This window comes from Saccopteryx leptura, chromosome 8 (genome assembly GCF_036850995.1).
Source record: "Saccopteryx leptura isolate mSacLep1 chromosome 8, mSacLep1_pri_phased_curated, whole genome shotgun sequence".
NCBI lineage: Eukaryota > Metazoa > Chordata > Mammalia > Chiroptera > Emballonuridae > Saccopteryx > Saccopteryx leptura.
In genome coordinates, this window is record NC_089510.1 from 37,776,946 (window position 1) to 37,882,341 (window position 105,396).

Genomic DNA, 105,396 nt, shown 5'->3' on the forward strand with positions numbered 1-105,396 from the left:
GAGGGAGAAGAGAGAGAAAATGGAATGGAGAACATACTCAAACAAATAATAGATGAGAACTTCCCAAGCCTGTGGAAAGAACTAAAGCCTCAAATTCAAGAAGCAAACAGAACTCCGAGTTTTCTTAACCCCAACAAACCTACTCCAAGGCACATCATAATGAAATTGGCACAAACCAATGGCAAAGAAAAAATTCTCAAGGCAGCCAGGGAAAAGAAGAATACAACATATAAAGGAAGGCCCATTAGATTATCATCAGATTTCTCAACAGAAACTCTACAAGCTAGAAGAGAGTGGACCCCAATATTTAAAATCCTGAAAGAGAGGAACTTTCAGCCACAAATACTATACCCATCAAAGCTATCCTTCAAATATGAAGGAGAAATAAAAACATTCACAGATACAGAAAAGATGAGGGAATTTATCATCAGAAAACCCCCACTCCAGGAATTACTAAAGGGGGTTCTCCAATCAGATACAAAGAACAAAAAAAAAACAAAGCCACAAGTAAAAGCTCCAAGAAGAACACAATAAAACCAAATTTAAACTGTGACAACAACAAGAATTCTGGTTCAGTAAGGTTAGAGTAAGTGTGATAAAAAGATCTGAGTATCTTTTGCCAAATATCTGCATTGTTCTATTGTTTTTAACTTGTTTTTTATTCCATCTGAATAATTATTATGTTTTCTGGAAGATCTTGTAATGTAAACACAATGAAAATATGAATCATCAATATACTCTAATCCGATGCAATTGCAACTCCATAATTAATTTTAAATAATTCCACATTTTAAAACAGCATAATTGGAAGCACGGGGGCCTCTCCCTTACTATTTAAAGTTGTTTCTTTTCTATTAGCTTCAGTCTTACTAAAGAATGATTCACCAGAATAAAGAAAAATCACACAGAGAAATAAATTCTGTTTTGTTTCTATAACAGAAAATTATTCTAAAGAGTCTTTAAAATAAGGAAGCATCCTTTATCACAACTATAAAATTTGTTCATGTTGTTGTAAATAATTTTAACACTAGAGAAATGTATAAAATGTAAAGTCAAAGTCCCAGGTAACCCCTTGCTAATAACTACTCTTTGTAGTTTGAAACCCTTTGCATTTTTTAAAAAGAAAAATATATATGAGTGTGTGTATAATATAATCTCTGACTGTGTGTGTATGTATAATACCCACTCAGATAATAAATAAATATGCTATAGCGATAAAGATTAATTACAAAAATAATAGATAGTCATAGAACAAGATTGGAAAACTGGGCCTCTTTTTATACTCTTGACCCAGTTTTTTTGAGTGTGGAAACTCTCACTTGACAGCTGCCATTCTGATATGTTTTTCATTTTTCATTTTTTGGGTGGAGACAACAAACCTTCAATTTTGTTGGCCTTAAAATTCTCATTTCTTGACAGGTGCCCATCAAAACCACCTACCTTTTCCCAAAATTTCCTACAACGTTTCTAACTGCTTCAGGCTTGTTAGCTTCGTGGGACAGTCTGCTTAGTCTAGTTATCTTATCAACTTCTTTTTGATAACCCATCTCGTTAAAAAGTACTACAAAAGCCTTATGTTTATTTATTATTTGAACATGGCTCATGAAGCTATTATTCACATCTGTGAATGTACTCACTAATATATTTCATAACACACATATATATCCATGGGATTTTTTATATTCTGATAATGTCTTCATGTGTTCAGCCATCTATATTTAATGAAAAGCTTTCCATTTTTTTCCTCCCTCTGGCAAATTTCAAACATCTGTGGAGCTATTTAATGCATAAACACAAACTTTCTGTGTGACCTTGAACAATCTTGCTCAATCTTCTGATTACATCAAGCTATGGAACGGAGGATTTATACTATAGATCAATTTTCAAAAATAGAATAATCGGAAATTGTGAAATGGTTGGGATTTAGCCGCCTAAGTTATACTATTTTGGAGTTACCAGTCATGTGTCTGTTCGTGAACTCTTTTAAGCCATCAGCGTGTACCACCGACTGCCTTCTTGACTTGAAGAGGGGGAGTGTACCCTTTCTCAGTCTCTGCCCATCTCTTCTGCTTTTGCCCCAGATCTCACACACTCGAAGCAGGAAAGCCCTTCGTCAGCTTTAGTCACTATTCCAACCAGTGAGTTTAGTTCGAGACCCTCTCCCTGTTGGACTGTCATGAGAGGTAACACCTACTTTCTGAGCTTACCACAAAATTCCTGCATTTTGACCTGAATCATTTTTACCGAGTCTGACCTTCTTTGCAGCCAAAAACAACTACTTAATACCCTTATTGTTTCTGGATTTGTGCTTTATGAAATAACTAGGATGAAGGTATCTTTGTTCCTTCGGTTTTCATCTCCTGCACTGCTCTTGTCTAACAAAGGGGGTGCCTGCACCTAAATTTCCAGTCTTGAGACCCCTTCTCTCTCCCATGCATGTCTTCTCTATGTCCCAGTTGGTATAAATGGGCACCTACTTTACCCATATCCCAACATCCTGTTTAGGGAAGCTCTACAGTTCCCTTTTGAGCTTGGGGCTCTTATTCTCGTTGCCTGCTACCCTATTTCTGGATCAAAACTCAATCCCCCAAGGCTGCCCCCAGCTGGGCCCTCTCCTCTTAAACTGATGTCTCAGGTATACAAAACTACCTTAAGTCTGGGTTCAGCTTTCCAGTGGTCTCTATTGTTGTATTCTATCTAATCTTGTATAGATACTTCTGTTTCTTTGTTGCCCTTTGGTTCTTACGTGAACCTGAGATTTCCATTCCCTTGAGCTCTTGGTCTACGGAATCCAGGCCTGCTTCACACCACTTGTCACCCTGCACATGAACCCGAGACTTCTATTCCCTTGAGCTCTTGGTCTGTGGCATCCAGGCCTGCTTCATACAACTTGTCACCCTGCTAACAGATGGCATCTAAAAAAAAGTTCTCTAGCTCTGTTCAAAAGGTTATCCAGGTTTTCCTTTTTATAGAACCCACCAAGCCTTTCATATACTTGTATTCACAAAGGTGAAAATAATAGTTTTTCTAAATATATTTGTTGAAGGACCATTTATTTTCCAAAAGGTTTTTGCAAGGCTAGTGCTATATAGAACATATTTTGAAAAATAAATTTTTTAAATAAGATTAGATGAAGGAATCTCCATGGTCTCTTTCAGTTTTACAGGTTCTGATTCGATGAGTCACAAGACATATTTTTGAAGAAAGCGATTGAAGTAGAAAAATCTGTTAGTGTTTAGTCAACTCTGTCCCAAGAAGCCCTGTGTTTCAGTTACTAAGGAGCTGTTTTCTGTCATGAAGCAAGGACAAGGCAGAAGACTAACATTCATTTTTTTTTTTATTCAATCATTGTGAGAATATTTATTGAGAACTACAATGAGCCAGACATTATTCTGGAGGCTGGAATTTTAATAATGCATAAGATCAATACTCTCCCTGACCTCAAAAATCTTAGGGAAATTAGCTAGAGTAAAATATCCTACAAGCCATCTAATAACTTTGCTCTGAGCCTATCGATCAAGTCTCATTTTTAATTTCCCTTAAAGTTTAAGTTCTTAAGATGTTTAAGTGCCTCTCCTTTTGTAAAAAACAGGATTCAGGTTTGTTATTCCTCTGTAATTAAAGAAAATTGATGGACTACATAAGCAAACACACACAGGCAACATGCTGCAGATCTAAGATCTACACACACAGAAACACATATGAACCTTATACGTAGACACCACTGAGACGGTCTTTATCTGACTAATGTTAAAAATGAAATGCTACCATTGATATATGCAGGAGTTGCTCAGAACATTGTTCAGAACACCAGGGGTTGCTTATTATTAAAATAACCAGGAGAGTTGCTTGTGAAATACAGGTTCCTGGGCTCTGCTTTAAATATTCTCATTTAGAGGGTCTCAGGAATATGCCTGTTAAATTAGCACCACATAACATACTTATGCTCACTGACATTTACAAACTCTGATCATTGAAGCTCTGGAGTGGGAACTGAGAGCTGGAACGTGTTACCAAGTGGGCCCAGAGTAACCCGAGGCACTCACATAGGCTGAGGTGAGGACTGGCAGGGAAGAAGGCAGGCAATCCTTCTCCTAGTGGGATAATGTGAAGAAAGTACTTGATACACAGTAGTATTCAAAAAGTGTTCTTCTCTGTCTTCTGTCAAGCCTCAAACAAAACAAAACAAAATACAACCAACAGCTTAGTACACCTGGGAGCTTCTCACAGCTCCCTCCCAGCTTTGTATAGTTTATGTTAGTGCCGTGTAAACACACGAGTGAGAAGATCTCTGGGTTCTTTCCAGAAGACTTGGAGATCCCTCTTAATCTAATTGACAACTTGATTTCATTGCTCATTTTAAAATTAGGTTTAGCTATTGATAAAAATTCAAATAGCAGAGTACAGAGCATCGTGGGATTTTTCTCACGTTACACAAAAACTTAAGAGCCTACTAGTTTCAGATCAGAAGTCTAGAAGCCTCCATCACCACATTTCCTGTTTGTAACTGAACAAAGTACACACAAAAGATTTTAAGAAACAGAAGAGAGAGAGAAAAAAAAATACTGAGGTAGAGATAAAGACAACGTTTCTGCCACACCTCTTCTAACGTTACTTGGAAACAAAAGTTCGTGGGAGCATTTTTAATCCATACATTTGCCTTATGGCTACATAAGGATTTCTCTGAGAAAAGAAGCATGTCAGGTAAGTAGCATTTTAAATTCCTTTGTTTCATTCTCATGCGTAAAATTTCACTTAATGATGTTCAAGTCTCCAACAAAGACACTTAAGATTTGGAAAGTAAATTAGTTTACACATAATTTTTAAAATGTGAGATAACCTTTAGTATAATTAGAACATACTTTGAAATCTATTAAGTATAAATAACTATTTTCTTTTCAAAGAAAAAAGTTGAATGTGTTTTATAATATAAAGCTAGTTGTAGCTGTTCGGTAAGTGTTTATTTTTATAATTATGACACTTAAAGAATTTGTTATTTTTAAAGAGACTTGCATTGACCATAAACATTCTTCTTCAGTTTAGTTGTTATAAAGCAGGTTAAGAGTAACAGCATAATAATTCTTCAGAGGTTAAGCACTATATTAACTGCTCAGAAATCAGTCCAAATAGTTAGCATTCAGAGAGATGACAATTTTGCAAAGATCAGTGGGAATTCCATCACTTGTAGAATGGTCTTTGAGAGTACAATCCACATTGATTAACTCTGTCTCTTCCATGTTGATGGTCCATTCTTCTCCTATTCTTTTATGTACTTATTTCTTTAATAAACATTTTTTGGGGTAAGAGAAAATATGCATATTTATTAAGGGTGAGAACTGTGAAAAATATATATGAAAAAGAAAAAATTTACTTAGTTTCCATCTCCTTAAAAAAACTCAAGATAGTACATTGTCTTTCCTTCTAATTTTTATTTATATACATACAATATGGTTTGTTTTTCATAACTGAAATACTGATGCACATAAAATATAATCCAGAGTTCTAACAAACACTGCAACATAACTATTTTCCTTTTGTAATAACTTTTGCCTAATTGTATCTCATGAATGCACAAAATAACATCTATTGGATTAATTGTAGTTTACATGGTTATTGTTTATTATTGGGCATATGTTGTATCTAGTTTTTTTTTATATTGTGAATGACAGAAAGATGAGCATCTCTATAGCTTTTTCTATATCAAGAATTATTTTAAGAAATATTTCTAGAATGGGAATTACTAAGTGGCTATGACCATTTTAAGTCTCATTATTACCAAATTGTTTTTCCAAGAATGATGCCAGTTCACTCTCCTCTTAGCAGTGTTTCTCCTTAACAGGCTGATATAATTTTAAAAAATCTTTACTAATAAAAAACACAACATGTTAATATATTGTTTAATATGCATTACTTTGATTACAATGAAGTTGAACATTTTTGCATGGGTTTTTTAACTTTTTATAATTCTATCATTTGTAAATTGTCTGATTATATCTTTTGCCTAATTGTTGTGTTTATAGTACTTTTAATGTTAATTTATATGTGATATTGATAAATACATCTTATTATTTCAGTGCATTTGTTTTTTGTTTTTTTTCTTTTTTTTGTATTTTTCTGAAGCTGGAAACCAGTCAGACAGACTCCCACATGCACCCGACCGGGATTCATCCCGCACGCCCACCAGGGGGCGATGCTCTGCCCATCTGGGGCGTCGCTCTGTTGCAACCAGAGCCATTCTAGCACCTGAGGCAGAGGCCATGGAGCCATCCCCAGCACCCAGGCCAACTTTGCTCCAATGGAGCCTTGGCTGCGGGAGGGGAAGAGAGAGACAGAGAGGAAGGAGAGGGGGAGGGGTGGAGAAGCAGATGGGCGCTTCTCCTGTGTGCCCTGGCCGGGAATCGAACCCGGGATTTCTGCACGCCAGGCTGACGCTCTACCACTGAGCCAACCAGCCAGGGCCCAGTGCATTTGTTTCCAGTGTTGTTTGCTGGATTTTAAAATCAATTGATAGGATTAACCACACAAGGAAGTATAAGCTGACAAATATGGTTTTCATGCTTTTCCTTTTCCAGGGTTCATAGATTAGCAAAGAACAAAAACAATTGTTCCAGGTTTGCTAGTATCCTGCAAAAAATGAACACAGCAATACTATGAACAACTGCCATGAGCTGATGTAATGGGGAGTTCAGGAAGGCCAAAGTCAGTCAATATGACATTCAATTGTTTTCAGTATTAATTCTAATTTTATAAGTGATATGGTAAAATTTCCTCCATAGCATTTTGTAATTTAGATTTTCCCTTTAGGTGTAATACAGGAGCTCCTCCATTGTCAGTTAAGACCTTCTACAATTCCATAGAAGGGACAAAAATATAAAGTATTTGTCATGAAAGCCTCATGGCTATTAAAACAAAAACTTTAATGTGAAATAAGACCAACATCAGGTGATAATAATTTTTATGCTGAAATTGGTAAAGTAAAAAAGAAATTGTTTGAACACAACAAAAAAGTGAAATTCTTAGTTAATTAAAACAATGTATGAGAAGAAAAATTCAAACCTTTCTTTTTCTTCTAGCTATATGTCTGAATCAGTAAATGTGCTGGTATCATAATTCCTACTACATTTCTGCATTCACACAAAATCAAAATTAACTGAGTCAAATGGCAAAAACAACTCTTTGGGCCACCATTAATTAGTTCAAACAATGATTCACAATGGATTTACGTTGTTGTTTTTCTAAAATAACTATTTTTATTGTCTTTATTCAGTTTTCTTTTCCTTTGAACCTCAATTACCTTTTTGATGGCAATAAAAGCCCTTCTTATAGAAACTAGGTAAGAAGAACTGACTTATGAATTATCTCTTAAACTCAGATGGTTTTTAAATTAGAGGTAGGTTACAGATCATGTTTCATCATTTAATTTAGATAGTTTGGCAGTGATTTTAAGGAACACCAATCCAGGAAAAAATTGTCACTTAAAGGTCGCAACTGGGAAATAAATGTCCACAAATTGCTAGTTAATAATAAATGGTATTGATCACTTTTATGGGCATTTTAAATTTTATTTAATTTTCTTAGCGTTGCTGAATTAAAAATAAGACAGGAAAAAATTAACATATCTTCCTAAAACATTTTTAAAAATAGAGATGTTAAAGCATTTTATTGGATGAAAGTTTCCATGTGCCCTTGCCATCTTCAGAGGGTCTTACCAAGATGTGTCTTCAACAGGAAACAGTAATTGCATATATAAAATGGATAGTTAAATATAGATGATAAGAGATTCATCTAAAGCAGGGATTTGGGCATTACTTCAATCCCAGTCGGATGTCTGAAGTTTTTCAATAACAATTAAAGTTTATAAAAGCAGCTGCAAGAATTATAGCATTTTGTCTTTAAATCTACCTTCCACCTCATTCCCATATGTATGCTTTCCTCAATTAAATTTAGTAAGTATTGCTTAAGAGCATTCGTATATATTAAAAAGAGGGACCCTTGATGTTGCAGAGATGTGGAACTGAACTCCTATTTTACAAGTGGCTTAAGGAGTGAGGTTCAGTGATTTGCAGAAAGTCACACAGCTAGTCTGTGACTGCACTCCTTCACCAGTTCCACAGTCTTCCAGACAGGCATCCCAGTGTGCTTCATTACTATCGTCCCTCTTTCCTTTTGTGGCCTCTCTCGGACATACGCCTTCCACTTCTCAAATAGCCCTTTTCTTAGAACAGGCATTTAAGGTTAATAAGTTTTAAATTTTGCATTAAAAATTATCTTATTTACTTAAAAAGCCTGGGACTGGATTTAAGAACCCCTGCCAGTAGTCCTAATTATCACTCTAATGACCCCAGTGATGGGGTCATAGGATGGGTAGTGGTGGTAGTGGTGGTGGGGGCTATGTGACAACGAGCCACATTCAAAGAGTCAAGAATGTGCCTAGTTCAGCACCAAACCATCAGCACAGTGAGAAAAATTCATGAGTACAATCTATGGATTGTTATATTAGCACTTTTTCTTTGAACTTTCTGAAGTGCCTAAGATAAATATACACATTCATGGAATGCAAGGAAGAGATAGTCATTGCTCTGACATAGTTTACAAGCCAAAGAGAGAAACCATCAGGAGAAGACATATCCTATATACGATAAACTCGTATACTTGTGTCAGTTATAGAGCCCCTGAAGGAGAACCAATTAAAGCATTGTATTTATTGCTTTTCTATTGTTACTTTTTAAAGTAAAAGTGCCTGTGAGAATCAAACCTGCAAGCAGAAAGACATTACATTTGCTTACCTGAGTTTCCTTCCAAAGCACATGTATTTGTGAATTTTAAATACAGTGCCTGCCAAGTGCTATTGACTTTAAGAGAGTCAGAGTTCTCATAACTAAACCGATCTCTATCAGCTTCCAGCGGAGGAAAGCCAGACAGAAATATAATTATGGTTTTCCCTAGTTGTTGTCATTGTCTCACTAACAACTTCTTGAAGCCTTTGGTTTTTAACAGTGTAAATAACAATGCAAATTATATGGAAGTTCTTTTAAAATTGATACAAAGCTATGCAAATGAGGGTAATTGCAATGAATGAATAATGCTATTAAAGATTGCATTTGTTGAGCAAACATTTTTGAGCATTTTGTGCATTGAACATGATAAGAGTCCCTGTCTCTACTGGATAGATACCCACCTAGATCTGGGAATATTCATACTGCATATGGAAAATAATGGGTAGGAGATGGATTAAGTGTCTGGTATATGTGTGTTTGCGGGTGTGTAAACATTTATACACAGACCCTGGCCGGTTGGCTCAGTGGTAGAGCGTCGGCCTGGCGTGCAAGGGGTCCCGGGTTCGATTCCCGGCCAGGACACACAGGAGAAGCGTCCATCTGCTTCTCCACCCCTCCCCCTCTCCTTCCTCTCTGTCTCTCTCTTCCCCTCCCACAGTGAGGCTCCATTGGAGAAAAGATGGCCCGGGCGCTGGGGATGGCTCCTTGGCCTCTGCCCCAGGCGCTAGAGTGGCTCTGGTCGCAACAGAGCGACACCCCGGAGGGGCAGAGCATCGCCCCCTGGTGGGCAGAGCGTCGCCCCCTGGTGGGCGTGCTGGGTGGATCCCGGTCGGGCGCATGCGGGAGTCTGTCTGACTGTCTCTCCCCGTTTCCAGCTTCGGAAAAATACAAAAAAAAAAAAAAAAAAAAAAGTGAAACATTTATACAGATCTTCCATTCAAGTTGAAAATCTTCACCATTTAGCTACTCAGTATCTTCCCATCTGTGCATGTTTTATTTTATTTTTCAATATGGGGGTATTTATTGTTGGCAATCAAAGATTATGAAAGTTTTCAAGAATGTCATGCAGTACAAAGCTTCCAAGTGAATATCTTATGTAAAACTCATATCACATTACAAAAAAAAAAATCTTGGAAAACAAAAGGGTTTGATAGGAATATAGACTCCTGACATCAGAGGAAAATTGGAAACTTTGCTAAACCAACGTTATACATTAGAATTTAGCCTGTGTTTTGAAAGGCCTCAAATTGGTCCTGTGAACAAATTTAGTTACAGTAAGTAAATGATAAAACCTAGCTCTAGGCAGGGGTCTCAAACTTGCGGCCCACGGGCCGCATGCGGCCTGCCGAACAATTTTGTACTGATTTTTTTTTGTTTTCAACTGCAGTGAGAAAAGTGTTGCATAACAGTTGCCTTTTGTAGACTTAGTGCGGCCCGCCAAACGGCTGTGATCTTGCTCTGCGGCCCACATGCTGAGTTGAGTTTGAGACCCCTGCTAGAGGAATGAATGTATAGTGTGGTCCAAGTTCTTGCCTTAATGTTGCTGATATTTCATGAAATGTATTAAGACTTTCCTTAAAGCTTTTATATAAAATGTAGGCTTGTGATACTGATTCAGCTATTTGTTTGTAGCTGAGAGGGAAATCATTTTTTTGGACCCACTAAAAGTCTAATAAAACTTCCTTTAAATAAAGATGAAAAAGAACTTCAACTGAAATATAATTTTGTGCAAATAATAGGATCATTTATAGCTAAAAAATCAGTGTATTTTTAAAATAGGATTAGGGCTTTCTGATTACTGCCTTAGAGTATGTTTATTTAATACTGTGATGTAATGTATTTACCCAAACCCCCACTCTTTATTGAGTATACACTAAACACTAGATGTGAGAAATGGAGGGGAAAAAACGCTAAGTAGAAAGAAGTATGATTTTATTAGTTCTTTCAACTAATAAGTTTTAGAGATTTGTTATTATTTTCTATGTATTTATTTAATCTCTTACTCCTCCCCCAGAAAGAGAGGTGTTAGAAATACAGAGAACAGTATAGAAGATAACCAAATACTATTATTAATAAATGTCACCCCACTAAATTTAATTTCTAAATGAAAAAGGAAACAATAACCAAAACAAATAAATCATGACAAAGGGAAACTAAGGAGCAAGGGATACAATTCATTCACAAAAAAGTGTATCATGTGGCCCTGGCCAGTTGGCTTAGCGGTAGAGCGTCGGCCTGGCGTGCAGGAGTCCTGAGTTCGATTCCCGGCCAGGGCACACAGGAGAAGCACCTATCTGCTTCTCCACCCCTCCCCCTCTCCTTCCTTTCTGTCTCTCTCTTCCCCTCCCATAGCCAAGGCTACATTGGAGCAAAGAAGGCCTCGGGCGCTGAGGATGGCTCTGTGGCCTCTGCCTCAGGCGCTAGAATGGCTCTGGATGCAACAGAGCGACACTCCAGATGGGCAGAGCATCGCCCCCTGGTGGGCGTGCAGTGTGGATCCCGGTCAGGCGCATGCGGGAGTCTGTCTGACTGCCTCCCTGTTTCCAACTTCGGAAAAATGGGGGAAAAAAAAAGTGTATCATGTAATCCTAGAGACTTACAGTAGATTGTGTCAAATGATACACAAATACAGACACCTGACCAGTGACAATATTCACATGAACTAGAAGAGTAAAAATGCTTCATATTTTGAGGAGATCCCCAGGTTCTTATATCTGAGATATCCCATGATGTATTAAATAATTTTTTCTAGTTAATAGCACCCATATAATTAATGAAGTAATGACAGATTTTATATAGTTCATTTCTTTCTTAAAATGGGATTTATTTTCCCCTGATAACAAAGTTAGTGTAGAAAATGAAAGAGAACAAGAAGAGCAACAGAGTTTTGATTTTTATTTTCTGACCACAACCTGAAGTTCCATTCTCTACGGCCATTTTAGGGCCTATGGTCAGCTGAGATGGAAGCAGGTTTGATATTCTCTTAAGAAATCCTGGGAACATAACTGAGATCTGTTCTAGTACAGAAAGTCACGGAAGCCCACTCTCACTCCATTCAGCAGTAGATCCAAAGAGAAGCTATAGGCAGGGTCAAAATTTCATCCCAAAATTAGATTTTCATCCATTTAGCATATGAATGAGGAAATAATCAAAGTCCCAAATAATATGTCATGGAAATCTGTTACCATAGTACTAGACTGGACTATTTCTAAAACAAGTTTACAAGTCACCCAGTTTTGCCAAAGGTAAACTATTAATATAATTATACATCATTAAATGCTTATTTTTAAGCAATGCAACTTTCTGGTTAACTCTGTAGTAATAAGTTATCTGTGAAATGTTTTTAGGTAATTTACACTAAACTATGATATAATATATAATTACTAAACTGAAAGAAAATGGACAATTATCAAAAACAATCATTTGAACTTTAATTATTCTTCAGCCATTCTTTCTTTAATAATAGCAAGACTGAACAACTATTTCTTTTCTTTTTTCTTTTCAAGTGAGAGGAGGAAAGATAGAGAGACAGACTCCCACATGCACCCTGGCCAGGATTTACCCAGCAATCCTCGTCTGGGGCCAGAGCTCAAATCAACCAAGCTATCCTCAGCACCTGAGGCCTACTGTTGGACTACCCAAGCTATCCTCAGTGCCCAGGGCCAATGCTCAAACCAAGAATTTATTTCCTAAATTTCTTCCCCAGAGATTATACTGACTCTAATCAAACTCTCCAATGATTTATAAATAAGAAAATAAAATCTTTTATTTATAATGGCGACTACTCCCATAAATCTCAGTTGTTAGCACCAACTTTCTTGTATTATGCTTCCTGGGAAACAAAAAACTAATTCTCTGTAGGGTTTTTTTTGGTAAATACAGATTCAGGTCAGAAAGAATTAAGATTTATTGATGAGAATTACCCCAAAGCCACAGTGCTGGAGACAAATGTAATAGAATCTTCAACTTGTCTTTCTTGGATTGTGACTGTTTCTAGAACTCATGCATGGTTTTAACCTTTCTGTTGGCTCTGGTCATTATATTATCTTTCTTTAGTCCACTTTTCATTTATTTAGTCAGTTGACACATATTTAATGAGCGCCTACTTTGTGCTGAATAGGTTTCATAAATGATAGTTGGAGTCTTACTAGTAGTAAGGTAATACAAAAAGAACAATAGCTAATATTTACTGAGCACTAAATATTAGTGAGAAACATTAATCCTTTGGGGAGAGATGTTTATATATAAATGATTACATCAATACTTATTGAAATGTAGAAGGACATGTAGGATGTCATTTGGCAAGGTACAGAAATCATTGAGCGAACACTTCAAAGAGAAGGTAATCTTGAAAGATGAATAGGCCTGACCTGTGGTGGTGCAGTGGGTAAAGCATCAACCTAGAATGCTGAGGTCACCAGTTCAAAACCATGGGCTTGCCTGGTCAAGGCACATATGGGAGTTGATGCTTCCTGCTCCTTCTCTCTCTCTCTCTTTCTCTCTCTCTCTCTCTCTCACTCTCTAAATGAATAAAAAAATTTTAAAAAAGAAAGATGAATAGGAATTTATCAGATGGGTATGGGGAAAGGTATTTCAGGCAATGGGGCATATATACAGAGACATAAAGACACAAAATGATAAGTATAATATCTTTTGAAAATTACATGTAGAACATGCTGTATTATAAGGTGGGCATAAAGATACATTCTAAAATATACAAGAAACCTAAAATAACATTCTGAAGAAATAGTTTGTGGTATACGAAGAAAAGTTTGATGTCCTCTATATTTAGGGCAAAAATAAAAACAGGTACCTTCTTTTGTAGGACCTATGTGATAGACTCCAGAAAGAAGACAAAGAGATATCTTTCTCCAGAAATCATGGAGGAGGGAATATATGAGGACAGTGTGTGGAACTGTAGAGCTAGATCATGAGTGGTAGTTGAGGTACTATGGATTAACCAAAAGAGCTATAAACATAATGTCAGAGCCAGTTGAACTAATAGGAAAAAGGGCAGACAGACCAACCTGAGTGTGGTTTGCATAGTATTGTGTTTTAAAACCTTGGACATCAAATATCAAAATCCTTTAGGATGTGTATATTCTTTCATCCAGGAGTTTATCTTTATAAATTTTTACTTAAAAAGAAAGTAAGGTGAGTACATAGTTTAAGCTAAAGATATTCACCACACTATTGCCTCTATAAATAAAAATTAGAAGCAACTTAAATATCTTACAGTAAGAGATTGTTTATATAATTTATGGAAAGTGCATACAATGGAAGAAGATGTCAGAGTAATGGCAGCATGAGAGATAATCTTGATCTCTTCCTTTGAAATTTCAACTAATTGAACAAGTATAACGCAGCACAGGAACTCCACCTAGGCTCACAGGCATGCCTGAAAGATCCACACACTGCATGCATTAAAGGTGAGATGAGCTGAAAAGGGGAGCAGAAGATAAACACATTCACGGTTGGCTCTGGAGAGGAGACAAACCCAGAGTGACTGGGGTTTTTTCTTTTTCTCTGCTGGACCATGGAGAGGAGAAAAGCTCAGGTTGTCTGGGTCTTGTCTGAGGTATGTGGAGAGGGGAACCTGGAGTGAGTGAATCTCCTTCTGCCAGGAGGAGCAGTGAGATAGAGGGGCAGAAGGGCAGATACTAAGCCAAAAACAGTGGTGTCATGGTCAGTGTTCTCACGGTCAGTGTTCTCACAGTCTGCTCGCAGCCTGCACTTGGCAGACAGAAAGAAAAGTAAGTGAACCCACCCTGCCTCCCAGACACCACATCCCTCACCTCACAGGAGTGGAGAGTTGCAGAAACAAACCCCACAGATAGATCCCCAGAGCCATTCTATACCCTGAACAACAGAGGTACTCCACGTCTGGTCCCTTGGTCTGTTGAGACATGGGAAGGAGCACCCAGAGGTCTGAGATAACCATTGCTAAGCTATAAAGTTGGAAAGCTGAAGCCATAAAGCCCTCACAACACGCCTTACCCGCAAATGTGACTGCATCTCTGTCTACATCATTGCAAAAGCAACATCTGGGCAGAGGACAAACCAGAAATTTCACAGAGCTACAACTTGTAAAGCAGAAACACCTACAGGAAAAAAACAGTATCCTCTCAAAATTGAAATTTATTTCTTCTGATTTTCTTTTTTTCTTCTTGTTCTTTCTTTCTCTTTTGAATTTTATTTTCTTTAATATTTATATTTTTATTCTTATTTTTTGTGGATTTTTTTGTTTTAGATTTTATTTTTGGTTCTCAATCTTTGTTTTTTGTGGTTTTTCTTTTTTACTTCTCATTATTTTAAAACTTTTTGTATTTTTTTAATTTTAATTTTTCATTTTTTTAGTTGTTTTTGTTAGAGGTCATAACAACACCACTCTCAAGTGCAATCAAGGAAGAAGAAATAAAATTCCATAACTACACAAGACAGAGACATAGTTCAGAAAGAAAATAAAAAATATCCAGAAAAAAATCTCAATCACAGAGAAAACTTGGAGGTAAATGATAGAGAATTCAAAACTGAAGTTTTAAAAATATTCAACAAGATGCAAGAAAACACCAATAGGCAATTTAATGAGCTCACCAAGGAGACAGAAACTTTAAAAACAGAGATGAAGAACTCAATACATGAATAGAGAACTGAGGTAGCAAGTTTAGCTAATAGAAAAATCCAGATAGAGGAAAAAAAAACAGTGACATCAAAGTTAGGCAACTAGAGATGTTACAGAGAGAAGAGGAGAGAGACTCACAAATTTAAAAAAGAAATGAAAGCTCTACACAAGAATTGTCTGACTTCATCAGAAAGAGCAATATAAGAATAATGGGTATATGAGAAAAAGAAGAGAGAGAGAAGGAAATGGAGAGCCTATTCAAACAAATAATTGATGAGAACTTGCCAAGCCTATCAAAAGAGTCTCGAATCCAAGAAGCAAATAGAACATCAAGTTACCTCAACCCAAACAGACCTACTCCAAGACACATAGTAATAAAATTATCAAAAAAACAATGACAAAGAAAGAATCCTCAAGGCAGATAGAGAAAAGAAGAACATGCCATATAAAGGAAAGCCCATTAGGTTATCATCAGACTTCTCAGCAGAAACTCTACAATCCAAACATTCAAAGTAATGAAAGAGAAAAATTGCCAGCCAAGAATATTATATCCATTAAAGTTACTCTTCAAATATAAAGAAAAAATTAAAACTTTTGCAGACATACAGAAGCTGAGGGAATTTAACACCAGAAAACCCCACACTGCAGGAAGTTATTGGACCAGACACAAAGAACAAAACAAATCAAAACTACAAGTGAAAGTTCCAACAAAGTAATAATAAAAACAAAGATAATCTGTGACAAAGATAACATAAAAGGGGAGAGGATAAAGGTTTGCAGGAGCAAAGGAGAATGGAGTACAGATGAACATTTTTCTTTTAGTAACCTAATGGTAACCACCCACGAAAAAGCCACTACTGAAATACACAGTTAAAAAAAAAAGAAATAGGAGAAAAAGTATGGAATACAACTGAACAAAAACAACTGACAGAAACACAAAAGAGAAGAACCAAACAAGACACAGAGCCACCAGAAAACAACATAAAATGGCTATAGAAAATCCTCAAGTGTCAATAATTACCCTAGATGTAAATGGACTGAACTCACCAATAAAGAGACATGGAGTAGCAGACTGGATCAAAAAGCAAAACCCAACCATATGCTGCCTTCAAGAGACATATCTAAGCTGCAAGTACAAAAGTAGACTCAAAGTGAAAGGTTGAAAAATGATTTTCCAAGCAAATAATATCCAAAGAAAAGCAGGTATAGCCATACTCATATTTGACAATGCTGACTTTAAGACCTTAACCAGAGACAAAAATGGACATTTCATAATTATGAAGAGATACTGTATTAAGAAGACATAGCATTTCTTAATATATATGCACTGAACTAAGGAGCACCAAAACATATAAGACATCTACTAATTGATCTAAAAATAGAAGTGGACTAAACAGAATCATACTTGGAGATCTCAACACAGCACTGATGCCTTTAGATAAATCATCCAAGCAAAAAAATCACTAAAGAAGTGTCAGCCTTAATGACATACTAGACCAAATGGACATAATAGACATTTAAAGGACATTTCATACCAAAACATCAGATTATACATTCTTCTCCAGTGTGCAAGGAAAATTCTCAAGGATAGAACATATGTTGGGCCACAAAAAAAAAAAAAAAAAAAAAAAAAAAAAAAAAAAAAATCAACAAATTCAGGAAGATTGAAAATATACCAAGCATATTTTCTGGCCACAAGGCCTTGAAATTAGAATTCAGCTCCACAAAGGAAGTAAAGAAACCCACAAAAATGTGGAAATTAAACAACATACATCTAAAAAATGACTGACTGAATCAAAGAAATAAAAGCTGAGAACAAAGATATTTACAGACAAATGAAAAGGACAGCACGACATACCAAAATTTCTGGGATGCAGTGACAGCAGTAATAAGAGGCAAGTTTATATCATTATAGGTTTATATCAAGAAATAAGATCCCCTGGCCATTTGGATCAGTGGAAGAGCATCAAACCTGTATGTAGGTGTCCCAGATTTGATTTCTGGTCAGGACACACAGGAGAAGTGACTATCTATTTCTCCACCCCTTTCTCTCTCTCTCTCTCTCTCTCTCTCTCTCTCTCTCTCTTTTCTCCTCCCATGGATATGCCTCAATTGATTTGAGCACATTGGCCCCAGGATCCATGGAATCTCTGTCTTAAGCTCGAAAAATAGCTCAGTTGTGAGTATGGCCTTCGTTAGTCAGAGCATTGTCCCCACACGGGGGTTGCCAGGTGGATCCCAGTTGGGAAGCATGTGGGAGTCTTTCTATCTCTCCTCTTCAACAAAAAAAGAAGAAAAAGAAAAACAAATCAAGAGAGATCCCAAATAAACAACCTAACATCACACATAAGGAACTAGGAAAAGAAGAACAAAGGCAACCCAAAGTCAGCAGAAGAAAGGAAATAGTAAAAATTAGAGCAGAACTAAATAAAATCGAGAATAGAAAAACTGTACAAAAAAGTTAATACAACAAAGAGCTGGTTCTTCAAAAAGATCAATAAAATTGACAAACCCCTGGCTACACTCACTAAGGAAAAAAGAGAAAAGACTCATAAACAAAACCCAAAATGAAAGAGGAGAAATTACAGACATCATAGATATACAAAGGATCACAGTAGAATACTATGAATGATTATATGCAACCAAATTCAACAACCTAGAGGAAATGGATAAATTCCTAGAACTATACAATCTTCCTAGACTGAGTCACGAAGAAGTGAAAAACCTAAATAGACTCATAAGCAGGGAGGAAATAGAAACACCTATCAAATAGCCTTCAAAAAATAAAAGTCCAGGACCAGATGTCTATACTAGTGAATTCTACCAAACATTCAAAGAAGATTTGGTACCTACCCTTCTCAAAGTCTTTCAAAAACCAGAAGAACCAATATTCCCTAACACATTTTATGAGGCCAACATAACCCTGATACCAAAACCAGGCAAGGACAATACAAAAAAAGAAAACTACAGACCAATATTGCTAATGAATACAGATGCAAGAATCCTAAACCAAATACTAGCAAATTGAATACAATAATGCATTAAAAAAATAATATATCATGATCAAGTGGGATTCATTCTAGGAGCACAGTATGGTTCAACATATGAAAATCAAACAACATAATACACCACATCAACAAAGCAAAGAACAAAAATCATATAATCTTATCAATAAATGCAGAAAAAGCATTCAATAAGATACAACATCCCTCTATGTTTAAAATACTCAAAAGAATAAGAATAGAAGGAAAGTACCTCAACACCATAAAGGCCATATATGACAAACCATCAACTAATATCATACTAAATGGTGAAAAAATAAAGACCTTTCCTCTAAAATCAGGAAAAAGACAAGGCTGCCCATTCTTCCCAGTCTCATTCAACATAGTTCTGAAAGTTCTAGCCAGATCAATAAGACAAGAAGAAGAAATAAAAGGCATCCATATTAGGAAAGAAGAAGTAAAGGTATCACTTTTTGCAGATGACATGATCCTGTATATAAAAAACCCCAATGACTCCATCAGAAATCTATTAGAGGCCCTGGCCGGTTGGCTCAGCGTTAGAGCGTCGGCCTGGCATGCGGGGGACCCAGGTTCGATTCCCGGCCAGGGCACACAGGAGAAGCGCCCATTTGCTTCTCCACCCCCCCTTCCTCTCTGTCTCTCTCTTCCCCTCCCACAGCCAAGGCTCCATTGGAGCAAAGATGCCCAGGCGCTGGGGATGGCTCCTTGGCCTCTGCCCCAGGCACTAGAGTGGCTCTGGTCGCGGCAGAGCGATGCCCCGGAGGGGCAGAGCATCGCCCCCTGGTGGGCAGAGCGTCGCCCCTGGTGGGCGTGCCGAGTGGATCCCAGTTGGGCACATGCGGGAGTCTGTCTGACTGTCTCTCCCCATTTCCAGCTTCAGAAAAATACAAAAAAAAAAAAAAGAAATCTATAATGAACTTAAAAAATCAGTTCCTTTTACAATTGCAACAAAAAAATAAAATATCTAGAATAAAGTTAATAAAGAATGTGAAGGACCTATATACTAAAAACTACAAAGCATTATTGAAAGAAATTGAAAAAGACATAATGAAATAAAAAAATATTACATGTTCATGAACTGGAAGAATTAATATAGTTAAAATGGCCATATTACCTAAAGCAATATAGAAATTTAATGCAATCCTCATTTTAATCCCATGTCATTTTTTTAAAAGATATAGAACAAAAAATCACCAGGTTTGTATAGAACCATGAAAAGTCTCGAATAGCCAAAATAATACTGAGGAAAAAGAATAAAACTGGAGGTATCACATTACATGACTTCAAATTATACTCTATAGAGTGACAATAATCAAAACAGCATGGTTTGGCAGAAAAACAGACATACAGACAAATGGAACTGAATCGAGAGCCCAGAAATAAAATCACATAAAGATGGACAAATAATCTGTGACAAAGGATACAAAAACACACAATAATGAAAATAAAGCCTCTTCAATAAATGGTGCCAGGAAACTGGAAAGCCCCATGCAAAAGAATGAAACTTGACTAGAGATTGTCCCCTTGCACAAAAAATTAATTCAAAATGGATTAAAGACCTAAATATAAGATCTGAATAATAAATTACTTAGAAGAAAATATAGGTACTAAGTTAATGGGCCTTGGCCATAGAGAACAATTTTTGAACATGATCCCCCAAGGCAAGGGAAATAAAGGCAAAAATAAATAAATAGGACTATATCAAATTAAAAAGCTTCTGCACAGCAAAAGAAACTGACAACAAAACAAATAGCCAACTAAATGGGAGATGATATTTGCAAACAACAGTTCCGATAAGGGGTTAACATCCAAAATATATATGGAACTCTCAAAGCTCAGCAACAAACAAGCAAACGATCCAATTAAAATATGGGGAGAAGCAAAAAAAAAAAATGGGGAGAGGCCTGAACAGACATTTCTCCCAAGAGGACATACAAATGGATAACAGATATATGAAAATATGCTAATTTTCACTAGCTATTTGAGAAATACAACTCAAAACTACAATGAGATACCACCTCATACCTGTTAGATTAGCTATTATCAACAAGACAGGTAACAAATGTTGGAGAGGCTGTGGAGAAAAAAGAACCCTCATTCACTGCTGGTGGGAATATAAATTAGAACAAACATTATAGAAGAAAGTATTGTGGTTCCTCAAAAAATTAAGACTAGAATTACCATATGACCCAGCAATCCCTCTACTGAATATCTACCCTCAAAATTCAAAAACATTGGTACGTAAAGACACATGCTCCCCCATGTTCATTGCAGCATTATTCACAGTGGCCAAGACATGGAAACAGCCAAAGTGTCCTTCAATAGAAGATTGGGTTAAAATATGTTGTACATATACACAATGGGATACTACTCAGCCATAAGAAATAATGACACATTGCCATTTACAACATGGATCGACTTTGAGAACAGTATACTGAGTAAAATAAGTAAATCACAACAATCTAAGAACTGTATGATTTCACACATTGGTAGGATATAAAACTGAGACTCATGGACATAGATAAAAGTGAAGTGAGCGCCAGAAGGAGAGGGATATGGAAGGGGGGAGGAGAAGGGAGTAAAGAGGGACAAATATATGGTGACAGAAAATGATTTGACTTTGGGTGATGGGTATACAACGTAATCAACAGTTCAAATGCTATAAAAATGTTTACCTGAAACCTATATAATCTTATTGATCAATGCCACACTGTTAAATTTAATTTTCTAAATAAAAATTTTAAAAAAGAAAGTGTACATAATGGAATATAGGGTAGCTAAAAGAAATGAAAGCATATTTTGTTTATAGAAAAAGAATACACTATGGAATTATTGGGGAGAAAATTAAATAACAGTATAGTCACTGTAACTGAATCTTTTGTCTCCATCTGTTGCAATTTTGACACAGAGAATAAGTTTGGAAGTATATTAAGGAAAGTGTTCACAGTGATAGCTCTTGATAATAAGATTGTGATTAATTCTTATGTTTTTGTTTCTGCTTATCTGAGTTTACTAATTGTTTTTTAACATTGAATATGGATAATATATATAATAAGTCTGGCTTTTTAGTAACAATTAAAGTTCATTTATTCAAATGTCACCAATACACTGTCTATAGAGGGACAGTAATTACAGTCTACTTTTCCTGCCTGAATAACATAAAATAATTGTGATATAGCTCAATAGAAAATATGTGTGCCCTTATATTGCTTTAAAATGTGAAATGAACTTAGAACTGTATCTTGACTGTGTGTCCTTAAGTGACATACACAAGACAAAAATTCTTTAATAATAAAAATTATTAATTTAATAATGAAAATCAGAAATTAGTATTTCTGTAAAATTGCTGTATTGTGACAGCAAAGAAGGCAACTGAAACCCATCAGAAGTGGGGGTCAATCTCTCCCTCAAAGGGTACTTTAAAAATTCCCTTTGACACAGCAATTCTAGTCTCAGGAATCTCTTCTACAAATTGCCCACATATGCACAAAATGTCAGTCCAATAAAGTTTCTTCCATTTTGTTTATGGGAGAAAAACATTTTTAAACATCAGAATGTCCATCTTAGAGAAATGGGTAGGTGAATTATATTACAGCAAATAGTGTGAAATTCTATATAACCACTAAAATTAATACGGTAGCATGGTAAAAATCCTCCAAGCATACTGGCAAGTTTTTTAAAAAATGCCAATTAGTGTCCCATTTGTGTGATAATACAAGAATTTACATGCTATTTTATATTTTAGTATTTCTAGAATTTTTTAAATTTATACTCAACAGGCACTTGTGGCTTTTAAAATATATAACTAAACATAAATAACAAATAAATAATTCGAGGAATATATGCAGTACAATAAAATACTTAGATTATTAGTATATTTAAAGTAGTTAATAAATATTATGTTGCAGAATTCTCATAAATAGTTTTGGGATTATATTCTTGAGGAATATATTAGCTCCTTCCAAATCTTAGTGTTTTTAACCAAACTAATTGGTAGGTCAGTTGCAGAAGATAAAAGACAATTCAAGCCTGCACAGTAGATAAAACTTTGACCCTGGACGTTGAGGTTACTGGTTCAAACACATGATCTCAAGGTTGTTGGCTTGAGTCCAAGGTCACTGTTTTGAGCAAGGAGTCACTGGCTCAGCTTGAGCCCACCAGTCATAACACGTATGAGAAATAATCAATGAACGACTAAAGTGCCGTGACAAGGTGATGCCTCTCATCTCTCTCCTCCCCTTCTCTCTCGTTACTTTCCTTTCTCTCTCTCAAATCAATTAAAAAATAAAAGATTATTCAATTCTTCTCAATTTTCTTATACTTTATGAAATAAAAAAATTTCCTTAATGAAAACAACACATTTTTCTACCATTATCAGTTTAACTTTTCCCATTTATCAATTAATTCTTGAAAAACTTTTATAAATCCTATACTCTGTGTCTGGCATTGCAGATGGAAGGTAGAGACCATCCTGTTCTTTGTGGAATTTACAATATTTTGAACATCTTACTAACATGGTACAAAATTAAAAAGGAGGCTGACCAGGTGGTGGCACACAGTGGATAGAGCATTGACCTGGGATGCTGAGGACCCAGGTTCAAAACCCCAAGGTTGCCAGCTTGAGTATGTGCTCATCAGCTTGAGCGTGGGTTGGCCGGCTTGAGTGTGGGATCATAGACATGACCCCATGGTTGCTGGCTTGAGTCTAAAGGTTGCTGGCTTGAGCCCAAGGCCATTGGCTTGAGCAAGGGGTCACTGGCTCAGCTGGAGTCCCCCGGTTAAGGCACATATGAAAAGCAATCAATGAACAACTAAAGTGCCGTGACAAGCTGACGCTTCTCATCTCTCTCCCTTCCTGTCTGTCCTTTTTTGTTCTCTTGCTCCCTCTCTCTCTTAATAAAAAAAAAAAATTAAAGAGGATGTAGCAAACATTAGCAGACAGATTTGCTGTTATTAAAAGAGCCACAGACTAGTTCAAACAAAAGCAGTTTTACATTAATAACTGATATGCAAATTAATGCATATATTTATGATCATCTATATCATAAATACATCTGTATACATTATATCTATTTAATCATCTATATATTTATCTTTAGTTAAAAATAAATGATGGCAATAAACAAAGCCAACTAAATACACAGGACCACTGAAGGCAATTATACAACCCCACAATGTCAACAAGTATTTAAATAAAACAATTAGCAATTCAAATCTCAAACTTAAGATAAAGATAATAAGTAAAATAGAGCAGCAAAAAGAATATTTGGGCTTAAGTACTCTTTATTGAATGATTTAAAGGCAGGTTAGGGAAGCTAATAAGATGAAACTAATTTTCATCCTATTAAGGGTTTTCTTGTTCTGTTTGTTTTGACATCAGTATTTGGATTTCTTTGAAAAGGCCAAAAGTGATTTTTTTATTCTGGGTAGTCACAGAGAGCTGGGACTGGAAGGAACATAATCTCTGTTGTAGCTATTTACACACTACATTTTTTGAATTGCTAATTAAGTATTTACACTTTCATGCCCTGCCCTCAATTTAACAGAAAGTTTCTTGAGGGCAAGATGCTGTTTCTTTACCTTTGATTCCCTAATATAGGGTATAGCTCCTGGAACAGAAAAAAATGTGTAATTAATTTTGGTTGAATACATAATATACAGTATTGTAAAATCACAAGTTATTTTTCTGGGGTAAGCATTAACATGGGTATTTGACTACTAAAATAATTTGCCTAATTATATACTTTTGTATGTTATAATAAAAAGGCTGATTATAATAATTAGGCTTATATATATTAGGTTAATATATCCTATATATATTTGAATACTCTATGTTGATAAAAATAATTTTATACATAAGTTGTATAATTTATGTATATTATACATATAAAATCAAGCTATTGATCTTAGTAGTCACTCGTATGTGTGTAAAGATTGCCATAACTAATCAAGGGCAGGCCAACTGATCATCAGCAATATCCCACAGAACCACTATGGCTCAGGAATAAAAAAAGACTTCACAGAAGAGAAAGAGAACCATAATCAACTCTTTATTATTTATTCATAGGCATCTAAATAAAAAAAAAAGTTTCTATGGCCAGTATTGACAAAATTAGGTACTGTGATTTCAAAATTATTGTTTTATCCCAATATATAGTATTTTATACTACTAAGAATTTGAGTATGATTATCGTCTGAGGATAAAAGGGCAAAAGTACTGTATAGCAGATTATAATTCTGGGTACTTTTGATATTCTTGATTTTGAACCAAAGACTATAATCAATCACCAATTAACAAATTTTAGTAACAAGACTAAAAATGTCCTCCATGTCAATAATACTAAGAAGTCTTTCTTTTTCCCATGCTGAATTCAGCCATATCCTTCACCAATATCCATTTTGAAATCTGAAAGAAGCCTTTGGCTTTCAATGCTACTTTCTTGTCAGAGGATTTGTCCTTTGTCATGAATAAATACAAACATTTTAATTGTGAAACTACCCGGTTCTAAACAAATATATCCTTGGCCAGTTGCTCAGTGGATCAAATGTTGGGCCGGTGTGCCGATCGATGTACTGGGTTCGTTCCCCAGTCAGGGCAGACATGAGAAGCAACCATCTGCTTCTCTCCCTCTTCCCCTTTCACAGCCAGTGGCTTGATCTGTTTGAGCGTTGGCCCCGGGCACTAAGGATAACTCAGTTAATTTAAACATGGGCCGCAGACAGGGGTTGCCTGGTGAATCCCGGTTGGGGTACCACCTGCAGGAGTCTGTCTCTATCTCCTTTCTTTTCACTTAAAAAAAAATAGGTAAGCAGCTACTGTATCTGTTTTTTTGATTTGACAGAACAACTTATTTTTTCATTTTCTATTTTTCAGTTACATTCAATTTTATTGAATGTTGACATTCAGTATTATTTTCTATTAGTTTAAGAGGTAGCAGAGGTACAGTACTTGTATTAAGAGTATGTTTGCTTTGTTTTGCAGGAAACTCTGAATGCCAGTTTTATGTCTGGGCGATTCTAGCCGCCTTAGTTTTAGCTCTGATTATATCGGTGATCTTCAATGTTTTCCACTATGTGGAAAAGCAGCGACAAGGTAAGACGTTTTGAGAAATGGCCACATGGGGTCTGCGTGAATTGACACTGATTCAGTGGAAAATAACTTTATAACATTTTGTCCAACAGAATATTTTTATCTGTAGAAAATCTATTTGATATGTTTTCGCCCTAAGGGTTTTCTTAATTTAAGAGTGAAATCATGTTAGGAATGTAAAAGACTCCTAGTCTTAACTTTATCTGTGCCTGAAGATATAAAGTAAGAAGAGATGTTGTTGGGCAGATAAAATGTATTATGCTCACTTTGTTTAAAATGGTGCTGCCCACGTGAGGCCGTTGCCCAGGTGATATTAATGTGTGTTGAGAATCCTTGTAGCCTGGGGCTTGGTTTTGGGATTAAGCCTTTCCCACCCTTTTTGATGTGGGGTGGTACAATCCAATCATGCCTCAGAGAAGTGACTTTGTATTAGAGACTTCCCTATTTTGTATATTGGATTAGAGGTTGTGAAGCTACAATATAAAATGGGGGCAGAACGAGAGTTTGGGCTCTTGGTTCCTGGGATGAGAGAGCAGAAGGAGCAGAGCAGAGAGCAGAAAGAGGCCACGTGGCCAGGAGAAGCAGCCAAGATGGTGGAGTGTTGAGTGAGTTGCCAGTTTGTGCAGTTTGATGCTGGAGAAGGAAGGAGATGGGGAACTGAGGAGAATAAGGCTGGTGAGCTAGAAACCTTTGATTCTAGGAAACTCGGATAAGTCAGTGGCTTTGTGAGCACTGAATGTGAGTGGGTTTTGGAGCCCAGTGTGTGTTTTTACTTGCCCGCCAGGTGCAAGCTAGAATTAAAGAAAATGGCCTATCAGTTTTTGGCTCCGTTGTTTCTTTACCGACTGTCCGAATCCAATGTGAACCTCGTGGGACGGGCTGCTGTGATAGTGGCCATGGCTTCTGGCTTTACAGATGTCCTGATACAACATACTTTTCCTCCTCCAGAAACTTTTTTGAACAACTTATAAAATTAGTCTATTTTGGAAGAGCCATAAATTCTTTCTGATGCGTAATGAGAAAATTGAAGACTAGCTCTTTAAGTTTCCACTCAAGCCTACTGAAACTTCTCAGCATCGGTCAGGCCCTCTAAAGTGTGGACTTCTTTTGGGATCAGAAGGGAACTGAAAAAGCAAAAGACTGAACCATGGGCTTGTTTGTAAACACTCCCAGGGTCTAGGAGGGCAAGTCAAGGGGATCTGTCGCTGCCAGCTTTTCAACAAGCTGGGCAGCAGTTTTAACAATATGAATTTCACCCTCATGTTCATTATCGAAATAATGTACCGCTTAGCAATTGGTACAATTTTTGCACATTGTAGGCATTCAATATATGTACAATGAATAAATGAATGGATTGGATGGGTGAGTGGATAGATAAATGAAAATTCAACTATTTTGGGGACAGTCTTAATTTTATAGAACCAGTAAACTACTAGGGTGAGAGCATTTAAGTTGTAATGTTGTAAAGTACTCTACCTCACTTCCGTGGGTTTACATAGAGACACCAAGTCCAGATGAATTTTGAAGGGTTTTATTAAAAGGAGGAGATTTATTAATATGCTGGCTGCATATGACTGACATGGGGCATATCTGACCTAAATCGTGCAGCCCCAAATATATCTCAGAGGCTGGTTATATACCCTTTGACCACATACAGGTTGGGGGGGGAGCATGACAGCATGACACAATCATTAACAAGCTTATAGCATTTGTCTACGGAAAATACAATCAAAGACATTCACAAATCTTTTAGTATTTATCTCCCCTCCTTTGCCTAGAGGTACACGTTAATCTCAGGATTTCAGGAAGGGAAGGAGAGTCAAAATCAGTGTTGGTATGAAACACTTGTCTCTTATTGGTATGAAATTTTGGTATGAAAATTTTGTCTCTTATTGAAAGGGAAAGAAAGTTCTTTAGATAACCTTAATCCTTTCAGAGAACTAAAACTAAATGAGCCAGTTGTCCTTGTAAGTCAGGAGACTTTCATATTCTTTTCCTTCCGTTTTCCAAAGAAAGGATGGAACAGGAAGCCTGACTTTTCCTCTTTAAAATGGTGTTGCCAATACTAAGTTTTACAGTTCTCTGGCACCTTACCACAGTAATAAATAAATAGAAAAGATAAATACATTTTCTAAGTTAGGCACATGTGACCAAGAAAAACTGCATGAAGCTAATTTAGAAACAATGGTCAGATTCTGGGTGTTGGTCAAATAAGTTTGTAAATATGATGTATATGTTTGCTCGCTTATAGTTTGCATTGGGTGTGGGGGACAGGCTGTAAGCAGGCAGGGTCATTATAGCCTAAGGCAGTGTTAGTCTACCTGGTCCCTACCACCCACTAGTGGGCATTCCAGTTTTTATGGTGGGTGGTAGTGAAGCAACCAAAGTATAAATAAAAAGATAGATTTAACTATAGTAAGTTGTTTTATAAAGATTTATTCTGCCAAACTTAGCGAAAATCTGACATAAAGTACTTGGTAATTATTATTATATACTTTTACTTGCTGTAACTGTGCTTTATAAATTTTATAAAGTAAAGTTATTTCCCTACATTATAAATCACCATTACTGTGGAACCGGTGGGCGGTTAGAAAATTTTACTACTAACAGAGATACAAAAGTAGGTGGTAGGTATATAAAGGTTGACTACCCCTGATCTAAGGCTTAGATTTAAGATTAAGCCTTTCTCATCCTAAGTGACTTTGTACCAGAGACTTCTTTGTTTGTATATTGGATTAAAGGTTTTGATTTCTACACTATAAAATGAGGCAGAGGAGCCCATGTGAGAGGAGAGCAGAGAAAGGCCACATGGAGGAGAGGAGAAACAGCCAAACTGGCTGAGTGCTGAAGGAGAAGCCAGTTTGTGCAGAGAGGAGGAGATGGGGAACAGAGGTGAATAAGGCTGGTGAGCTAAAAACCCTTGATTCTAGGAAACTCGGATAAGTCAATGGCTTTGGGAGCCCTGAATGGAAAGGGAAGTGTTTTTCCACTGTGTGTATTTCTTGCCCATCAGGTACAAGCTAGGATTAAAAATGGCCCACCAGTTCTTGGCTCCGTTGTTTCATTACTGTCTGTCCTAATCAAATGCGAACCTGCATGGGCCAGGCGGCTGTGATGGTGGCCGTGACTACTGGCTTTACACTGGGACAAGGCCTTGATTCTCTTAAGGAGTGTTTTCTTTTTTTCTTTTTTTTGTATTTTTCTGAAGCTGGAAACAGGGAGACAGTCAGACAGATTCCCACATGTGCCCGACCAGGATCCACCCGGCACGCCCACCAGGGGGCGATGCTCTGCCCATCTGGGGCGTCGCTCTGCTGCAATCAGAGCCACTCTAGCGCCTGGGGCAGAGGCCAAGGAGTCATCCCCAGCGCCCGGGGCCATCTTTTTGTTCCAATTGAGCCTCGGCTGCCGGAGGGGAAGAGAGAGACAGAGAGGAAGGAGAGGGGGAGGGGTGGAGAAGCAGATGGGTGCTTCTCCTGTGTGCCCTGGCTGGGAATCGAACCCGGGACTTCCGCATGCCAGGCCGACGCTCTACCACTGAGCCAACCGGCCAGGGCCGAGTGTTTTCTTCAGTGCTGATAATGTTAATGTAAACTATGAAGAGGAAGGCCTCATTGTCACGGGGGTTTGCAAAATAATATGAGAGGCACTAGAAAATGAACTGGCATAACAGAGGTCACACAGCTATATAATAGCAAAATCAAGGATATGTGCTCAGTTTTTCTTAATTCTCTGTCCACAATGGTTTCCATTAGCACGTGCTGCATTTGCATTGTTGACCAAATGTCTCCGAAACCCATCATTCTTTTAGGGTCTCTATTGTAAGATGAAGTTCCAAGCAAGCAATAGTTTTTCATTAACAATGATTTCAGTAATTACTTTTAAATTCAAATATTTTTTCAAACAAAGTTTGTATCAGATGCACAAATGACCCATCATCAGACATCTTCTTTTTTAAAAGTTTCCTTCTTTTATAGGGGGGAAAAAAAGAGCAAAGAGTAGCATGTTACTTTTTACAATAGCTCAAAAGAAATAGATTTTAAATTTTATTAAAATATTTTATGAATGCAGATAGTATTTTCACGTGGATTTAAAAGGTGAATTGGGAATGATAGAGGTGAAATGATTCAAGGTGAAAACCAAGACAACAATAAACATCTGAACTAGTACTTTATTCTTCCATTGATTCCAGTGATAATAATCTGGCGATTTGCGTGGGGCCAGGGAACAAGTGGACTTTCCAATTCTCACTGGAAATTTATTTATCAATATCCAGACCATTTTGCCACCATGCAAACTCCTTTGTGGAATTGTTTGCTTGTAATGATAGGTTGATCACTGCTAAAAGACAGTAGCAGGCTTTAAGTTAAAAAAAAAAAAAGGCTTACGGTTTTTCTTATTAGTTGTACAAACCCTTACTGCCTCTGGTACACTATAAATCAATCTAGTGCCTAAAAGCAGTATAGAGGGAAATAAAATTTTTTAGAAACAGGGAATAAATTACATTCATTGCTGTATTTTAGAAAATCAATTTCAGTTTCACTCATTGTTTTTTATCATCATGGCTTTTGAAGTCACCTGACATTAAATTAAAACTCTGCTTTTCATATTTACCTGGGTGATCTTGTACAAGTAGTATAAGTTCTCTGAATTTTAGTTTCTTTATCTACAAAATGTTGTTAATGTCATCTAGAATATAAAATTCTCGAGAGAATTATATAGATACAGGAGTCCCTCTGATCCAGGAAGGATACGTTCTGAGATGCCCAGTGGATATCCAAAACTGTGGATAGTACTAAACCTACATATGCTATGTTTTTGTCTTATATGTATAATGTATCTATGATAAACTTCAGTTTTTATATTAAGCATAGTAAGAGATTAACAACAATAACTAATAATAAAATAGAATAATTACAGTAAAATAAGTATTACTTTAACACAAGCATTGTGATACCATGACAATTGATCTGATAACCAGGAGGGTTACTAAGTGACTGATGGGCAGGGAATGTATGCTGTGCGGAGAGGCTGAACAAAGGCATGATTCACTTCCCCGGTGGGACATAGACGGACAGCTCAAGATTTAAACATGCAACTTAGAGTAGCATGCAATTTAAAACCAATGAATTATTTATTTATGGAGTTTTCTATCTAATTTTTTTTGGGTAAGAGTAGGGGAGATAGACAGACTCCCTCATGCACCCCAACTGGAATTCACCTGGCAATCCCCCTCTGGGGCCGATGCTTGAATCAACTGAGCTATCCTTAGCACCTGAGGCCAACCCTCAAAGCAATCAAACCACTAGCTGGGAGAATGAAAGAGAGAGACAAGGGGGAGAGGGAGGGGAAGAGAAGTAGATGGTCACTTCTCCTGTGTGCCTTGACCAGGGATTGAACCGAAGATGTCCACACCCTGGGCTGATGCTCTGTCCACTGAGTCATCAGGCCAGGGCCTATTTAATATTTCTGAACCATGGTTGACCATGAGTATCTGAAACCACAGATAAGAGGGGACTACTTACCTCAGCACAGTACTAGAGACTTAGTAGGTCAGTCTTGGACAAGGTGCAGCCCATATCACCATTCTTGGTAGCTCTGGTACTTCCTTCCCTTATTTCATGAACATTTGTAAAGGATTTACTATGGCTACAGATCATCCCATTAAATTTTATTTATTGTCTGTTATTTTATCTGAACATCTAATGTTCAGTGAACATTAGTTCCTCTGGCCTCTTCTCTGATCTCATCTCACTTCCTGTCCCCATCTCTATTTTATTTAACACATCTGCGCAATAACCTGCATTTTAGCAATAACTGTAGGGCTCGTTTAAGTCACATACAGGTTCACTTTAGAGAGCTTTCTGTAACACTTTCATGGAATTGGTTCTAAACATTAGCCTTCTACAAATTATTTTATTTGATATGCAACGTGTCCTCCTTAGGTGATGCACACAACCCTGGGACTTGCACTTTATTAGCATGCAAACCTGTTGACTGTTGAATGGGTAATGGCCCACCTGTTCTTGGCTCCGTTGTTTCATTACCATCCGAATCTAAGGTGAACCTGCACTGGCCAGGTGGCTGTGATGGTGGCCGTGGCTACTGGCTTTACAATTGTGGAGCAATATTTATTTATCCTGAAAGAATGCCTTTCATTTTCATCCTCTCTTCTTTTTCTGTCTGTTGTCCCTTCCTAACCTCCCCAGATTCTCCCCACATCTTTCCCCAAGTATTAGTATTAACTGCCTTCCTTTCTATTGCATATGAGCAAATAGCATTCTTTCTCACTGTAAAGCCAGGAGCCATGGCCAGGGCCACTATCACAGCAGCCTTCTGGCCTATACAGGTTCACATTGGATTCGGACAGTCAGTAAAGAAACAACGGAGCCACAAACTGGTGGGCCATAACCTTTAATCCTACCTTGCACCCGGCGGGCAAGTAAAAATACACACTGGGCTCCAAAACCCAGTCACATTCAGTGCTCACAAAGCCACTGACTTATCCGAGTTTCCTAGAATCAAAGGTTTCTAGCTCACCAACCTTATTCTCCTCAGTTCCCCATCTCCTTCCTTATCCCAGATACAAACTCTACACAGACTGGCATCTCACTCAGTACTCCGCCATCTTGGCTGCTTCTCCTGGCCTACTCCACGTGGCCTCCTTCCGCTGCTGGCTCTACTTTCTCTGCTCTCTCATGCTAACCTCAGGAACCAAGAGCGCAAAATCCCGTTTTGCCCCCACTTTATACTGTAGCTTCACAACCTCTAATCCAATATACAAAGTAGGGAAGTCTCCAACCCAAAGTCACCTTCTGAGGCATGATTGGATTGCACCACCCCACATTGAAAAAGGGTAGGAAAGGCTTAATCCCAAAACCAAGCCCCAGGCTACAAGGATTCCGCCTGCCTTTAGCCCACCCCAACACACATTAATATCACCTGGGCGACGGCCTCCTCGTGTTATCTTTAACAAAGTGAGCATAATACATTTTATCTGCCCAACAGCCATAGTCTTTAATTCTAGCTTGCACTCGGCGGGCAAGTAAAAACACACACTGGGCTCCAAAACCCAGTCACATTCAGTGCTCACAAAGCTACTGACTTATCCGAGTTTCCTAGAATCAAAGGTTTCTAGCTCACCAGCCTTATTCACCTCTGTTCCCCATCTCCTTCCTTCTCCCTGTACAAACTCTGCACCAACTCTCTTCTCACTCAGCACTCCGTCATCTTGGTTGCTTCTCCTGGCCTACTCCACGTGGCCTCCTTCTGCTCTCTGCTCTGCTCTATCCTATAATGATAATCTCAGGAACCAAGAGGGCAAGCTCCCGTTCTGCCCCTATTTTATAGTGTAGAAATCCAAACCTTTAATCCAATATACAAAATAGGGAAGTCTCTAATACAAAGTCACTTCTCTGAGGCATGATTGGATTGTACCGCCCCACATCAAAAAGGGTGGGAAAGGCTTAATGCCAAAACCAAGCCCCAGGCTACAACGATCCTGCCTGCCCCCAACACACATTAATATCACCTGGGCAACGGCCTCCACGTGGGCAGCGTCATCTTTAACAAAGTGAGCATAATACATTTTATCTGCCCAACACTCACCCAGAGATTCCAGGTGGATTAGGGATTAGCTCTGCAAACTAATTCCTTTCCAGTCCTTTCGAAGGTTCCACCCTGCTCTGTTTCTGCTAGACGGGCAAACTTAAAGAGATTCCATCCTGTTAGCCAGCTTTCCTGCCGCTTGGTTTGGGAATACAGTATCCCTCTATCTCACCTCCTGTAACTTTTTAGTTTTGCATCTTTATGTTATTCTTTGTGGCTAAGAAACTTGCAAGATATGACTCCACCTTGGCAAACAGTGAATAAGTGCTAATGATGTATTACGTAGCTTACAAAAGACAGTCTCTATTTTAGCAACAATATAATATCTACACATTCAATCAGATAGACAAGATAAGCCTCTTTTTGATGTTTTCTGTAGCAGTGCTGGGTAGAAGCTTTGAAATGGAGTTCTTCCTTTCCCCAAAAATAAATCTTTCATTTTTATGTGATATTTTGTCCAAATCTTCTTTGGGAGGATTATGTTTATTTCTATTTTTTTTCTGATAAGATTGCATTTACTTCTTCGTCTTTTAAAGCAAAAAAAAAAATTTTTTTTTATCCAGCCTTTCTTCTGTTTTGAGGATAAACAAGCCTAAGCTTTGCTCATACATCAAAGTCTTATCAGTATCAGTACGTCTCCTACTCACTAGAAAACTATGTCACATTTTTCACATTAAAAATATACCAAAAAAGTTTTTATTATGGAGTTTCAGCCATATGCAATTGTTTCTTGTTATATATTGCACATGGAAGGGTGAGCACTATAAAGGGAAAATATAAAAGCAAATAAATGTCTGCTCACACCTTCTCAACCATAAACCCGGAACAAACAAATTGTTTGAATCTGAATCACAGGAGAGGATTATGAAAACTCACCCTGCTCTACTCAGAGTCTTGCAAATGTAACTGCCTTATAACAAAAGAAAGACTGCTTTTTGCTTTACCCAGTATCACTGAAAAGATTAGGTAGCTTTTAAATCATTCTAGTTATTTGTAAATAAACTTCTCCAACTCTCACTTCTAAGCCTTCCTGATAGACCAAGCCCTTTTTAGGAGCCGGAGCTTGCTGATCTTTCTTCTTAAGTGTGACCTCTTGACTTTCAATTACGACTCTCCTCTTTAAGGAGATCATATTTTATCACCCTTCTTAAAGTAAATGTTTTAAAACTAAAACCACACAAGTCCTGTGTAAAGCCAGCAGCCAGGGCCAGGGCCACTATCACAGCAGCCTTCTGGCCTCTGCAGGTTCGCATTGGATTCGGACAGTCGGTAAGAAAACAGCGGAGCCAAAAACTGATGGGCCATAGTCTTTCATTCTAGCTTGCACCCAGTGGGCAAGTAAAAATACACACTGGGCTCCAAAACCCAGTCACATTCAGTGCTCACAAAGCTACTGACTTATCTGAGTTTCCTAGAATCAAAGGTTTCTAGCTCACCAGACTTATTCACCTCTGTTCCCCATCTCCTTCCTTATCCCAGATACAAACTCTACACAAACTGGCATCTCACTCAGCACTCCGCCATCTTGGCTGCTTCTTCTGGCCTCCTCCACGTGGCCTTTCTCTGCTCTCCTCTGCTCTTTCTTCTAATGATAATCTCCCAGGAACCAAGAGGGCAAACTCCCGTTTTGCCCCCACTTTATACTGTAGCTTCACAACCTCTAATCCAATATACAAAGTAGGGAAGTCCCTAATACAAAGTCACTCCTCCGAGGCATGATTGGATTGTACCATCCCACATCAAAAAGGGTGGGAAAGGCTTAATCCCAAAACCAAGCCCCAGGCTACAAGGATTCTCAACACACATTAATATCACCTGGGCGACGGCCTCCATCTTTAACAAAGTGAGCATAATACATTTTATCTGCCCAACATCCTGAAAGGCCAGCTCCGGATTGCCCATAGCTTCGGAAGTAATGTGTAATGTGGTGGTGTCCTTGAACTTTTCTTCTTCAACACAGTTGCTCTTGCAATTTAATTTTTTTTTAACCTGTTACTTATTTTTTCTTCACATTGTTTTAGTTCTCTTTCCTTTTATCTGAACATCTTATTATTATATTGCATCCTTTATCTAATTGCTTCTACTTCCTTTTTTTCCACAAAGGTGTTTGATCAAAAACTCTTTTGCTTTTCTCTGGTAATAATACATCCAACTACATTTTCTTTCTATAGTGCTGTTCTTTTACACATTACATTAATGTACTTTCCAAGTACCAACATTCATACTCTGACCACCTCTGGAAAACACACAGTATCTTTTTTAAGAATCTTAGTTTGTTTGGTGAAATATTTTTACTCCATATCTACTTTTTCTTATGTATCATATTTAAGTACTATCACTCTTTATTTTTGCTTTCACATTCTTTACTTTTTAATCTTTTCTTTCCATTTAACATTTATTTGGTGACAATCTCTTTGCCAAAGGTGAGATTTGAACATTTCATTCTAAATCAAGTTTTATTTATAAATATTTTACTGTTAAAATAGCATCTCTATTACATATATCAGTAGTTTTCAGCTAATCCAGTTGTAAAGCCAGTAGCCAGGGCCACCGTCACAGCAGCCTGGCCCATGCAGGTTCGCATTGGATTCAGACAGACGGTAATGAAACAATGGAGCCAAGAACTGGTGGACCATCATCATTAATCCTAGCTTACATCCGGCGCACAAGTAAAAACACACACTGGGCTCCAAAACCCACTCATTCAGTGCTCACAAAGCCACTGACTTATCCGAGTTTCCTAGAATCAAAGGTTTGTAGCTCACCAGACTTATTTACCTCTGTTCCCCATCTCCTTCCTTCTCCCTGCACAAACTCTGCACAAACTGGCTTCTCCTTCAGCACTCCACCATCTTGGCTGCTTCTCCTGCCCTCCTCCACGTGGCCTTCCTCTGCTCTCCTCTCTAATGCTAATCTCAGGAACTGAGAAAGCAAGCTCCCGGTCTGCCCCACTTAATAGTGTAGAAATCAAAACCTTTAATCCAATATACAAACAAGAAAGTCTCTGATACAAGTCACTTATCTGAGGCATAATGGGATTCCTCATGAGAGTGTACCACCCTACATCAAAAAGGGTGGGAAAGGCTTAGTCCTAAAACCAAGCCCCAGGCTACAAGGATCCTGCCTGCCTACAGCCCGCCCCCAACACACATTAATATAACCACGCCTATCCCAAGCAGGAAGGGCAACTAATATCATCACCTGGGAGACGGGCTTCCACGTGGGCAGCGCCATCTTTAACAAAGTGAGCATAATATATTTTATCTGCCCAACACTAGTTAATGACAAAACTTCCCAATTCAAGTGTCGGGCCAGCATGTGGATGTCCCGAGTTCCATTCCCAGTCAGGGCACACAGGAGAGGCAGGTGACCATCTGCTTCTCCATCTTTCCCACTCCCCTTCCTTTCTCTCTCTCTCTTCCCTTCCTGCAGCTATGGCTCTATTGATTCAGCAAGACAGCCCCTAAAACTGAGGATGGCTCCATGGAGCCTCTGCCTCAGGTTCTAAAAAATAGCTCAGTTGTGAGCATGTCCAAGATGGGTAGAACATTGGCCCCAGACGAGGGTTGCCATGTGGATCCCGACTGGGGTGCATACAGGAGTCTGTCTCTGTATCTCCCCCACTCTCACTTAAAAAAATAAAAGAAAAAGAAAATCAACTGTCAGTTTCTATGATGTTTTTACAGAAATTATTTCATTTATCTTATAAATCTCCTTTCCTGATATAGGCATTATTATCTTTATTTATGGGTAAACTGAGAATCAGAGTTTTAAAGTGATTTGCATGTTATCACATGGCAAATGCATCAAAGAACTGCTACCTGAATCCAACGTCTTCTGATTTCCCAGCTTGAGTTTGTTCCGTGATACATCAGACTATTCTTGTATATGAACTTCAATTCCAGGCAAATCTGAATAATTACTTGTAAAGCCAGTAGCCACGGCCACCATCACAGCTGCCTGGCCCATGCAGGTTCGCATTAGATTTGAACAGACGGTAATAAAACAACGGAGCCAAGAACTGGTGGGCTATTACCTTTAATCCTAGCTTGCACAAGGTGGACAAGTAAAAACACACACTGGGCTCCAAAACCCACTCATTCAGTGCTCACAAAGCTACTGACTTATCTGAGTTTCCTAGAATCAAAGGTTTCTAGCTCACTAACCTTTTTCACCTCTAGTCCCCATCTCCTTTTCTCTACATAAACTCTGCACACACTGGCTTCTCCTTCAGCACTCTGCCATCTTGGCTGCCTCTCCTCTCTTCCACGCGGCCTTTCTCCGTTCTCCTCTAGCATGGGCTCCTCCTAGAACGTAATCACTCTTCTCCCCAAACAACGTGATCTCTCTTCCTTTTAAAACCTTTTGGCGCGAAAGTCCTCCTCCAACACATATTAACATTATCACACCCATCACAAGCAAGAAGGGCAACTAATATTATCACCTGGGTGACAGGCTTCCACATGGGCAGAGCCATCTTTAACAAAGTGAGCATAATATATTTTATCTGCCCAACATTACTGATAACCTGAGTATGAACATTTCTGGCATGTTAAATAAAAATCAACACATAGTTTATTTTTCAGTCTAAAATTTTCTGGTCTATATTAACTAATTTTTATCCTTATGTTTATTGATATTGTTTACATTTCTCAAGGTTTCTGATTTGGTTGGGCTTCCATTAACTTGTGGTTTTGTGCAACAGCAGATATCTTTGTGCTTTTCCTTATATCTATGTGCTTTCATATTCACACGACTAATCTGAAGGTAGCTGAAAACAACTACATCTTGTATATGCAGCTCATGGTGGGCCATTTCCTGTGGTCTAGAAGAAGAGTATTTTGGATATATAACTAATGGATTACATTAATCATATTTGGTCCTATAGCTGCTTGCTGTATATGCTTTGCAAAAACTTCCCACATTTGGTCCTTCACAGAATTGTTCCAAACTTATTGACATGTGACATGTCCATTTCATCATTGATGGGTGTTTTGTTTGTTTGTTTGTTTGTTTTTTGTGGCAGAGACAGAGAGAGTCAGAGAGAGGGACAGATAGGGAGAGACAGACAGGAAGGGAGAGAGATGAGAAACATCAATTCTTCGTTGCAGTTCCTTAGTTGTTCATTGATTGATTTCTCATATGTGCCTTGACCAGGGAGGCTACAGCAGACTGAGTGACCCCTTGCTCGAGTCAGTGACCTTGGGCTCAAGCTGTTGAGCCTTGCTCAAACCAGATGAGCCCGCACTCAAGCTGGCGACCTCAGGGTCTCAAACCTGGGTTCTCCCCATCTCAGTCCAGCGCTCTATCTACTGCGCCATCGCCTTGTCAGGCTCGTTGATGGTTTTAATAAGTTGTTTCAAAGTTTCTCTAATAGTTAATAACATCTCTGGAAAATAACTTTATTGCATATAAATATACCTTTAAAAATTGTTGTAGTTGTTTGGTGATTGTTTCAATTATTTGGAGATGTTTGTGTTAGTTCCTTACCAATGCACAGTGTTTTGCATATGTTAAAACTGCAAGATCACTATTCGGTTACTATTGTGTCTGAGTCATTGGCAGAGACTTAGATAATACTGGCTTCATGTCTACAGGAATAACTTCTACATGATTTTGGCTTTTTTTAAAGGCCAGGTTAAATAATATATAACAAAAATATAATAAATATATACTTCCATCTAATTCAACATATACACTTCTTCATAATATGATCTTTTCTTTTTGTGACAGAGACAAAGAGAAAGCATCAGAGAGAGGGACAGATAGAGACAGACAGACAGGAAGAAGAGAGATGAGAAGCATCAATTCTTCATTGTGGCACCTTAGTTGTTCATTGATTGCTTTCTCATATGTGCCTTGACCAGGGAGCTACAGTGGAGAGAGTGATCCCTTGCTTAAGCCAGCTACTTTTGGGCTCAAGCCAGTGACTATAGGGTCATGTCTATGATCCAAAGCCAGAGACCCTGCACTCTAGATGGATGAGCCCACTCTCAAGCCGGCAACCTCGGGGTTTTGAACTGGGTTCTCTGTGTCCCAGTCTGATGCTCTATCCACTGCACCACCTCCTGGTCAAGCCATAATATTGATCTTAATTATTAAAACATGCTCTGAATTTGCCTTACTATCTTTCAATAATTCATTATAAATTTATTACTTTTCAATGAAAAAATTTATTGAAACAATTTTTTCAATTTTGAATATATATATTTAATTTGGAATAAAAATACTTCTTTTTATTTGTTTTTGAATCACTATCCTAAAGGTTCAACAGTGGTTTACTTACTGAGAATTGTCACATAAGTTTTTCAAGGTTTTACCACCTACATCAGATTTCTGATCAGTCTTATTACTGCAGACCAGTGTACTATTTCTTTTAAAATCCATTTTTTGGGGGTTTTTTAAATTAAATTTATTGGGGTGACATTGGTTAATAAGATCACATAGGTTTCAAGTGTACATTTCTATGATACAACCTTTGTATATTGCATGTGTACCTACCTCCCAAAGTCAAATCATCTTCGATCACCATATATTTGGCCCTCTTTACCCTTTGCTAACTCCCCACCCCCTTCTCTCTGGTAATCACCATACTGTTGTGTTTTGTATGAGTTTCAGTTTTATATCTTATACAGTGGTATCTTGACACACAAACACTTTAAATCATGAGCAATTTGAGAGACGAGCCGTCACTCGTGGGATTTTTTGCTTTAAGTCAAGAGCAGATATTTGAATCACAAGCTTCCACCACCCTCCACTAGATGGCCTGCCAAACATTCTGAAAGGGAGGAAGAAACAAACTTCCATGGAAAGGTTTTTGTTGAAACGGCCTCTAAGTGAAAGCGAGAAAAGTGTGGTGAAAAAGCCAAAAGTCAGGGAAGAAAATGAGGATTAAGCAAAGTAAAAAAATAGCAACTAAGTTTAGCAATAAGTGACCTATCATACGTAGTATGTAAGTTAAATTTTGCAATTAAATGTAGTGTTAAGTGTGTGGAGAGTAAGTTATGTTAAGCGATAGCACACGAAATGAAAAACTTCCTCTGCCAGTCTCCTCCCCTTCCGCCAGCATCTTCGCCTGACCTTGAAGGTAAACACACTTCATAAACCAGTTTATTTCTTTACATTCTCTCTTATTATGTATATATATAATATTTGTTATTTATAAAGTACATTTTCTTATTTAAAAGCATATAAAACAAAAAATTGTGTGGTTTTGGGAAGCTGGAATGGATTAATTGCATTCCCATTAATTTAAATGGGGAAATTCGATTTGCCACACAAGCAAATTGAGTCACAAGCTTGGCCATGAAACAAATTAAACTTGTGTGTCAAGGTAGCACTGTATATGAATGAAAACATATGGTTCTTAGCTTTTCCTAACTTATTTGCTTAATATAATATTCTCAAGGTCCAATTCATGTTGTTACAAATGGCAGTATTTCATCATTTCTTATGGCTGAGTAGTATCCCACTGTATATATGTACCACACCTTCTTTATCCAATCTTCTATCGAAGGACACTCCATGTCTTTACCATCATGAATAATGCTGGAATGAATATAAGGGTACATATAATGTCTCTGCAAATAAATGTTTCTAAATTTTTTTGGTAGATACCCAGTAGAGGGGTTTCTGGGACATATAGCAACTCCATTCTTAATTTTTTTAAATTAAGAATATAATGTACTTTATAAATAACAAATACTATATATATATTATATATATAATATATTATATATACACACATAATAAGAGAGAATGTAAAGAAATAAACTGGTTTATGAAGTGTATTTACCTTCAAGGTCAGGCGAAGCTGCTGGCAGAGGGGGAGGAAAGTATAATACCACTATACTTTCTTCCATGGTGTGTGTACCAGCTTACATTCCCATCAGCAGTGAATGAAAGTGCCTTTTTCTTCACAATCTCTCCACTATTTATTATTACCTGTCTTGTTAATAATACTCATTCTAACAGGTGTGAGGTGGTATCTCATTGTAGTTTTCATTTACATTTCCTTAATAGCTAGTGAAGTCAAGTATCTTTTCATATATAATACATGTTGGCCATTTGTAGATCTTTCTGGGAGAGGTGTCTGTTCAGGTTTTCTGTCTATTTTTTAATTGGTCTGTGTGTTTAGTGTTGAGTTGTATGAGGTTTATATATATTTAGGATATTAACCTCTTGTCTGAGCTGTTGTTTGCAAAAGATCATCTTCTATTCAGTTCGTTGCACTTTTGTTTTGTTGGTAGTTTCTTTTGCTGTGCAGAAGCTTTTTATTTTTATTTTTTTATTTTTTTTTTCAAGAGAGAGAAGGAGATAGAAAGGGAGAGAGAAAAGAAAAGGAAAGAAATGAGAAGCATCAACTCCTAGTTGCTTCACTTTAGTTGTTAATGGATTCTCATATGTACCATGACTGGAGGGAGGTTCTAGATGAGCCAGTGACCCCTTTTTCTCAAGCCAGCAACCTTGGCATCATGTCAATGATCCCATGCTCAAGCCAGTGACCCTACATTCAAGTTCGTAAGCCCTTGCTCAAACTAAGGAACCTGTACGCTAGCCACCAACCTTGTGGCTTCAAACCAAGGCCCTCAATGCTCTGGATTGATGCTCAATGTGCTGTACCACCATTAGTCAGGCTGTGCAGAAACTTTTTAGTTTGATATAGTTTCATTGATTTATTTTTGCCTTTATTTCCTTTGCTTTTGGGGTCAGATTTATAAAATGTTCTCTAAGACCAAAAAGGTTCATAAGTTTAGTATCTATGATGTTTTCTTCAATAGAATTTATTGGTTCTGACCTTATATTTAGGTGTTAATCCATTTTGAATTAATTTTTGTACATGGGGACAAACTAATTTAGTTTCATTCTTTTGCATGTGGTTTTCCAATTTCCTGGCACCATTTATCAAAGAGGGTTTTTTTCTATATTGTGTGTTTTTGGATTCTCTGTAAAAAATTATTTGCCCATAGACATGTGGTTTTATTTATGGGCTTTCAATTTTATTACATTGGTCTGTGTGTCTGTTTTTCTACCTACTTTTTGTTGTTTATTCTTAGATATTTCATTCTTTTTGTTGCAATTGCAAAATTGTTCTTTCATTTTGTTTCTGAAGTTTTATTGTTAACATATAAGAAAGCAGTATGCCGCCCTGGCCGGTTGGCTCAGTGGTAGAGCGTCGACCTGGCGTGCAGAAGTCCCGGGTTTGATTCCCGGCCAGGGCACACAGGAGAAGCGCCCATCTGCTTCTCCACCCCTCCCCCTCTCCTTCCTCTCTGTCTCTCTCTTCTCCTCCCGCAGGGAGGCTCCATTGGAGCAAAGATGACCCGGGCGCTGGGGATGGCTCCTTGGCCTCTGCCCCAGGTGCTAGAGTGGCTCTGGTCGCGACAGAGTGACGCCCTGGAGGGGCAGGTAATTGCTCCCTGGTGGGCAGAGCATCGCCCCCTGGTGGGCGTGCCAGGTGGATCCCGGTTGGGCGCATGCGGGAGTCTGTCTGACTGTCGCTCCCCATTTCCACCTTCAGAAAAATACAAAAAAAAAAAAAAAAAAAAAAAGAAAGAAAGAAAGCAGTAGATTTTTTGCATTTGATTTTGTAGCTGTGACTTTACTGTATTTGTTTATTGTTTCTAATAGTTTTTTGGTGGCGTCTTTAGGATTTTCTATATACAGAACTGTCACTTGCAAAAAATGACACTTTCACTTCTTCATTCCCAATATAGATGCCTTTTATTTCTTTATCTTGTCTGATTCCTCTGTCTAGGATTCCCAGAACTATGTTAAATAAGAGTGGAGAGAGTGGGCATCCTTGCCTTGTTCCTAATCTTTGAGGAAAAGCATCCAGTTTTTTACCATTGAGTATGATATTGGCTGAGGGTTTGTCATATATGGACTTAATTATGTTGAGGTACTTTTCTTCTATACTCATTTTATTGAGTGTTTTATTATAATTGGATGTTGTATCTTTGCAAATGCTTTTTCAGCATCTATTGATAAGATCATATGATTTTCATCCTTTGTTTTGTTAATGTGGTATATTATATTCATTGATTTGTATATGTTGAACCATCCTTGTGCCTCTGGAATAAACCCCACTAAATGGTAATTTATTATTTTTTAAATGTATTGTATTTGATTTGATAGTATTGCGTTTAGGATTTTTTCATCTGTATTCATCAAAGGTATTGGTCTATAGTTTTCTTTTTTGTGCTACACTTTTTGGGGTTTAGTATCAGGATTGTGTTGGCCTCATAAAATGTGTTAGGAAGTATTGATTCTTATTCAACTTTTTGAAGAGGTTGAGAAGGATAAATGTCAAATCTTTGAATGTTTAGTAGAATTAACTAGTGAAGTGATCTGGTCCTAAATATTTATTTTTGGGGAGGTTTTGATAGTTGTTTCAATTTCCTTACTGTTGATTGTTTCATTTAGATTTTCCAATTCTTCATGATTCAGTCTAGGAAGACTATTATTTCTAGGCACTCACCCATTTCTTCTAGGTTATTGACTTTAGTGGCATATAGTCTTTCATAGTATTCTAGTAGGATCCTTTGTATATCTGTGATGTCTATGGTAATTTTTCTGCTTTCATTTCTGATTTCATTTATATGTCTTCTCTATTTCTCAAATGAACTAGCTCTTTGTTTTATTAATTTTTTTTTTCAAGTGAGAAGAGGGAAGATAGAGGGACTGACTCCTGCATATGTCACAACTGCAATCCACCTACAATCCCCATCTGGGGCAGATGCTTTGCCCAACTGGGGCCATACTCACAACCTTGCTATTTTTAGCACCTGAGGCAGAAGCTCCATGGAGGCAGGAACTCTTGGGCTGATGTACTTAAAACTTGAGCCATGACTGTGGGAGGAGAAGAGAGAGTGAGAGAGAGAAAGGAAGGGAGAGGGGTGGAGAAGCAAACAGTCACTCCTGTGTATCCTGACTGGAATTAAACCTGGGACAGCCACAACCTGGGCTGACACTGTACCACTGAGGCTCTTCCAGGGCCTGTATTAACTTTTTTTTTTTTTGTATTTTTCTGAAGCTAGAAACCGGGAGAGACAGTCAGACAGACTTCCACATGAGGCCGACCGGGATCCACCCGGCACGCCCACCAGGGGCGACGCTCTGCCCACCAGGGGGCGACGCTCTGCCCACCAGGGGGCGATGCTCTGCCCCTCCAAGGCTTCACTCTGCCACAACCAGAGCCACTCTAGCACCTGGGGCAGATGCCAAGGAGCCATCCCCAGCGCCCGGGCCATATTTGCTCCAATGGAGCCTCGGCTGCGGGAGGGGAAGAGAGAGACAGAGAGGAAAGAGAGGGGGAAGGGTGGAGAAGCAGATGGGCGCTTCTCCTGTGTGCCCTGGCCGGGAATTGAACCCAGGACTTCTACATGCCAGGCCAATGCTCTACCACTGAGCCAACCGGCCAGGGCTGTATTAATTTTTTATATAGTCTTTTTGTTCTCGATTTCACTCAGTTCCGCTCTAACTTTAATTATTTCCCTTTTTCTCCTGTGCTGTGTTTTCATCCCAAGTTACCAAGAGAAAATATGGACCATGGTTGACAATCTTCATCTCTGGTTCAAACAGTACTGGCCAAGTGCCTTGAATAAAAATGTTAACCAACAGTGAGGCTAAACTCCCCTCACAACCCTCTCTAGAAGGTTTAACAAAAGTATGTCAAAATTTATTTTAATTTATCTATTTTGAATATCTTTCAGGTAAAATATACAAGTACTCTGATGACTACATTCCCAGGTATGTAGAAAATGAATTGTGTATTATGATTTCCAATTAATAAGGCAAAGTAACAAATAGTATATTGCTTATAGGTTTGTCTCAAGGATATTGTATTTGAGTTAAAAATAAAATAAAAGGTGAGTTTTAATTACTTTTATTCCATCTGAAAGTTAAAAACTATAGCATTATTATCTTCCCTAGTTACTTACTCAGCCTGAATCAATGAGAGAGCTGGGTAGAGAACAGAATGGGACTTCAACCTGTTATCTATAGAATTATCATCAATTTCAAAAGGAAACAGCCTAGATTATGATTTGGATCAGATTGTAGGAATGCAGTCTAATTATACATTAAATGGTGTGGCTGTTAAGAATCCAGGGTGTGACCCTGACAGGTTGGTTCAGTGGTAGAGCCTCCACTGGATGTGTTAATGTCCTGGGTTCAATTCCTGGTCAGGGCCAGGGCACATAGGAGAAATGACCATCTGCTTCTCCAACCCTCCTTCCCTCTTTCTCTCTCTTACTTTCTCTCTCCTCCCTCTCCCAGCCATGGCTGGATTGGCTCCAGTGAGGTGGCCCTGGGTGCTGAGGATGGCTCCCAGGCCTCTGCCTCAGTTGCTAAAAATAGCTCAGTTGTTAAGTAACAGAACAACACCTCAAATAGGCAGAGCATCGCCTACCCCATAGCGGGTGGATCTCCATAGGGGCACATGCGGCAGTCTTCTCTCTGCCTACCCTACTCTCACTTAATTAAAGGGAAAAAAAAGAATCCAAGATGAGAAGAAATCTGTCAATACCTAATAAAATTTAAGATATGTTTACATACATACATTGACTAGGATGCTTTGTGGTATGCTGTTTTTAAGAGTAATGTTTATTGCTAGAGAAGTGTGACATATCTCTGAAGTGATTTGCAGTTATGGATATAACTTACTCTCTTTAATACTTATTGAGTTAGTTGCAGAGAAATTATATACTATGATACTTTTTTTTTTTTTTTTTTACAAAAGGTTTATGGTGTGAGACATAATAAAGAAGTTTCATTTTCTTAGACAGTATATTCTGACCCAAATATGTCATTAGATTGAAGCCTCTTTTTATGGGATTAAAAAATCAAAATATAGAAAATTTTCTTGAGGACTCTTCAAGACCTTTCTGAAATGGTAGGCTGAAAGTCTGAAAGGTCTTTTAAAAACACGCCGCTTTCTCACTGGGTAGGATAAAATTATAAGCTTTTTTTTTGTTGACCTCTAAAAGGTCTTTCTTACTTCTCTGTATGAAAATGTCTCTGGCAGGTTTAGAATCTAGGCTGCAAGCAAGTTTACACACACACACACACACATACACACACACACACACTCATTTTAATGAGTACTCTTAACTTTGGATTTTATAATGAGATAATTTTCAAGTGATTAGCTCAAATCAAGAGTAATTTGCTGGTTTTATGATAACAATGTAACAAAGGAAATTCTACATAGTTGTGTATAAGTTAATCTGACTTGTCATTTGAAGGGAAATTAAGATACAATATGATAGAAAGTCTTGTTATTTGATTAACTAATTTTTCTAAAGATCTGGTTGGAAGTTGGAGATGAGGTTGGTTAGAGTCAGAAGGGAAAATTGGTAAACTATTCATCTCAAAACAAGCAGGCTCTTAGCTGTAAGGCAAATACAGGAAAAAGGCCAGTTCTTTATAACATTTATTTATTTAATAATATTCAATAAATAAGACTGTGCTAGAAAATGGACATATTAAGATGGAAAAATGCAGATTCCCCCAAAGATTTAATAAGCAATTTATTGTAATGAATCTTTGTTTAGGCACAATTATATAATGCAGATTTTTACTAAAAAAATAGTTGGCATGTTAATTCACATATTTCTGTATATATTTCACAATTTTTCTATTTCTGATTATATATTTTAGAAGCCAAATTTATCCATGGCTTTAAATAACATAACATTTATACTCCCTGGCTGGCTGGCTTAGTGGATGGAGCATCAGCCTGGAATATGAACATTTTGGGTTCAATTCCTGGTCAGGGCTCATAGGAGAAGAGATCATTTGCTTCTCCTCCCTTCCCTCTTCTCCTTCTCTAACTCTTCCTCTCCTCCACAGACAGTGGCTCGATTGGTTCAAGCATTGGCCCCAGGCGTTGAGGATAGCTTGGTTGATCCAAGAATGCCAGCCTCAGGTGCTAAAAATATCTCAGTTGATTTGAGCATTGGTCTCAGACAGGAGTTGTTGAGTGGATCCTGGTCCAGGCACATATGGGAGTCTGTCTCATTATCTCCCCTTCTCTCACTTAAAATAATAATAATAATAATAATAATAATAATAATAATAATATTTATACACTCATGGAACACAAACATATATTTGCTTATTCAAAGAAACATCTATTAAGAAAATCAAGTTAACATTTACCAAAACCAACTTCTGATAGGCCCTTAAATTTGCTCTTTCCTCAATCTGACAATTCACCACCCCCTTGAAATTGCTTTATTTAGTTTTATAGAAATATCTTTCATTTTTATTTGGATATTGAAACCTTATCATAGAATTTGGGAGCTGAAAACAACAATAGGGATTAAATAGTTTAATCTTATTGATTTATAAATAAGGAAATTGTAACTCAGAGAATGTCCAAGGTTACCCAGGCAGGAATAATGATTTTTTAAGAAATGAATTTATTTAATCTACTTAGATAATAAAGTATTGAGATATTTTTCTAAAAAAAGTCTTCACAATAAAATAATAGTAAAATATAAATTACAACTTTAAAATGTAAACTAGATAAAATATATGTAAAAGTAGAAAATTTGGACCCTAGAAAAAGACAATATTATTTTGAATTTTGGATTTTCACTAAATGTGCTTGTTGGTTAGAGGACAATTTCAGACTGTTCTGAGCAATGAAGCATCAGATCGAGCCCCAAACTTAAAGGTGCACTGGCCTCTGGAATATAAGCTTATATGCGGGTTTATGTTTAATAGTAATTAATCTTCTACATAAAACACTGGCAAACATTTGTGCTTGACGTTTGTTAGTTATGTGCAATAGGCTGAAGCTATTTGTCATTGATAAGTAAAATACATAGCTATATATTTTTTGATTTGTAAGTTAAGGAACTGCTTCTTAACAATATTTTATTTGAAATGATTAATCATTTGAGATCTGTCCACAGACACAGGGCACTGCATTATAAATCACATCTTATTTTCATTCATAAGGAATGAAATGATGTTCATTTTCTGGACATGATTTATCATTTTCAGATTGTAACTGTTATCTGGGTAGGTTAGGCAAATAGATGGATTGGCTTATTAAAAATTCTTCACCTTTTGCTGTTGTGTTCTCTGTATAGCTAGAGGAAAACCAGGAGCAGGCTCTCTTCTGTATGTATCCCGATATTAAGCTGTATTGAATTACCAATGGAAGGAAAGGTTTCGAAGGAGTTCTTCTGTTATAAGATAAGCAAAATACGTGCCAGCGTCTGGATTTTTCAAACCATTTTATCCAAGTCTCATTTGATCTGTAATTTTTGTTAAGGATATCTACTAGCTATCTACCTTTACAGGTGTCTTCTTTCAGAAGCATGGCAAGTAATATAGGTGTTATGCCTTGAGATAAGAGTTCTTTTTTCTTTGGATGCAATTCCATTCAGCTCTCAGTGATGTGTAATCTCCAAGTTAAAGCAGTTGCTACTATTTTATGAAATGTCACTCTCGCAGCCTGATAGGTCTCTGTTCCCAGACTGCTACTGTGAACGCTGGTCACCAGGGGCCATCTTTACTGTCTGTTGACAATGGTGGGATATCTGCTCTAATCCTAATAGGATTCCTCAGATGAGGCTGTAAGGAAACTTGAGCAAACATCAAGAGCAAGTAGGATTCAGGGCTTTCGGACCAGACTCGCATCACAACCCTGGCCCTGCCAGCTATGTCTGTGTGTCTCGGACAGTTTTCCTCTGTAAGCTGCACATTGCTCAGATGTACAGTGGGGATAAAAACAAAATGCATCTGAAGGTTGAATGAGCGCTGGCATAAAGAGAAACTTTCCTAATTGCTAGTTATGGCTGATATTGCACATAAGGTTAGGGGAAATACGTGAATCTATCTGAGTCTCAGACTTCTCATCCATTCAGTGGAGAATGATAATAATATCTGGCAGAATTTCTCTAGGTCTTTGATATAATGTAAAAGCATAGCATCTGGATGTAACAGGCAATCAACCATTTTATCGCATCTGCCCATATTTCTTTGGCTTTTTATTTTTTAAACATCCCTGTTGATTAATATTTACCTAGGAAGCAGAGTTTTAAGGAATTGTTTGGCATGAAAGTCTGGACCAATTAGCAGGCCATAAAGATAACCTGGTTTCTAATCCCAGCTCTGCCACTTACAACTCTTATGACCTTCAGCAAATACATGACCTCTCTGTGCCTTAGATTTCTTATCTTTAAAATAGGAATGCTGGCCCTGGCTGGTTGGCTCAGTGGTAGAGCGTCGACCTGGCGTGCAGGAGTCCTGGGTTCGATTCCTGGCCAGGGCACACAGGAGAAGCGTCCATCTGCTTCTCCACCCCTCCCCCTCTCCCTCCTCTCTGTCTCTCTCTTCCCCTCCCACAGCCAAGGCTCCATTGGAGCAAAGTTGGCCCTGGGCACTGAGGATGGCTCCATGGCCTCTGCCTCAGGCACTAGAATGGCTCTGGTTGAGACAGAGCAATGCCCCAGATGGGCAGAGCATCGCCCCCTGGTGGGCATGCTGGGTGGATCCCAGTTGGGCGCATGCAGGAGTCTGTCTGACTGCCTCCCTGTTTCCAACTTCAGAAAAATACAAAAAAATAAATAAATAAAATAAAATAAAATAGGAATGCTATAGGGCCTATTTGGTCAAATTGTTTTAAGAATTAAATAAATGAATATATAAAATGTACTTCAAATAGCATCTGAAAAATAGTGCCAAGTAAGTACTTGCTATAATTATTCCCAGAAAAAAAGGTCCAAAAATAACTTTTCAAATTTACACACACACATGGATGCAGGCATGCTTGCACACATTCACTCACTCACACATAAACATATCTACCTTGGTTGGCCAAGGCTGAACAAGAAAAATAGTTTACCCAATACTGAATTTAACTGATGCCCCTGGCCAGTTAGCTCAGTGGATACAGTGTGGACCCAGTGTGCGAATATCCCAGGTTTGATCCCTAGTCAGGGCACACATGAGAAATACTATCTCCTCCCTTTCTCTCTCTCTTCTCCTCTCATGGACAGTGGCTCAACTGGTTCAAGCATTCACCCTGGGCACTAAGGATAGCTCGGTTGGTCTGTGTATTGGCCCCAGACGGGGATTGCCAAGTGGATCCCAGTCAGGACACATGAGGGAGTCTGTCTCACTATCTCCCTTGCTTTCATTAAAAAAAGAAAAGGAAAGAATTTAACTGAGAAATTAGTTAAGAATTATGTCTAAATTAGATTCTAATAAACTATTTTTCCTTATTATAGGGAAGATGAGTATTATATTGAAGACACGCCAATTTATGGTAACTTAGATAATATGGTCCCAGGTAAGTTTTATTTTTCCAGAAATTAGTTTACTTATAAATTAATATATCCCCCCTACTTAGTTCTACAAAGAATTTGAGGTGGGTTTTTTTTAGCATATTATTTAGTATGTATTTCTAAAACCACACATTATAAATTATATCACAATATTAGGTATAAATTAACATCCTATTTTTTAGATGCTCTTCATTTCACTCTGGTAGTAATAAGAAGACAGGAAGACTCTATTACCATGAATTTTGACACACAGAGAATTCTATGAAATAAAGCTATTTCTAGAACATAAAATGGCCACCCTGGGACACAGTGCTTTATGCGCCGTATACAAAAGCAAATCTACAGTGAAATATCTGGAACGATAAATAGGTTTTCTGGTTTCCCTTGTTTTAACTCATTCTGTGTGAGCAGAGAACATGGGGCTATTTTGATAGCCAATGGGGAAAGAAAAAAGCTAAATCAGCACTCAGTGGGTTATCTGTTATTTTTTTCTTGTGTAACAAATACTCATCAATTCTCAGCACCCATTATTACTTGAAACATTTCAACCATCCAAAACCGAAATACCCCAGATTCCTCAAAACAGACAGCTGTGACTGATCCCAGAGCTCTGAAGAATGAAGCGGGGAGGGTGACACTAGTTAGCGTTTAAGCCATGCTTGTCCTGCAAGCATTTCACTTGCTTCACCGCAGAAGTGGAGCTTAACTCCTGTGGATCTCCGGGCCTCAAACCTAGAGATTTCCAGAAATGGACTTAATCAGTCTGAATCTCAACATAGCAAAGCAGTGTGGAATTCTCTGAACATTAAGAATGTGAATTTTCTAGGATTTAAGAATTTATATAATTTTTGTCATTGTAAAGTGCCCTCTAATCTTTGTAATCTGAGGAATCTTTGTTTTTTTTTGTTTTTGTTTTTTTGTTTTTTTTTAGGAATGAACTGTTAAAATGAATTTACCCTCCTATTTCAGCTGGTAGAATTGTGGTGCTCACCTCTAATGCTTGAGGGCTTCAGTTTTTATGCACTCTGGTGGCTTGAAGCCCAGATCATGTCTAAGTGAGCGCAGGGATCGCTCCCACAGGTTCTGATTTAGTGGGTCCAGGATAGGACCTGGGAATCTGCTTTTTAATAAACCTCCCAGGTGATTCTAATGCATGCTTTCCATGGACTGTGTTTTAAGAAATATCACTACATGGACTCTTTCTTTTGTGTGGCTTTCAGGAAGGGTTAAACAATTATGAATTACATTGTATTACAGTAAATATTTTTTTTTCCTGTGGGGTCAAATTAGGGTAGTCCACATTTCTGCCAGGTTACTGGCCATCCTACCAAGTCATTAACTGTCTTTCCTTCCCCTTTGAAGTAGGTGTAACGAGAGTAAGCAAGACCTAAATAATTCCATATTCCCCACACGGTGAAATGAGTGCGGGTCAGCTGGCCAGTGGACACTGCACAGCAATCCCCAGTACTTAGAATCATCATTAGACCGCCCACCTTCAGGACAGCCGGGCCGAGCTGTCCTATCACTGGTTTGGTGATACCAAAAATCATCATCTAAATCTTATTTTTCAAAAATAAGATGTAGGGTTTAGAATGCCTCTGAGTAAATCTTCCTATTCATGGGAAAGACGACCAAATTGTAGTCACCAGCATGGGTGCACTGTGCCTTATGCCACCATGCATCACTTGCAATCAAACTTGAGTAGAAGGGAACACTGACAAAAATGTAACTCATGGGATCTCCATTACATCTAAATGGTAGTTTGACACTGTCATGGCAAACAATGATATTAAAAAAAGTGACTCTGATATAGTCCTCATCCCAAGCGACCTCCTTTTGTCTCATTGTTAATGCTGTGGGGCAAACCCTTCACCATCTGACCTTCAGAGAACAGTTAGTGCTTTCTGACCTCTCTGAGTCTTCACAAAAAAGACGAGCTAATGATTCTTGAAGATTTTACATTTACAGTTAAACGTTGTTTGGGTCGTGTATTTTTACTTGTGCCAGTATATTTTGTTTTTCCAATGTGATTCATAATCTTTTCAACTCCCAAGAACCAACGGATGAAAACTGCTATGAACAAATGAAAGCCCGACCGGAGATATCTGTGAATGCACCCCAGGACGCTTCCCCCCCTGCACAGGTGAGCTTTGTTTTCTGTATCAAGGGTCCAGTTCAGTCGAGACCACAGCACAGCTGCAGGTTTCCAGAGCAGAAAAGGACTGCATTCCGATGCCCAACTACAGAAGCTGTTAGAAATTTTTCAGTCCAAACGTGTCAAGTTCTAGGACCTGAGCTCTAAAGGGAAATTCAAAGGCAAATAAACACTACCGACCTACATTCAAAGAGTCAAAATTGTGTACAAGAACTGCCTGCGTACAATAAAAAGACAATAGATTTGAATGGAGAAGTGGATTCTCTTCCTAAATAATCAAGTAAGCCTTTTCTTTCTACATAAAAGAAATTCAGTTGTGTGTCACAGAGATAAATATAAAAGCTGACACATGTATAATGCTCACAAGACCTAGATGTTATGAGTTTATGGGGAGGAAAATTATATTGTGTGGGAGTTGAAAGAGAGAGAGAGAAGAGAGAGAGAGAGAGGCCTTTAGTTAAAAAGTAAATTAGCTGGATATCAAAGACCCTATTTCTGTTTTACAAGGCAAATGGAATACAAGTTTTAATACAAGTCCTATGGCTTTGGTATTATAGCAAGAGATTTACACACAGATTAAGTGGGGATAGGCAGGGCGATCACTTTAGCAAAACATATAAAACCCAAGAAGAAATAGATAGTTTCTCCTTTTCCTACAACATTCAGCTCAACATCCTCAGACATAGCACTGACTTCATCAAGAGCCACTCACAAATTAGGCTACAGGCTGCTGAAGTGTACATTTCAGGTAAAATAGTTATTTCTTCTCCTTCCAGGTCTTGTCCTTTCAATGATGTACACTCTTGCTGTTGTCTAGAAACCACCACAGTGCTAGTATTTCCTGTGCAGTTGTTATGTGTCAGGCCTGGTATTAAGGGCTTTATACATGTTATCTTCTTAGATTCCTATGAGGGAGGCAGCATTATTATTCCCAAGTGACGGTCTTGAAAGTATGAAACACTTGCCCTAGAGCACACCAGGTGGGGAGACAGAATCCAAATCTAATCCTGTCTAAAAGAGACTATTCTCCTCCCTAAGATGAGTTACATCATGGAAACTTCTCAATAAAGCAGAATTTTTCTATTGCCTTTATACAAATTCCCTACACAATCAAAATTCCTGAAATTTTGATTAAGAAACCAGAAGATGGTGAGGATTAAGTAAATGTAAAATTGCCTTCTGATGGGCAAATCTGTCATCTGATGTTCAAGCAGTTGTAAAATCTATTTTTAGATAGCTGCTATGAGAAACTTCATGTTATAATATGATCTGCTAAATTCATGACAATAAAGAAAACCTCTAAAAGAAGGTTAAAATATAACCACACCACCTGAAATGTAGAGATTCACAGCACCTTCACTGTAAAAGAACTAGGATTTGGAGCAGAAGCTGCTGTTTAACACAGGTGAATTCAACAGGCCAGCATATTATTTGAGCTACATCTGGATTTTCTAAAGCGGAAACTGTGCAATGCCTTAAAATGTCTTTAAATGTCTGCTAATTAGAATGTATATAATTAAAGATACTCTAAGAAGATTATTCTTTATTCTATTCCACGCTTGTCACAAATTTATTTTCACAAATTAGAAGTAATTTCTTTATATTTGCTCAATTCCATTTCAGTAGAATGATCATTATCATAAAACACACTGCCTGGTTTGCTACTATAATACTTACTTTGTTACAACAGTCAATTACAAAGCATAGGGAATCTACAATATTATGCATAAAGCTTGATGGATGGAATGTTTGTTGGAAAATGGAAATAAGTTCCTTTCCCTTTGAAAATTATGTATACAGTCCAGAACTTATCATTTTAGCAACACAATCTTCTATTAAGTAGGAACAGTTTATCAGGAAACCTAGTAATAATATGAGTCCAAAAGAATTCTCATATCCTAGAAGTTTTGAGGGACACAAATCCAAGCTACCTCCTCTTCTCTATCTTCCTGTTACAACGTCTCATCAATCTGTCCTTCTCTCCTGTGTCTTTCCTTTCCAAAGACAAGCCTACTATTTATGCTCTTGAACATTTCTCTTATTTCTTTCAAGATCTTCCATGTTAAATTATGTCTCCATTTTTTACCTTTTAAAAACTAATTATTATTATTATTTACTTACCAATATGTACAAACCACCCTAATATTTAAAAAAAAACAACAAAAAAAAAAACAGCAAAACTTGACTAGAACTTCTTTATCTCTCTAATTCCTAACCTGATTCTTACTTTCCTCTACTGTTTCCATTTCTTTCCATATGTACACATCTTTTTCTTTAACCACTGACTGTGTATTTCCACCTATGTGGACTGTATATTTTCAATTAACATCATATTCTGCAAGTCACAAGTGATCATCCCATGTACAATTTGTGGTTGTTTCTCAGGATCACAATTTTGAACTCTGCGGCACATGATAAAGTTGACCAATTGTTGACCAGACATGCATTATTGGGAATGCTGTCAGTCAGTGATTTTCAAATGGTGTGCTGCAAGACTTTTTAAAACATTTCATAGCTGACTATTTTTTCCAGGACATTGACTTTTTTCCCCTTAGAGTGTCAAATAAATACTTGACAACAGCTAATACAATAGCTGTCCAGTGTGAATGAATCAAAATCATACTTTTCTGTCAGATTGGCAAAAATTATATTTTTTGGTGTGCCACAGAATTTTAGTAATTAGTTTATGTGTGCCATAAAATTTAAAAGGTTGAAAAATCCTTGCTTTAAAGTATAAGCAGAAACCCAATTCAAACCACTTTAGCTTAAGAGCAAAATTACTGGCTTACATGACAAGGAGCTTTGGTGTACTTCGTTTTTTAGAGGACTGATTATAAAGGCTCTCTTCATTTCTCCTCCCTCTCTGCTTCCTTCTGTTACTGACTTCATTTTCTTCCGTTACCACAGACTCTTTCATTGAGGCTGTGCAAGGCGCTGGAAGACCCAGACTTTCTTCCTTCCAACGCCAGGAAACAACACATTTTCTGCATCTGTACATCAATCCCAAACATGCCATATAATTGGCTCTGCTGAAACCACTTGTCATCTATTCTTGGGCCAACTTCTGTTGCCTGGAGGATGGATGGTGTGATTGGTTCCAGCCTAAGGTTACATGCTGGGCGGGAGGTACAGCACTGTAATCCAGGACCAGATAATGGAGAGGAATTTTCTAAGGGAAAATGGAGGATGTATCCCCCCACCAAAAAGTAGAAAAGTATCTATCCCTTGGGAATACTGAGTGCCTTCTGGTTCTTTTTGAACATCAGTGACATCTCCTTCTCTATCTCTCTGGGCAAAGGCAAAGCAGGTAAGTGCACAAGGTGTGTGCAGGGAGCAGTGAATGGTCCAGTTTGCCTGAAATACAGAGTTTGTGTAGAAGAGTAGCAGGAATCAAAACTTAAAAGTTGGAGCAGTATCAAGCATGGAAAACTGTGAATGTCAGAACGTGAAATTCAGACCTCAGGCTATAGGCTAAAATTTTGGAAACAAGATGGTAAAAATATAAAAGCTGTGCCTTAGAAAGATAATTTCAATATGGTATACAAGCTAAGTAGCAGAGAGAAGAACTAGAAAAGGATACCCGTTTAGCAACTATTGTAATTTTCCAAAAATGATAATTTTAGGGAATAAAAAGTCAGACAAAAATATTATACAGGTTGTAAATAGAACCATCTCTTCTACCTGGTAGCAAATACAATATATCTAACTCTCATCACGGAAATGAGTGCTGCAAGGAGTTGCTTACTGATTCGTTAGGAGTTTATTTAATCCAGATGTTGTTTCCTTACCCCTGCCCTCACAAATTGATATAGTTTTGGCCTACACGTAAAGGTAAATCTTTAATACAGAAATTTTTGCTTTATTCAATGGCTGTCCTAAAGTTTTAGCCTATATGTTCCTATAATTATAATCCTACACCTTATTTTTGGACAGTGGTTATAGCTACCATATATATTATTTCTATTTACTCATAACACTGTAATTAGGTACTGTCATTTTATAAGCAAGAAAACTGAGACTCTGAATAGTTTTTTGAAACCACCGAAGGTCCATGAGTAGTCCATTACAGAGCCAGAATTCAATCCTCAGCTTTCCAACACCAAATTTAAGGTCTTCCTTTTAAGCCTGTTGCTCCCCCAAGTTTCCTTAGTCACGGGTTCTTCCTATTTTCTAGGCCAGAGAGAACTACCAGACCCTCTTAGATGCAGGTGAATATCTCCAAGGCCAGCCTAAAATGAGGGCAAAGGGGCTCTGGGGATGTACAGGCAAGAAGAAAATGGCAGAAAAAGATGGGAAATGTAATTCTTAACAATTACCAGTTATATAAATGAACGGTGTTGTTTTTATTCTTCTGCATCTCAAAAACGTAGAAAAATTGGTGACTTCTGTGGCTACTGTTACATGAGTAATTATTAAACATGCAAAGTAGATGTGACTTGTTAAATTCCTTGAGGAGAGGCAGGTACGAGTCCATCTAAAATGTACATCTATATTATATTTCGAGTATAAGAAAAAATAAAACTACACACATAACACATTTATGTAAGCTCTGTTTTCCCACTAAATAATCTTAAATTCACTGTTGTTTTTTTTATCATCATTCTGACAAATTTGGCAAAATCAGGTAGCTGGAGCCCCAAAAATCAGCTTCTCGTTTTGCATAGGTCTTGGAAATTCTCAGGAGTCATCGAAGTAAAAGAATGAGCTAACAATGAAAAATTAACAAGCCTTTCTTTGCAGGCCATTGGTGAAACACAGATGTTTTATGCCTCACTGAACCACAACTGTGAGGGGAAGCGCAGAAAACCCAGGAAACAGAACGCTTATCTGTCAGACAAGAGTGAAGAGGAGCCGGTACAGGGAATGAACGCCAGCCTTTCCACGACGACCCTGGTAGAAAGTGTCTCACCCGAGAACCAGGAGATAGAGGAAAGCATTCATGATGATCCAGTTAGACTGTTTGGATTGATTCGTGCCAAGAAAGAACCTATAAATTAGCTGGTCTGTGATTCAGCTCGTACTGAAGAAGACTGTGAAAGAAATCCAGGTTCTTCTATGACTCAGCATGATTAGGCAGGGTGATGATCTGATCATTTATGGCTTACCTCTAATCCAGAGCTTACATTCATACATGCTAAAGGTCATGAAAATTAGTTATTTCAATTAGTTATATGACTTCACTTTTAAAAAGTCTAAGAGCAACATGTAGTAAAATAATGTAAAATTTGCACATTGAGCCTGATGACAATGTCACATCTTCACCAACAATACTTAGTAGTCAATGAAATAAAACCAAAAAGTATTTTTAAGCATTAAGTGTGTTCTGGAACACATTGGAAGAATAAAAGTCAATTTAAAATAATATCTCCTTTTCTAACTGAGGTGAAACACTGTATAATTGGAAGAAATTTTTTTTTAAGTTCTTTTAATTGATATAAAATTTATGGCCCTGGCTGGTTGGCTCAGGGGTAGAGTGTCAGCCCGACATGAGGATCTCCCGGGTTTGATTCTTGGTCAGGGCACACAGAAGTGACCATCTGCTTCTCCACCCCTCCCCCTTCCCCTTCTCTCTTTCTCCCTTCTCTTCCCACAGCCATAGCTCTATTGGTTCAAGCATATTACCCTGTACACTGAGGATGGCTCCATGGAGCCTCTGCCTCAGGTGCTAAAAATAGCTTTGTTGAGAACATGGCCCCAGATGGGCAAAGCATAGGCCTCAGATGGGGTTGCCAGGTGGATCCTGGTTGGGATGCATGTGGGAGTCTCTCTATCTCCCTTCCTCTCATTTGAAAAAGAAGAAAAAAAATTATTGGGGTGACATTGGTTAATAAAATTATATAAGTTTCAGGTGTGCAGTTCTGTACTATAATACATGATTTGTATACTGTATTATATGATTACCACTCTAAGTCAGGTCACCATTTATTCCTCCTTTGCCCTCTTCTATCTCCCCCACCCACCTTTCCCTCTGGTAATCACCATATTATTCTTTTGTCTGTGTCTATGAGGCTTCTTTGTTTAATCCCTTTGCTTTTTTCTTCCTGCCCACCAACCACCATCCCCTCTGTCAGTATGCTTTCTGTGTCTATGAGTCTATTTCTATTTTGTTTCTTTGTTTGTTTTCTTCATTCGATTCTATATGTAAGTGAAATCATATGGTACTTGTCTTTCTCTGACTGGCTTATTACACATAGTATTATATTCTCGAGGTCATTCCATGCTGTCAAAAAGGGTAAGATTTCCTTCTTTTTTACAACTGAGAAGTACTCCATTGTCTAACTATAGCACAACTTTTTATCCACTCATCTACTTATGAGCACTTGGGCTGCTTCTAAATCTTGTCTATTGTAAATAGTAGTGCAGTGAACACAGGGGTGCGTATATTCTTTCAAATTAGCATTTTGGGTTATTTCAGATATATTCCCAGAAGTGGAATTGTTGGGTCATGGGATGGAAGAAATTTCTGATAAAAAGGCATAGGAGGCCCTGGCCGGTTGGCTCAGCGGTAGAGCGTCGGCTTGGCGTGCGGGGAACCCGGGTTCAATTCCCGGCCAGGGCACATAGGAGAAGCGCCCATTTGCTTCTCCACCCCCACCCCCTCCTTCCTCTCTGTCTCTTTCTTCCCCTCCCGCAGCCAAGGCTCCATTGGAGCAAAGATGGCCCGGGCGCTGGGGATGGCTCCTTGGCCTCTGCCTCAGGCGCTAGAGTGGCTCTGGTCACAGCAGAGCGACGCCCCGGAGGGGCAGAGCATCGCCCCCTGGTGGGCAGAGCGTCGCCCCTGGTGGGCGTGCTGGGTGGATCCCGGTCGGGCGCATGCGGGAGTCTGTCTGACTGTCTCCTGTCTGACTGTCTCTCCTCGTTTCCAGCTTCAGAAAAATACAAAAAAAAAAAAAAAAAGGCATAGGAGACATTCAAATATATTTCTAACAGAAGTGGGATAATCTTCTTAAGTATTTTTTCCAATAGAAATATATTTATTAGTTTTTTTAAAATTTATTATAAAATTAATGCATGCTTCTTGTAACCATAAAAAAGTATCAAAAAGAAATCAGAAATTCCACTAGCCAGAAATAATCACTGTGAGCAACTCCCTATATATTTTTCTAAATAATTTTTGTAGGTATACCAATGTACATACATCAACTGTTTTTTTTTAAAACTTAAAGGAGGAATGATTACTGTATACATGTTATTTAAACTTTTTCCCTTAATATATTGTGAATTTATTTTTACTGTGATTTTTCACTATAATTAAATATGATAATGTATTATAATTTTAATGCTTGCATAGCATCTCACTGATGACTACTTTAAATTTATTTAAATAATTCTGATGTACATTTAGCTAATTTCCATTCCAACATTTTTTTTTTTTTTTTGGCTTTTACCAATAACATTGTAATGAGAGTGTATCTCCATACACATTTGGTTATTGGTCTGGCTTCTTATGTAAAAAAGGAATTGCTGCTTTAAAAGGTGTGCATATTGTGAATTTCTATAAAGTATATTTCTAAAAAGTTAACAATTTGGTCAAAATATCAGTGCAATTTTAATTCTGATAAATTCTCCAAAGTGTTATTTAAAAAAAAAAAATTGTGTTATCTTTCTCCATTTGAAATAGGAACTTACTTGAGTCTCAAAGCATCACTGACCAAGAAAACTGTACAGGGCAGCCATCAGTACTGTCCTCTGACCATAGCCTAGTGGATTTAATTTATTCTTTTGTCAGTTTTTTATTAAGCTTTCACTGTAGTTTAGCTGTGAAGTTGGATACTGGTATATAAGGATGAAGGGAAAAGACAGACCCTGCCCCATGGAACTAAGAGGTTAGCAGAAAATATGAGAATCAGGTTAACAACAACAACAACAACAAAAGTATAGCTGGTAGTAGTGAAAAATACTATTAAGGAAACAAAAGAATGAGAAATAATAATAGAAAAACATCACCCCTGAAGAGGAAATTTTTATTCTGTGAACTGAGGAATGAGGAGTCGCCAATGTAAAGATAGAGATAGGAAGAGCGTGTTTTTGTGTAAGAATTTTACCCATAGTTGGATGTACCTACTTCTGTCACTAATTATTTCTCATTACGAACTTGTACAAAATAAATGCCAATAATTTAAAGTAAAATATTTGAAGTCCATGATGTCATAGGAAACACAAAATATATTACTATCTAAGGGCAACGAAGAGGAATCAGGTTTCCAGTTCCAGAAAAGAGCTAAAACCATACAGGAAATAAAGTTAATAATTAATAATTACATATTAGGCCCCAGACAGCTGCTCAGTAGATAGAATGTTGGCCCTACATGTGGATGTCCTGAGTTAAATTCCTGGTCAGGGCATATATGAGGAGCAACCATCTGTTCCTCTTCCCTTTCTCTCCCCCCTTCACTCTCTCTTCCCTCTCACAGTGGTTTGATTAGTTTGAGCATCGACCTGTGTGTGCACTGAGGATAGCTTGGTTGATCTGAGCATCAGCCCTAGATGGAGGTTGCTGGGTGGATTCTAGTCGGCCTGCATGCTGGAGTCTATCTCTCTTCTTCCCACTTAAAATAATAATAATAATAGTAATTACATATTGACTTTAAGTTTTATTTTCAGTTTAAAATAAAATCTTTGTGTTATAAAGTACTGCACCCCAGATTACGAAAGGCACTGTACCTCATTTCATTGAGTTCACATAGAGACACCCAGTCCAGATGAATTTGGAAAAGTTTTATTAAAGGAGGAAATTTATTAAATATGACAGCCACATATATCTCACACAAGGCAGCAGTCTCAAATTGTGTGTGTCATTAATATTCTAGGGGCTGGCTATGTACCCTTAATTATACATGGGTGAGGAAAAAGTCTGACATCACGGCATGAGCTTATAACCTTTGTTTTCACCTATACAGGTTTGGGAAAAGAATGAAGGGGAGATGGGACACAATTCATTAGCAAGTTTATAACATTTGTCTATAGGATTCATAAAAAACGTTTCTACACATTAAAACTTACAAGGTAACACAATAGTAAAAATGTCACTCTACATATTAAAAGATATTCTCATATTTTTTAGTGTACACCTGCCATTCCTTTGTTCAGAGATATATACATTAACTACACACTCTCAGGAGGGGGAGGTAGTTTCACTGGGAACAAATGCCTGTAAATGGCCCATCAATATAAGAAAAGGTTTAATTTAATCTTTCTCTTCCTGCACCTGGCTAGCTTTTCACTCACTTCCTTATAGGTGTGAGAGGAGGACTGAGAATCCAACTCTCCTTCCCCTCTGCATTTACAATACAATGCCAACGGCCATCCTGGTTTGATGCTAATCACACAAGGACAAAGATCATTTTCAAAATCTCTCTGCACACCTAGCCCAAATTAATAAAATGTTCTTTAAGTTTCCTAAAATATTAATATTAATTCTGTAACTTTTGGTACCTTACAACATTTGTTATATATGTTTATATTATGTTACATTTCTATATATACTGTATTATGGTTCAGTGAAAATAAAATTTGATTATATTTTTGTCAGTTATTTTTTTCTATAACTATTTGATATCGTTTACTTACTAGCATTATCTAATGCCCAAAGGTATCTAAATTTTTTGCTCTTAGTTTATACCATCTGAATTTCACACAATAACATATGGAATTTCATGCATCAAAATATAACTGATGACTGATAATTGGGAAGGTTTTTAACTATAAATTAGAAATTTTTAATAGATATAAGGCTATTCAAGTTATCTATTCCTTGTAAACTTTAGTAGTTAAGTGTCTTCCAAATTTATGTCCTTCTCATCTAAGTTGTCAAATTTATTGGCATAAAGTTCTTCAAAATATTTCCAAATTATCCTTTGAAAATCTGTAGAATCTGTAGTGATTTCAACTGTCTTTGATACTAGCCAGTTGCTTCTATTTTTCCTGATCTATCCAGTTTTATCAATTGTGTTGATTTCCTCAAAAAAAACAGTTATAGTTCAAATAATTATTCTATTGTTTTTATCTTTTTGTTTCTGTGGTTTGTCCTCTGATGAATATAATATGTATTTTTCTGCTTATTGTGCGTTTCATTTGTTCTTTATTTTTTAGATTTTAAACATGGAAGCTGAGGTAATTAATGTGAGACTTTTCTCCTTGTCTAAAATAGTCATTTTGTTTCATAAATTGCCCTTTTAAAAATACTGTTTTGCTTTAGCTGCATCCACAACTGATATATTGTTTGCATTTTTATTTATTTCTATACTTTCAGTTTCCCTTTTGATTTCTTCTTTGGCCTATGGGCTCTTTCAAAGTATGTTTCTTAGTTTTTAAATATTTGAGGATATTTTGGATTTTTTTCTTTATTGGTTTCTAATTTAATTCCAATGTGGTCATAAAACATGATTTAAGTCCTTTTTTTTTTTCTTTGACTATGATCTGATCAACTCTTTTTTTAAATTCCAAAACCTTTCAGTCCTTTTTAAATTTATTGAGCCTTTTTTATTTTATTTTTTTGTGACAGAGAGAGAGAGACAGACAGACAGACTGACTGACAGGAAGGGAGAGAGATGAGAAGCATCAGTTCTTCATTGCAGCATCTTAGTTGTTCATTGATTGCTTTCTCATATGTATCTTGACCAGGGGTGAGGGGTACAGCAGAGTGAGTGACCCCTTGCCCAAGCCAGCAACCTTGGGCTTAAGCCAGCAACCTTGGGCTTCAAGCCAGTGACCTTTGGGCCCAAGCCAGTGACCTTAGGGCCCAAGCCAGTGACCATGGGGTCATGTCTATGATCCCACACTCAAGCCAGTTGACTCCACACTCAATCCAGAGATCTCAGGGTTTCCAACCTGGGTCCTCTGTATACCAGTTCGATGCTTTATCCACTGTGCCACTGCCTGGACAAGCTATTGAGTCTTTCTTTATTGCCCAAATATGGTTTATCTTGGTGGATGAAGGTATGCACTTAAAAAATGCATATTTTATTGTTGTTGGGTAAAGTGTTCTATAAATTTCAATTAGCTTAATTTGGTGGATAGGGCTTTTCAAATTTTCTATAGACTCATTGATTTTGCCTATTTAATCAGTTTAGTAAGAGAGACATTATTAAGAGGGAAATGTTGAAACCCCTGACTATAATTGTCTAAATATACATTTTTCTATTTCTTTATGCCATTCTATCAGTTTTTCTTGGAAGCTCTATTATTAGTTGTGTAAATATTTAGAAACATTATGTGGGTTTTTTTATCAGTTAAAACCTTTATCATTATAAAATGATTCTTATCTTTGGTAGTATTAGTCTCTATAAAATCTACTTTGTCTAATATTAATATTATCACTCCAGCTCTTTTATTTATTTTTTTGTTTTTTTACAGAGACAGATAGAGTCAGAGAGAGGGACAGACAGACAGGAATGGAGAGATTAGAAGCATCAATCATTAGTTTTTCATTGTGTATTGCAACACCTTAGTTGTTCATTGATTGCTTTTTCATATGTGCCTTGACCGCAGGCTTTCAGCAGACCGAGTAATCTCTTGCTTGAGCCAGTGACCTCGGGTCCAAGCTGGTGAGCTTTTGCTCAAACCAGATGAGCCCGCACTCAAGCTGGCGACCTAGAGGTCTCGAACCTTGGTCCTCTGCATCCCAGTCCAATGCTCTATCCACTGCGCCACTGCCTGGTCAGGCTCCAGCTCTCTTTTGATTAATGTTTGGATAGTATATATTTTTCTTTCTAAAACTTATTTACATCTTTATAATTAAAATGTACTTTCTGATGTTGGCAGCATACAGTTGGACACCGTTTGATCTGATAGAGTCTTATTTTTTTGTTCTTTTCTTTCTTTTTTTTTAAGTGAGAGGAGGGGAGAGAGACAAACTACCACATGCATCCCAATTAGGATCCACCTGACAGCCCCATTTGGGGCCCATGCTCTGCCTATCTGCGGTGCTGGCAGCCAAGCTATTTTTAGTGCCTGAGGCCAGAGGCTCCATGAAGCCATCCTTGTGTGAACCACAGGTACTGTTTTCTATAATTTTTATGCAAATAGGACCTCTGTAAGCTTTGGTAGTTTTCTCACGTGCATGCACGGTCAGTATTTGGCTAAACACTCAAAGGAGACTTTTCATAGTTTCCCAGATTTCCTCTATATACAGCTCTTTCCTTTCCAGTACTCTGCCTTCTTGGCTTCTCTTGACCCACAGCTTCAGCTTAGTTCAGAAAACCAGTGGGCAATACCTACCCTCCCTTTACCTACTCTAGAGTCTGAAAACTTTCTCCAGGCAATAAAATAGGGCAGCAGTAAGGTTCATCTCATTTGTTTCTCATCTTTCAAGGATCAATGTCCTTAATTGCCTGAAGTTTAATGTCTTGGGTGCCATTGCTTCTTGTATTTTTGTCTGATTTTAGTTGTTTAAAGTGGAAGGTATATATAATATATCCAAGTGAGAGGGTAAATTCAAGACATTATTTCATCTTGACCAGAAGCAGAACTCTGAGACCCTCATACAACTTAGTTATGATTCTACAGTATATTTTAGTATAATTTAGTGTAATTCTGTGAGCTGACCAGTTCTCTTTGAAATGTTAGTTAAGGCCTTGGCCAGTTGGCTCAGTGGTAGAGCATCAGCCTGGCGTGTGGATGTCCTGGGTTCAATTCCCAGTCAGGGCACACAGGAGAAGCAACCATCTGCTTCTTTCCCCCTCCCCCTTCCCCTTCTTTTTTTCTCTCTCCCCCCTCCTGAAGCCATGGCTTGATTGGTTAAGTGCATCAGCCCTGGGCACTGAGAATGGCTCCATGGAGCTTCTGGCTTTAGATGCTAGAAACAGCCTGGTTGCCAGTGGCCCCAGATAGGCAGAGTGTTGGCCCCAGACTGGGGTTGCAGGGTGGATCACAGTACATGCAAGAGTCTGTCTCTGCATCTAAAAAAAGGAAGAAAGAAAAAGAAATGTTAGTTAATAAGCTATTACTTACTGATCATTATGCAATTATTAAAAAAAAAAATATATATATATATATACTTCACCTATGGTACTATTTCAGAGCTTATGTTCCATATGGGTATCATTTTCAGCTTTACATTTCAACAGAACAATAATGTAAAGATGGTAATAAAGAGCAATTTTTGACTAGAAAACAAATACATTTAAAGCCTTGAGATGTTCACTGAGAATGTCTTAAGATCCCCCAAAGTTCAATTCCAGCCTTAAGAATAGGAGCAATACCTCATTCCCCTTTGGTGTAAAGACTTTATTCCTGGCACAGTAAAGGCAGGGTGATTAGTTTGAAATATACATTAAAGGTGTCTCTAAGGTTTTGCCTTCACTTGATGAACAGAACAGACAATTTATATTTAGACATTAAAAACATAAAAGAAAAATTTAGACAAGGGAACAAGTAAGCACATATTCAAAAGATGTGCACTCCTAATGCTGTCTGTCATTCCTTTAACCTGTCCTGAGAGAAAACCCCTCCTCCACTTGCAGCCCTGATACCTAAGAAGTCATGGCTGGCTAGTTCGGAAGTGGGTACCTGACTCAAGATAGTCAATTCATCTTCTGAAGCAATCTATATACAAGGGATTGAACAGTGACCAGTGAGGACAGAGCCAAAAGGAGACCCAAGATAGAATCAAGGCCTTTGGAAGCAAGGCACACAATTACAAGGGAAGAAGCTTAAGAGTAAGCAAAAACATGGTAGGAAATGGAGTTCAAGACTGCATAATTAACCAACCCAAGCAGATGACTATCATAACAATGACAAATGGAGATCACTTAACAAATCTTCTACTTTACAAATCCACGTCAGCTTTATAGACTAAATATTTAGAACACTGGGCATGTCTCCCACACCACAGAATCTTTACTACACAAGCACTAGTGATACTGAGATTCTACGTACAGAAAGATCACTTTTTGAATTAAACAATACTCAGTTTCATGGGTCTTTCTTCAAGGACTGAGAGAGGAAAGACGTTATTAAGTTAACTGGGGTAAATCACCAGTTGTCCTCCAATTTCTATTCTCCCATTCTTCCTCAGTAAGGAATCCTGGTTTTTAACTGGTGACCACAGGGCAGAGGCAGATTTAACAGCGGGCACACCAGGAGTGAGCCCTGGGCCCGGACTTCTGAAGGGCTCTGCAAAACCCCAACTTTACACTTTTTTCTAATGTAAGGGGCCCAATATTTCCCTCTGCACCCGGGCCTCAACTAACCTTAATCCGCCTCTGTCACAGGGTCTTAATGCTACCAGCTTGGCAAACTTTAGACAGATTTCTTTTTGACTAGAGGTCTCTAACCTCCCTTTTCCTGGAATATTTACTTAAAATACATGTAATTGTTAATTAGTTCTTTAGCCATTTTTGAAATGTATATAAATTTCCTTGAAAGCCTCTTTGCAGTTTGATGACCTCAGAATGTCCTTCTCCTGGACCTGGAAACTATCTTTAAAATGTAAACATCGGCCCTGGCCGGTTGGTTCAGCGGTGGAGCGTCGGCCTGGCGTGCGGGGGACCCGGGTTTGATTCCCGGCCAGGGCACATAGGAGAAGCGCCCATTTGCTTCTCCACCCCCCCTTCCTCTCTGTCTCTCTCTTCCCCTCCCGCAGCCAAGGCTCCATTGGAGCAAGGATGGCCTGGGTGCTGGGGATGGCTCCTTGGCCTCTGCCCCAGGCGCTGGAGTGGCTCTGGTGGTGGCAGAGCGACGCCCCGGAGGGGCAGAGCATCGCCCCCTGGTGGGAAGAGCATCGCCCCTGGTGGGCAGAGCGTCGCCCCATGGTGGGCGTGCTGGGTGGATCCCGGTCGGGTGCATGCGGGAGTCTGTCTGACTGTCTCTCCCCGTTTCCAGCTTCAGAAAAATACACACACACAAAAAAAATGTAAACATCAAAGGCAGATTGTGCGACTATTTCCCTGTCTCCTTAGGAAGTTGGAAGCCTAACTTCAGTGGGTACCTTGCTCCAAGCTGTAAATCTACTTCTTGTCAGGAAGATAGGAAAAAGATGGTTTTTCCTTTGGGTAAGGCAACCTAGCAAGTACAGTGGCTTAAGATTACCTGACTTCTGTGGATTGTGATGTAGCAGAAGCCCTTCTGCTGAGGTGGACACCGATATCAAACACTACACCATCTGATGATGCCAGTTACACCCTGCTGATCCACAGCCCCGTGGAGCTCAAAGGAGATGGGAGGAGACAGGCGGCACCTCTTCTTGTTCAGCGATTTGTTGCTTATAGCTGATCCCCTGTATGTCTACACTACACACTCTGCCAATCACCATACAATTGCATTTTCTCTAACCCTCACTGTAAAAAAAATTAATTAATTAATTCATGAACCCCATAAGATTTTTAGCTGTACACGTCCCCTGAACCAGTGGAGTCATAGGGAGTTTTGTACATGAGCTTCTTTCATCTCCTTTAACCTTTGGTGTTGCCACAAATGGTTTTCACATAGTGCCAGAGTGTGTTCCCAAGTTGCCCGGGCATCCTCCATGGGGACCTGTGACTATTTCACCTCAGGCCCGCCTGAGTATTAAAATTGTTTATTAACCAAGCAGTATGGTGGTTTTCAGCTCAGAGGTCAAAGGCAGAGTAGGCAGAAATGGTCAGAAAGCAATTTCACTGTTGACAATATTGATCAACTTCTGAATCTACAGAAATAACTGAGAAGTGCGTCCATCACTTACATATAATTCCTCCTGGCTACTGGCCTGAAATTGATTGACTGATTGATTTTTAAGCTGAGTTCAGTCTGTAGGATAACAATTTTTCAGTTTTAGCCAGAATCTAATAGAAAATGCCCTGGACAAAATCTTAAAAAAGAAAATTACCTATGCCTTAAAACCTAGAAAAGCTTTTTACAAGTTAAGGTTGAAAATGTATTTGAAGATCCCTCCAATCTAACCATTATTATTATTGTTTTTTTAGTTTGTGTTAAGAAAAGGGTGTATAGGCCCTGGCTGGTTGGCTCAGTGGTAGAGCGTCGGCCTGGCGTGCAGAAGTCCCGGGTTTGATTCCCGGCCAGGGCACACAGGAGAAGTGATCATCTGCTTCTCCACCCCTCCCCCTCTCCTTCCTCTCTGTCTCTCTCTCTTCCTTCCCCTCCTGCAGTCATGGCTCAATTGGAGCAAGTTGGCCCTGGGAGCTGAGGATGGCTCCATGGCCTCCACCTCAGGTGCTAAGACGAGCTCAGTTGTTGAGCACTGGAGCAACACCCCAGATGGATAGAGCATTGCCCCCTAGTAGGCTAGCTGGGTGGATCCCAGTCAGGGTGCATGTGGGAATCTGTCTCTGCCTCCTCTCCTCTCACTGAATAAAGAAAAAAAGAAAAGAAAAAAGAAAAGGGTATATGATACTTCCTACATTGTATCTTTGTTCAGCCACTCAGCTACCTTTTGAAATAAGCAAGGCTTGTATAAATAATAAACTGAAAATAATAAATGTGAGGATAATATCATAATAGAATACATAATAAAAGACAAATATACCTATAATTAATAAAGAATAAATTAATGACTGGTTATCTCAAAAAGGTCTAACAGATAGGTTATGGTCCATACCCATATTCAACATTCAGAAAAATGCCTTTTGCTGCCATCAGTGAAGTGTGTTCAGGGTCTTGCTGAGCAGGCTTCACTCAGCACACGTGCTCGAGGCCCACCCATGTCATCAATCACTGTGCTGTGCACAGAGGGGGACACAGGTGAAGGAGGCATGGTTCCCTGGAGCAGTGAGAACTGGCACCTCACCAACAATGCAGTTGCTCCCATAACATTTTAAGGAGCTAACAGAGGCCTTTCTTGCTTATCATTCTAGGTATGAAAAAGTCTTTAAGATAAAAAATACAATTCCACTGAGTACCATATGGATTGCCAACTGCACAGACCAAGTGGGGGGAGCCAACACAGATTGCCAAGAGCTCCTTTGTCTTGGGCTGGTCCACGGTCAACTTCATGACCATATTTAGGTAAGACCTACCACTTGTTCTTGTATTTACATAGGTTTAAAATGGAAACAATTTAAATCTGATTGTGTATTAAGCCAAGGACGCACTTTCTGAGGCTTTCTGAGGTCACACGACATCTGTATACCTTGTACTTCCCCCACCCGGCCCCAGATTGCTTATCTGCAAAAGAAGGTATGCAGACTAACAAAGGGTTGGGACTGTTGGAGTGGTTTCCTTTGGTTTGGACCAGCGGGTTTTTAAATGGGTTCTCCAAGCTACTTGGGGAGAAAGGAGAAGGGTCTGGAGCCCCTCTCCAATCTCCTGCCTGTAGTGCCTCTGTAGTGTTTGTATTTCTAAATTACTCCAAATTACTCCAGTATTTTTCTTTTTTTTTCTTTTTCTAATTTTTTTTTAATGGGGTGACATCAATAAATCAGGATACATATATTCAAAGATAACAAGTCCAGGTTATCTTGTTCAATTACATTGCATACCCATCACCCAAAGTCAGATTGTCCTCTGTCACCTTCTATCTTGTTTTCTTTGTGCCCCTCCCCCTCCCCCTTTCCCTCTCCCTCTCCCCCCCTCCCCCTGTAACCACCACACTCTTATCAATGTCTCTTAGTCTCACTTTTATGTCCCACCTACGTATGGAATAATGCAGTTCCTGGTTTTTTCTGATTTACTTATTTCACTTCGTATAATGTTATCAAGATCCCACCATTTTGCTGTAAATGATCTGATGTCATCATTTCTTATGGCTGAGTAGTATTCCATAGTGTATATGTGCCACATCTTCTTTATCCAGTCATCTATTGATGGGCTTTTTGGTTGCTTCCATGTCCTGGCCACTGTGAACAATGCTGCAATGAACATGGGGCTGCATGTGTCTTTACGTATCAATGTTTCTGAGTTTTGGGGGTATATACCCAGTAGAGGGATTGCTGGGTCATAAGGTAGTTCTATTTTCAGTCCAGTATTTTTCTTGATCAAGCACTCTCAAGGTAGTCCAAGTATGGTTGAAGCATCCCTTTTCTACTTTCACATTAATTTCCTTAAAATAGTTTTTAAGTCCTGGCCTGGTAGCTCAGTTGGTTGGAACATTGTTTTAATGTACCAAGGTTGTGGGTTTGATCCCCGGTTGGGGCACATACAGGAATCAACTGATGATGAGTTCATGGATGAGTGGAACAGCATAGAGATGTTTCTCTCCTCCTCTTCCTCTGTCCTTAAAATTAATTTTTAAAAAACAAGAATAAAATAAAAGCTAAATAAAATAGTATTTCATGTACAAATGAAACAGACCATGTCCTCTAGCATTTGAGTGCCTAAATTGCCGTATACAGATTCTTTTATTTGGTGTCCAGAGAGAGGTGTCAATTCATGGAGGACACATTAGTTTTCCAAGGCACATTTTCAGACTGGCATGAGGATGGGGAAACGGTCCCACCCCTACACATCCCGAGTCTCATTCTTATTTTATTCTAGAGTGCTCATCACATTCACTGAAGGCTCTTGTTCCTTCCTCTCCTCACTCTACTTTCGCAAAATCTTACCACGTCTCTGTAACGCTGAGACAACTAAATTGTTTCTACGTTGTTAATTTACTACATTTTAATATGTGACTCTTGATTTCAAAGCTTATTCAGAAAATGTATTAACATCATTCTCTGTATGTCTTCTTTTTTTATGACGTATCTCTCTAAAGATCATCGTTTCCACTCACTTAACGTCTCCTTCACGTTGCAGGTGAATAGAAACACTCTCAATTGGGAAAACAGAAAGTGTTTGCAAAAGAGCCTTTGCCTAATGGGGGGAGTATGGAAGCCATGTTCACACAGAAGATGTTGGTGTGCGGGCTGTGTAAAAGTGGACAGGCATTTCACAACCATGCTGACTCCTCTTGATCCCGGTCAGGGCCCGTGCGGAACTCTGTCTCACTATCTCCCCTCCTCTCACTTAAAAGAAAAAGAAACACAATTTAAAAACATCACTGCATACCTATCAAAATTGTGCTAACACCAAATACTGCTGAGGATGTGGAGAAAATGGATCACTCACACACTGTCAGTGGGAAAGTAAATGTTAAGACTACTCTGGAAAACAGTACTGCAATTCCTTGAAAAATTGAACATGCAATTACCATGTAACTCAGCAATTGCTCCTGGGCATTTATCCCAGACCTGTGAAGGAATGTTTAATGTTTTTTAATTTTTTATTTATTTATTCATTTTTAGAGAGGAGAGAGAGAGAGACAGAGAGGGAGAGAGAAGAGAGAGAGAAGGAGGAGCTGGAAGCATCAACTCCCATATGTGCCTTGACCAGGCAAGCCCAGGGTTCCGAACCGGCGACCTCAGCATTTCCAGGTCGACGCTTTATCCACTGCGCCACCACAGGTCAGGCTGTGAAGGAATGTTTAGCGCTAACATCTTATTCATAATCATCCCACCTGTCCTTCAGTGAGTGAATGTGCAAGCAAACTGCAGTACATCCACACAATGGAATGCCGAGTGATAAAAAGGAACCAACTATGGAAACACACTATAACCTGAATGAATCTCCAAAGAATTGCACAGAGTTTGAAAAGCTAGTCCCCAAAATTACATATTATATGCTCCTAGTTATACAATAGCCTTGAAATTGTAAAATTTATAGCAATGGGGAGCGCATTAGCGGTTGCCAGGGGGTAGGCGGGGGGGGGGGGGTAGATGCAGCCGGGAATGGGTTGGGCGGTGGAAATGCACAGCGCGGGGTCCTGCGGTGGAGTGAACATTCTGGAACCTGACTGGATCAATATCGATGTCTGGTTGCGGTAATATACCGCACTACAGTTTACAGTTTTGAAAAGATGTCACCTGTAGTGAAACTGGATAAAGGATCACAGAATCTCTCTGTATCTTTCTAACACATGCATGAAAATTTGCAGTTTTCTCAAATAAAAAGTTAAACGAAAAGCAAGTACTATGTGGAAATCGATACGGAAAGAGAAACCAAGAGGTGGTATCCTATCTGATCTCAAGGTTTGAAAAGTTGCTCTGTGTCCAACATTCATAGGTAACAGTAATTAATTAAAAATTAAATTAATTCTTTTTTCAAAAAATTCTTATTTTCTTCCAGATAATAGCAAATCTACATAATTCCAACTCCCTGTGCTTTTGCAGCAATTCAACCAGAACCTTCACAGGAATTAGTAAAAGCAATGTGTATACTCTTTCCAACTGTACTCTGAAAGTTGCCAATGTCCTTCATGGCCACTGATCTAGTCATTGAATTACCCGTTTGTAAAATTCTGAACTGAATTGGTCTTGCTCCCTATCATAACATGTGTCAAGATTTGCAGCTGTATACTCATAATGTGATTTACTTGGTTAGTAATTCCTACTGGCCTATAAATTCCAAGAGGCCATGGTCCATGTCTGCTTTTATTAACTGTGTCTATCTCATACAGTCTAGCAGATAATCGATTTACAATAGATATTTTATAAATTGAAGAATAAATTAATGAATGACTCTTTCTGTCTCTGACCACTTCATCAATTCCACTATCCTAGCAGCACAGAGCCTACAAGACTGAGCCTTCTGCTTAGATATTTCAGAGGGCAGCAAGCTCAAGGGAACTATGGTTAGAAAGATATAGATACAGATTTTCCACTTCATTTCAGTTCATAAATTTAAGATGTATCTAGCCCCACCTGGGGTGATGGCTGCTGTTAGTGCCTCCTATTCCTGTTAGGAGGGGTTAAAAAATGAAACGAATTTAAAAACTTGGTATCCACTCAGTTGGAAATAATGCAATTGTGCAAAATAATTTTGTACCCTAGTTCATGTCATTTAGATTTGGTTAGGAACTTTTTTTTCTTTGAGCTACAAGGCCGTTAGTCTGGTTTTCCTTATGACTTCTTTAGTTAAAAGGTTAGCCTAACATATTACAGAGAAAATAATTGATTTTCTACTATTGTGCCTACATTTTAATGTTTTATAATCCAAAACAAGTCACACATTTTTTTTTCTCACTTGATTATGATTTTAGCATTTTAAATTGCTATTCAGTCAGTATACAACATATGATAGCTACAACCACACTAGCTTTGTTGAAATGCATTTCTGCCTAAAAGAACGTAATTTAAAATATTGAATAATTTTCAAAATAGAAAACAAGCAGAATGTGTATTTTAATGAACAGTCTTGCCCTATGTAGAAAAAAAATAATACATTTCCTAACTTTAATCAGAACAGAGGGCAATGTAGAGAACTACTTAGTTTTATTTGTACAGACACCAATTATTTTACACAGAGGTCATCGAACTATCTGTTATATGTTATGTTGAGCATTCACTATTAATGCACAAATTTTACATTTTTTCCAAACAAGAAATCTGGGAGCAAACAACAAGGAGAAACAACAGAAATTTAAGCACTTTTCGTATTTTTATATAAGAAGTGCATCATAGAAATGTACACTTCAAACTAACATGATCTTATTAACCAATGTCACCCCAATAAAATTAATAAAAATATAAAATAAAAGGCTGACTTTTATGGTTAAAAGAAAGAATTGCATTTTTTATACAACTACCTTGAGTATCTGTGTCCTCCCAACCTTCCCATTGTCCCATGCCTACAAAACCCATTCTTTTATTTCTGCTCTCAATCTTGATCACCTGTCCTAACACATCTTTTAATAAATTGGAGAATAGATTTAAAAAATAAACCAAAAGGATGTGAACACTTAGGCCATCAAAATTCATGGCTGGATCAGAAACTACCTTTGCACATTACTTCAGGAAAAATCCAAGTAATAGAAATAATATTTCTTTTCTTTTTTTTTTTTGTATTTTTCTGAAGCTGGAAATGGGGAGAGACAGTCAGACAGACTCCTGCATGCACCCGACCGGGATCCACCCAGCACGCCCACCAGGGGCGATGCTCTGCCCACCAGGGGGCGATGCTCTGCCCCTCTGGGGCGTCGCTCTGCCGTGACCAGAGCCACTCTAGCGCCTGGGGCAGAGGCCAAGGAGCCATCCCTAGCGCCCGGGCCATCTTTGCTCCAATGGAGCCTTGGCTGCGGGAGGGGAAGAGAGAGACAGAGAGGAAGGAGGGGGTGGGGGTGGAGAAGCAAATGGGCGCTTCTCCTATGTGCCCTGGCCGGGAATCGAACCCGGGTCCCCTGCACGCCAGGCCGACACTTTACCGCTGAGCCAACCAGCCAGGGCTAGAAATAATATTTCAAAGTCAAATTGCTTTGCTTTCAACAGTATCCTTCTTAAAATATCGAACAAATTGCCATACCTACTTTATTTTGATATCATATGTTTTTTGCTTAATGAAAATATAAACTACCAAAACATTCTTTCCTCCAAATGAACAGTATAGAAAAAATATTAAAGTGACCAATTCTTCAGATGGTAATTTTATACCTTTTTAATTCACTTTTTGTGATTAGATTATTTATACAGTTTTCCATATCAATATCATATATAGGTTTTTTGTAATAAAGATTATGATATCATAACTGAAATATCTGAATCATAAATAAAATATCTGCCTCATTCTTTTGTTCAGTTTCAAATAAGCTATTTTTTACTTATTTTAAGTTATCAGCTTATAATGTACCTATTACTCCTTAACTTTACCGGCTGTAATTATATCTGCAGGAAATAAAGTTTGGATTGGTTAGATAGTAAACGGTTTCTATTCAAACTGCCACCATTTTATAGGCTTAAAGTTCGTTTTGTTACCAAGATAAAATTATTGTGTTAAATTGCACCAACAGAATGTAAAATGATACCTTTCTAAAAAGACAACTAGTCAGAATAAATACTCCCTAAATATTAGCTCTTGGTAGAGTTTTTAAGTGTGTTGTTGAAAAGAACTTATATTGAGAAAACATCATCAATCATGAAAAATTAATCAACAATTTGTTTAAGCCTGTCTTAGAGAATTAAATTAACATTTGGTTTCCATGAAAAATTAAGATGATTTCAGTAATGTTTTATGTAGCTTAGTCAGCTACATCTGAAGAGAAGTCGTAAGTTAAAGGGTTTGTAATAACATCAAATATGAAGATGTGCTACACTGTAGGTAAAAAATATAAACAAGAGCAAAATTTATCATAAAATTTTTTTAGAACATTCTGCCATTTTCCCCATTAATTGGTGGAATTAATGACAACATATACTATAAGTGTTACAAAGCAGTATAAATGACATTTGAAAAAAATTGTTACCAGTGGGGTTTTTGTTTTCGTTGTTTTGTTTATTTTGTCAACCTCCCTTGGCAATCTTTGACTCAAACCCAGGGAAATAATATTATATTTTCCTGCAGATTCACGTTGCTCATTAAATGAGGTCTGAAGACTGCATAGGGTAATCGACACCACAGCTTGTAATTGACCTTCAAGTGAAAAAAAAAACTGGACACATTTATCCATCTATTTTATTCTAATGCTTGATGGAAGTAGGCACTGCATTTAGAGGAGGGATCATGAAGAGAGAGACACTAAGAGGTAGGAGAGAGTGAAGCAAGACATACTTATCAAGTAGGCTTGACTCTTGCTCTACATACAGGTAGGACCTTTACATTCATTCATTCAAAAACTACTAAGCAGTGCCTACTAATTGACAGTTTAATGATAACCATAAGGATAGAACGAGTGAGATAAATAATCATACAAAGAAATGTAAATCAGTGACTCTTAAAAAAGAGAAATGAAGGATCTTGTTAAAGACCTTGGGGAAGTTTCCCAAAAACATATCATTTGAGCCAAAATCTGAAGGAGGGGAATACTGGGTAAATTGGAAAAGAAAAGTCTTTTCTGAAATAAGCAGAGCAGAGCAAGAGCCTTAGGTTGAGAGGAAGTAAGGTTGAAGAAAAACTGAAAGAAGGACAACATGCTCAGTATGGAGAAAGCACAAGAGAAACAGCGTGAGCTGAGGCCAGAGAGGTAGACAGAATCAGACAATGTTGAGCCTTATACGGACTCATGTTAATGACCTGGGGAGGGTTTTGAATCCCAACGATTAATACATTACCTCCCTCAATCATGTGCCCCCGAGCTTGAAATCCTTTTGGTGGAAGATAAGACACACTGATCCAGAGGTAGCTGTTGACACTGCCAATCAGGTATTAGAAGTCTTGAGTTGGTATTTGGATGGCAGAAGAGCTACACAAAATGCTGTGGTTCCAAAGGGTCAACTTTCCACTCTAGTACTCATGTAGGGTCCTGCTTTTGGATTCCCAAATTGTGGACAGAACAGGGTATCTGAAGGGAGGTCTGGAGAGAAGTGATGAGACAGGAGTGACTGGCTGTGTTCTCTTTTTCGTCATATTTTAAGGAAAGTTATACAGAGACAAATGTCAGACCATTATAACAAATAACTTCCTAAAAGAATGACCCAAAGACTGGGTGGGCTTTTGAGAAAAAGGACTGCTCCTGTGTTTGAGATGTTTATGTATGTACTTGGCAGATGAGCCAGCTGCCTGAAGCAGATATGATGGATTGATACTTAAATATACAGTAGCCAGTAAGTTTGCCATTCTTGATATTTTTTATTATGCTGTGAACATTATTCTGTTAATGGGCAACATTACTTGCCTCAGTGGGTATAAAAAAAACCCAACAGGCCCTGGCCAGTTGGCTCAGTGGTAGAGCATCGGCCTGGCGTGCAGGGGACCCTGGTTCGATTCCCGGCCAGAGCACATAGGAGAAGCGCCCATTTGCTTCTCCACTCCCCCCTCCTTCCTCTCTGTCTCTTTCTTCCCGTCCCGCAGCGAGGCTCCATTGGAGCAAAGATGGCCCGGGCGCTGGGGATGGCTCCTTGGCCTCTGCCCCAGGCGCTAGAGTGGCTCTGGTCGCAGCAGAGCGACGCCCCGGAGGGGCAGAGCATCACCCCCTGGTAGGCAGAGCGTTGCCCCTGGTGGGCGCGCCGGTGGATCCCGGTCAGGCGCATGCGGGAGTCTGACTGTCTCTCCCCATTTCCAGCTTCAGAAAAATACAAAAAAAAAAGATTTTTTTAGGGAGAGTTTAATGTAAAATAATAAATTTAGAAGTTAAGATTTCTGAAAATTATCTGTGCTCTGACCTCTTCAGATACCTGATCCCTACATCTAACTTAGTCCAAATCCATATTAAACCTTCATAGGGAAGGGGAAATTGAGAGTAAGATAACATTCTGACACTAACTTCTTACCACCTCCAATTGTTGAATAGAATCCAGGAAGATGCAAAGCCCCATAATTTTCCCAATGGCCTAAAGGAACAGTAGAGAAGACACAGGTTCCAAGGCCAAAGTGGAATAGAGGTAGTATAATGTATTTAATGCTTTTTGAAAGCACTTGGATATGGCCCAGAAACTTGAAGAGGTTTTACTACAGTAGCAATTTCCAACCACTATGCCACAAATATTTTTAAAACATGCAATACCTGACTATTTAGCCAGGGACACTGTACTCTTTTTTCCTTAGAATGTTAAATTAAAAAAATTAAAAATGACAACAGGCCCTGGCCAGTTGGCTCAGTGGTAAAGCACTGGCCCAGTGAGTAGAAGTCCTGGGTTTGATTCCCAGTCAGGTCACACAGGAGAAGCACCCATCTGCTTCTCCACCCTTCTCCCTCTTCTTTCTCTCTATCTCTCTGTTACCCTCCCGCAGCCAAGGCTCCATTGGAACAAAGTTGGCCCAGGCACTGGAGATGGCTCCATGGCCTCCGCCTCGGGTGCTAGAATGGCTCCAGCCACAGCGAAGCAATGCCTCAGATGGGCAGAGCATCACTCCCTGGTGGGCATGCCAGGTGGATCCTGGTCGGGTGCATGTGGGAGTCTGTTTGACTGTCTCCCTGCTTCTAACTTGGAAAAAAGACAAAACAAACAAAAAAAATGACAACAGCCAACATAACATTAGCCATCTGATATGAATGATTCAAAATTATACCTCTTTTTTCAGATCAGAAAAAAAAAAATTTTTTTCGGTGTGCCACAGAATTTTAGTAATAATTAATTTAGGTGTGCCATGGGACTAAAAAGGTTGAAAGTCACTGTTGCTTGGGGACAAAAATAGGTAGCTGTGACTTGGGTGAACCAACACTTAAAGATTAGAAGATTGTCATTATGAGCTATTCACTTGTACCAATTAGTTACCTGTGCCATTTTGATTTTTAGATATTTTAAATATATTTTATGATTATCCTTGTTCACTAGAGATATCAGAAGTCAACTGGATATATAATAACATACACCAGATCTCATCCCTCAATACACTGGTATTTAATAAATTCCCTGCACAGATGAAAGGGAGAATGGAAAAGAGTTCTAAGTTGATATTGTATTTCCATTATCCAAAAGAATAGAAATCTCAAAATTTAATTTAAATTTAGTTATAGAAAAACAACACTACACTCCCTAATCACCTGACTTTGTGGACTAAGGATGATACACACAACTTGTGTGCACACACTCACACACACACCACATCACACCACCCAGAGTTTGTAACATGAAATAGTAGCTTTTCATGTATATTCACTTTTTGTGACACTTATCAATATGAGACAGGTAGGGCTAAATTAGTACTTTGTCTATAATCTGAAACAAAAATCCCTTCCCACTAAGAGAGAGAGAAATACTTCTCTGAGAGCAAAATAAATTCAAAATATAAATATACAGAAGGAGGTGACAACAAAAACACTGAGCCAAATCAACATAAGAATTCTAGAATTTACCTGGTAAAGATCATGTAGATGTCAAGAATCTTCAAGAAGTTTATTTTATACAAAGTTTTCACCAAAGACATAGCCCAGTTCTCAGAGGCATTTCAAACCTAATGAACTGCTCACTAGAGTAAAGTAGCCTAAATTTGACCCTTTAAAACGTAAACTGTAGTCATTTTAAGTCAAAAAACATTGGCAAGCTGTCCCTGTCTCTGAGTCTGACTGTCAGAAACATTTCACTGAAACACATCACCAAAACAGGTATACACATCTCTCTGTCCACATCTGGTTGGTCCCTGGTGCATATTTCTGCTGTTTTCAATATTTATTTTCTTACACTTAAGTGCTAAGGAAAAAAGAATGGAAAAGAACTGAAGACATTAAGATGAAAAAAAATACTGATGAAGTTGACATTTCAGTACAGGCTGGTTGGTGGTCAGATGGTGACTTGAAAGTTGCATTCATTAATTTCATTAATTTCATATTGTTTATTTATTTCACATTTGAGGACACATTGTCGAAGGCAGAGTTGGAAATAGAATCCAAGTCTTTCCATTTAAAATCAAGTTTATTTCTACTGTGCCTTTAGTTGTGTTCTGCAATGTGAGATGCGGAATTAATTTTGGGAAGAATAGAGTAGAATGGAGTTCTCAGCCTGGTACACAGCTTCTCACCAAAAGAGCTGAGACTATGACACAGTGGGTGAGACTAACTCAGTTGATGGCAAACAAGTAAACAAACCTACAAATAACAATAAATGGACAAAGAAGAACAATTTTAATTACAGGGATTAAGTTGGTACCAAATAACATCCTTATACTTAGTTTCCCTTCTCCCAGTATTCCTCCTTCATATAGATATACTTTAAAATTTTTAATAGAGATAATTGTCTCCTTCTTCAAAATCTGGCAAACTTACCCAGTGGTGGGATTCAGCTGATTTAGCAGAAATAATACCTAATTTTTCGTTGAGTTCGGCAAACCGGCTGTTAAAATGGCACTTTTTTTTTTTTTTTTGTATTTTTCTGAAGCTGGAAACGGGGAGGCAGTCAGACAGACTCCCGCATGCGCCCGACTGGGATCCACCCGGCACGCCCCCCAGGGGGCGATGCTCTGCCCATCCCGGGCGTCACTCTGTTGTGACCAGAGCCACTCTAGCGCCCGGGGCAGAGGCCATGGAGCCATCCCCAGCGCCCAGGCCATCTTTTGCTCCAATGGAGCCTCGGCTGCAGGAGGAGAAGAGAGATAGAAAGGAAGGAGAGGGGGAGGGATGGAGAAGCAGACGAGCGCCTCTCCTGTGTGCCCTGGCCAGGAATCGAACCCAGGACTTTTGCATGCCAGGCTGACGCTCTACCACTGAGCCAACCAGCCAGGGCCTAAAATGGCACTTGTAATCAGTGTTCTCTCTAAGGTGGGCACCTGGGCAGCTGTCTAATGTGGAAATCACAAATTAACATTCCTTACTCTTTTTTAACATTCGTCTGTGCAACAGTGTATTCTAAGTGCCCATAGTCATGTCTATTCCATCCGTAGGTGAAAATAATTGCAAGTGAGGATGCCAATCAAAAAGCAATATGGAAATATCTTAAATAACAGTTTTATTGTTTTTTGTCAGTATTATTTAATGTTTTTTCATTAATATTTTAAAACTTTCTTGTAACACAATCTAGTTTAGTGTACCTCTTATTGTTCTTATTTAAGTATAAATGCATGAAATAATAAACTATTTTTCAGGATATCGTATTTTTATACTTAAAACAGTCATTAGGGTGGAGAACTGACTGTTAAGTTATTTGAATCCCACCACTGCGTGTACCTCTTCCCAATCTTGCATAGGGGGTCCTCGGGTTATGACACAGTTTTGTCCTTATGTTAGTGACGTAACTCAAATTTTGGTGTAAGTCGAAATACACCCTAACCTAAGTCACTCATCCGAACACAGTTGTAAAATTATAATGTAGAACATAAAAATACAACTAAGAAAATGTACATAAATATATTTTACAGTGCACTGTACTGTACTAACAGAAAAAACTGATGAAAAAGTGTAAAAAAAATTCCTTATCTTTATTTCTGTGATGGGCTTGCACACTGGAAGGGGCATTGCAAGGCGGGAGAGAGTGACCTATTGGGAGGAGGAAGCTGGAGAGGCCGGAGAACCTGCAGAAGGTGCTGGAGATAGGGGAAGGTAAAGGGTAGCACCCATTTGCTGTTCCACTCAACTTTGCACTCATTGATTGCTTCTCGTGTGTTCCCTGAGCAAGGATTGAACCTGCATCATATTTGGATGATGCTCATAACCGACTGAGCTAAAAGGCCAGGGCCACTTTTTATATATTTGATGTGTTCTTTTGTTGTCATACTTTACAAATGAATTCAACTTATTATTTTTTCTTTTAATTCTTGATACAATAGTTTTGATTTTTAAGAACTAGTTTTTTTAAGTTTTAAAAAATCATATTTTGAGAACAACTTTGCTCTCAGCAGTAGCATATCATTCTACTCTTTAAGAATATATTTTAATTCTGAGAAGAGCCAGAAGCCATTCAGAGTCAAGTCAGCTAACCAGAGTACAGATGAACAAATATCATTTTGGTAAGAAAACAGATAAACCAAAAAAACAAAAGCACAAGCCAGCTGCAATGATAATATAATAACATTATGATTTTTCTTGTGTGATCAAGAAACGGCTTAAAAGCCAATTTCAAATGCATTTTAAAAATGGCAGCATCAGTTGAGTATACAAACTCCCATGCAAACTAATTCAAAGAATAATAAAAAATAATTTCCCTGTTATGACTTTTGAGATAAAATAAAGGGTACATGGAATAGAAGAAAGATTCTGCAAAGAGAATAAAGAGAGCTCTGTTAGCTCTGTTGCTATTAAGATGTATAATCACTGGCAAGTTTTGTAATTCCTTATTTATTTAACAAATATTTATTGAATGCTTACTATGCACCTGGCTCTGTTGTAGTATCAGAGATCCAATACTTGTGTAATTTGTGTTTTAATAGGGGAGAAGTCAAGAATAAAGAAAATAAGCAATGACCTAGTAGTTTAGAAGATAGCTAGCATTATGGAATAAACTTAAGTAGACAGGGGACGTAGAGAGTGTGAGGTGATGGGAAGGGACATTTGCAATTTTAAATAGGTGGTCGGGGAAGGCCTTGCTTAGGTGACAATTAAGTAAAATCTTGAAGAAGATGGAGAAAAAGCCGTGATATCTGGAGAGAAGCATCCAGGTGGAGAGAAAAACAAGAAGGAAGCCTTGGAGGAGGGCTGCACCTGGTATGTTTTAGAAAAAGTGACTACAGTGATGTGAATAGGAGGAGAGTAACAGCAGAGCAGGTGAGAGGGACAAGGAGAGAGATGAGGCCCAGATATGTAAAGGCCTGAAGGCCATTCCGAGAACTTTGCTTTTATCTTGAGAGAGAGTATATGGAAGCCACATGAGAGTTTGGAATGATATGATCTGCCTTGTCCTTTAGTTCAATCACTTTGGTTGCTCTATTGAGAACGGATTGTGGAGGACAAGGCTAGAAGCAGTGAAATTAGTTGGGATGTTGCTATAATAATCCAGGTGACAGATAATGACAATAAAGAAAAGGCTGGTAGTGTGGGAGGTTGGAACTTGATAAAGAAAGGGATCAAGTTCTGGATATATTTTTACTTAATATTCTAACATATATTGATCTAAATAATGTATGTTAAATGATGGTCATAATATCTATCTTAGTGGATTGCTGTTAGTTTTTAATATTATATTTCATAATGTCTTTATTAAAAGTGTAAAATGTTACCAAAATATAAAATTTGTGATAAGGAGTGAACATACATGCTGGAGCAGAGACCATGAGAGCGATCTAATTATAAATTTTTTGCCTGAAAATCAATGAGGACTCATTGTCATTTTAAGAGCATGAAAAAAATCTTAAAGGTCTGTATAAAAGACAGTTTCAGGGCTCATTTCCTGTTGGCATTTTAAAAGTTTTGCCCAATCAGGGATAATAGTGTATAAATGATTGTATCCTCAGACCTCATTAGAAGGCCCAATTAAATGTGGCTTGAGAACTAAGAAATTAAAATGTCTGGGACAAAGATATAGCCTTGCTCTAAGCCAGAATGGGTATTATTGCTTAAGAAGTAACTTTAGCTCCATATATCTGAGGTCTTAAAAATTCTAAATTTTAAGGAACAAACGTGTACTAAGAAAATAATATGCCAGGCACTGTGTTAGGTGTGGGCATAGGCTATCTCGTGTTGTCTTCATAACAACGCCAGGTTGTATTATTTTTCTTAATTTTTCAATTAAAGTTAACATAAAATATTGTATTAGTTTCAGGTGTACAAATATCTTAGGAAGTGATTATCCTGATAATCACTAGTATTCATCTGACACCACACATAGTTATTACAGTATTATTGACTATCCTCTATGCCAGGGGACCCCAAACTTTTTACACAGGGGGCCAGTTCACCGTCCCTCAAACCGTTGGAGGGCCGGACTACAAAAAAAACAATGAACAAATCCCTATGCACACTGCACATATCTTATTTTAAAGTAAAAAAACAAAACGGGAAGAAATACAATATTTAAAATAACAAACAAGTAAATTTAAATCAACAAACTGACCAGTATTTCAATGGGAACTATGCTCCTCTCACTGACCACCTATGAAAGAGGTGCCCCTTCCAGAAGTGCGGCAGGGGCCAGATAAATGGCCTCAGGGGGCCGCATGTGGCCCTCGGGCCGTAGTTTGGGGACCCCTGCTCTATGCTGTACTTTACAACGCCATGACTATTTTGTAACTACCAATTTGTACTTCTTAATTCCTTCACCTTTTTCACCCATCCCCCCAAAACCCTTTCCAATCAGGAGACTACAATTTGTTCTCTGTATCTGTGAGTTTCTTTCTGTTTTGTTTGTTCATTTATTTTGTTTTTTAGATTTCACATTTAAGTGAAATCATATGGTATTTGTCTTTCTCTGACTGACTTATTTCACTTAGCATAATACCTTTTAGACCTATCCATATTGTCACAAATGTCAAGATTTCACTCTTTTTATGTCCGAATAATGTTCCATTGTATATATGTACCAAATCTTTTTCTATCCGATCATATATTGATGGACACTTGGGTTGGTTCTATATTTTGGCTATTGTAAACCATGGTGAAGTTCACATAGGGATGCATATAACTCTTCAAGGTAATGTTTTAGATTTCTTCAGATAAATGCCCAGAAGTAGAATTTCTGGGTCATATGATAGTTCTATTTTTTATTTTTTGAAGAATCTCCATTCTGTTTTACTCTAAGATGAGGTATTTTTTAACTCTTTCAAGGGTGTGGAAATTCAGACTGATTAAGGAAAAATGACTTGCCAAGAGTAATAGTGAGTTTTGGAGGCAGAATTTAAATTAATCTGCATGCAAGAAGATCCATTACCTTTTTGCTGTATCTTACAAATAAAGTATGCAGGACTCCATGGTTCCAAGAAACTTAAAAGGTCAGTGGTGGCCGATAAAGGGTGGATGGATTCGGCCTTCATCAAGGCAACCACTGGGAAGGATCCACATAAACAGCTGTGGTTGCTACGCCTGGCCAGGCACTAAGATCTCAGAGGCAGCCTGTCACTGACCTACCTTTCTATACATGATGCAGAGCAACTCAGAATGAGAGGTCAGGAAAAACAGTAACAGTGGAAGACATAGAGCTCATAGGTAGCAACCTGAAACCCATCGGCCACGGAGTCTAAAATAATCTGGACTTCTTGCAATTGGTGTCATAATTTTTCTAAAATTTTGTTTCTAAGCAACTTTTTTGAGAGACAGAGGTGTCATTCCCTCCATTGTGAAGGTCTCAGGGCATCACAGAGTAACTAGAACTGGAAGAAACCTCAGAGATTTCCCCACTTCTTGAGAAACCAAGACTCAAGACTCAAAGGGATAAGGTGGCTTATCAAAGCTCACAAGAATTCAGAGCTGGGTCTTAGTTCAGTGTTCTTTTCACCAAGCAATTCTGCCTCCCTAAATATTTACCTCAATGTTGTCAGCCGTCTGAAAAAACTTTGTATTCCCTGGGTTTAATCTGAACGTCTAATTTTGCATACCTACAGCTGTCCCCAGAAACAAATTCTGAGCATTAAAACAAGCCATTCTCTGTCCACACAGTTTTAATGACTTGGATTTCTTCAGCAAGACCTTAGGTTCTTTTTAAATGTCAGGACTTTTCTGTATTTCATTTTCATTTTTTAAAGGTTATCCTAATATAAACAGGAGCAAGGTAGTGGGAATTAAACATGCAGGCTCACTCTAGCACTCACATCGTTTCTTTAATACACTAACTCTTCCTTTAGCCCTCTTCATTGGCTTTCAACCATATATTTAATTTAAAACAAATCATATTTCTCATTTTTTTCTCCATCATATGTATGCCAATACGTTTTGGAAAGAAATATGAAGGAAAAGTTTGCCCCATTCAATCCATTCTCCTGTCCCCACAGCCTAGGGTTCTGCTTTACAGCAGTTCTCTCAGTAAACACTTCGCTGGGTGGAACGTTCTTTGTCTGGGCCAGAAAGAACCAAGGCTTAATTGAAGAAGCAGCTGATCACCTGCTACTTACCGAGGAAAAAGAAAAAAGACCATATTCGAACTTGTTCTCTTTGTGAACCAGCTACCACTTGTCTCTTTCCTCATTTTTATTTTCTTTCTTGATATTTGGAACCAAAGAGTCACACCAATGGCATAGTACATCCTTAACGCTGTAGAAAGGTTTAAGTAATAATGGTTTTAGTCTTTTTCAAGGGGAGAAGGTCATTCTTATAAGGTAAAAACCACTAGACCTGCCTGACATGTGGTGGTGCAGTGGTTAAAGTGTCAACCTGGAATTGTGAAGTCTCTGGTTTGAAACCTTGGGCTTGATTGGTCGAGGCACATATGAGAAGCAACCAGGAACAACTCAAGTGAAACAACTATGAATTGATACTTCTTGCCCCCCTCCGTCATAAAATCAACAAATAGAATCTTTTTAAAAAATTATTACACCCTTTAATATCTTTCCTTTCATATTTCTTTTTAAAATAGTGTTTTCCAAGCCTTGGCTAGATAGCTCAGTTGGTTGGTGTGTTGTCCCAGAGCATGGAGGTTGCCAGTTCGATTCCTCCGTCAGGGCACATACAGGAGCAGTTCAATGTTCCTGTCTCTCTCTCTTCCTGCCTCTCTCAAAATAAGTAGATAGATGTATAGATAGATAGATAGATAATGAAAAAATAAAATAAAATAGTGTTTTTCCAACAAAGCATCAAATAACTCTAAGGGGACAAAAAGAAAAATATATTGGAACATCTAGGTTCTAATTAAATGATTATAATTCTGGTCAGGTCACTGCCCTTTGGTAAATGATAATGACAGTCTCAGAAATTAATTAAAGTGTTTGAGGCTCTTCACACATTAGACTTTACTTGTCATGGAATCCCTTACTCAAAAAATTACTGTAAAACCATTAAGGGGGAACACATGGCATTCTTGTTAAACACACACAAAAAATGCTGTTGGTCAAATACATTTGTAAATATGTATATGGTAAATCTGTATATATTTGCTCGCTTTGGGTGTGAGAGACAGGCTGTAAGCCAGCAAAGTCATTATAGCCTAAGGTTTAGTTTTAAGACAAAGCCTTTTCCTCCTTTCTAATACTAAGAACTTCTCAAAACTAAGCTTTTCCACACACCCTTGACTGTTGCATGATAGGAGGTGGTGCATTCTTATGAGTAATCCCATTTATGCCTCAGATAAGTGGCTTTGTATCAGAGATTTCCCTATTTGTGTATTGGCTTAAAAGCTTTAATTTTCTACACTATAAAATGAAGCAAACCAGAGGCTCTCTTTCTCGATTCCTGCCATCAGCATTGCAGAGGCCTCCCAGATCCATGGCCTGCCATGGGAAAAGCAGGCTTTTCCCTTGGCTTTTCTTGTGGCTTGCCTGCCTTGGTGAGACACCAATAAACAGAATGGCCCTCCATCCTCCGACTCCACCATTTCTTTACCATCTGCCTGATTTCAATGCGAACCAGCATGTGAATGGCCACAGTGGCGGCCCCTGGCCAGACAATTGGTGTAGTCCGCAGGATTCAGATCAGATCGGTATGGAGCCGCCACCCTTGAGGTGCATGGTAGAGGACTGGTTGCTGTTCTGGCTCCCCATGGCTGTCCTTTTAGGGACCATGGGCTAGGTGCTTTTTACTCAAGGGGAAAGCAGGAGTTCTGTACAAGAAACTGCCGGAGGTCAAAAGCTCCAAAATGAATTGCAAATCAAACAGCAGAAAAGGCTGGAATTAGAGCAAGCAACTGGAGAAGAAATTACGGGTTCGCAAGTTGCAGTATGCCCCAGAAGCTGAACATTTACACTGGCCGTTGTTGGGGAAAAAACTGCAGATTCAAGAGCTCAGGTCTCAGCTTCTGGCCAGAGGCCAGAGGCCACAGAAGCCTAAATGGTTGCCAAAAGAGCAGCAGCATTCGTTCCGGTGGATTGGCTTTGAGTCAGCGGGAGTAGGTGCTTCCAACTCCTCTTCTGTGGATGAGAAGGCTCAGGCTGAAGCCGTCATACGCACACTTAGAGCCGGGCTAGTGGTCATCAAGAAGGTAAAAACCCAGCAGCGAAGAGTCCCTCAGGGGCAGCCACAGCCTCCTGTCCAGGTAATGGAACACTCTGTGGTCCGGCCCTATACCCAGGCAGAGCTGGTGGAATTAGGGGCACAATTTAGGCAGAAACCTACTGAATCCTTGGTAACCTGGTTACTACGATTATGGGATATAGGGGTGGATGGCATCATACTCTCTGGAACAGAGATGGAGAAATTGGCCGCCATTACCACGTACTTTTTCTTGAGGCAGCGTCTTCAGAAATGCCATGGCATCCCAGTAGACCATAACCTATTAGAATGGGTGATGGCCGCCATTCATTTGGTCTGGCAGTATGCTGGAGAATTGCTGGGGACAGTGAGTCAATGGCAGTGCTACAGTGAGTTAGTAAAGGCCCTTTGGGAACTAGGTATGAACAATGCTGCTTTCAACCTGTGGTCCCGTGGGCCAAACAAGGAAGTGTTTATGGCAAAAATGAGGGACTTGATCCTTGCTAGCGCCCCTTCAGCCCTTTTTGGGTCACTTCTGGCTATCTTGGGCCCCTATGTGGGGCAGCCCATCAATGCAGTTACACAGATGGTAGCGGATTTGAGAGAGCTGGAGGCCGCTCGGGATCATAAAGCAGTGAGGGCTGCTGCCTATGCTGCCCCACCTCAACTAACAAGGGAAATGGGACTATAAAGGCTACCTGAACACAGATGTGGGTAGATTTGATTGTGGCTGTAGCAGATAAGGGAAAATTGGATGGCCAGTCTAATAAAATTCTTTTGGAGTTTTCCTGACAGCTTAAACCAGAACAAAAGTTCCAGCCACTGAGACAAAAGGCCGAAACAGCTACCAATAAAACGTTTGGTGCGTGGGCAGCTCAGTTAAAAGATTACATGATAGAGACTGCCGAGGGAGAGGAGAACTCCCAAGACCCATTGTACCAGTTTGAATAGGAAAAGGGCTGAGGGACCCGGGCTACAGTGGTACCTTGAGATACGGGTTTAATTTATTCTGTAACCGAGCTCATAAGTCAGTCAACTCGTATGTCAAACTGCCGATACTGGACCCATGCGACGATGCGCCAACTAGTGGCAGCTTCCCAAATCATGACTCATATCTCGGAATTTTGCTCGGATCTCAAACAAAAATATGGACCGAGTCGCAGCTCATATCTTAAAAAATTTGTATGTTGGTCTGTTCATATCTCAAGGTACCACTGTAACAGGGATGGGTAGGGACCGGAGGTCACACATGGAACTGGCTATCCACTGGTCCCCTTCTAATGTACAACAGGTGTTGGCCTTGGTGGATACAGGTGCAGAATGTTCCCTCCTCCCCACTAAGACCCCAGTGGCCATTGACAGTTATGGGGGCCAAATTGTTCAAATGAAGCCAATATAGTGGTACCTTGAGATACGAGTTTAATTCATTCTGCAACCAAGCTTGTCAGTCAACCTGTATTTCAAACAAATTTCTCCTGTTTAAAATAACTGAAATAGATTTAATCCGTTCCAGCCCTGTGAAACATCCCCAAACCATCCTAAATTATGAAAAAAGACATGTTTTTAATTAAGAAACACACATGTATACTTATCAATGCATAACAAAATATATGAAATAAAAGAAAAAGTGTTATTTAGTACTGTATTCTTATGTTGGAGACAGACGAGTGCGGCTAATGGAGGTGAATGGCGGAGGAGGAGGGAGGGAGGAAGGGATGCAGGCACTGTAGACACGTAAACTAAAACTGCACTTTCTTAACACTAAATGTAAACTAAAACTGCATTTTCTTTACCTTAAAAAAAACTAAAACTGCACTTTCTTTACTTAAAATGAAACTACAAAAACTTATTTGTAAAAAAATGCTCTTTCTTAACTTTAAACTTAACCTCAGCTTAACATTGTTTTTCATTTAATCATCACCTGTTTTTGCCTTTTTGGCTGCACTTCCAGCACTTTCACTTGCAGGACTTTTGAATAAAAATCTATCCAAAGAGGTTTGCTTTTGCCTGCCTTTTAAAATGTTACAGAAATGTGACAAACAAGTGTCATTAAAAAGTGCTGAAGCACGACCAATTGAAACTTTTCCTGGGTGTTTCTTTTCAATGAAACTTGAAAGCTTCTCCCACATTGCCAGTATGTCTTTAATTTCACTTGTAGAAATCACTTCCTCCGACTCTACCTCCTCCTCACTACTAATCTCTTGCAGAAGCTCCATATGTTGCATAATCTGTAGCTCCTTCAACTCCTCAGTTGAGAGTTCCTCCTCATGTTCGTTGATGAACTTGTTTACGTCACTCTCATCTACCTCCAGACCCATCGACTTTCTGAGGGACACAATCTACTCCAATGCTTCTACCTCGGTCTTGGTCTCTGGTTCAAATCCTTCGAAGTCCCTGTCTGCAACAACATCAGGCGATAACTTTTTCCATGCCGAGTTCAAGGTTCTTGTAACCTCTTGCCATGCCAAGTCAATAATGCATAAACATATCATGATGTAGTGATCTTTCCAAAACTCTCGAAGGGTTAGAATTGTATTCTCAGTCACCTCAAAGCAGTGGCAAAACAAGTGCTTTGTGTAAAGCTTTTTAAAGTTGGAAATGACCTGCTGATCCATAGGTTGCAAGATTGAAGTGGGAGGTAGAGGACTTTAACGAATTTGAACTCATCGAGAATGTCATCTTCAAGACCAGGTGGGTGGGCTAGAGCATTATCAAGGATTAGTAATGCTTTCAATGTTTATTTTCTTGAATATATTTCTTCACTGCAGGACCAAAGACAAGATTTACCCATTCATTTACCCATGCCCTAGCATTGGCGTGCCACATAACCTGCAGTTTTTCTTTAAGAATCTTGGTGAGTCTTGCCTGACCAGGTGGTGGTGCAGTGGATAGGGCATCAGACTGGGATGTGGAGGACCCAGGTTCGAGACCCCAAGGTTGCCAGCTTGAGCATGGGCTCATCTGGTTTGAGCAAAAGCTCACCAGCTTGGACCCAAGGTTGCTGCCTCGAGCAAGGGGTTACTCAGTCTGCTGAGGGCTCGTGGTCAAGGCACATATGAGAAGGCAATCAATGAACAACTAAGGTGTCAAAACGAAAAACTGATAATTGATGCTTCTCATCTCTCTCGTTCCTGTCTGTCTGTCCCTATCTATCCCTCTTGCTGAGTCTATCTCTGTCCCTGTAAAAAAAAAAAGAGAATCTTGGCCCTGGCTGGTTGGCTCAGCAGTAGAGCATCGGCCTGGTGTGTGGGGGACCCGGGTTTGATTCTTGGCTAGGGCACATAGGAGAAGCACCCATTTGCTTCCCCACCCCACCCCCTTCCTCTCTGTCTCTCTCTTCCCCTCCCTCAGCCAAGGCTCCATTGGAGCAATGATGGCCCGGGCGCTGGGAATGGCTCCTTGGCCTCTGTCCCAGGCGCTAGAGTAGCTCTGGTCACGGCAGAACGATGCCCTGGAGGGGCAGAGCATCGCCCCCTGGTGGGCAGAGCATCGCCCCTGGTGGGCGTGCCAGGTGGATCCTGGTCGGGCGCATGCGGGAGTCTGTCTGACTGTCTCTCCCTGTTTCCAGCTTCAGAAAAAAAAAAAAAAGAAAAAAAGAAAAAAGAATCAAAGAATCTTGTGAGTCTTAAAGGCTCAAGGATTTTCGGAATGATACACTAGCAGTGGCTTTACTTTACAGTCACCACTAGCATTTGCACACAATGCAAGGGTTAGATGGTCCTTCATGGGTTTATGGCCTGGCAGCTTCTTCTTCTCTTCGGTGATGAAAGTCCTCTGGGGCATTTTTTCCCAAAACAATCCTGTTTCGTCACAGTTGAACACTTGTTGGGGGATGTAGCCTTCCTTTGTGATAAGCACAGCAAAACATGTGATGTACTCCTCATCTGCCTTAACGTCAGCACTCGCAGCTTCACCATGCCTCATCATTGAGTGGATGCCAGATCTCTTCTTGAAATTTTCAAACCAGCTGTGACTTGCCTTAAACGTATCTTCTGCTGCCTCTTTGGAGGTTGATGGATCTTTCTTCTTCAAGTCGCTGTAAATAATACATGCCTTTTTGGCATATTACAGTCTCCGTCACTGTATCTCCTGCCAGCTCTTTCTCTTTCACCCACACCAGCGGAAGCTTCTCTATTTCTTCATGGATATTTGTCCTTAATTGGGACAGACTTGTAGTTCTTTTCACTGGATTTGCACATTTGATGGCATCCTTTCATTTAAGGATGGTACAAATTATAGATGTATTGCGTCCGTACAGCCTTGCCAGTTCAATCACTTGTACACAATGCTCGTTTTTTCTATTATTTCTTGCTTTACTTCTATCGACATCATTCTCTTCTTCTTCTCACCACTGTCCTTTACACTCACTTTCTTCGACCCCATGATAGCACACAAAAAAATGTTAGTAAAAAATGCAAAAATGATGCAAGAATGAGTACAGTGCACAAGATTCGACTTGATTCTATGGGTAACATGTGAGAAAGAATGAGATGCTGGTGTTGTGCTGCTGATACGGGACCCAAGAGCCAATGCGCCAACTAGCAGCAGTTTCCTGAATCACAACTAGTATCTTGGAATTTCACTCGGATATCGAGCAGAAATACAGAACAAGTCACAGTTCGTATCTTTAAAAATTTATTGGTTGGTCTGCTCGGATCTCAAAGTACCACTGTAACACGTGCGGGCACTACCTCGATAAGGAGTGTACCTACCTATATAGTTTAAGATTAAAAAATTTGGCTCTCAAAAAAATATTCAATCGTTGTACTGTTGATATTTGGCTCTGTTGACTGATGAGTTTGCCAACCACTGCTCTAGCCTATCCTGGCAATGATGAGGCAGATACGTTGGCAAAGGTGTGATGGTTGGAGAATGTACCTGCAGGTGATGTGGCGCAGTGGCTCCACCGGCGCCTGCTCCATGCGGGACAGAAAACTATGTGGGCTATGGTTAAGGTGTGGAACTTGCCTGTGTCCTATGCAGAGGTACTTGCAGCCTGTGAGCAATGTGCAGTATGTTCCAAGGAGCACCCTTGGAGACCACTGGTGTCACCTGGACAGGTCCAGAGGGGTCATGTTCCACTAACGTGATGGCAGATAGACATCAAGGACTTATAGAGCCTCTTATGTTTGTTCACTAGTTTCTTACAGAACCATATGCAGACCTTCGCCAATCAGACAACTGGAAAAATCTACCTAACCCCACACATCAACCCTGAAACCTGCCCTCGTGAAACAGAAAAATCTGAAACCCTATATCAGCAAACCTCCTAAATCCTATTTTTCAACCCCTACAGGTCCCCTAACCTTAAAGCTCTCCCATTTCCCTGAAGAACTAGGAGAATAAATAGCATTCACCTCTCAATGCTTTTCAGTCTTTTTACCTTTCACATAGTAAGGGGACAAGATCACTGGGTCTTCTTGGCCGAAGAAGAGCCTACAAATGGACATAAAACATTTCTTTTAGCTCAAGCTAACTGCTCTCTCCAGGGCTGCCAGAAAAGAATATCTCTAACTTTACCATGGAAGAACTTTCACCCCCACTATACAACCCTCCTTATCTCTGCATTCCTGATCTCTAAATACTTGCCTCTTTTTTTTTTAATCAAATTCCTACAGGTCTGGATGAGAGAAATCTTTAGGATTACCTACAATCAAATGTTCCTACACTCCTATTCCCCAATACCCCAAGGAGAACTTCACAAGGGAAATATCAAATAGGTAGGGATGACAGCAGAAGGAAGCCACCCCTCAGCTCGAGAAGTTCCCTCCTGAATGTTCTCCAAACTCCCTTCCTTTTAAACCACACATATTCAGTCCTTCTAAAAACTTACACCAACAGGTTCCCTGTCTCCTAAAATCTTCATATGTCCTCCCATTTGAGAGGAACCAGACCAGCACATCTCATAAGGCTTATCCAGGAGACCATGTATCACCATGTCACTATGTCCACTTGGCACTAGCAGCAAGCAACTAACAAGTATTACCTCGCAAATTTTTTTTACTTCCTCACTCAGGTTTTCGGAGACATCGCCTGGTTCAGACCTTACAGCATGGAAATTGACAACCACCTTAACTGGATGAGAGACTTGGCTTGGCAAGATTCCTTTCTTGAGTTCTCTCCAGAAGAAGCAATAATTTTCCAATTTTTTCTCCTCTTTCTCCTCATCACCCCTTACCATATATTATAAAATTAATAACTGCCTTTCTTTTATATGTAACCACAGAGTTGAGAAATGATAGATATGCGTATTCCAAACTGCCCTCTTGATGTTCCGCTTATCTGTCAGACCTCACCCTTACTGGACTATTGCCCCTGAGACAGAGGAATTCCAAAAAGCTGACAAGCCGCCCCAAGGAAGGGCTCTAGACATACCAGGATTTTTGATTCAACACCCACATGCTTGAAGCCCCCCAAGGAGGAGCATTCTGGATATACCAGGACTTTTGCCTCAGTATCCCCTCAGGCTCTATATAACTCACCCCTAGTCTGTAACCCAGTGCACTTCTCCTGGAGGAGTGCCCCAGCAGGTCTTTATCCTCTAATAAAGCCTGCACATCTGGTGATGGAGTGCCCTCTCATTTTTACAAGAGTCAAGACCAATTTGCCTTCAGTTGGGAAGGGAGACAATAGACCTTTACAGTGTTACCCCAGGGTTATTTGCATAGCCCCACCTTGTGCCATGGGCTGGTGGCTGCTGACCTGGCTAAATGGAAACAGCTGGAGGCAGTTCGCAAGTACCATTATATTGATGATATTATGCTAACTAGTGATCCTCTTCCAGAATTGGAGCAAGCAGTCCCTACCTTGCTATCCCATTTGAAAGCATGTGGCTGAGCAGTCAACAAGAACAAATTACAAGGACCTGGGTTATCTGTTAAATTCTTGGGAGTTGTCTGGTCGGGTAAGACATAAGTTATCTTTGATGCAGTTATAGATAAGATCCAAGCATACCCCGATCCCACTATGGTAAAACAGTTACAGGAATTCTTAGGTTTGTTGGGGTATTGGTGAGCATTTATACCCTGTTTGGTTCAGTTACTATGCCCTTTGTACAACCTTATTCGAAAGGGGGTTCATTGGGATTGAACTGCACAGGCACAAGGTTCATTTGCAGCAGCTAAGGGAGCTGTCAAGGTGGCACAGGCCTTGAATGTGTTTGATCCTGCCAGGCCCTGTGAGCTGGATGTTCATGTAACCTTGGAGGGGTTTGGATGGGGCTTGTGGTAATGGACAGAGCGCCTATGACAACCTGTTAGGTTTTGGTCCCAATTGTGGAAAGGTGCTGAAGTTCGTTACTCATTAGTGGAGAAGCAGCTGGCAGCTATGTATGCTGCCCTCCTGGCAACTGAGAGTATTACAACCACAACACCAGTTACAGTCAAAACAACATACCCTATAGCTGGATAGGTGAGAGATTGGGCAACCAAACCACATAGTGGTATGGCCGAAATGTCCACCCTGGCCAATGGGGTGCCTACCTGCAACATTGCTGTGCTCTTAGCACCAGCCCGTTGAGGGCAGAACTGCAGGAAGTCTTGGGTCCAGTCACCTATGCCAGTGGTCCCCAACCCCCAGGCCACGGACCGGTACCAGTCCATGGGCCATTTGGTACCACTCTGCAGAGAAAGAATAAATAACTTACATTGTTTCCATTTTATTTATATTTAAGTCTGAACGATGTTTTATTTTTTAAAAATGACCAGATTCCCTCTGTTACATCCATCTAAGACTCACTCTTGACACTTGTCTCGGTCATGTGATACATTTATCTGTCCCACCCTAAAGGCCGGTCCGTGAAAATATTTTCTGACATTAAACCGGTCTGTGGCCCAAAAAAGGTTGGGGACCACTGACCTATGTGACCTTAGAGTCAGGTGCAGCTGGGGCTCAGGAGGCAGAACCTGAGGTCAGTCCCTACCAGGAGGGGCGGGTGCCCATCCCCGAAGATGCCTGGTATACTGATGGTTCCAGCAGGGGCCAACATGACAAATGGACAGCTATAACCTTCCATCCGACCACTGAGACTATTAGGATGGACATGGGTACAGGCCAAAGCAGCCAATGGGCAGAATTAAGAGCTGTTTGGCTAGTTGCCCATAATGAACCTTCACCTCTGGTGATCTGTACTGACAGCTGGGCTGTCTATCGTGGACTGACCCTTTGGATTGCTACTTGGCACATTAACCAGTGGATGGTAATGCACCATCCACTATGGGGTCAGGCCATATGGCAGGACTTATGGAAAATAGGACACCAGAAGCAGATGACAGTATATCATGTCACAGGGCATGCCCCTCTAGCCCATCTTGGGAATAATGAGGCAGATACATTGGCAAGGGTGCAATTGTTGGAGACTGCACCTGCAGGTGATGTGGTACAGTGGCTCCACCAGTGCCTCCTCCATGTGGGACAGAAAACTACGGTTAAGGTGTGGAACTTGCCTGTATCTTATGCAGAGGTACTTGTAGCCTGTGAGCAATGTGCAGTATGTTCCAAGGAGTACCCTCGGAGACCACTGGTGTCACCTGGACAGATCCAGAGGGGTCATGTTCCAATAACATGATGGCAGATAGACATCATTGGAACCTTACCAAAGTCAGAAGGGTACCAGTATGCAGTCACTTGTGTAGATACTGCCACCGGGCTGCTTGCTGCTTACCCCGCCCGTAACGCTGACTAGAGGGCAGTCATACAGGCTCTGGACCGCCTGAGTGCTGCATACGGGCGACCGCTGGTCCTTGAAAGTGACAATGGTACCCATTTCACTGGTTCAATGGTGAGGCAATGGGCTCAGAGCTGGAGGTGGACTGGAAGTACCATGTTCCCTACCACCCCCAGGCTGCTGGTATCACTGAGCAGTATAATGGACTAAAAGCAGGGACTGCGACAGGAGGGGGCACCAGCTCCCTTACTGGATGGACACGCCGCTTATGGACATTACTCCACATTTTGAATGAGAGACCTCGATGGGGGAGCCCAGCTCCAGTAGAGGCCCTCCTGCATCGGGCAGCTGCCCCCATTGCAGATATGCACCAAGGACATTTTACTCAAGCCAGGTTTTGGACAGCAGGGCAACATGCCCTTGCCTGCCCCAACAGCTCTTCTTAAAGGCCAACAGCTTCAATGGACTTGGCCCTGGACTGTACAGGCCCCCATCTGAGATGGGTGGCCTTGTTGGCACCATAGGGAAAAGTGCTAGAAGTGGACCTCCAGTTAACTCCTTGGGCAACCAGCACCTGGCCGCCTAAGGTGCAAGTGTATTACCCCTGGAGTGCTCAGGGGGACAGCATTCTGAAGGGCACCTTTGTAATTTCATTATGGCCAATAATGAGTTCTCCTATTTTGCTACACATAGAACCGGCAGATGCTGGTGTATTGGCCAATAAGGTTTGGTATGCCCGCTCAGGGCGGCCTCTGGTGCCAGCTACGGTGCTGTCTGCAGACAAAACTCTGGCCTGTATTCTGCCAGAGGGAAAAGATTTGTCTTTCTTGGTTCTGCTCTCAGCTCTCTCATTTCACCCATAGCTTTTGATTTGTTAATCCTGTTGCTGTAGTTGGTACTGTTTCTGTTTATGCAATGTACCCCACTCCTCGCACATCTTCCATGATGCCTGTGGTTTAGATTGTGAAGCAAGCAAAAGGGGTGGAATGTTGGTCAAATAAGTTTGTAAATTGATATATATGTTTGCTCGCTTATAGTTTGCATGGTGTGTGGGGGACAGGCTGTAAGCAGGCTGGGTCGTTATAGCCTGAATCTTACTTTTACGACTAAGCTTTTCCCCACATCCTTGACTGATTGCATGATGTGGGGTGGTGCACTCTCATGATGAATCCCATTATGCCTCAGATAAGTGACTTTGTATCAGAGACTTCCTTGTTTGTATATTGGATTAAAAGGTTTTGATTTCGATACTATAAAGTAGGGCAGACCGGGAGCTTGCTCTCTCTCGGTTCCTGCTATCACCATTGCAGGGGCCTCCCTTAATGGGAAAAACAGGTTTTATGCTCTTCCCTTGTCTTCTCTTGTGGCTTGCCTGTCTTGATGAGATACCAATAAACAGAATGGCCCACCATCCTCTGACTCTGCCATTTCTTTACCATCTGCCCAAATGCAATGGGAACCTGCATGTGAATGGCTATGATGGCAGCTCCTGGCCTTACAACTGGCATAGTGGGCAGATTTTGATACAGATCAGCGTGAGCCACCACCACCTTTGAGCAGTGGAGTAGAGAACTGGCTGCTGTTATGGTTCCAAATGGCTGTCCTTTGGGGGGCCGTAGGCTGGCTGACTTTTACAACCATATGTGAGGAAACCAAGAGCTTCCCAGGACCTGAAAACTGAGCAGTGGAAGGAATTGGAGCAAATGTGGGAGAAAGAGATGCTGGCCCTGGAGCTGGAGCAAGCACGAGAGGAGGCCAGCCAGGTTCGTGAGATTCGCTTGGAAATACAGTGGCTGCTCGAGGAGGAATCACAGGTTTGTGAGTTGCAGCTTGGCCTGGATGTTGTGGAGAGCCAGCAGCAGCAGGAGGCTGGGGCCTGAGTGCAAGGTCTGCAGAGCAGAAGGCAGCGGCAGCCTGGGGCTCAAGCCTGGCAGCTGGAGCTGGTGTTTTCAGTTCCTCTTCAGAGAATGAGGAGAATCGGGCTGGAGTTGCAAATGCAGTCTCCAGAAGATGAGAGCCCAGCAGCAAGGAGTACTTGCTATGTCCCTGGTAGGTCTGAGATTTTGGGACATAGGGGTGGAAGCCATCCTGCTCTTCAGAGCGGAGATGAAAATGCTGACTGCCATTGCCACGTGCTCCTCTTTGGGACAGTGTAAGACCTGCCAGGATGGCAGGGATGAGGGGGGAGGCTGAGGCCCCATGTGCATGGACTGATTCCTGGACTACAACCAGAGTGGGCACTGGCTCCTTTGTGGGACGGACTTACGGATTTTGGACAATGTGAAATACCCTGATGGGGGTGGGGGGCAGCTTTGCTGGAGGCCCTTCCCCTGTCCCAGGAAGCTTTTCCCATGGCTAGAAAGAAGGCCAAGGACATTTTATGCTTTTGGCAAAGTGCTCAGAGACTGGTGATTTGTACCTTTGTAATTGTTGAAATTTTATGATTTGCCATGTTGCTGTAAGTTGTGTAATGTGCTTAGTTTCCTTGCACAAGGATGCTGGTGATGTAGATTGTGGGTAGTAAAGTGAGCATAGGGGTAGATTGTTGGGCAGATAAAATATATTATGCTCACTTTGTTAAAGATGGTGCTGCCCACGTGGAAGCTCGTCACCCAGGTGATACTTACGTGTGTTGGGGGCGGGCTGTGGACAGGCAGGATCCTTGTAGCCTGGGGCTTGGTTTTAGGACTAAGCCTTTCCCACCTCTCTTGATGTGGGGTGGTGCAATCTCATCATGCCTTAGATAAGTGACTTTGTATTAGAGACTTCCCTATTTTGTATATTGGATTAAAGGTTTGGATTTCTGTACTATAAAGTGGGGCGGACCGGGAGCTTGCTCTCTCTTGGTTCCTGCTATCACCAAATTACTGGGGCCTCCCTGATCCCTTGCCCTTCATGGGAAAAGCAGGTTTTCTGCTCTTTCCTTGTCTTCTCTTGTGGTTTGCCTGTCTTAGTGAGACACCAATAAACAGAATGGCCCACCATCCTCCGACTCCACCATTTCTTTACCGTCTGCCCGAATCCAATGGGAACCTGCATGTGAATAACCACAATGGCGGCTCCTGGTGTTAATCCAAATTCGGAGGGACCCGAAATATGAAAGACAGAAGCAAGGTCTATCGTTTACACATCAAAGCTTTATTGTCTAGCTTGGCCAAGCGGCGGGAACTCCGACAGAAATCTGACGGAGAGCGCGCCGGCCCTTTGTTCTACTTAGTTTTTATAGTTTTGTAAGTGGGAAGTACAGAAGCAAAAATTGCAATTAGGAGCCCCTTACCGCTATTGGTTATAGTCTTATGTCCTTTAACATGATAGGACCACATTCAATTTGCAAACCATACATCATTTTGGAGAAAACAAATTTACAAGCCAACACAATGGTAGAAAGATGTCTCTTTACATATTAAAGGCATTCCTATATTATCTAGTGTTTATCTGCTATCTCTCTGTCCAAAGTCACACACGCATTTACATAGGAGAGGTAGTTTCGGTGGGGACAAATGCCTGCAAATGGCTCATTGCTATAAGAAAAGGTTTATTTTGGCTTTTCTCTCCCTGTACCTGGCTAGCCATTCACCCTTTTCCCCACAGGCGTGGTGGAATGTCTGGGGATCCATGTTTTCCTCCCCTTGCATTTACAATACAATGCCAAGGGCCATCCTGGTTATGCCAATCACACAGCACAGAGACTATTTCTCACAATTTCTCTGCACACCTTAACCCAAATTAATAAAATGTTCTCCATGCCTCCTAAAATATTAATATTAATTCTGTAGCCTTTGGTACTTTACAACACCTGTGGGTGAAATGGCTCAGTGGCTCCTCACTGGCCTTACACTTAAATATCCAGTTCATTAAAGTTACATGACTTCATATATAGACAAGGACCATTTCCTTGGACTGGGCTCATGATGCTAATTTGCAAAGGAAAGCATAGAGAAGAAGCTTGAATTCAGGGAGATATGACCTTAAAAGCTGAAGACTTAAGGAAAAGAATGTGGTTTTCTTTTCCAGCCTTTTTATTTTCTACTTTACCTACCCATGAATTACTCTAAATTACTTTTTACCTAAATTTCAAACTCACCACTCTCCATGAAACTAGGGAGTAGATATTATTTTATGATCTGTTTTCTTACGACAACTAGTATTTTTACATTCTTTGTACTCAACAACCAGTTTTCCTAAGAAGCTAACAAGGGTGTTGCTGGGCAAATAAGTTTGTAAAATGTGTTCTTAGGTTTGCTGGCTTATATTCTGCATTGGCCTGGGCAGTTTCATGTCTGTAGTCTGTGAAAGGCTGCAGTGCTTGCCCTCCGGGCAGCAGATTGCAAATTGCTTGGAAGGGGCCGCTGTATTGCTAACGTTTGCTGGAGAAAGGGTATCCTCCCCAGCCTAGGTTTTGCGAGAGAAGAAGGAATGCAGATGTGGAACTGGAGCTGAGGGGCTTTGGGAACTTCGCTGAGGCTGGTGGAGGCCTGTGATTTCAGGAAGAACTGGAAATTTCCCGGGTTGTGAAACCAGAGAATGTGTCAGGGCTTTGCAGTCTTCCTGGCCTGCTGGCTCATCCGCTAGTAGTGTTAATGTGATAAAGGACCGCACCCCAGATTCTGAAAGGCACTGTACCTCATTTCATCAAGTTCATGTAGAGACACCCAGTCCAGATGAATTTTGAAGGGTTTTATTAGAGGAAGAAATTTTAATATGCCAGCCGCATATGGCTGACACAGGGCATCTGCAAACCCAAATCGTGCAGTGCCAAAAATAGTTTAGGGGCTGTTTATATACCCCTGATCACACACGGGCAGGGGAGAGCATGACATCATGCTACTCGCTGGCAACGGGATACACAGAGACATTAAAACTTTTAAGGTAACACAATCAAAGATGTTTACAAATCTTTCAGGGTTCATCTTCCCTCACTAGAGGTGTTTTACCCTCAAGATTCCAGGAAAGGGAAGGAACTGCAATCAGTGCAAGGTGGTATGTAAATTCTGCGTCCTATTGAAAGAGAAGAAGTTTCTAGGTTAACCTTTATTTTAGATTTGAAACGGAATGACCCATTGTTCTTGCAAGCCAGAAACTTCTACATTCTTCTCCCTCCCCTCCCTAAAGAAGGGACAGGACAGGAAAGCCTGAGAGGAAAGCCTGACCTTTCCTCCCAGAATATCAATATCAATTTTCAGCTTTTGGTGCCTTACAACAGTAGGAGACTGTTGGGCAGGTAAAATATATTATGCTCAATTTGTTAAAGATGGCGCTGCCCATGAGGAGGCCGTCGCCCAGGTGATATTAATGTGTGTTGGAGGCAGGCTATGGGCAGGCAGAATCCTTGTAGCCTGGGACTTGGTTTTGGGATTAAGCCTTTCCCACCCTTTTTGATGTGGGGTGGTACAATCCCATTATGCCCCAGATAAGTGACTTTGTATTAGAGCAGGGGTCCCCAAACTTTTTACACAGGGGGCCAGTTCACTGTCCCTCAGACTGGTGCAGGGCCAGACTATAAAAAAAATATGAACAAATCCCTGTGCACATTGCACATATCTTATTTTAAAGTAAAAAAACAAAACGGGAACAAATACAATATTTAAAATAAAGAACGAGTAAATTTAAATCAACAAACTGACCAGTATATCAATGGGAACTATGCTCCTCTCACTGACCACCAATGAAAGAGGTGCCTCTTCTGGAAGTGCGGTGGGGGCCGGATAAATGGCCTCAGGGGGCCGCATGCAGCCCGCGGGCCGTAGTTTGGGGACCCCTGTATTAGAGACTTCCCTATTTTGTATATTGGATTAAAGGTTTGGATTTCTACACTATAAAATAGGGGCAGAACGGGAGCTTGCTCTCTTGGTTCCTGAGATTAACATTAGAGGAGACAGCAGAGAGCAGAGAAAGGCCACGTGGAAGAGGCCAGGACCGTAGGCTGGGAGATGGGGAACAGAGGTGAATGAGACTGGTGAGCTAGAAATCTTTGATTCTAGGAAACTCGGATAAGTCAGTAGCTTTGTGAGCACTGAATGTGAGTGGGTTTTGGAGCCTACGGTGTGTTTTTACTTGCCCACCGGGTGCAAGCTAGGATTAAAGATGACGGCCCATCAGTTTGTGGCTCCATTGTTTCTTTACCGACTGTTTGAATCCAATGCGAACCTGCATGTGAATGGCCACCATGGTGGCTCCTGGCTTTACGTTTGGCATAGTCTGTGGCAGGATTCGATACAGTTCAGTATGGAGCAACCACCACCTTTGAGCAGTGGAGTAGAGGACTGGCTGCTGTTATGGTTCCCCATGGCTGTCCTTTTGGGACCATAGGCTGGCTGACTTTTATAGCTATGGGTGAGGAAACAGAGCTCTGTGGAAGAGGCTGCCCAGGACCTGCAAACTGAGCAGCGGAAGGAGCTGGAGCAAACGTGGGAAAAACAGATGCTGACCCTGGAGCTGGAGGAAGCACTGGAGGAGGAGGCCGACCAGGTTTGCAAGATTCGCCTGGAAATGGAGCAGCTACTGGAGGAGGAATCACAGGTTCGTGAGTTGCAGATTGCCCTGGATGCTGTAGAGAGCCAGCAGCAGCAGGAGGCCGGGGCTGAGGCTGAGGCTGAAGCTGAGGCTAGGTCCGGAGCTGCAAGGTCTGCAGAGCAGAAGGCGGCAGCGGACGGGGGCTCTAGCCTGGCCGCCGGAGCTGGTGTCTTCAGTTCCTCTTTGGAGGATGAGGAGAATTGAGTTGGAGTTGCAATCCGCAGTCTCCATAAGATGAGAGCCCAGCTGGAAGGAGCACCTACTGCGGCCCTGGTAGGTCTGCGATTTTGGGACATAGGGCTGGACACGCTCTCCAGAGCAGAGATGGAAATGCTGACTGCCATTGCCATGTGCCCCTCTTTGGGACAGTGTAAGACCTGCCAGGACGGCAGGAATGAGGGGGGTGGCTGACGCCCCATGTGTGTGGACTGATTTCCTGGACTACGACTGAAGTGGGCATTGGCTCCTTTGTTGGATGGACTTACGGATTATGGATTTTGGACAATGTGAAATACCCTGATGAGGGTGGGGGGTGGCTTTGCTGGAAGCACTCCCCTGCCCCGGGAAGCTTTTCCCATGGCTAGAAAGAAGGCCGAGGACATTTTGCGCTTTGGGCTAAGTGCTCAGAGACTGGTGAAATGTACCTTTGTAATTGTTGAAACTGTATGATTTTTGCTGTTGTAATTTGTGTAATGTGCCTAATTTCCTTGCATAGGGATGCTGGTAATGTAGATTGTGGGTAGTAAAGTGAACATAGGGGTGGATTGTTGGGCAGATAAAATGTATTATGCTCACTTTGTTAAAGATGGCGCTGCCCACGAGGAGACCGTCGCCCAGGTGATATTAATGTGTGTTGGAGGCAGGCTGTGGGCAGGCAGAATCCTTGTAGCCTGGGGCTTGGTTTTGGAATTAAGCCTTTCCCACCCTTTTTGATGTGTGGTGGTACAATCCCATCTTGACTCAGGTGACTTTGTATGAGAGACTTCCCTATTGTGTATAATGGATTAAAGGTTTGGATTTCTACACTATAAAATAGGGGCAGAACGGGAGCTTGCTCTCTTGGTTCCTGAGATTAACATTAGAGGAGAGAGCAGAGAGCAGAGAAAGGCCACGTGGAAGAGGCCAGGACCGTAGGCTGGGAGATGGGGAACAGAGGTGAATGAGACTGGTGAGCTAGAAACCTTTGATTCTAGGAAACTCGGATAATTCAGTAGCTTTGTGAGCACTGAATGTGAGTGGGTTTTGGAGCCCAGGGTGTGTTTTTACTTGCCCGCCGGGTGCAAGCTAGGATTAAAGATGACGGCCCATCAGTTTGTGGTTCCATTGTTTCTTTACCGACTGTTCGAATCCAATGCAAACCTGCATGGGCCGGGTTGCTGGCTTTACAGAGACTAAGAAACAAAATGACCCACCATTTTTGGGCTCCACTGTCTCTTTACTGTCTGCCTGAATCCAATAAGAACCTACATGGCCACGAGAATGGCGGTGGCCACTGGCCTTACACACATCATTGGGCTATTAGGATTAAAAAAGCACTCAACACAGTTCCAGGGTGAATAGTGCAGATAAGGAAAGAAGGGGCAGGGTTCCTAACCTTAAATAGGGTTGACCCTCCAGTCAGTCAGGGCCCAGCATTAGTCAGGCTCCAGTTAGGGAAACAAAACCGCACAGTTATTTCAATAGAGAAAATTTAATTGTTGGTCAAATAAGTTTTTAAATATGATATATATGTTTTCTCGCTTATAGTTTGTATTGGGTGTGGGAGACAGGCTGTAAGTAGACCGGGTCATTATAGCCTAAGGCAGGGGTCCCCAAACTACGGCCCGTGGGCCACATGTGGCCCCCTGAGGCAATTTATCCGGAAGGGGCACCTCTTTCATTGGTGGTCAGTGAGAGGAGCACAGGATGCATCCTCTCACTGTATGTGAGTACTGTATGTGGCAGTGCCGCAAAGTGAGTCGTCACTCACATGCAGTACTATTTCGGGTGACGCGGGACACACGCATGCGTCACGGCTCCAGAAGTGCATCATATCACTTGTTACGACTAGCAGTGACAAATATGGACCTGGACATTGACCATCTCATTAGCCAAAAGCAGACCCATAGTTCCCATTGAAATACTGGTCAGTTTGTTGATTTAAATTTACTTGTTCTTTATTTTAAATATTGTATTTGTTCCCATTTTGTTTTTTTACTTTAAAATAAGATATGTGCTGTGTGCATAGGCATTTGTTCATAGTTCTTTTTTATAGTACGGCCCTCCAATGGTCTGAGGGACAGTGAACTGGCCCCCTGTGTAAAAAGTTTGGGGACCCCTGGCCTAAGGCTTAGTTTTAAGACTAAGCTTTTCCCCACACCCTTGACTGATTGTATGATGTGGG

At 39.6% G+C, this 105,396-nt stretch overlaps 1 protein-coding gene across 2 annotated transcripts; it reads left to right on the top strand.

Moving 5' to 3' along the window:
- The first annotated feature begins 4,512 nt into the window (after positions 1 to 4,512).
- On the top strand, positions 4,513 to 60,143 carry TRAT1 (T cell receptor associated transmembrane adaptor 1). 2 transcript variants are annotated; one of them, XR_010746830.1, is made up of 7 exons: positions 4,513 to 4,704; positions 25,405 to 25,515; positions 44,835 to 44,871; positions 50,370 to 50,431; positions 52,481 to 52,569; positions 57,322 to 59,055; positions 59,480 to 60,143. XR_010746830.1 is itself a non-coding variant. In XM_066347684.1 (6 exons), exons 1-6 carry the CDS (start codon positions 4,698 to 4,700, stop codon positions 57,577 to 57,579), a joined length of 564 nt encoding a protein of 187 aa, XP_066203781.1. In that variant the 5' UTR covers positions 4,513 to 4,697; the 3' UTR covers positions 57,580 to 59,125. The 2 variants fall into 2 exon arrangements, 1 of the variants encoding a protein (XP_066203781.1); XM_066347684.1 differs by lacking the exon at positions 59,480 to 60,143 and having other exon boundaries at positions 57,322 to 59,125.
- The last annotated feature ends 45,253 nt before the right edge of the window (positions 60,144 to 105,396 follow it).

What these genes read in the sequence shown, in the direction of transcription:
- TRAT1 (XM_066347684.1), top strand. An exon ending in TCTGATGACTACATTCCCAG is followed by an intron (nt 44,872 to 50,369) that starts GTATGTAGAAAA and finishes TCCTTATTATAG; the next exon opens with GGAAGATGAGTATTATATTG. An exon ending in CTTAGATAATATGGTCCCAG is followed by an intron (nt 50,432 to 52,480) that starts GTAAGTTTTATT and finishes TCAACTCCCAAG; the next exon opens with AACCAACGGATGAAAACTGC.